Source organism: Lampetra fluviatilis, chromosome 42 (genome assembly GCF_964198595.1).
Source record: "Lampetra fluviatilis chromosome 42, kcLamFluv1.1, whole genome shotgun sequence".
In the NCBI taxonomy this organism is placed as follows: Eukaryota; Metazoa; Chordata; class Hyperoartia; order Petromyzontiformes; family Petromyzontidae; genus Lampetra; species Lampetra fluviatilis.
In genome coordinates, this window is record NC_136316.1 from 4,322,682 (window position 1) to 4,466,860 (window position 144,179).

The 144,179-nt window shown below is 50.2% G+C and overlaps 4 protein-coding genes across 5 annotated transcripts in view; 2 read left to right on the forward strand and 2 right to left on the reverse strand.

Annotated features, from left to right (window-relative positions):
* The first annotated feature begins 34,929 nt into the window (after positions 1-34,929).
* Positions 34,930-53,536, forward strand: LOC144946656 (phosphoenolpyruvate carboxykinase [GTP], mitochondrial-like). The gene is made up of 10 exons (XM_078875724.1): positions 34,930-35,643; positions 40,225-40,575; positions 42,602-42,786; positions 44,241-44,447; positions 45,537-45,724; positions 46,720-46,882; positions 47,666-47,884; positions 48,565-48,702; positions 49,767-49,862; positions 50,533-53,536. The coding sequence occupies exons 1-10, from the start codon at positions 35,621-35,623 to the stop codon at positions 50,991-50,993; spliced, it is 2,031 nt and encodes a 676-aa protein (XP_078731850.1). The 5' UTR covers positions 34,930-35,620; the 3' UTR covers positions 50,994-53,536.
* A 2,387-nt stretch (positions 53,537-55,923) lies between these two features.
* Positions 55,924-65,563, reverse strand: PSMG2 (proteasome assembly chaperone 2). Its single transcript, XM_078875725.1, has 7 exons — positions 65,387-65,563; positions 62,483-62,654; positions 62,223-62,281; positions 61,637-61,755; positions 60,840-61,010; positions 59,450-59,570; positions 55,924-58,883 (listed from the first exon to the last, which is right to left on the reverse strand). Exons 1-7 carry the CDS (start codon positions 65,447-65,449, stop codon positions 58,800-58,802), a joined length of 789 nt encoding a protein of 262 aa, XP_078731851.1. The 5' UTR covers positions 65,450-65,563; the 3' UTR covers positions 55,924-58,799.
* Positions 65,564-65,948: 385 nt separating this feature from the next.
* CEP76 (centrosomal protein 76) lies at positions 65,949-98,310 on the forward strand. The gene is made up of 12 exons (XM_078875727.1): positions 65,949-66,137; positions 67,753-67,917; positions 68,451-68,565; positions 69,143-69,391; positions 86,293-86,481; positions 86,705-86,802; positions 88,407-88,535; positions 88,998-89,186; positions 89,778-89,944; positions 95,654-95,981; positions 96,417-96,634; positions 98,172-98,310. The coding sequence occupies exons 1-12, from the start codon at positions 66,075-66,077 to the stop codon at positions 98,308-98,310; spliced, it is 2,049 nt and encodes a 682-aa protein (XP_078731853.1). The 5' UTR covers positions 65,949-66,074.
* Positions 98,311-127,378: 29,068 nt separating this feature from the next.
* The window catches only part of LOC144946659 (C-Maf-inducing protein-like), a 97,496-nt gene continuing 80,695 nt past the window's right edge, over positions 127,379-144,179 (reverse strand). For both annotated transcript variants that reach the window (XM_078875729.1, XM_078875728.1), the window contains 12 exons: positions 143,530-144,045; positions 142,545-142,610; positions 141,148-141,174; positions 139,557-139,605; positions 138,129-138,236; positions 134,283-134,399; positions 132,617-132,757; positions 130,115-130,162; positions 128,690-128,836; positions 128,307-128,412; positions 128,085-128,155; positions 127,379-127,447 (listed from right to left, as the gene is read on the reverse strand). In XM_078875729.1, coding sequence (XP_078731855.1) covers positions 127,394-127,447; positions 128,085-128,155; positions 128,307-128,412; positions 128,690-128,836; positions 130,115-130,162; positions 132,617-132,757; positions 134,283-134,399; positions 138,129-138,236; positions 139,557-139,605; positions 141,148-141,174; positions 142,545-142,610; positions 143,530-144,045 — 1,450 coding nt within the window. In that variant the 3' untranslated portion in view covers positions 127,379-127,393. The remainder of the gene's footprint in view (positions 127,448-128,084; positions 128,156-128,306; positions 128,413-128,689; positions 128,837-130,114; positions 130,163-132,616; positions 132,758-134,282; positions 134,400-138,128; positions 138,237-139,556; positions 139,606-141,147; positions 141,175-142,544; positions 142,611-143,529; positions 144,046-144,179) is intronic.

Below are 144,179 nucleotides of genomic sequence, written 5' to 3' on the forward strand. Positions count from 1 at the left end.
ACTGTGTGTGTGTGGGAGAGCGGCGGTGCAGCGGTTAGCGTACTGTGTGTGTGTGGGGGGAGCGGCGGTGCAGCGGTTAGCGTACTGTGTGTGTGTGGGGGGAGCGGCGGTGCAGCGGTTAGCGCGCTGTGTGTGTAGGGAGCGGTGGTGCAGCGGTTAGCGTACTGTGTGTGTGTGTGTGGGGAACGGTGGTGCAGCGGTTAGCGCGCTGTTTGTATGTAAGGAGTGGTAGTGCAGCGATTAACGCGCTGTGTGTGTGTGTAGGGAGCGGTGGTGCAGCGATTAGCACGCTGTGTGTGTGTGTAGGGAGCGGTGGTGCAGCGATTAGCACGCTGTGTGTGTGTGTGTAGGGAGCGGTGGTGCAGCGATTAGCGCGCAGTGTTGAGGAAACGTTTATCGTTCTGTGCTACGGACCTGGCTATGACCCGAGTTCGATTCCCGCTCACGGCCACCAACACCGGTGACGATTATCTGAACCGGCCCTGAGCCTCCCCTATGTCGACTCGGCCTCAAATGAGTACCTGATGCTGTGTGCAAACATCGCCGCTCAGGGAGACAAAGGCGGTCGGGCGTTGTAATGGGACACACCACCCAATCTTGTGCAATGCCGGCCTTCGTAGGTGCTCGCAAGCACGACTTTCCCCTGCAGTCTGTTGAAGGCTATATCAAGGGGATCTTTGTCTTGTTGGTTTAGGGGCCGTCCATAAATGACGTCACGCGATTTTGGACGATTTTTGACCCCCCCCCGCCCCTCGTCACACGGCGTCACAAAAAGTCAGACCCCCCCCTCAAATATAACGTCACAAAGCTCTGCCCCCCCCCAAAAAAAAAACATGCTTCAAATCGCTTTAAACTATTGTCATTGTAGTGCGTATTAAATGTGCCCCTGCACTCTGATGTTGTAGGAGAAAACATTCATTACAAAGTCTATTTAATTAAGTAGAACGTGTTGTCTATATTTATTTAAAGTTGCGCATTTTGATGTGACGTCACATTTCTCAACCACCCCCTCGTCACACATCGTCACAAATGTCTGACACCACCCCCCCAGGTGCGTGATGTCATTTATGGACGGACCCTTATCGTAAGCCGGACATGGGTAAGCCATACATCGGGGTAAGCCGGACACAATATCTTGATACGTAAACATACATGAGCCTAAATTCGTATTTAAAGCTTTCGTGACTGCAGGGATTCATATTCTTGGTTCTTTCGGTAAAGTCACGTAGAAGGGAAATAATAAAATAATACAAATATTGGGGTTTTTTTCATTATTTCCCTTCTACATGACTTTACCGAAAGAACCAAGAATATATATACATGAGCCTGTACATTGAATTAATATAACTATCAGAGAAACGTCGGATTCAATTGTTAAATGTGCGTGGATTGCTCTCCAGCATTACTCATGGTGAACCTACGGACTCATCAAGAGACCCATAGACTCACAGATAATCCACCAGACTCTGTATGAGACCCATGTACTTGCATAGAGACCAACAGACTCATCAAGAGACCCATAGACTCACAGATAATTCACCAGACTCTGTAAGAGACCCATAGACTCACAGAGAGTCCAACAGACTCATTAACAGACCCATAGACTCACAAAGAGTCCATCAGACTCATCAAGTGACCCATAGACTCACAGAGAGTCCAACAGACTCATCAAGAAACCCATGGACTTGCATAGAGACCAACAGACTCTGTAAGAGACCCATAGACTCACATAGAGTCCATCAGACTCATCAAGTGACCCATAGACTCACATAGAATCCATCAGACTCATCAAGAGACCCATGGACTTGCATAGAGACCAACAGACTCATTAACAGACCCATAGACTCACATAGAGTCCATCAGACTCATCAAGTGACCCATAGACTCATACACAGAGACCCACAGACGTAAAGACGTAGCATTACAGAGACCCATAGAGACTCGCAAGGGGACCCATCGTCTTCCATCTAGCCCAATCATATCGTAGTGACCCACATACACATCAAGGCACCAACAGACGCATGCAGAGACCCACAGACTCACATTGGCCTAGCCACTGGGAGTGAGTCCAAGCTCATCCTTATCTCCGTCGACACGATTATCGCCGAGCTGGCATCGTGCGATATAAATATCGTGGTGGTATCGCCATATCGCGCGAGCCCAACTGTTTGCGCAGCGGCACGCCGCCTCGGCATGACTCGCCACCAGGCCAGCCGCTGAACTCCAGGTGAGGACAGTCGGGTGCAACGTGTTCCAGCAGAGAGCGGAGGGTGGGAGCGGAGGGAGGGAGGGGGGTGGGTGAGGAGGGAGGTGGTGCACGCTGGTTCTCTGGGGGCAAGAATGACGGAGGAGATGAGAGGGGAGCAAAGTATTGAAAACAAATTTAAATGATGAACGAAGCAAAGTGCCGACTACACCGAGCATCTTCTTGTTTCCTCTGATCGTAAAAAATAGAGGGGAGAGGTGAGGATGGGGGAGAGAGGTGAGGAGGGGGAGAAGGGGGAGAGGAGGGGGCAGGGAGGAAAGAGGTGAGAGAGGGGAGCATGGGGGTAGAGGGGAGCCTGGGGGAGAAAGGGGAGCCTGGGGGAGATTTAAACAAGGGGGGGGGCACATAAAACAAAGCATAAAAAAAAGATGTAAGAGGGGAGAGAGGGTAGGAGGGGAGAGGGGGGAGGTGGGAGGAGGGGGGAGAGGGAAGGGGGTAGAGGTACACTTAAATGTTTTAAAATTGTACTTTTGGGAGGTAAAACTAAAGTTTGAGAAACCCTGCTGTCATTTTTCTGAAAAGTAATGTTACCTTCCCTTTAAATTCTACAGTAGTGGTTAACTGCCTTAAATAATCGTATCATGTTTTTTTGGAAGTTAAGTCTTGTCATTTAGAGAATGAATTTGTTTGCAATGTGTAATTTTAGAGAATAGTTAGCAGAATCAGTCACAGCAAGTTCATGTATTGGTTTCTTAAAATAAATATTTTACAACAAAAAAAGAGGGGAGAGAGGGTAGGAGGGGAGAGGTGAGAGAGGGTAGAGGTGAGGATGGGGGAGAACGGAGGAGTGGGGAGAGAGGGGAGGAGGGGAGGAGTGGGGAGAGAGGGGAGGAGGGGAAGGAGTGGGGATAGAGGTAAGAGGTGAGAGGGAGAAGCCACGCACACACATTTTTTTGGATATCACAGCTCAGTGAAGCTCCATGCATGCCTGGCCACGTGGCGGCTCTGTGCTTCGAGCGAGATCGCGTTTTGCAGTTCTCGGTAAAGTGATGCAACAGGCGTGATTGTTGCATTGCGGGTAATAATTAATGCAGTCATTTAAAAAAAATATGTGGCATAATGATGACGGCAGTTTCTACAGCGCCGTTACGTCGTAAACCATTACAAGCCCAAGGGGAACTTTGGGCCAAAGTTTGGTTCCAACCACATGTCAACGTTGGTCCAACGTTGGCCGGTAACTTTGGTCCAACGTTGGCCGGTAACTTTGGTGCAACGTTGGCCGGTAACGTTGTTCCAACGTTGGCCGGTAACTTTGGTCCAACGTTGGCCGGTAACGTTGATCCACCCGTTGGAATGTGTACTGGGAGGGCGCTGATTAAAGAACACAACCGTGGAACATTGGCCGCTTTATTAGTCCATCGCGATGGCTAAATGCGACGTCGCGTCGCACGGGTAGCGAATGACGAAGTGGCGAGTCAAGGTGTAGATGACGCCAGAGACTCACGACTCGGACCGTGGGGCAAGAACGACAGAGGAGATGAGAGGGGGAGAGTGGGGAGGGGAGGGAGGGGGAGGTTTTGTGAAATTTTTCATTTAAAAAGGGGGGGGGGGGCACATAAAGCAAAGCATTGAACAAAAACCTAAATGATGAACGAAGCAAAGTGCCGACTACACCGAGCATCTTCTTGTTTCCTCTGATCGTAGACAAAGAGAGGGGAGGGGAGACAGGGCGTGCTGTGTGGCAGACGCTCAGTGTGTAAATATGCAAACGTCGGGACAATGTTAGCATGTGGCCGTGAACGTTGGGACAACGTTGGGCTAACGTTAGCAAGTGGTTGTGAACGTCCGGCCAACGTTCATTGTGTTTGTTTACTGGGTTGCTTCCAGGCAAAGGTGCGGTCGTCGAAAAGGTGGCGCGTTCCATTGTTGCTTTGGGTTGAAAAAAATAATTTGAATATAAACCGGTACAAAACCGGTTTACGGGTTTGCCGTGCAGATTACGAATTTTTTTGCAATGGACGTATTACTTTAACCGTTTTATTTTGTTGTTGTTGTTTAAACTTTTTGATTGAACGGAGCTCCTGCGTTGGTGTTAATGGCCAGGACACTGGGACGTGCCCGACTTTGGGCAAAACGTTGCCATGTGGGTTCGACCCCGTTGGACCGTCGTTAGAGTTGAAACGATGGGGGCGAGCAATTTCACAGGGCCGCACTTTTAATTTGTGGGGTGGCTTTTTGTTTTTGTTGTTGGTATTTTACCTTTGAACGGAGAAAATGGCCGCCGTGTGGTTTGCACGTTCGCGCGTGTCCAATCGATGCCTCCTTCAGCCAAAATTCCACGGAAATCGGTCGAAAAACCGGTTTAATCGGTTCTGACAACGGCTGACGCTGAAACCGGTTATCGTTGTACGTACATCTGTCCGGTCGCGGCAGACCGCAGGCCCCTCCAGCGTAAATTCCGAGTCGCATAACTCACGATGAAGGCGTACGCACAGACGGATTCAAGAATCCACTGCCGCGAACTGCCGGCCTCCATCCCCCCGTACAACTCATCTGTGATCTCATCTCATCTGTAATGTAATATCTACAGAGCGGCCTTCACACGAGGCGCTTGGCGTAGTTTCTTTGTTAAACAGCCGTCACGAAATGGGATGGTTTAGATTGCAGGGGCGCTGCTGCAAAGGATTGATGAATGAGTGACAGTGATAGAGGGGCGCTTCGGAGTAGGGGAGGGATGGGAAGGGGTGGAGGGGCGAGGGGAGGGAAAATGAAAGGAAGGGGGATGGAGAAGAGGCGAGGCTTAGAGAGAGGAACGGAACCAGGTTCAGCAGGGGGACTGCTTCATGTACAGGGGCAGCGTTGAGTCGATGGGCAGCGTTGATTCGATGGGCAGTGTTGAGTCTATGGGTAGTGCTGAGTCTATGGGCAGTGTCGAGTCTATGGGCAGTGTCGAGTCTATGGGCAGCGTTGAGTCGATGGGCAGTGCTGAGTCTATGGGCAGTGTCGAGTCTATGGGCAGTGTCGAGTCTATGGTGCAGTATCGAGTCTATGGACAGTGTCGAGTCTATGGGCAGTGTCGAGTCTATGGGCAGCGTTGAGTCTATGGGCTGTGTCGAGTCTATGGGCAGTGTCGAGTCTATGGACAGTGTCGAGTCTATGGGCAGTGTTGAGTCTATGGTGCAGCGCTGAGTCTATGTGCAGTGTTGAGTCTATAGGCAGTGTTGAGTCTATAGTGCAGCGCTGAGTCTATGTGCAGTGTTGAGTCTATGGGCAGTGTTGAGTCTATGGACAGTGCTGAGTCTATGGGCAGTGTCGAGTCTATGGGCAGTGTCGAGTCTATGGGCAGTGTTGAGTCTATGGTGCAGCACTGAGGCTATGTGCAGTGCTGAGTCTACAGTATGTGCAGTGCTGAGTCTATGGGCAGTGTTGAATCTATGGTGCAGTATCGAGTCTATGGGCAGTGTCGAGTCTATGGGCAGTGTCGAGTCTATGGGCAGCGTTGAGTCTATGGGCTGTGTCGAGTCTATGGGCAGTGTCGAGTCTATGGGCAGTGTTGAGTCTATAGGCAGTGTTGAGTCTATGGTGCAGCACTGAGGCTATGTGCAGTGCTGAGTCTACAGTATGTGCAGTGCTGAGTCTATGGGCAGTGTTGAATCTTTGGTGCAGTGCTGAGTCGATGGGCAGTACTGAGTCTATGGGCAGCGTTAAGTCTATGGACAGTGTTGAGTCTATGGGCAGTACTAAGTCTATGGACAGTGTTGAGTCTATGGACAGTGCTGAGTCTATGGGCAGTGTTGAGTCTATGGGCAGGGCTGAGTCTATGGGCAGTGCTGAGTCTATGGGCAGTGCTGAGTCTTTGGGCAGTGCTGAGTCTTTGGGCAGTGTTGCTCAATGCACAGGGCAAGTAGATTCCAGTGAAGGGGTGCAGGGAGAGAGAAGGACCGAGGACGGGATTGGGCACATGGAGAAGGAGGTAGAAAGAGAGGCAGAGAGAGAGAGAGAAGATTGGGAACGAAGAGGACGCGATGGGATAGCCCAGGCAGCCCTCCAACAGCGCATGGAATGGCCAAGCCAGGCAAGCCTCGCATCAATCAGTCGCCGAGGTCAGGGCTACTTTGATTCTGACATCTTACGAGATCCGGCGCAATCAACGTGATGATTGTTTTTTTTCTTGTTTGGGTCAAGTCGCTTCCTGCTCAGACGAGCAGTGATGCGGTGCCCAACTCCTCTTGACAGCCCTGAGCCAGTGGCGGAAATTCCACATTCCTATGACGGGGGCGAGCCCTCCAAAAGCACCGCCACTGCTGATATGGTCAAAGCCAAATTACAGGACGCTGCTGTACAATTAAATGTAGTCTACAACCGCAATGTATCTAGACCTCACCAACACACACGTATGGCCAAATACACCAACTGGCTGATGGACTGAAATGTTATTTAACAACCAAATCTGGCAATGTCACTGTTGTTCGCGCGTATGTTCACCCCATGTGGGGAGCGGTGGTGTAAGCGGTTAGCGCTTCGCTGCGCTACGAACCCGTCGACCCGAGTTCGATTCCCGCTCGCGGCTAGCGCCAGTGATAGCGAATATCTGAACCGGTCCAGGGCCTCGCCTAGATCGACTCATTCTCAAATGAGTACCTGGTGCGGTGTGTAAACATCACCACTGGGGAGACAAAGACGGCCGGGCGTGGTGTTCGCCACCCACCCCCTCGTGTGCCTTGCGCCGTGCCTTCATAGGTGCTCGCTAACAGCACTCGCCCCAACAGTCTGCGAAGGATATGCGGGGGGGGGATCTTTGCCTATGTCACCCCATGTTGTCAATCCACTGCTGGATAAAGGCCTTCTCATGCTGTGTCAGTCGTGCGGGGGGTGGGGTGGGGGGGTGTTGACCAGAGGGCATCGCCCCACCGGTCAGAGCGAGTTGGGGGAAGTGGCGATTTTGCAAGTGGAGAAACTTGAGCGGACCGCTTCTGAGACAACATTCGCCAGCGACGTTCGCCGTGGTCGGTAATCAAACTCGGGTTTGCCGGGGTACCTAGCGGCGCTAACCGCTGCGCCACCGCTCCACCCTCATACCCGCATGGAGAGCGCGAGAAAAACAACGCGGGGCCGGCCCCTGCCGGCGTCAACCCCTCTAGCTCCTTGAGCGGGGAGCAATTGTAGAAGTGAAATTCCGAGAGCGTCTTCCTCCTCCTCCTTCGTCGTCGTCTTCGTCTTCTTCAAAGCGATGCTGTCAACTTTTCCACGGACCCCCCCATCAACACTCGGGGCGATCTGGTGTGGCTGGCTGATCGGGGTGGGTGGGGTGGGGGGGTGGAGGGAGTTGGGGGGGGGCAGCCTCCGGTACCTTGGAGAGCAGCAGCTGCCCCGCGCCCACCCGGGTGCGTTCATCTTCGGTGCCAACGGTGGCTAGGAGATGTTAACTACCTCGCCTGGTTACAGGAGGTCGGGGGTTTGATCCCGACCCTGACGCCTGCTGCTGTATATTTGGAGTTTTTGCGGTGTTTTTGATCATCATCACGGTGGCTAGGAGATGTTAACTACCTCGCCTGGTATACAGGAGGTCGGGGGTTTGATCCCGACCCTGTCGCCTGCTGCTGTATATTTGGAGTTTGCGTGTCTCTCTCTCTCATCATCATCACGGTGGCTAGGATATGTTAACTACCTCGCCTGGTGTACAGGAGGTCGGGGGTTTGATCCCGACCTTGACGTCTGCTGTATATTTGGAGTTTGCGGTGTTTCTCATCATCATCACGGTGGCTCGGAGATGTTAACTACCTCGCCTGGTATACAGGAGGTCGGGATTTGATCCCGACCTTGACGCCTGTTGTATATTTGGAGTTTGCGTGTCTCTCTCATCATCACGGTGGCTAGGAGATGTTAACTACCTCGCCTGTTGTACAGGAGGTCGTGCGCATTTTGATGTGACGTCACATTTCTCAACCCCCCCCCCTCGTCACGCATCGTCACAAATGTCTGACCCCCCCCCCTCAGGTGCGTGACGTCATTTATGGACGGTCCCTAATGGACGCACAGGGACGCGTAGAAAAAACTCACGGAGATTCATAGAGACACGTAGAGAGTCAATGAAAGGCAAGCCAGCGTAGATGCGATTGGGTAACGCGTCTGTGAGAGCGAGCGCGTTCACCGTGAGGAGACGGAGCCATGGATCGGGAATCGCGTGTCGAGGAGATGCCCGCATGGATTGTTACCACGCTGGGTCGTGATGAGAGGTGACGGCTGCGGCGGATTTGGGGAGGCCTTCATCCAGCAGTGGACTAAACATGGCCGATGATGATCGAACATATACCTTGGTTCTTTCGGTAAAGTCACGTGTAAAGATAAAATAATAAATGAAATACTAGCATACGACGTTTCGATTGCAACACAAGCAATCGTCATCAGGTGTAAATGAAATAGAAACACAAATCTAGTATACTTAGAAATGTAATGTAATACAACAGAGAGTCGGATAACATAACAGTCAACACCCTACCTGGTTGATTACGTTCTTCCTGAGAATGCTACATTTGAGAGAGAGATAAAACACAGAACCAGAGACACACAGACAGACATATTAGCAGAGAGATATCACAGAGATACATAGAGAGAGAAACCCCGCCTCTGTGTCGAAGCCTTATAATTACTAATTAGCAGAGGTGGGACAAAGTCATTGTTATGCAAGTCCAAGTCGAGTCGCAAGTCATCAAATTCATGACTCGAGTCTGACTCGAGTCCAAGTCACATGACTCGAGTCCACATCTCATAGGTGGGACAAAGTCATTGTTATGCAAGTCCAAGTCGAGTCGCAAGTCATCAAATTCATGACTCGAGTCTGACTCGAGTCCAAGTCACATGACTCGAGTCCACATCTCATAGGTGGGACAAAGTCATTGTTATGCAAGTCCAAGTCGAGTCGCAAGTCATCAAATTCATGACTCGAGTCTGACTCGAGTCCAAGTCACATGACTCGAGTCCACATCTCATAGGTGGGACAAAGTCATTGTTATGCAAGTCCAAGTCGAGTCGCAAGTCATCAAATTCATGACTCGAGTCTGACTCGAGTCCAAGTCACATGACTCGAGTCCACATCTCATAGGTGGGACAAAGTCATTGTTATGCAAGTCCAAGTCGAGTCGCAAGTCATCAAATTCATGACTCGAGTCTGACTCGAGTCCAAGTCACATGACTCGAGTCCACATCTCATAGGTGGGACAAAGTCATTGTTATGCAAGTCCAAGTCGAGTCGCAAGTCATCAAATTCATGACTCGAGTCTGACTCGAGTCCAAGTCACATGACTCGAGTCCACATCTCATAGGTGGGACAATGTCATTGTTATGCAAGTCCAAGTCGAGTCGCAAGTCATCAAATTCATGACTCGAGTCTGACTCGAGTCCAAGTCACATGACTCGAGTCCACATCTCATAGGTGGGACAAAGTCATTGTTATGCAAGTCCAAGTCGAGTCGCAAGTCATCAAATTCATGACTCGAGTCTGACTCGAGTCCAAGTCACATGACTCGAGTCCACATCTCATAGGTGGGACAAAGTCATTGTTATGCAAGTCCAAGTCGAGTCGCAAGTCATCAAATTCATGACTCGAGTCTGACTCGAGTCCAAGTCACATGACTCGAGTCCACATCTCATAGGTGGGACAAAGTCATTGTTATGCAAGTCCAAGTCGAGTCGCAAGTCATCAAATTCATGACTCGAGTCTGACTCGAGTCCAAGTCACATGACTCGAGTCCACATCTCATAGGTGGGACAAAGTCATTGTTATGCAAGTCCAAGTCGAGTCGCAAGTCATCAAATTCATGACTCGAGTCTGACTCGAGTCCAAGTCACATGACTCGAGTCCACATCTCATAGGTGGGACAAAGTCATTGTTATGCAAGTCCAAGTCGAGTCGCAAGTCATCAAATTCATGACTCGAGTCTGACTCGAGTCCAAGTCACATGACTCGAGTCCACATCTCATAGGTGGGACAAAGTCATTGTTATGCAAGTCCAAGTCGAGTCGCAAGTCATCAAATTCATGACTCGAGTCTGACTCGAGTCCAAGTCACATGACTCGAGTCCACATCTCATAGGTGGGACAAAGTCATTGTTATGCAAGTCCAAGTCGAGTCGCAAGTCATCAAATTCATGACTCGAGTCTGACTCGAGTCCAAGTCACATGACTCGAGTCCACATCTCATAGGTGGGACAAAGTCATTGTTATGCAAGTCCAAGTCGAGTCGCAAGTCATCAAATTCATGACTCGAGTCTGACTCGAGTCCAAGTCACATGACTCGAGTCCACATCTCATAGGTGGGACAAAGTCATTGTTATGCAAGTCCAAGTCGAGTCGCAAGTCATCAAATTCATGACTCGAGTCTGACTCGAGTCCAAGTCACATGACTCGAGTCCACATCTCATAGGTGGGACAAAGTCATTGTTATGCAAGTCCAAGTCGAGTCGCAAGTCATCAAATTCATGACTCGAGTCTGACTCGAGTCCAAGTCACATGACTCGAGTCCACATCTCATAGGTGGGACAAAGTCATTGTTATGCAAGTCCAAGTCGAGTCGCAAGTCATCAAATTCATGACTCGAGTCTGACTCGAGTCCAAGTCACATGACTCGAGTCCACATCTCATAGGTGGGACAAAGTCATTGTTATGCAAGTCCAAGTCGAGTCGCAAGTTATCAAATTCATGACTCGAGTCTGACTCGAGTCCAAGTCACATGACTCGAGTCCACATCTCATAGGTGGGACAAAGTCATTGTTATGCAAGTCCAAGTCGAGTCGCAAGTCATCAAATTCATGACTCGAGTCTGACTCGAGTCCAAGTCACATGACTCGAGTCCACATCTCATAGGTGGGACAAAGTCATTGTTATGCAAGTCCAAGTCGAGTCGCAAGTCATCAAATTCATGACTCGAGTCTGACTCGAGTCCAAGTCACATGACTCGAGTCCACATCTCATAGGTGGGACAAAGTCATTGTTATGCAAGTCCAAGTCGAGTCGCAAGTCATCAAATTCATGACTCGAGTCTGACTCGAGTCCAAGTCACATGACTCGAGTCCACATCTCATAGGTGGGACAAAGTCATTGTTATGCAAGTCCAAGTCGAGTCGCAAGTCATCAAATTCATGACTCGAGTCTGACTCGAGTCCAAGTCACATGACTCGAGTCCACATCTCATAGGTGGGACAAAGTCATTGTTATGCAAGTCCAAGTCGAGTCGCAAGTCATCAAATTCATGACTCGAGTCTGACTCGAGTCCAAGTCACATGACTCGAGTCCACACCTCTGCTAATTAGTATAATAAAATATAATAAGAAACGAGTTTTCTCATATTATTCGCCCGTTCCCATGAGTATATGTCGAAGCGTTAAGGTAACTGATTCTTGTAAAACAGTTCTATTTAAGAATGGAAAAAAATACAACTCAACACATTGATCAATCACACCGCGTTGATTTTAAAGACGAAAAAATAATAGGCGACGTTTCGGGCGATGCCCCCATCTTCATGGCACATACACCAAACACATTGTTTCCGCTGTGGATTTTGAAACGTCACTGCTCGGTTTTGAAGTTGATATATTTTGACAGCGGTGACTCGCCTCTCCAAACCGCATTCGGGGCCTTACGTTGCTCTTCGTGATTTTTTTTTTCGTGTGAAAGCAAAAACGTCTATAGTCATGCTGACCACACAACAATCGGAATCCATCACTCTCGCTCTCTCATTCATTCATTCGGTTTTTTTTCTCAACGGCTCTCCGCTGACAGCACCCGAGCGATGGGCAAATCCGTTCCCTCTCTCGCTCCCCTTCCTCACCAATTCATGAACTCATTCCATCACTCGCCAACTCATTCATTAATTCATTCCTTTTTTTATCAACGGCTCCCTGCTGACAGCACCCGAGCGATGGGTAAATCCGCTCCCTCTCTCGCTCCCCTCCCTCACCAATTCATGAACTCATTCCATCACTCGCCAACTCATGCATTCATTCCTTTTTTTATCAACGGCTCTCCGCTGACAGCACCCGAGCGATGGACCAATCCGCTCCCTCTCTCGCTCCCCTCCCTCACCAATTCATGAACTCATTCCATCACTCGCCAATTCATTCATTCATTCCTTTTTTATCAACGGCTCTCCGCTGACAGCACCCGAGCGATGGACCAATCCGCTCCCTCTCTCGCTCCCCTCCCTCACCAATTCATTAACTCATTCCATCGCTCGCAGCTCATTCATTCGTTATTTTAACAACAACATCAAAAGCCTGGCGGAGGATCTCGAATCAAAAATTAACTAATTACGAATCATAATCTGGATCGTGAAAGCCTATATATGTGTGTGTGTGTGCAGTGGTTAGCGCGCTGCGTTACCAACCCGTCCACCCGAGTTCGATTCCCACTCACGACGAATAACACCGGTGGCGTTTATCAGAACCGGCCTTGGTGAGCCTCCCCTAAGTCGACTCAGCCTCAAATCAGTACGTGGTGCGGAGTGTAAACATCGCCACTGGGGATAAAAAAGGCGGCCGGGCGTGGTGTTGGCCACCCACCCACCTCGAGTGCCGTGCACGTAACGACGAGTACAGGACACATCGTTACCTCGTCATGAGACACCACCTCCCGAGGAAGGAGACGGTAGGTTCGTCACCCTGTCAGGGCGCTCACGACGAAAACGGCTCTAACGACAACATTAAAACTGGGACTTTCATGGGATGCACAAACGCACGAGGCCACTGACGCAGCGTCGCCGCGTCTACCTGGACATTTTGACTGGCACAGGTGGCGCGTGGGTTGATGCTAAGACGACAAAGATCCTCGGTAGGAGCCCTGAGAGAGCGGTTGGGGGCAAGCGCTGGTTGCGAGCACCTCTGAAGGCCCAGGGATGGGTGGCCAACACGCCCGGCCGCCTTTGTCTCCCCGGTGCCGATGTTTACTACACACCGCGCCGGGTAATCACTTGAACGTGAGTCGACCTAGGGGAGGCCCAGGACCGGTTCAGAAAATCGTCACCGATGTTGGCCGTGAGCCGCAACTGAACTCGGGTCGCCGGGTTCGTAGCGCAGCGCGCTAACCGCCGCGCCACCGCTCCCCACTACATTCAGAACATTGCACCCCCACACACACCCCAGGGCAGGGCAGGCACTGCACGCACGCACGCGTGTGTGTGTGTACAATGTTCACCATTCGTGAAAATGGCAATTGCAGCGCGCACCGCTCTCCACCGTGTCCCATCACCACGTGGAGGAAGAACTCTGGGGGGGGGGGGAGTTGAAATATTTCCTCCATAATTTGGAACGATCGATCGAGAGGGACTCAACGGAGCCGCCAATGTGGTGAAGTGGAAACCACCAGACGGACGCCTCCACTCAGCTACCCCGATACAAGCGGGGTCAGTCAGTAGGGGCAGGTCAGTGGGGTAGGGGCAGGTCAGTGGAGTAGGGGCAGGGCAGTCAGTAGGGGCAGGTCAGTCAGTAGGAGCAGATGAGTCGAGTTGGGGCAGGTCAGTCAGTAGGGGCAGGTCAGTCAGTAGGGGCAGGTCAGTCAGTAGGGGCAGGTCAGTGGGGTAGGGGCAGGTCAGTCAGTAGGGGCAGGTCAGTGGAGTTGGGGCAGGTCAGTCAGTAGGGGCAGGTCAGTGGAGTTGGGGCAGGTCAGTGGAGTTTGGGCAGCTCAGTGGGGTAGGGGCAGGTCAGTTGAGTTGGGGCAGGGCAGTTGAGTAGGGGCAGGTCAGTGGGGTAGGTGCAGGTCAGTGGGGTAGGGGCAGGGCAGTTGAGTAGGGGCAGGTCAGTCAGTAGGGGCAGGTCAGTGGGGTAGGGGCAGGTCAGTTGAGTAGGGGCAGGTCAGTGGAGTAGGGGCAGGTCAGTGGGGTAGGGGCAGGGCAGTCAGTAGGGGCAGCTCAACATCACGTCACGTGGTTCACCGCACGGAGTACTAACCGCTGCGTCACTACTCCCCACCCCCACCCTTGCCCCCCCCCCCCCCCGCACTCCTGCCCCCCCACTGAACCCGCGTAAGCTACTCAGCAGTATTTGTGTGAGCATGCAAATGATGGCCTCTGGTGTGACCTTGTGTTCTCTCCGTGTTCTCTCTGCAATGGCCCTGGCTATCTCCTCGAGCAAACAGCCATCGCCTGATGACATCGTCATCGTCGTCATCGTCGTCATCACAGCTCACAGTCGTACGCGCGTTGAACTTCTTTCGCGCCGTACGTAGCCAGCCGTGCTAATGGGAGGTGCCGGGGGAAGGACAACGAACACTAAAACGCAAAAACAAATCGTTCTTAAGCAATGAGTGTTGTCAATCGAGATGATGATGATGATTTACACGCGGCATAGCTGCCCCAGTGGCTTTCCTAATATCGGAAAGGAAGAGCGTTCCAGACGGACGCAGAAGCGCGTCCGAAAGCGGCGACCGTCTTTGTCCGACGGTTAAAACCACAAGCCGCTGCTGTCGCTTCTGCTGCTGCAAGGATGACCGCATGCAGCTCGAGTGGTTGATGCTTTGTGCTCTCGACAGAGATGAGCGAGGCGCTGCTGCTTCGTTTGTCGTCGATCCATCCACAAGCCCCACCCCTCCGCACCGCATGTGGAGCTGATCCTGCCGCTCCGTCTCCTCGCCTGCCGCGTCCCCATCCCTTTGGCCGCCCCCTCCGCCGTCAAGCGTCGACCGGAGGGGAACCACATCGTCGTGTTGACCCACGACGCGCCCTGTCCATAGCCCCCCTCCACCACCACACCCCCCCCCCCCCCCACTCGCGTTCTCTCCACAGTCAGCGTGAAGCCTCGCGCCGTGACCCCGCCACCCATGCCCCCCTCGTGCCCCCCCCGCTCCCCCCATGCCCGCCCTCCCCTGTCCTCTCCTACCGTGTCCCCCCCCCCGTGCCCCCCCCGTGCCCCCGCCCCCCCGTGCCCGCCCTCCCGTGTCCTCTCCTTCCGTGTCCCCCACCCCCAAAGTGCAGGGCCCAAGGCGGCCGCCCCTATTCACCGTACCCCCCAGGGGACGGCCTCTACCACCCACCGCGGCCTTCACCATCACGCGCCACTCACCAGCGTGCTGGAGTCACCTCCACTGCGGACAGACCAAAACAACACAAATCACCCTCGAGCCAGCTGTGGGGGGGGACGGGGGGGCCTCTCAAGTCCAGTGAAGTTGGAGGCCCGGTCCCATCGGGGTCCCATCGGGGGCAAGGGGCGTCAAGGTAGAGTCGCGGGGCATTTCTCACAAACCAAACCCTCCCTCCCTTCGCTTCTCGCGGGTTTTCTGTTGTCGTTGTTGTGTCTTCAATGAAACTCAGTCGAGTGTCGTTCACCTCGTTACCAACAAACAAACGAAACAAAAAAACCCACGCAGAGGAGGGAACACGATTAAAGATATGAACACGTGGAGGGTGGCACCATCGAACGAACAAGCGACTCGTTTTGAACACGCACGCGCACGCACGCGCACAAAGATCCCCCGTGTAGCCTTCACAGACTGTGGGGGCAAGTGCTGTTAGCGAACACCTGTGAAGGCCGGCACGGCACACGAGGGGGTGGGTGGCCAACACCACGCCCGGCCGCTTTTGTCTCCCTAGTGGCGATGTTCACACATCGCACCCGGTTTTTCATTTGAGGCTGAGTCGACGTAGGGGAGGCCCAGGACCGGTTCATATCATATAATCGTCACCGGTGTTGAGCCGTGAGCGGGATTCGAACCCGGGTCGCCAGGTTCGTAGCGCAGCGTAGCGGTAACCGCTACCCCACCGCTCCCCATGAACACAAATATAAAACGAACACACACGCGCGCGCGCGCACGTACACAAAGATAAAGTTGCCCCGTGTTAGCCTTCAACAGACTTGCCGGAGGCAAGTGCGGCGAGTTGTGCACACGCGAAGGCCGGCCAGGACACAATCGAGGAGGGTGAGTAGGGCAGGCCAGAACCAAGGTACACCATTTGAGGCTGAGTCGACCTAGGGGAGGCCCTGGACCGCGATTCAGATAATCGTCACCGGTGTTGGTGGTCGTCAGCTGGAGTTGAACTCGGGTCACCAAGTCAGTTAACCACTAAACAACCTCACCCCACCAACACAAAGATTCACCGTGTAGCCTCAACAGGCTGTTGGGGCAAGTGCTGTTAGTGACCAGCACCTATGAAGGCCGGCACGGCACTCGAGGGGTGGGTGGATGGCTAGCAAACACGCGCGCACACGCACACACGTGTAACACGCGCGCACACGCACACACGTGTAACACGCGCGCACGCGCACACAACACGCACGCGTAAACACGTGCACACCCTAAAATCCTCCAGCCAATCACAGCACAGGGCGCGCGCACACACAAATAACGATCACCCCTCACCTATATCCTCTCGTCTGCCTCTCCGACAAAACAACAAACATGTTTACTACCTGGCCTGCGCGTGACGTCAACTCTAAAGCCACGTCTACTCACGTTACAATTGTAATTACTGCCCAACTAACAGCCACCTGTTTTTCCTAAACTTTATTTTGTTTCAAGGCCGTAGCCATAGAGTCAACATTGTGGGGGGGGGGAATCTTTTAGGGGGTCTGGGGGTCCCCCCCAGAAAAAAAATATCTAAATTTGAAAACGAATTTCTTGCCATTTCCTGCCTAAAATATGAAAATAATTCACTAACACATAGAAGTTTTTACAATAATGTCTAATAATGTATTGCATTACATTGCTCCGTTTTTTTCTTTTTTACCTTTTCTTGTTTCATTGTATGTAATGGCAGAGATTAGGGATTCATAAAGTACAACCATAACCACAATCATATAAACAGAAATCAATTTTATAGCAATATATTGGGAGGGACATTTTGAGCATATTTGAATATTGGGGGGAGGATGTGTTTCCCCCAATATAAATTCTAATAATATATATATAATTATAATCACCCCCTTGCTTTGTTTATATTTTTAGCAGGCGAGGCCCCACCAAGCTACGTTGCTCTTTTTCAGAAGCGACCTGGCGATCACAAAGATGGCTCAACGAAGTGGGCTTTTCATCATCATCATCGTGTGATGTGCTAAATGGGGGGAGGGGGAAGGGAAAAACCGAGGATCCGGATATACAGCAGGCGTTAACATGAAATGGGTTGATGATGGGTGGCCATGTGGAGTTGGGGACAGGCAAGGCGTCATGAGTGCGAGTGGGGGATGACAACCAGCGGAGAAGGAAGGGTTTGTGCAAGAGGGAATGCCGTATTGGCAGCGAAATGCACCACGCGTGAAACGGACAGCACCTGTGCCATGTGCATTGTCATGGTCGCACCGTGCGTACGCGTTGCTCTGTCTCCTGTACCACGCCCGGCCGCCTTTGTCTCCCCGGTGCCGATGTTTACTACACACCGCGCCGGGTACTCGCTTGAACGTGAGTCGACCTAGGGGAGGCCCAGGACCGGTTCAGAAAATCGTCACCGATGTTGGCAGTGAGCCGGAACTGAACTCGGGTCGCCGGGTTCGTAGCGCAGCGCGCTAACCGCCGCGCCAACGCTCCCCACAACATTCAGAACAACATTGCACCCCCACACACACCCCAGGGCAGGGCAGGCACTGCATGCACGCGTTTTTGTGTGTACAATAGTCACCATTCGTGAAAATTTCATTTCATTTATTCGGTATAACCCTGTGAGCCATGAGGCTCTCGACTCGGGTGCAACCGCAACAAAACAAAAACAAGAAACATCTCGATTTGAAGTTTTCGTGACAGCAGGGATCCATACTGGTTGGTTTTTTCGATAAAGTTACGTGGATATAATTTAATTTATTTTGTTTTATATCTGCGTGACTTTGCCGAAAGAACCAAAGAGTATGAACACGCAACATCTTAAAGTAACTATACGCAACAGAAACAAAATCCTGGAAAAAAACAGCAACGTTTTCCTGAAAAAAGCATCGCATTTTAACGCCGTGTGCAAACAATCCCAGTTGGGATGCAAGTCAACCAATCAACTTCTTGGTTCTTTCGGTAAAGTCACGTAGAAGGTAAATAATAAAATAATAAAATTAAAACATAATAAAATACAATTCTCACGACGTTTCGGCCACAAAGCAAGCAGCCGTCCTCAGGTGAATTTTCATCGAAATTCAACCAATCAATTGCAGCGAGCACCGTTCTCCACCATGTCCCATCACCACGTGGGGGGGGCGGGGTGTGGAGGGGGGGATATCGAACCGGGGTCGTAGCGGGGTTTCGTAGAGCAGCGCGCTCACCGTTACGACACCGCATCTGGGCAGTGTCTCTCACCGCCCAGGGCTCCAACGAGACCTTTGAACTCGTACCCAGAGCGTGTTTTCGCGTCCCAGAGGGGACAAAACAACTTCAATGGAACTTCTCGTGCCAATTCCTCCACCCCCCACCCCGCCCTCTTTTTTGTGTAATCCATTCCGCAAACGCACTCCCCGAGTCAGCATCGCGGTGTTGGGACAGCGGGTGGTGACGTCACAGGGGATCAGTGCTGATGAGTTTCATCAGAGAGGGCGGGGAGTTTGTGCCTCGTGGGTTTGGATGTTTCGCGTCGTGTGTTTGTGTGGGGAGCGGTGGTGCAGCGGTTAGCGCTACGCTGCGCTATGAACCCGGCGACCCGGGTTCGATTCCCGCTCACGGCCAACACCCAGTGACGATTATCTAAACCCGGTCCTGGGCATCCCCTAGGTCGACTCGGCCATAAAATGAGTACCTGCGTGCGGTGTGTAAACATCGCCACTGGGGAGACAAAGGCGGTCGGGCGTGGTGCTGGCCACCCACCCACTCGTGTACCGTTCTGGCCTTCGTATGTGCTCGCGAACAGGACTTTCCCCTACAGTCTGTTAAGGCTGTACGGGTGACCTTTGTTTTGTGCTTCGCCAACCGCCTAAAGCACTAAACGGTCGGGGACAGGATTCCAAACGCTGTGAGTTCAGAGGCGAGCTGAACGAATAATACGGCCACGCTCTCTTTGGAGTTGCTGGTCGAGGCAAGGCTCAGAGCATTGCAAACGCAAATGCAGCGGTCACGTGACGTGCGCGCAAGGCACGATGGGAGTCGTGGCTCCCTGCTGCTCGTAAACAGCAGCAGCAGAAGCACACCTTTCGCGGATTGTTACATCTCATGAGTTGGTGGTCTAGACAAGGCTCAGAGCATTGCACGCGCAAATGTGGCGGTCACGTGACGTGCGCGCAAGGCACGATGGGAGTCGTTGCTTTGTGAGCAGCAACAAACCTTTAACGGTCCAAAAGCCAGGCGACATCGTGTTTATTAAACGTATTTGAACACTGCCATTAAACGTTCAATTGTGTAATCTTTGAGTGAATATGTCATTTGCTGTATGAACTTTCAACAATGCGAATTCAACTCCAACGAAGCTTGGGGAGATGAATGGCGTTCTAGAAGGGCTCACAATCCGGCACCTCGTGAAAGACCCAACGCAGAAGACCACTCTGGGTTTGACCTTTCACTCAGTTCGTGGTCAACCCTAACCCGCATCCGCACAGACCACGGCAGATTGCGGCTGATTAGTTTGATGCAGAAATGTAAAAATATAAAAAAAAAACTCTCCGGCAGTGTGCAACTGCGGTCATCCAAAACAGACGGTAACAATGTCCCATGATCGAAAGCGTGCCAAGGCGACATCACAGCGATGGCGATGATGGCTTGCCCGCCTGAAATGTTGAAATTTGTAGCTGTTTGTTCTGCTTCTACATCAGCCCGTACGGAAAAAATAAAAATTATTTGTACAAATATTGTTCGTGTGCGTGTGTGTGTCTTCGTCCTTTTCAGATGACACACAGCAGCAGCGAATCATCGCCGGCCTTAACTTATCTGAACGTCATCTGTATAAAGCGCCTTAACTAAGGCTCCTTAACCAAGGCGCTTTCCAGAGAAGTAAGGAGCGGTAACGAGAGCGTGCGTGTGTGAATGTAACGGCGGTGATGAGGTGAATGCAATGGGCGAGAGGAAGCAATGGGGGGTGGGGTGAATCTGCAAACCGTGTCAACACACGCGGTTTACCCCGTATTCTTGTACAGGGAAATTGACTTTTCAGGTCCATACGGCGTACAGCCGTTTCAATGCGGGCAAACATGTTGTTTTGTTTATTTGTTTGTGTTTCTCCCTTGTAATGGGACTTTGTGTGATGAGCGTTGAGATTTTTAAGGGTCACGGGGTGACCACTAAGGTCTGAATTTGTCTGTAATAAGGTAGGGGCACTGCTAAGGTATGAATCTGTGATGCGTGAGCGACATTGGTGACAGGAAATGATGAAGAATTTATTGACTTCATGTGGGAATTAGTGGTAGCTATGCAATGGGGATATGAAGAGGGAACAGGAGCTTTGATGGTTGTACTGCCGGCAGCAGACTAATGTTTTTGCTCTGCGTGCAGATTTGAGCTACCGTCGGAGGCCGTAGTACTGCAAGGAGGGCTGGGTGCAGATGCAACACTTGTAGTATAATTTGTTTTTAATATTACACAGAAAACAGGGGGAACATAGACATAGAGTCGGGAGAGAGGGGGTAGAGAGAGAGGGGTAGAGAGATAGGGGGTAGAGAGAGAGGGTGTAGAGAGAGAGAGGGGGTAGTGAGAGAGGGGGGGGGGTAGAGAGAGAGGGGGGTAGAGAGAGGGGGTAGAGCGAGAGGGGGGGGGTAGAGAGAGAGGGGGGGGGGGGTAGAAAAAGGGGGTAGAGAGAGAGGGGGTAGAGGGCGTAGAGAGAGAGAGGGGGTAGAGAGAGAGGGGGGGTAGAGAGAGGGGGGGTAGAGAGAGGGGGTAGAGAGAGAGGGGGGGGTAGAGAGAGGGGGTAGAGAGAGAGAGGGGGTAGAGAGAGAGGGGGTAGATATAGAGGGGGTAGAGAGAGAGAGGGGGTAGAGAGAGGGAGGGTAGAGAGAGGGGGTAGAGAGAGGGGGTAGAGAGAGAGGGGGGTAGAGAGAGAGGGAATGGGGTAAGAAGGAGGAGAGCAGAGCGTGAAATCTTTTGTGAAATCTTTCATTTAAAAAGCGGGGGGGGGGGCACATAAAACAAAGCATTGAAAAAAAAACGAAATGATGAACGAAGCAAAAATGCCGACTACACCGAGCATCTTCTTGTTTCCTCTGATCGTAAAAAAAAGTTTTAAAAAAGATGACTACTTCTAGATTTGAAGCTTTCGTGACTGCAAGGATTCATATTCTTAGGTTTTTTCGGTAAAGTCACGTAGGTAAAACATTAAAATTAATAAAAGTAAAATAAAATAAAAATCACGACGTTTCGGAGGCAACACAAGCTTCCGTCTTCAGGTGGAACCGTCACAGCCACGACAGCTGTATCAAGTAAATGAGAGATGACTACCGGCAGCAGATTCCGGCCCCCAGGGTAGGCCTCGGCAAGGTAAGGTAAAAGTGTAAAAACAACGAGCCTACCTTTACCCTACCTTTTACCTTACCACAATACAATCACTCTACCCTACCTTTTACCCTTTAGCAGGTAAGGTAAAAGTGTAAAAAGCAACGAGCCTACCTTTACCCTACCTTTTACCCTTACCACAATACAATCACTCTACCCTACCTTTTACCCTTTAGCAGGCAAGTTAAAAGGTAAAAAGCAACGAGCCTACCTTTACCCTACCTTTTACCTTACCACAATACAATCACTCTACCCTACCTGTTACCCTTTAGCAGGTAAGGTAAAAGGTAAAAAGCAACGAGCCTACCTTTACCCTACCTTTTACCCTTACCACAATACAATCACTCTACCCTACCTTTTACCCTTAGGCAGATAAGGTAAAAGGTAAAAAGCAACGAGCCTACCTTTACCCTACCCTTTACCTTACCACAATACAATCACTCTACCCTACCTGTTACCCTTTAGCAGGTAAGGTAAAAGGTAAAAAGCAACGAGCCTACCTTTACCCTACCTTTTACCTTACCACAATACAATCACTCTACCCTACCTTTTACCCTTTAGCAGGTAAGGTAAAAGGTAAAAAGCAACGAGCCTACCTTTACCCTACCCTTTACCTTACCACAATACAATCACTCTACCCTACCTTTTACCCTTTAGCAGGTAAGGTAAAAGGTAAAAAGCAACGAGCCTACCTTTACCCTACCTTTTACCTTACCACAATACAATCACTCTACCCTACCTTTTACCCTTTAGCAGGTAAGGTAAAAGTGTAAAAAGCAACGAGCCTACCTTTACCCTACCTTTTACCCTTACCACAATACAATCACTCTACCCTACCCTTTTACCCTTTAGCAGGTAAGGTAAAAGTGTAAAAAGCAACGAGCCTACCTTTACCCTACCTTTTACCCTTACCACAATACAATCACTCTACCCTACCCTTTTACCCTTTAGCAGGTAAGGTAAAAGTGTAAAAACAACAAGCCTACCTTTACCCTACCCTTTACCTTACCACAATACAATCACTCTACCCTACCTTTTACCCTTTAGCAGGTAAGGTAAAAGGTAAAAAGCAACGAGCCTACCTTTACCCTACCCTTTAGCCTTATCCCTTGGCATGTCGACACCTTTACCCTTTTATCCGGTAAAAAGGGTACAATTACCTTACCTTGCCGAGGCCTACCCTAGGGTACTCGTGTCAATGAGACTCCTACCCTGGTCTCTCTCTCTCTGTGGTGAGTTCTCACCCGATTATAATTATCACTAAAATCAACTTGATCATTGCACGTCTACCATTGTTGGCAGGAACAATATGCTACTAAAGAAAAATAGGCTTTAGCCTATCTGGCAAGAATACAGAAGGTGTCAACGTGTTGCAACACAGTCGCAAGTCACGCTAGCTCGTGGTCAAATTCGCACGCAAAGATAATTTGATATAATGTAATGCATTATCCTTGAGACGGATTGGCCTACACAAGAGACAAAGCCTCATTCACGGCCGCGTCTCACCACTGGCGTTAGACCGGAGAACAACGCCAAAAGACGAACGGTCACAAAGACACTGCAAACATCAAAGCGTTAGCAGCTCGTGTAGAGCAGTTACACTCTTTGCCGCTCTCAAGATGATGACAAGAAGAGACGAGGGCTCTGCATCTCAACACATCCTCATGCCGTTGCCGGAGAGGGGAAAAGCCCCAAATCGAGTCAATTTGCGATGTCACTTATTTGCGAAACGTTTGACACGAACGGGCCGTGACGCTTGCGGGCGGGCGGTACGTGAGGACAGACTGCTGCCGAACGGCATTGTGGGGGGATCATTAACAGAGCCGACGGTGAAGAAGCTGCACACGTCTCAAGAATTGGTAGGGTTAAACGGTTTAACGAAAATAAATTTAAAAAGCAAACTCCGTATTAGCCAGGGCGGCCGACCGAGTTCGAACCGCGAACCTCTGCCGACGTGCAAAACCCAAAGACAAAGATCCCCCCCCCACCACGCCCGTATAGCCTGCACAGACTGTTGGGGCAAGTGCTGTTAGCGAGCACCTATGAAGGCCGGCACGGTACTCGAGGGGGTGGGTGGCCAGCACCACGCCCGGCCGCCTTTGTCTCCCCAGTGGGGATGTTTAACGATACACACCCACATCGCCCCCCCCCCCCCCCACAGCAACTTGACAATTGCGAAAACATTGAATGCATTTGTTTTCCGCCCGACGTGCGGGTAACATCGTCCCTGCCTCCCTCCCTCCCTTTGCGCGCAGACTCACGACGCAAACACGGAGCAGTCGCCGCCCCCCCCCTCCAATCACCTCCACCCACCTCCCTCCCTCCCTTGCAACCCCGCCAACCCCCCCCACCACCTCCCCCCATTTCTGCGTTTCGCAATCGGCTTCGTCGAATATTGTCGTCAACAGGCTGGGACCGGAGTAACGGTAGACACATGGACTCGAAATGGCATTTAAAACAACGCAAACACACACACACACGCGCACACCAACAACAACCCCAGTGCCGCAGTGTAAAATGTTAACCACATGGCGTGAGAGAGAAAAATGTGTCGGTTCATCATCCTCCTTGTCTATTGTTGTCGTTGTTGTTGTTGGTGGTGGTGTTGTGTGTGTGCTTTCTTTAGTACGGCAGGATCTGGTTTCCAACTTCTCAGTTGGATTTCATCACCAGGAACGGTGGGTTTTTTCCGTGCCGGATTGCCGGTCCATTTAGTACGGGGGAGAGGCGGGGAGGGGTGGGGGTCCGGCCACCCGTTCGTTCTCCAGGCGCGGCAGATGACAAACACACACACACAAAGATAAAGACAAAGATCCCCCCGTATAGCCTTAACAACAACCGCCGTCCACCACGAAACTAAACACTTAAACAAGTGTTATTTCATTTACTTAGAAGCGACCTGGCCACCACAAATGACAACTCAAAGAAGTGGCTCATTTCATCATCGTGTGGGCGTTCATAGCAGTAGCCGAATAGTCTACACGCGTGACGTTGTTGGTTCTAAATGTGGAGGGAAACACCGGAGGACCCAGAGACTAAAATCCACGCGACCACGGGGAGAGAGAGACATGCAAATATACAGCAGCAGCAGGCGTCAGGGTCGGGATGGAACCCACGACCTCCTGTAAACCAGGCGAGGTAGTTAACATCTCATAGCCACCGTGATGATGATGAGAGAGAGACACTTAAACTCCAAATATACAGCTTGCGTCAGGGTCGGGATGGAACCCACGACCTGTATACCAGGCGAGGTAGTTAACATCTCATAGCCACCGTGATGATGATGAGAGAGAGAGACACTCAAACTACAAATATACAGCAGGCGTCAATGTCGGGATCGAACCCACGATTTCCTGTATACCAGGTGAGGTAGTTAACATCTCCTAGCCACTGTGATGATGATGAAAGAGAGAGACACGCAAACTCCAAATATACAGCAGGCGTCAGGGTCGGGGTGGAACCCACGATTTCCTGCATACCATGCGAGGTAGTTAACATCTCCTAGCCACTGTGATGATGATGAAAGAGAGAGACACTTAAACTCCAAATATACAGCTTGCGTCAGGGTCGGGATGGAACCCACGACCTCCTGCATACCAGGCGAGGTAGTTAACATCTCCTAGCCACCGTGATGATGATGATGATGAGAAAGAGAGACACGCAAACTCCAAATCTACAGCAGGCGTCAGGGTCGGGGTGGAACCCACAACCTCCTGCATACCAGGCGAGGTAGTTAACATCTCATAGCCACCGTGATGATGATGAGAGAGAGACACTTAAACTCCAAATATACAGCTTGCGTCAGGGTCGGGATGGAACCCACGACCTCCTGCATACCAGGCGAGGTAGTTAACATCTCCTAGCCACCGTGATGATGATGATGATGATGAGAGAGAGAGACACGCAAACTCCAAATCTACAGCAGGCGTCAGGGTCGGGGTGGAACCCACGACCTCCTGCATACCAGGCGAGGTAGTTAACATCTCCTAGCCACCGTGATGATGATGAGAGAGAGACATGTAAACTACAAATATACAGCAGCAGGCGTCAGAGTCGGGATCGAACCCACGACCTCCTGTATACCAGAAAATGGCTGTTATTATTCCCCACGAAAGACACAACTGCACACCGCGTTTTCTCATTGAAAATAGGTACATTTCAAAATTTCATTGTCCTGGTCAATAATAGTAGTTTTCTGTACTTTTGAGTCATAAACAATTAGGAAATAACACAAATTTGCATTTTTGGAACAATTTTTTTTGTTACACTGTTTTTATCGAGGCTTCACCACCCCTCCCCACCCGTTTCCTATGCATACGAATTTAGGTTAATGTATTCTCCCCCCTCCATGCGTACGTACTAAATGGATGTCCCCTAAGTCGACGGGGTAAGCAGCGGTCCACGTGAAAGTCGGTAAAGTGTGGGTACTCCGACGTCTTCCATAAGACGCCTGGCCACCGTGGAAGAGTAGACCAAATACACATTCTGGAGGAGGGAGCTCTCTCTCTCTCGAGGACGGCTCCTCCAGCCAGCAGTGGCGAGAGGCAAGGCATTTCAGTACCCACACTTTACCCCACCACGCAGAGCCGGCCCAGCCACTAAGCGACCCTTGCAATTGCAAAGGGCCCCGTGGCCAGCAGAGGGCCCCCGAGAGTCACTGCTAGCTGGTGGGTGAAAAAAATCATACATCAAAGGGGCCTCCAACCACATTTTGCTTAGGGCCCCCAAAGGTCTAGGGCCGGTTCTGCCACCACGGCACATTGGACCATCTGCCGCTCGACTTGATGTCCTGGCTGTTGTGGTCACGTGTTCATTGCAGGGTGAACAGAGGCAATTGGGATGAGAATTTCAGACACTCCCCCCCTCCCTCCCCGCCCTTTGTTTCAGCTGCCGCGCCAGGAGATAGAAACGAACCGGCGGGTCCGAAAGCGTTGCGAGTTCCAGTGCGCGGACCAATCACAGTTAAGCGGCAGTTTCTCCTGTTTCAGCCGCGGTGAGACTCGTATCGTGTATTGTAATCGTTTGATGTCACGTGGTTCACGGGGCTATTGTGACAGTGCAGAAGGCAAGGTATTTGACGTCATGGCATTCCTTCGATACCTTCCTCATTTCTGACCTGGGTGTGTGTCTGTGTGTGTCTGTGTGTGTGTCTGTGTGTGTGTCTTTGTATGTGTGTCTTGTGTGTGTGTCTGTGTGTGTTTGTCTTGTGTGTGTGTGTCTTGTGTGTCTGTGTGTCTTGTGTGTGTGTGTGTCTGTGTGTGCCTTGTGTGTGCCTTGTGTGTGTGTCTGTGTGTGTGTCTGTGTGTGTGTGTCTGTGTGTGCCTTGTGTGTGTGTGTCTGTGTGTGTGTGTGTCTGTGTGTGCCTGAGTGGGGAGCGGTAGTGTAGCGGTTAGCGCGCTGCGCTATGAACCTGTCGACCCGAGTTCGATTCCCGCTCACGGCCAACACCAGTGACGATTATCTGAACCGGTCAGCCTCAAATTAGTATCTGGTGCGGTGTGTAAACATCGCTACTAGGGAGACAAAGGCGGTCGGGCGTGGTGCTGGCCACCCACCCCATTGTGTAGCGCAGCGCGCTCGCTAGCAGCACTTGTCCCTACAGTCTGGTAAGGCTATACGGGGGTCTTTGTCTTTGGTTTGTGTGTGCCTATGTGTGCCTATGTGTGCCTATGTGTGCCTATGTGTTGGCACAGTAGGGGGGCACAGGTGGTGCATCAGCCAGTCATCTCAATCAGTCGACCCGTGTTGCACCTGTGACCTGCTGCCACTTCACGTGGCCTCAACGTGCACCTAGCCTGGCACAAGCGCCGTGGTGACGTCGCCGCCACTTAGTGGGGAATGGCGATGGTTGTTGTTGTTATTGTGTGTGTGTCTGCGTTAGCGGACGGTTCAGTGTTGAACTGTGACACACATTTTCACTGAACCGAATCTCTCACTCAACAAAAGACAAAGATCCCCCGTGTAGCCTTAACAGACTGTTGCAACAAGTGCTGTTAGCGAGCACCTATGAAGGCCGGCAAGGCACACGAGGGGGTTGGTGGCCAGCTCCCCAGTGGCGATGTTAACACATCGCACCAGGTACTTATTTGAGGCTGAGTCGACCTAGGAGAGGCCCAGGACCGGTTCAGATCATCGCCACCGGTGTTGGCCGTGAGCGGGAATCGAACTCGGCGCGCTAACCGCTACACTACCGCTCCCCGCGCATAGACACACACAAACGCACACAGCAGGCACACAATAACATATACACTCCAACATAGAATTTTAAAAATGCAGACTCGCATGCGTAGATACGTACACTGAACGCAAGTACACTCTACCATGCATTCACATACGCAAACATACAAATGCGCTCTAACGTTATCATTCACGCTCACACACACACGTTATCATTCACGCTCACACACACACAACTACCACAGCCGACATCACCACGGCGCTTGTGCCAGGCTAGGTGCACCTTGAGGCCACGTAAAGTGTAGAAGGCTCGCTGGCAGGAGGTCACGGGACAGACCCGGGTGCCATTGGGTTGACTGACTGAGATGACTGGCAGATGCACCACCTGTGCTACCCACTATGCCACCTTGCTGCGCTTTAGCCACCCGGCACGCCGCTCGTTGTTGTGAGCATCGCTCCGCTGTTGTTCGAGGGCGACTGCCCAGTAGCGTCATTCACGAGCCTCTTCCACTGAGGCCGATCTTGACACCGCTGGTACCGGTCATCGGCAAGTCCACTCAGCTCCACAACCTCCTGTACCACATCACTCCATCTCTTCTCCAGCCCGTGCCGTGCCCGTTTTGCCCCCCTCTATGCGGCCAAACAGAAGCTGCTTGGGCATGCGGTGGCTGGGCATGCGGGCTACATGACCCAGCCTCGCCTGCCGGAGGAGCTCACCGATGGGACTGTGTCCAGATCTCTCAATGATCTGTGAGCTCCCTCGCACAATCCAGCCTGGCTAAATATACCCAATAATTGATCATCGGCGTGAACCTTTAAAACTGGTGCAGACGTTCCTTCAGAGGGGTTGCACCTGGAGCGACATGCCAGGTAGCTTCCACACAGCTACCAAGTCAACTCATACACACACACACACTAATGTGATCAATCACCTACGACAGACACTCAACAAACCATACATTCACCCACACGCTCTCACTCACCCATGCGTGCATTAGCTCGTGTAATTGCTAACTCTACAGGGCGACAGTTTAACCTCGATATAATGAGTATATCTGGCGTAAAGTGTTCACATCAGCACTGGGGAAACAAAGGCGGTCAGGCACGGCAACCGTCACGTAAGACTCGCAGACCTTAATAGGCGCTCGCGTATTCACTCACCCGTTCGCATACCCACTCGTTTAATCACTCACCTATATACACTCACTCACTCACTGAGTTACCCATACACAAACTCTCACTCATTCACTCACTCATACTGCAACACAGCCATGGATCCACTGCCCCAACAGCCTGGAACAGAGTGTTGGGGCAAGTGCTGTCTGAGCCGGGAGGCCCAGGACCGGCACAAATAATCGTCACTGGTGTTGGCCGTGAGCGGGAATCGAACTCGGGTCGCCGGGTTCGTTAACCGCCACGCTACCCCTTAACCCGCACTCGCCCATACACACACAAAGACAAAGGTCCCCCGTGTAGCCTCAACAGACTGTTGGGGCAAGTGCTGTTCGCGAGCAGCGCCTATGAAGGCCGGCACGGTACACGAGGGGGTGGGTGGCCAATACCACGCCTGGCCGCCTTTGTCTCCCTCGTGGCGATGTTTACACATCGCACGAGGTACTCATTTGAGGTTGAGCCGACCTTGGGGAGGCCCTGGACCGGCTTAAATAATCGTCACTGGTGTTGGCCGTGAGCGGGAATCGAACCCGGGTCGCCAGGTTCATAGCGCAGCGCGCTAACTGCTACACCACCGCTCCCCACGCCTGGCACACACAAACACACACACACAGACACACACACAGACAGACACACACGGGCGCGCACAAATCACTGCCATGACGTCTTCATGACCATCGTGAGCCATGATCCATCCGCTGCTGGATGAAGGCCTCCCCAATCCGCCCCTCTCTGTCCCTCCACACCCCCCCTCCTTGCCCCCCACCCCCTCATGATCAGTGTGGGCTAACACGCCAATCAAACGGTGGCACGACGCCAGTGGCCCTATCACTTTCCCCTGCCCAAGGAGATTAAAACCATTCGTGTTTTGCACAATGCCGGTTACACCAAAGCGTGCGTCACAATGGCCACCACGTGTGTGGTCACATGTGTAGTTACATGTGTTGACACGTGGTGACATGGGTGGTGACATGTGGTGACATGTGTGTGGTGACATGTGTAGTTACATGTGTTGACATGTGTTGACATGTGTGTGGTGACATGTGAGTTCGACTCCCCTCGCTGACGGAACGCCAACGCCGGCGACGATTATCTGAACAGGTCCTGCGCTTCCCCTAGGTCGACTCAGCCTCAAATGGCTCGTTAATTGTCTGAAAGCATCTTAATATGTAGAGGGCAGCAGAGCTTGGCCGATTATTGGTGGCGCCAGCTCACCGGCGGGCAGCTCCTGCCTTCCGGCTCGTGTATGTGGTTCCTACTCGGCAATTGTGAGAAGCGATATATGAATCTAAACGTTGATCATTATAATTATTATCCATAATAGAGGTTTTTTTGTTTGTTAGATCGCGTAAATATAAATGTGTCGTTAAACCCGCCGCCACCCGACACAGCCAATTAGTAAGGTTTGTCACGTGACGTGCCAATTAGTCACTAGTTGAGCACACCGGTTGTGTGTTGGAGAGCAAACCCACAACATTTACCGCGTGAGTGCCGTGGCGTTTCGCCGGTAATTAAAACCAACCTCATCAGGCGACAGCCAGAATTGTGGAGAAATCCTCCTGTTTCGAGCTTAACAATATCGGTGAGCGAAAGCCGACGGTACGTCTAAAACTCACGTTATAATTATTGTTAGTGTTGCCTGCATAAGGTCGCCATGATCATCGCAGTCATGATGAGAGTGTGGTTTTTGCGATGAATGCAGTCCCATAGTCTAGATGGAGTACGCTGGACAATGACATCTGGTAATTCAGCGGTGTTTGTTCAGCTCGGCCCGACTCTGCTGATGAGATGAAGAAGATATAAACCGATCCGGAGTGTTTTGGCTTGCTCAAACAAATGCTGCTGCAGCTGCAACAGCTGATAATATTGGTGAAGTAAGCCAATAGGCTGATGAACGAAATAAGAGTCATATTGCTTTCACAATCGTAAGACCATCATAGGAATTATCATCTAGTTTATAATATCATCATCATCGTCGACGTCGTGATCATTTGCTTCCTAACATCATCTTCATTACTCTTTGGTTCTTTCGGTAAAGTCACCTGATGATGGACGCTTGTGTTGCGCCCGAAACGTCGTGATTTATTTTATTTTCCACCTACGTGACTTTACCGAAAGAACCAAAGAGTATGGATTCCTGCAGTCATGAAAGCTTCAAATCATCATCTTCATTGCCATCATCATCTTCATGGGATGCTCAATCCTCCGTGAAGACGTAATTGGTCCAAACAGCCCGATGTGGCAGCACCCTCCTGAAAGTGAGTTTTGAGACTCAGCGAGTCTCTGCACTGTGTACCGCATGTAGCTTTTTAATTATTATTCTTCTTCAAAAACAACGTGGTCCCATCGGTGCATATAATTTACCATCGCGAATATAAATACATCCGACGTTATTAATAATCCGTAACAAGATTTAGAACAAAAACATGCGTTACAAAAACAGAAAAGAGTTATCCATGAGAGGGTTTTTTTAGCTGTCGCCTGATGAAGCTGGTTGTAATTACTGGCGAAACGTCGTACTCAGATTGTAAATGTTGTGGCTTGGCTCTCCAACAACACCGGCGTGCTGTACTAGTACACTACACTATACACAACACAATAGACTACACTATACACTACACTACTATACACTACACTATACACTACTATATACACTAGTGCTGTACCTGTGACGAATTGGCCACGTTCTGTTGACGTGACAACCCTTACTAGTTGGCTGTGTCGGGTGGTGGCGGGTTTTAACGACACATTTATATATTTACACGACCTAACCCAACAAATAAAACCCTCTATTATAAACTAGCTTTACTACCCGGCTTCACCCGGGACTTGGATTCACCACGCCCGGCCGCCTTTGTCTCCCCAGTGGCGATGTTCACACACCACACGCTCGTTTGAGGCTGAGTCGACCTAGGGGAGGGCCCAGGACCGGTTGAAATAATCGTCACTGGTGGTGGCCGTGGGCGGGCGGGAATCGAACTCGAGTCGCCGGGTTCGTAGCGCAGCGTGCTACCCTCTACACTACAATGCGTTACGCTTCCACATGCGCGGGTCACGTGACAGATGTGACGTCACAGCTCACTTGGCGTGCAAAAAATATATGCATTTTTGCGCCCCCCCCCCCAAAAAAAATACCCACATGTCAAATTTTAAGTTTGTTGCATGTCGGAAAGTACGCTAAACATTTTGAACAGACACACAACTAATAGCTTTTATATATATGGTGATGATGATGATATTGTTCGCGAAAGCCTGCGACTACGTGTTAAACAGAAAAATAGTTTCATATTCTTTGGGTCTTTCGGTAAAGTCACGTAGATAGGTTCAAAGAAAATAACAAAGAAAATAACAAAAAACTACGACGTTTCGATCGCAACACAAGCCGTCGTCACCAGGAAAAGGGGATTAGCTTTTAAAGGCAAAATGTTTACAAAGAATATATCGAAACGTGGTAGCTTTTTGTTATTTGTTTCGTTATTTTCTTTCAACCTATCTACGTGACTTTACCGAAAGACCCAGAGAATATGAATTCCTGCAGTCACGAAAGCTTGAAGTCAAGACAGAAAAGAGTTTAGTAAGGAGGCGTGTGTGGGAGCGGTGCATGCCGGGAATGACGTGGAGTGGGGGGGGTTGACATCAGGGGCGGTGACGCGTTCCCCCAGGGGTTGTGCGTTCGCCGCTCGTTGTGACGGAGGTTCGAATTACAGCGGCAGCCCCAGTAAACACCGCAGTGGTGCGGCTTGCCCACCCAAAGTTCCACAGTTGACGTTGAGAGATCCCGTGGCGTGTTTCGCAAGGAGCGGCTTGCCCAGTTTGCGTGCCGCAAATGCGTCAGGGTCCAAAGTTGTGTTGTTGTTGTTATTGTTGTATGTGTTGTTGTTGCCACGGGGGCGATAATGACACCGCAAACAAAATGGCGTTGCGGTGGCGAGATGTTAACTACCTCGCCTGGTATACGGGAGGTCGTGGGTTCAATCCCCACCCTGACGCCTGCTGCTGTATATTTGGAGTTTGCGTGTCTCTCTTTCTCCCCATGGACGCATGGATTTTTCGCCCGAGTCCTCCTCTGGTTTTCCTCGCAACATTTAGAATCAAAATGACGCGTTTAGAGTATTCGGCCGCTAATATTTTCCAAATGAGCCACTTGGTTGAGCAATCATTTGTGGTGGCCAAGTCGCTTCTGAAAAAGAGCTGTATAGCTCAGTGGGGTCTCACCTGGTAACATTAAACTAGCGTCTCGTTATGCAACTGAGTGGGCTCGAGCAAGACACGGCCAGAAGGGATGTCCTCTGTGCTATGAATGTTGAACTTATTTGACACCGTACGTAGCCAGCCGTGCTAATCGGGGTACAGAGTCTATGGGCAGTGTTGAGTGTATGGGCAGTGTTAGTCTATGGGCAGTGTTGAGTCTATGGGTGGTGTTCGTCTATGGGTAGTATTAGTCTATAGGCAGTGTCGAGTCTTTGAGCAATGTTGAGTCTATGGGCAGTGTGAGTCTATAGATAGTATTAGTCTATGGGCAGTGTTGTGTCCATGGGCAGTGTTAGTCTATGGGTAGTGTTAGTCTATGGGCAGTGTTGAGTCTATGGTTAGTGTTAGTCTATGGGCAGTGTTGAGTCTATGGGCAGTGTTAGTCTATGGATAGTATTTATCTATGGGCAGTGTCGAGTCTATGGGCAGTGTTGTGTCCATGGGCAGTGTTAGTCTATGGGTAGTGTTAGTCTATGAGCAGTACTTATGTATGTTGAACTTCCTTCGCACCGTACGTTGCCAGCCGTGCTAATCGGAGGCTGACGATGGCCAATGGTCAAGGCCTGCGACGGAACGCCAGCCAAAGGAGGACGGGAAAACATTTACCTCGAAGGGCGAACGGCGCGGAGATGGAGCTGAAGTGCTGGAGATCGTGCCATCGCAGGATAAAATAAAGAAAAAATGTGCATATATATAAAGTAAAATGAAAAAAATGAAATTTTTATTTCAGCTGCTCTTTTTCATAAGCGACCTGGATGTCACCAATGATAGCTCAATTGAAGTGGCTTCCCACGTTGCAAAAATGGTCATTATCGCTTACGGATCACGCAGAGGTCTGTGGAGGCCTTCATCCAGCAGTGGATTGACGACAGCGTGAACAAAGACAATGACAAAGATCCCCCGTATAGCCTCAATAGGCTGTAGGGGCAAGTGCTATTAGCGAGTAGCACCTATGAAGGCCGGTACGACACACGAGGTGGGTGGGTGGACAACACCACGGCCGGCCGCCTTTGTCTCCCCAAGTGGTGATGTTTACACATCACACGAGGTACTAATAACAGGCTGAGTCGACCTAGGGGAGGCCCATGACCGGTTCAGACAATCGTCACTGGTGTTGGCCTTGAGAGGGAATCGCAGCGCAGCTGACCGCTACGCTCGACACGCGCGCCCACAACAGTTCCATTGACATGTTTGTCACATATATATATTTTTTTAAATGTCAATAACATCTCAGTCCATAAGCCTATAGAGCCTTCTGAACCAAATCTATCTGCCAGCAGAGAGATTGTTTAAACAGCAGCAGCAGCAACAGCAGCAACAGCAACAACAACAACAGCAGCAACAGCAGCAGCAGCAACAGCAGCAACCTCCTTCCGCTTCCACACCACCGAGACTCATCGGCAGGGCAGGGCCGAGTCGAACGAACGCCCCCTGCCCTCGTCCTATTCCCACCACCACCACCACCTCTGTAAGCAGCTAATTCAGTCACCCACAGCGACTAGAGGTGGTCTCCCGGTGCAGCGCAGGGAGACATCTGCCGAGTTGCGTGGACTCCCGGGGGATGATGGTGATGTTGGTGATGATCTGCGCTTGGTTCAAATGTACCCAACCACGTTTGACCCCTGTCACCGATGACCCCTCCCCACCCCCCCTCCCCTCGTCCCCCCCCCCGTCCGCCCCACCAGACCGGCTTGACTAGGGGCGGCTTGCTGCCAAGGTCGAGTTGGTATGGCCCGTGGCCTTATATAGAAGGGGGGAGCCGGTGGCTCTGCCATTGAGCATTCACAGAAGAGAGACACCGGTGCAGACAGAGACACGCAGGACGACAGAGGCTTGTCCTGTGGGTTTATATATCAGACGCATTATATAGACTCACGCATAGACTCATACGTAGACTCACATATATAGACTCACACATAGACTCACACGTAGACTCACACATAGATAGACTCACACTTAGACACACACTTAGACTCACACATAGACTCACACAAAGACACACATATATAGACTCACACATAGACACTCAGATATATAGACTCACACGTAGACTCACACATCGACTCACACATAGACTCACACAAAGACACACATATATAGACTCACACACAGACACACAGATATAGACTCACCAGATATACGGTATCGAGACTTACCCATATACAGATGTGTACATACATACCGACACTCACGCACAGGTACGCCTACGCCGTGTACACAGACTCACACGTAGACAAAACACGGGTATGTACACGTGACATCTTAGACACAAAGACACACACGTAGACATCAAGGCACGCACCCAAAACGCATAGGTACACCTCTACAAAGGCTATACTCATAGCCCCCCATAGACACACACACACACGCATAGGTGCGTACATACGCACATGTAAACACTCTCTCGCAGTGTATAAAGGACACCCACAGCTCACCTGTTGACACGACATCATGGAGGCAGTTTGCAGTGACAGGTAAGCGACGGGTTTTGTTTTTGGTGTCTTTCCTTCTTTGAACGCTCTCACGCACCCTCCACTGGCATCCGCGTCACGTAGATCGCGTGGCAACCACGCTCGTTTGTTCTATCCACTGGTGGATGAGGGCCTACCCACGCGGTTGGTTCGTGTGCCGGCTTTCATCGTTGCTGCTACTCGCAGATAGCACTTGCCCCCAACAGCCTGTTAAGGCTATACGGGGGAGCTTTGTTTTGTTGTTGTGGTGTTGGTGGTGGTGGTTATTTGACGGAACGAACAACCGGCACGCCGGGGTTAAGAACCGGCTCTGGATCTCAGTCGCCACTGACGTTCGCCGTGTCCCGGACTCAACCGGTATGCGAATCCGTGGTATTTAAACGGTGGAGATTAAATGCGGCCCATGACCAACAGCACACCATGTCAACCCACGCGGCTTAGCCCCTTATTCTTGTACAGGGGAATTGAGTTTTCAGGTCCAACGCGGGCAAAAAAAATACTTGTGTCAATTTGTCTGTGTTTCTGCCTTTTGATGGAACTTTGTAGGATGAACTCTGAGACTTAAAAAGGGCACGAGGTCTGAATTGGTCTGTAATAAGATCGGCAGCACTGCTAAGGGGTTGACAGGTATAGCAACGTGTCATCAGTCACACACTCTCACACTCTCTCACTCTCACACACTCTCTCACTCTCACACTCTCACGCACTCTCACACACACACTCTCACTCTCTCACACACATACTCTCACACTCACTCACACACTCACACGCTCACACACTCACACTCTCACACACTCTCACACACTCACACACTCTCTCACTCTCTCACTCACACTCTCACACACACACTCTCACACTCACTCACACACACACTCACACTCTCTCACTCTCACACACTCTCACACACTCACACACTCTCTCACTCACACACTCACACTCTCACACACTCACACTCTCTCACTCTCACACTCTCACACTCTCACACACACTCAGACACACTCACACTCTCACACTCTTTCACTCACTCTCTCACACACTTTCACTCTCACACTCTCACATACTCACACTCACACACTCACACTCTCTCACACTCCCTCACACTCACACTCTCTCACACTCTCACACACTCACACTCTCACACTGCTCCGGAGAATTGGACATTCGACAGTGGCCAGAGTTGAACTCAGCCCGTGGCCGCTACGGCTGTGAGCTCACAGGTGCAGACATCCAGACAACACGTGGGCAGCTACAGGGGTCGGCATCCTGCGGATCGGGAGCCGCGTGTTGAGGCTCTTTGGCTGCCCCCACGTGACTCTTTGGCTGCCCCCACGTGACTCTTTGGCTGCCCCCACGTGACTCTTTGGCTGCCCCCTTGAGGCTCTTTGGCTGCCCCCACGTGACTCTTTGGCTGCCCCCACGTGACTCTTTGGCTGCACCCTTGAGGCTCTTTGGCTGCCCCCACGTGACTCTTTGGCTGCCCCCACGTGACTATTTGGCTGCCCCCACGTGACTCTTTGGCTGCCCCCACGTGACTCTTTGGCTGCCCCCACGTTACTCTTTGGCTGCCCCCTTGAGGCTCTTTGGCTGCCCCCACGTGACTCTTTGGCTGCCCCCACGTGACTCTTTGGCTGCCCCCTTGTGACTCTTTGGCTGCCCCCACGTGACTCTTTGGCTGCCCCCTTGAGGCTCTTTGGCTGCCCTCTCTGCGGAGCAGCTATTTTTTTGTTTGAAAACCAATTTTTGTTTCAATCTTAAACGTAATTTAACGCAAAGATAATATGCAATTGATAAAATATGACATGGAACGGGGTTCACCATGGAATGCCTTGATTACAACAAAATGTACAACAGTCGAACTTAAATTTAGATTTAAAGCTTTCGTGACTGCAGGGATTCATCTTCTTGGTTCTTTCGGTAAAGTCACGTAGAAGGAAGATAATAAAATAATAAAAATAAAACATAATAAAATATTACAATTCTCACGACGTTTCGGCCACAACGCAAGCAGCCGTCCTTGCGTTGTGGCCGAAACGTCGTGAGAATTGTAATATTTTATTATGTTTTATTTTTATTATTTTATTATCTCCCTTCTACGTGACTTTACCGAAAGAACCAAGAAGAACAGTCAAACTGTCTTGTTAAATAATTACTAAAGGGGGGGGGGGGACTAAATGATCTCATAATCAAGGTTTTTGGGGTTAGATTGCGTAATCATAAATGTGTCGTAACCCTCCACCACCCGACACAGCCAATTAGCAAGGGATTCGTCACGTGACCAACGCGCCAGTTAGTTGACTACTTCAGCCCCACCGGTGTGTTGGAGGGTAAATCCACAACATTTACTATTTGATTTACTCTGTGATTTACTTTTCGATTTAAAGCTTTCGTGACTGCAGGGATTCATCTTCTTGGTTCTTTCTTCTACGTGACTTTACCGAAAGAACCAAGAAGATCTGTGATGTACTCTCCCACACAGCGGTGGCGCTGAAGTAGTCGCTGATTGGCGCGTTGTTTACGTGACGAAGCTCATTGGCTGCGTCGGGTGGTGGAGGTTCACGACACATTCATAGTTACGCGATCTAACCCAAAAAAAACTTTATTATGAATAATATTGGTCGCGAAAGCCTACTACGTGTTAAACGAAAGAGAGGGAGTTTATTCCATCACGTGTGTTTGTATAAGGGGCCGATCATAAATGACGTCACGCGATATTGTATGATTTTTGACCCCCCCCCCCACTCGACACACGGCGTCACAAAAAGTCAGACCCCCCTCAAATATGACGTCACAAAGCTCTGCCCCCCCCACCCCCCCCCCCAAAATATATAAAACATGCTTCAAATCGCTTTAAACTATTGTCAATGTAGTGCGTATTTAATGTGGCGCTGCACTCTGATGTTGTAGGAGAAAACATTTATTAAAACATTTAATTAAGTAGAACGTGTTGTCTCTATTTATTTAAAGTTGCGCATTCCGATGTGACGTCACATTTCTAAACTGCCCCCCCCCCCTCGTCACACATCGTCACAAATGTCTGACCCCCACCCCCCCCCCCCTAGGTGCGTGACGTCATTTATGGACGGCCGCTAAGTCAGAATGTTTGTCGTTGTCACCCTGCTGTTGACCCGCCGTGCCTGTGTTTGTGTGTACAGGTAGCAGCTGTGTGTGTGTGTGATGCAGTTATCGCAACTATTTTGGTCACAGACAAAACAAACTCAACTAAAATGTTTTCTTCTTCAATTTGAAAGGTTACCGACCCCCCGGTATACAGAACTTTAAAGTGAATGCGTGACACAGACACGCAGTGTGTGTCAGCGGGTACCGGTGAAGTGTGTCCGTGCCCATCACTCTTGTCTCGTCGGTAATATTCCACACCGCCAGCGTTAGGGGCCGTCCATAAATGACGTCACGCGATTATGGACGATTTTTGACCCCCCCCCTCAAATATGACGTCACAAAGCTCTGCCCCCACCCCCCCAAAAAAAACATTTCCATTTTGAAAATAAAACATGCTTCAATTCGCTTTAAACTATTGTCATTGTAGTGCGTATTTAATGTGGCGCTGCACTCTGATGTTGCAGGAGTGTTGTTATAACAAGTAGTGTTGTTATAACAATTCTATATCTATTTAAAGTTGCGCATTTTGATGTGACGTCACATTTCTCAAACCGCCCCACCCCCCTCGGCACACATCGTCACAAATGTCTGACACCCCCCCCCCCCCCCCAGGTGCGTTACGTCACTTATGGACGGCCCCTTAGTCGGCTACGTACGGTGCGAAAGAAGTTCAACGTAACGCGTTCCATGAAATGTGGGTGAGGGGGGGGGGCGCAGAGCGGTGGCGCAATTGTCATCGCGTTTCACCGCCATGGAACTCGCTAAACCAGAGCCCCCTCTTCATTAACCCCCATTGACCGGCGTGGTGAAATATGGTCAAACGACCCCACGTGACCGGCACGGCGAAGGGAGGCCCTGACCCAGAATCGTAAAAATCCGATGAGCTACAAAGCGCTTTGTCACAGATGTCCCAGCGGTGCACAGCTGCCCGGCAGAGTCAAGTGACGCATGACTGTTAGACACGTGTCGTTAGTTTGTGTTGTTCAACAAACGTTGTCTTGTTCGCTGTGTCTCTCCTCCCATCTCTCCCTTCGTATCTCTCACTCTCTCTATCCCCCCCCTCCCCCGCCTCTTTCTCTTTCATTTCTTCTCTCCATTCACCTCGCTATCTCTCTCTCTCTCTCTTCATCTCCCTCCATCTCCCTCTCTCTGGCTCATCTTGTCTCTGTCACGGATCCTTTTCTCATCTCTTTCCTCTCCCTCCCCTATGAATCTCTCCCTCCATCGCACCCCCCTACCTCTCTTCCCGTCGCTCAACCCGCGTCTCTACCTCTCATTGCTTCCTCCTTCACCTCCCCTCCATCTCTCTCTCTCTCCCTGCTTATTCCATATCTCTCCATCTCCACGCTCCTCCTCATCCCTCTCTGCCCACCTCCCCACTCCTCACCACGCCAATCCCTCTCCACCATCCCCCCTGTTTATCACTACACCTCCCTGCAACCCCCAACCCCCCCAATAAAAAAACAGCTTCCGACCACAGCAACCGCGACATTGCGGCGCTGCAGCTGCTGCTGCTGCTGATGCCCTCCAATCGCCAGCAGCAGCACCAGCAACAGCACCAGCAGCAGCAGCAGCACCGCAGCAATCCGGCAATGCGGATCTCAACCCGGCGCACGCCGAGGACGCGTACCACCGCTCGCTGTCGCAGCAGCGGCCGCCGCTGGCTCCGCACGTGCTCGCCTACGCGCTCAAGTGCGCTCGCCTTTGCCGGCCCGAGGCGGTGCGCGTGTGTCAGGGAGGCGCCGCGGAGCAGAGGCGCATTCTCGAGGCCATGGCGAGCGCCGGGGTCGTGACCCGCCTGGGCAAATACGACAACTGGTATGAAGGGCGCGCGCGTTCGCGATGGGCCTCTCGTCGTCGTTGTGATCGTCACCGTCGTCGTCGTCATCGTCATCATCGTCGTCGTCATCATCATCGCCATCATCGTCGTCATCATCATCGCCATCATCGTCATCATCGTTGTCGTCGTCGTCATCATCGTCGTCGTCATCATCATCGTCATCATCGTCTTAATCATCATCATCGTCATCATCGTCATCATCATCATCATCGTCATCATCATCGTCGTCGTCGTCGTCATCGTCGTCATCATCATTATCGTCGTCGTCATCATCATCATCGTCATCATCGTCGTCATCATCATCATCATCATCATCGTCATCATCATCGTCGTCGTCGTCGTTATCATCGTCGTCGTCGTCGTTATCATCATCGTCGTCGTCGTTATCATCATCGTCGTTGCGTGAATCCAGTTGCGTGACTCGCTCGCGTTTGGTGGTGAGTGGAGGGGGGCGAGCAGGAGGGTGACACCGCTGTTAACTCCTCAATGTCCCTGTACAAGAATACGGGGTAAGCCGTATGGGTGGACAGGTACGCGTTCCCGACAGGTACATACGTATGCTGAACTTGATGTCACACCGTAAGTAGCCAACCGTGCTAATGGGAGGTGCTACTACTGAATCCCCCCACCTCACCCATTGTCCACTCCGTCCACTTACCCAGCTGCTGCTGCGGCTGTTGTTGTTGTTGTTGATCAATGCGGGTTGTGTGAGATGTCACACGCGCACAGAAACTTAAAAAAAAAAATTACCAGGTAAGGCTATGAAGCCCTTTATCAGAAGCGATCTGGCCACTAATGACAGCTCAACAAAGTGGCCTCATCGTCACTTTGAGAACGAACGGCAGCAGAATACTCTGAAGGCGTGATGTTGATTCGAAATGTCTCGGGAAAAACCGACGGGCCTGGAGAAGAATCCACATCATCAGAGAGAGAGGCACACACACTCCAAATATACAGCAGCAGGCGTCAGGGTCGGGAGTGAACTGACGACCTCCTGTATACCAGGCGAGGTAGTCAACATCTCCTAGCCACCGTGATGATGATGAAAGATAGAGACACGCACACTCCAAATATGCAGCAGGCGTCAGGGTCGGGAGTGAACTGACGACCTCCTGTATACCAGGCGAGGTAGTCAACATCTCATAGCCCCCGTGATGATGATGAGAGATAGAGAGAGAGACGCACACTCCAAATAAACAGCAGGCATCGTCAGAGGTCGGGATCGAACCCACGACCTCCTGTATGTCAGGCGAGCTAGTCAACATCTCCTAGCCACCGTGATGATGATGATGATGAGAGAGAGAGAGACACGCACACTCCAAATATACAGCAGGCATCGTCAAAGGTCAGGATCTAACTCACGACCTCCTGTATACCAGGCGAGGTAGTCAACATCTCCTAGCCACCGTGATGATGATGATGATGAGAGAGAGAGAGAGAGACGCACACTCCAAATATACAGCAGGCATCGTCAGAGGTCGGGATCGAACCCACGAACTCCTGTACACCAGGCGAGGTAGTCAACATCTCCTAGCCACCGTGGCGTGGTGCTGGCCACCCACCTCCTCGCGTTGCCATTGCCAGCCATTCATCGGTGCTCCTCTCTAACATCAACTTAGGCTAAGCGCTAAGGGGCGGGGTGGTGGGGGAATATCTTTGTTCTAGATTTGAAGCTTTCGTGACTGCAAGGATTCATACGCTTAGTTATTTCGGTAAAGTCACGTAGGTAAAAAATGAACTTTAAATTAATAAAAAAATTATAAAAATTTTTTTTCATTATTTCTTTTTTATTAATTTTAATTTAATTTTTTACCTACGTGACTTTACCGAAAGAACTAAGAGTATGAATCCTTGCAGTCACGAAAGCTTCAAATCTAGAATCTTAACACCTGTTTTGTTGGCAGAAAAAAAGTAGAAAAACCTATTATGATATTTTGGTACTGGAAAAGGAGATCCCACGATGAATTGTGTCTCTCTCTCTCTCCCTCCGTGCTCTCTCCGCAGCTGGCTGGCTCGCACGGACCCGCGCGACGTGGCGCGCGTAGAGAGCCGCACGGTGCTCGTGACGGCAAACCAGCGCGACGCCGTGCCCCTGCCGCGTCACGGCCGCCCGTCCCAGCTGGGCCGCTGGATGTCCGAGGCGGACTTCGAGAGGGCCCAGCGCGAACGCTTCCCCGGCTGCATGAGAGGTGAGAAGATGCCCGCCGGGGCGCTGTGCCACAGTGGCTAGGAGATTTTTCGATGTAAAGCTTTCGTGACTGCAGGGATTCATGTTCTCGGTTCTTTCGGTAAAGTCACGTAGAAGGGAAATAATAAAATAAAATAAATTAAACATAATAAAATAATTCAATTTCGATTTAAAGCTTTCGTGACTGCAGGGATTCATCTTCTTGGTTCTTTCGGTAAAGTCACGTAGAAGGGAAATAATAAAATAATACAAATAAATCATAATAAAATCATTCAAATTCGATTCAAAGCTTTCGTGACTGCAGGGATTCATCTTCTTGGTTCTTTCGGTAAAGTCACGTAGAAGGGAAATTATAAAATAATAAAATAAAACATAATCAAATAATTCAATTTCGATTCAAAGCTTTCGTGACTGCAGGGATTCATCTTCTTGGTTCTTTCGGTAAAGTCACGTAGAATGGAAATAATAAAATAATACAAATAAAACATAATAAAATAATTCAATTTCGATTTAAAGCTTTCATGTCTGCAGGGATTCATCCTCTTGGTTCTTTCGGTAAAGTCACGTAGAAGGGAAATAATAAAATAATAAAAATAAAACATAATAAAATAATTCTCACGACGTTTCGGCCACAACGCAAGCAGCCGTCCTCAGGTGTCGTGAGAACCCACGACATCCTGTATACGAAGCGAGGTAGTTTACATCTCCTGGCCACCGTGGCACAGTGAGACAGGGACGGACAGAGAGACCCACAGACGAGCGGAATGCTACGACTGTAACAATGGAGAATGTGGACGACAAGGCACGCTGTTTGGTGTCACGCGCGGTGACCTCGGATGTGGCAGAGGAGAAGAGGTCAAGTTGGGTTGGGTGACTCTCAGGGGCTCAGAGAACCGGGTGAGCTCCCAGTGAGGGGAGTCTATGGTGTCAGCCTGGTCACTGTCGACTCGCGGAGAGAACCAATCACTTACACAGGAGAGCGGATGAGTGGGTGAGTGAGCGGGTAGATAGATGAGTGAGTTGCGTGGGTGAGTGGGTGGGTGGTTGAGTGAGTGGGTGGATGAGTGAGTGAATACGTGGGTGAGTTAGTGGGTCGGTGAGTGGGTGGGTGGGTGAGCAGGTGGGTGACTGAGTCTGTGAGTGAATGGGTGGGTGAGTTACTGATTGGGTGCGTGAGTGGGTGACTGGATGACTGAGTTTGTGAGTGAGTGAGCGAGCGAGTGGGTGAGCGAGTGAGTGCGTGGGCGTGAGTGCGTGGGCGTGAGTGCTTGAGTGAGCACGCGTGTTGGTGGAATGCCACCAACTCTCGCAGCAAAGCAAATTGAATGGCTGCACCACTTGCAATCATCGTCTCGACTGGCCGTACAAAAAAACCCATCGCCGCGGACGGTTCGTGACACCGTCCGGCAACTTTGAACCCTCCCTCCGTCTCTCCCCCCCTCCCACAACGGCCAGGCCGCACCATGTACGTGATGGCGTTCAGCATGGGCCCGCCGGAGTCGCCGCTGGCACGGCTGGGCGTGCAGGTGACCGACTCGCCCTACGTGGTGGCCAGCATGAGCATCATGACGCGCATGGGCGCCGCCGTCACGGAGGCGCTGGGCGACGGCCGCGACTTCGTGCGCTGCCTCCACTCCGTGGGGGTGCCCCTCACCAGCTCCGGTAAGCGGGGCGGGTACACGAGTAAACACTGACACACACGGGTACATGCAGACACACACGGGCACACGAGTACACACTGACACACACGGGTACATGCAGACACACACGGGCACACGAGTACACACTGACACACACGGGCACACGGGTACACACTGACACACACGAGTACACACTGACACACACGGGCACACGAGTACACACTGACACACACGAGTACACACTGACACACACGGGTACATGCAGACACACACGGGCACACGAGTACACACTGACACACACGGGTACATGCAGACACACACGGGCACACGAGTACACACTGACACACACGGGCACATGCAGACACACACGGGCACACGAGTACACACTGACACACACAGGCACACGAGTACACACTGACACACACAGGTACATGAGTACACACTGACACACATGGGCACACGAGTACACACTGACACACACAGGCACACGAGTACACACTGACACACACGGGCACACAGGTACACACTGACACACACGGGTACATGCAGACACACACAGGCACACGAGTACACACTGACACACACGGGCACACGGGTACACATGGGAACGTACGCTACGTACAGTTGTGTCTAAATAACAATGTCTCTAACCAATGTGTATTGCCTCCGATGACGTATGGATCATAGCTGAATACATACAGATGCTCTTATCCAATCTCATCCTCACGTTTCTCTCCCCATGTGTCTCTCCCCATGTGTCTATCCCCATGTGTCTATCCCTATGTGTCTATCTCCACGTCTCGTCCTGTCTATCTCTCTCCACGTGCATCACCCCGTCTGTATCCCATGTTTCCCCAATGTCTTACCCCATCGCTTTCCTCACGTGTCTCTCCCTGTCTCTCCCCATGTTTCTCTCCCCCCGTGTCTCTCCCCCCGTGTCTCCCCACGTGTCTCTCCCCCCATGTCTCCCCCCATGTCTCACCCCCCGTGTCTCTCCCCATGTCTTACCCCGTGTCTCCCACCGTGTCTCTCCCCCCATGTCTCCCCCCATGTCTCCCCCCATGTCTCCCCCCGTGTCTCTCCCCACAATCCCCTCCCCGCCGCGACCCAGCCTCCCCTGGCCCCGCGTGGCCGTGCAACCCAGAGAAGACGCTGATCGCTCACCTCCCGGCGCGCCGGGAGATCATGTCGTTCGGCAGTGGCTACGGAGGCAACTCCCTCCTGGGCAAGAAGTGCTTCGCCCTGCGCATCGCGTCCAGCCTCGCGCGTGACGAGGGCTGGCTGGCCGAGCACATGCTGGTGAGCACCCCACAAGGCGAAGCGCTCCCCCCACCATCCCCCCTCGCCCGCCGTACCGAGCCGGGTCAGGGCCGATGATGGAGATCGGAATGAGAATATTTACCCTGGAGAGGAATCCGATGAGCTGATGAAGCTCTTTTTCACAGATGTCCCAGTTGAACAAATAAAATAAAATAAAGGCGACGACCACGGCCGACGTTCGCCACTAAGTGGCGGTGGCATCGCCACGTGCGCCTGTGCCAGGCTGGGTGCACTTTGAAACCACGTGTAGTGTCGGAGGATCGCTGCTGGCAGGAGGTCACGGGGCAGACCCAGATGCTCGTGGGTGGACTGACTGAGACGACTACCGGCATATGCAGCACCTGTGCTCCCCACTGTGCCAACTCGCCGCGTTTAATCCGCCCCGGCGCTCCGCTCGTTGATGCGAGCGTCGCTCCTCCGCCATTGTTGGAGGGCGACTGCCTCCAACTGCCCAGTGGCAGCAGCAGCGTCCTTCACCAGCCTCCACCATAGAGGCCGATCTTGACACCGCTGGCACCGGTCATCGGCAAGTCCACTAAACTCCACATCCTCCCGTACCGCATCAGTTCCATCTCTTCTCCGTGCCGTGCCCGTTTAGCCCCCCTCTATGCGGCCAAACAGAAGCTGCTTGGGCATGCGGTGGCTGGGCATGTGGGCTACATGACCCAGCCTCGCCTGCCGGAGAAGCTCACCGATGGGACTGTGTCTAGATCTCTCAAGGATCTGTGAGCTCCCTCGCAACAATCCAGCCTGGCTACATATACCCAATAACTGATCGTCGGCGTGAACCTTTCAAACTGGTGCAGACGTTCCATCGGCAAGTCAACTCACGGGAGCACAGCGCGCGCGGTCGCTATGAACGCGCGTTGTGTCTGGGGGACGGCCCAGCGTGGGTTGGAACACGTTGGCGGCAAGCGACGGATGAATTTGGCACGCACGCGCACACGCCCACACGCCCTCGTCTTCCCCGTCAGATCCTGGGCCTCACGAGCCCCGAGGGGCGCAAGAAGTACATCGCGGCGGCCTTCCCCAGCGCGTGCGGCAAGACCAACCTGGCCATGATGACGCCGTCGCTGCCCGGCTGGAAGGTGGAGTGCGTGGGGGACGACATCGCCTGGATGAAGTTCGACAGCGAAGGTGGGGGAGGGGGTGGTGGGTGGGGGGAGGGGGTGGTGGGTGGGGGTAGGGAGGGGTCAGAGGGAAGGAGAGGGGGAGAGAGGGGGTGGTGGGTGGGGGGAGGGAGGGGTCAGAGGGAAGGAGAGGGGGAGGGAGGGGGTGGGGGAGGGAGGGAGGGAGGGAGAGGGGGAGGGAGGGAGGGAGGGAGGGAGGGAGGGAGGGAGGGAGGGAGGGAGGGAGGGAGGGAGGGAGGGAGGGAGGGAGGGAGGGAGGGAGGGAGGAGAGGGAAAAATAGAATTCCAGAAAAGATCAATACGGGACTGATTCAGCCGAGGCCGTAGATACTAAACTACTTTTTATTTGACCAGGTGAGGCCCCACTGAGCTACGTAGCTCTTTTTCAGAAGCGACCTGGCCACAAATGATGGCTCAACGAAGTGGCTTACCATCATCATGTGGAAGTGTATAGCAGCCAAATACTCTAAAGGCACGATGTTGATTCTAAATGTGGAGGGAAAAACCGGAGGACCCACAACCTCCTGCATACCAGGCGAGGTAGTTAACATCTCCTAGCCACCATGATGATGATGATGAGAGAGACACCACAAACTCCAAATATACAGCAGGCATCAGGGTCGGGATCGATCCCACGACCTCCTGCGTACCAGGCGAGGTAGTTAACATCTCCGCGCGTGAACGTGCCGTCTACCCCGTTTAGTGGGGGGCGGGGGGGGGGGGTTGCGTAATCGCACAACGTCACCGGCGGTAACCCCCCCCCCCCCCCCCCGTTGCCTCCTCCCCGCAGGCCGCCTGCGCGCCATCAACCCCGAGAACGGCTTCTTCGGGGTGGCGCCCGGCACGTCGGTTCGCACCAACCCCATCGCCATGCGCACCATCCACTCGAACACGGTGTTCACCAACGTGGGCGAGACGCAGGAGGGCGGCGTCTACTGGGAGGGCATCGACGAGCAGCTGCCGCCCGGCGCCAAACTCACCTCCTGGCGCAACCAGACGTGGCAGCCTGGTGAGGAGGGCGGGGGGGGGTGAGGGCAGAGAGGGGGTGGTGAGGGCAGAGGGGGGGGGGGTGAGGGCAGAGAGAGGGTGGTGAGGGCAGAGAGAGGGTGGTGAGGGCAGAGAGAGGGTGGTGAGGAGTGGGTGGTGAGGATAGAGGGGGGTGATGGTGAGGACAGAGAGGGGGTGGTGAGGGGGGGGTGGTGAGGGCAGAGGGGGGGGGGCGTGGTGAGGGCAGAGGGGGGGTGGTGAGCACGGAGGGGGGGGAAGAGGGGGGGGCATGTGGGAGAGTGGGACACGTGGGGGAGAGAGGGAACTCAAGGGGAGGCAGGGGGTGCATGCACGGGAGGGAGAGGGGGGACACAAGGGGGAACACAAGGGGGTAAAGGGGGGGGGCATGCATGGGAAGGAGAGAGGGGGCACGCAGGGGTGTGGGGGAGATGGGGGGACACACTGGGGACGGGGGGGGAGAGAGGGGGCACGGGGGATGGGTGGGTGGGGATGTGCAGGGCGGAATGGAGACGCTCGGAATGACGAGGCAGAAGGCCGGGGTGGCGGTACACGGTGGGGGGGGGGGGGGTCTCGTAGTAACGAGTTGGGGGGCCGCAAAGGGACTCGAGAAGGAGAAGGGGGGACTCACGGCGTCAATGTGGGACCCCCCACTTCTTACCCACTACCCCAACCACCCCACAGGTGACAAGGAGCCGTGCGCGCACCCCAACTCGCGTTTCTGCACGCCGGCCTGCCAGTGCCCCACTCAGGACCCCGCCTGGGAGGCCCCCGAGGGCGTCCCCATCGACGCCATCATCTTTGGCGGGCGCAGGCCAGCCGGTAGGAGCGTGCGCCGGGTGAGGGGTGTCGATACGGGGTGCGTCGCGAGCGTTCGCAGCGAACCTCACGATTCGTTGATTTGTGAGAAAAAAAATGGCGGACAGATTGTGTAAATGAAATGTGTGATTTCTGACTTCCTGAATTGTTATTGTGGCTTCCTGGATCAGAAGTATAACTTCCTAAATTGTTATTATGGGTTCCTGGATCATAATGCTAGCTTCCTGGATCAGAATTCTGAATTCCTGGATTCTTTCTCTGAGTTCCGGGATCAGAAGTATAACTTCCTGGATTGTTATTGTGGGTTCCTGGATCAGAATTATGACTTCCTGGATTGTTATTCTGGCATCCTGGATCTTGTTCTTGATGCAGTTACAAGCGAAACGCCGCGTCTCTAATCGCCACCAAATTTGGCAATGAGAATTGTCCCCTAACTGTACTGGGTGAGTGAGCTGAAACAACAACAGCAATAATACCGTAGCAGCAATAATAATAACCACATTGTACACGCCACAATACCTTTGATTGGCTGCGATGGGTGATGGGGATGGTTCTGAATGTCACCAACTTTGGATCGATCGTTAACGTACCGGCCGCATCAGAAAATTGACGATGATCTGCGGGCAAGATTACAGATGGAGTGCGCACATTCTGGGATTAAACCGCACTGCCGAGTGCAGAGAATTGCCGGCCTTCGTAAGTGCTACTCGCTAACAGCACTTGCCCCAACAGTCTGTCAAGGCGAAACGGGGGATCGTTGTCTTTGTATTTGTGTACCTGTGTGCAATGAACCCGGCGGCCCAAGTTCGATTCCCGCTCACGGCCAACACCGGTGACGATTATCTGAACCGGTCCTGGGCCTCCCCTAGGTCGAGTCAGCCTCAAATGAGTACCTCGTGTGCAGCGTGTAAACATCGCCATCGGGGAGACAAAGGAGGCCGGGCGTGGTGCTGGCAACCCGCCCGCTCGTGTTTCCCGGCGCCGGCCTTCACAGGTGCTGCTCGCTCACAGCACTTGCCCCAACAAACTCTGTCTTCGTGTTGTCCCTGGGGGCGTGCTTGTGACAGGCGTGCCGCTGGTTTTCGAGGCGTTCAGCTGGCAGCACGGAGTGTTCGTCGGCGCCGCCATGAGGTCGGAAGCCACGGCGGCCGCAGAGTACAAAGGTACGGGTTCAATTCTGGGTAGTGGCCGGAACGTCGGCGAGCCACTACCATAGCGTGGCAACGTTCGTCCTAGCGGCGCACGGGAGCACGGTCGGGATGAATTTGAGGAATAAAAAAAAAAACATCACCACCGCCGCCACCGCCGCCAGCAGCATCAAAAGGAATACGATGCGACTCTCAATTCGAAGTAGTTCAACAGCGGCCTTAAATTTTAACAGGTCATGGGATTGCTGGGGGTTAGTTAATTGCATGAGCGGTTATGTCACCGTTGTTTAGGCAGAACTGCTTTTTTGTGTTTAGCTTGTTGTTCTTCCCCGATGAGCACGGCTGGCTACGTACGGTGCAAAAGAAGTTCACCATACATCGCTAGATCAGCCACGGTCGATCCACTGTTCAAGGAATGCTTCCAAACAGCGATCGCCGCCACCACCGCAGTTTCTCGCGATTCTGCGACGTTAACGACCCACAATCGTGGACAGTCCTCTAAACCCGCACTGTGCCCTCCCCCCACTACCAACCCCCCACTGCGTACTACCCTCTGCTGCCCTCCGCTATCTTCCGCTACCCCCTACACTACCCTCCCCCCCTCCCCCGTACCACCCACCACGACCACCCGCTGACCCCCCCCCGCACCACCCCTCCGCTACCCCCACCCCCCTCCCCCTGCCAGGCAAGGTCATCATGCACGACCCCTTCGCCATGCGCCCGTTCTTCGGCTACAACTTCGGCCACTACCTGGCCCACTGGCTCGGCATGGCCCGGCGCTCCAGCCCGGCGCAACTGCCGCGCATCTACCACGTCAACTGGTTCCGCCGGGGGCCTGCCGGCAACTTCCTGTGGCCGGGCTTCGGCGACAACTGCCGGGTCCTCGAGTGGATCACGCGCCGGCTCGAGGGCCGCGCAGAGGGTCGCCGGACGGCCGTCGGCGTGGTGCCGGCGCCCGGCGAGCTGGACCTGAGCGGCCTGGCCGAGGAGGTGGACGAGGAGGGGCTGTTCTCCGTGCCGCGCGCGTTCTGGGAGGAGGAGGCGGCCGAGATTCGCTCGTACCTGGAGGAGGAGGTCAGTGACGACCTGCCGCGGGAGATCCTCGACGAGATGGCCGCGCTGGAGGAGAGGATCAGGTCCATGTGATGGCGACGACGGCGGCAGCGGCGGCGGTGACGACGGCGGCGGCGATTGGTGGTGGTGATCACGGCGATGTCGGCGATGACGACGGTGGTGGTGATGATGACGGCGGTGGAGGTGGCGGTGGCGACGATGGTGGTGGTGGTGGTGGTGACCATGGCGACGGTGATGATGGAGAAAAAAAAAATATCGCTCGGGGGCGGCGGTGTGGGTGGGTGGGCGCTCAGATTTCTGTAGACGGCGACAAGCGAGCGAGCGAATGAGCGCGACACGATTTGCCAAAATGTATGGCGGGGGGGGGGCGGTGGAAGGGTGGCGGAGGGAACTGAAGTAAAATCCGTTAGGGGAAGGACGGCGCTTAGCGTGGCTCTTAAAGAGATTCGGAAATTCGCATCGTGCCCAGTTCATTCCGAGGTGCCCTGTTCGGGCTCTATGAGACCCGGGCAATTTTGTGGTTGTATCGAGGTTCCCCACGATTACGGTCCAGTTCACGAAGCGCTTTCTTTCTTGGATTTTTTGTGCCGTTCTGTATCGTATGTTCCGTCTCTTGCGTTCCGTCTCTTGTGTACCACAAGAGATGTCACGGTTTACGAATCGCGATTCAATTCACGAATCGATTATCTCGCTGCCTTGTTTTCCCCTGTCAGCGGCAATACGGTGAATCGTCACGATTCAGGGTCCCCATTCGGTTCGAGAACCAATCATATCCTTGGCCTGTTTGCGTGACCCACCTCGAAAGCATAGAGACAACCTTCCTCTGCGTTTAATGTGCACACGTTGCAAATAGCCGATTCCGAACACGCGCGATTAAAGCGCACGTCTTCAGAGCGCGAGCGTTGATTCCAATCAAAGAATCGCGCACATCACGTACACCTAAGCACGAGCTTCAACCTGGGGTTGGACCGCCAACCTGGATTTGATCGTCAGAGTCGCAGCCGCTCCTTGTTGTTTCTCGACGCGTCGCTCCTGCAAAGAGCGCGAACAGGACAGAAATCCGGGGCGGGTCGACGTTCGCCACCTCGACCGCCCGGTGAAATTATCCCAATTGGCAGCTCTGCGCTGGTGGCTCCATTCGATTTCTCGTGGCTCATCTTTCTCTGCGTTTGCCCGTGGAGATGTTTCCGGCAGGCGCGTCACGCACGGTGTCAGCGCAGGGGAAGGGCACGCGCGCACGCGCACACGCACACACGCGCGCATCTCCGGTTTCGGGCACAAAACATTTGTGAGCCGGTTGGGGGGCGGTGGTGGTGGTGGTCACTGGCGTGCCCGCTAAATTGGCTAATTGGAACATCGCTGACGCGCACGGGGTCATCCGAGCGCGCGGCCGTGGAGGCCTGGCTTTAATTTCACGTCCAGTCCTCCTCCCGCAGAGCCCACTTGGGTGACACGGCGATTTGCCTGGGCGGTCCGCGAGCGAGCGAGCGCTACGTGCGCGCGGCGCGTAAACCTCCGCGGGCGCTCTCCGACCGAGAACAACGAAACCTCGCCGACTCTCGCCGCACGGAGAAAAATGTCCCAGATGTTGGCAGGGGCTCGCGTCGGCGTACGCAGATGTGCCCGTAGGCGACCGGCGCTCACGTCAATCCGCTGCTGGATGAGGGACCCCGCCCCCCCCCCACAACGCGTGGCGTGTAAGCGCGGTTGGCATCTGGCCCCGGCACGGGGAATTAAATGGGCCCCAGCCCCCGCCCACCCTCCAGCCCGCAGGCCCACTGTGCAGTTGCACCGCCTGTGCGTGTACGTACGTACGTGCGTTGAACTTCTTTCGCACCGCACGTAGCCAACCGCGCTCATCGGAATGACAACACAAAAAAAGTAGTTCCAAAGAAATGAGTTCTCAATGTGGATGATGATGATGATGATTTCAAAGTGCATAGCTCCCAGTAGCTTCCTAATATCGGGAGGGCGTCCGGAGCGCACGCGGTTGTGCGGGAGCCGTTTGGTCGCAGTTCAAGTCCAAGTGGTTTTGCTGCGCTCTCCCCCGTGCTGCTGTCGACCGCGCAAGCCTTTGGAGCCTGTCCGCTCTGAACAACCTTTTACATGCGTCGTGGGTTAGCTTCTGAGATTTCACGGCGTTGGGGCGCATTTCCCCGCGATGTGGTCATCGGGGCATAAGACGGAAAAAATAACGGGGCGGTTGAGAATTAAGTACGGGAGGTTTTGTTTTTGTTGTTTTGAACCGCTACTTGGGGGAATGGAAGATATTGACGTTCCGGCCTGCTAACCCCCTTCTTCAGGAAACAAGAGGTTTTACGGAGGCTTGAAATAACCTCACGAGGTGGTGTCAGACGGTGGAACTTGCTCGGGTGCAATGCACGTGACAAAAGCGGCATTTGAGAATATTTGTTTCGAATGCATTCCGGGGAATGAAAAAAAGTATTTTTTTTTCATTTGAATAGCGCAGACAACCCCATTCAGATGGTCTTACCGGTTGCTCGATGCGATTGGTCGACCACGACGGGGGGGGGATTGTTGTAACGAATAGGCAGGCGTCTGCTCACACGAAGAAAGCCTTGCGGGCGGGAGCTAAAATACCCTTGCACAGTGAACTCGAATAAGCTCCAGATCACCGTTGTCACGAGAATTAGCGAGACGTTGATTTAATGTAATTCTAGCAGGAGGATGCTAACGGAGAATGTATTGAGCCAAGCAGTTGGGACTACAATGAGAATTTAAAAAACACTTTAAACATGTCTCCTCTCATGGATATCAGGATCAGAATGTTTAATTATACTGAAATAAACCTATGAGCTATGAAGCTAAATTCCTCTTGATATGCAAATTATTTTGTCAAGGCGCTCTTCCCCCCTCCATCCCAGCTTAAATAGACGCTCCAAGCCTGGGGTGTGTCATTCAGACTCTGTCTTCTCGACAGACCTGTTCTCCACCTGAGGACGGCTGCTTGCGTTGTGGCCGAAACGTCGTGAGAATTATTTTATGTTTCATTTTTATTATTTTATTATTTCCATTCTACGTGACTTTACCGAAAGAACCAAGAATAAAAATACGAAGCTCTTCTTCGCAGATGTCCTCCTCGTAGGACAAGCCGCGTCGCGAGCGTAGAGGATCAATTCTGAATCGACGATTCGTCGAACGCCCAAGCCACCGCTACCATCACGGCCACCGCACATATTTCACAAGCGTGCGACATCACGCACGCACGTGCTCGCTTATAGTCTATACGCAAGCTCTGCAGGCACGGCACTCGTTGCCGCTTGACGATCGTTATCACCTTGCAGTGGCCACCTCGTCACAGGTGACACAGATCTCAAGCTGCGTTGAGATTAGGGGACATTGCAGAGGGCATGGGTGGGCAAGGGTCTGCAAGTGACGGCCCCGCAAGCAACATTTGGCCCTGTTGAGAGACGTGGCCTGGCCCGAGACATCACGAGACACGGATGAGTGAGATAAAGGTGGAGATAAGCAAGGGAAGGAGATGACAGGGCTGTGGACAAGAGAAACATTTGTCAGTTGAAGGGTCGATGAACAAGCGATAGAGAGACATGGAGTGAAGAGGTCTAGAATAGATGAGACAGAGATGAAGGCTGTAGATGGTACAGCCGATATGAAACCATGACGCTAAGTGACTTAACGACGTTTGTACGCGTGGTATAACGTCACGTGGCCCACGGGAAAATATATTTGAACGCTGCTATAGGGTAAGCCATATTGGCATTACAATACTAATGGATGGGCGAAACACCCATGCAGAGATTACATGTTAACTTGGGGACGTGAGTTCTTAAGCTTGTTTTTATTTTAGGTGGAATGTATGCCTATGCATACCGCTGTTATGCAAATATTTATCGCTGAAATTCTCAAGTCCTTAAAAGTTTTTAATTTAAAAGCTGAAGCTGCATAACAAATCATAGAAACTACGCTCAATTCGAGATGGGGAGTTTTACAGAACGGAAAATATGACGCGTTTTTATTGAGCACCTCTACGCAATGGTTAAGACACTGTGCAATCTTCTATATTATGTTTGACTGCCCTCTTGTCGGCCTACTTTCTGGACGAAAGCCTCGCCACAGACTGTGTTAGTCATGGGCAGGAGGGCAGAGTGGGGGGCGGGGGGCGGGGGGTGTCGTTTGACCAGACTTCACCACGCTGGTCAGGGCAGAGATTGGTGAACTGGGTCAGAGGATTTCCCCAGTTCTGTCTCAGACAACCACTCGCCACTGGCCTTAGCCGTGGCTGCTGATAGAACTCACGGCCCGCATATTGCGCTCTGACCGACGGCTGCAAAGACGCAATCCCTCGGAGCGGAGTGGAAGTAAATACGCCAAGCATCCTCAAGACAGTCTCACTGAAGAGTCTCAACACTCATTGTCATGAGGCTCCCGCTGACGTCGGGACGTTTTGCCAGTTGCTTTTTGAACGTAGTTATCGCGGCGGGAGGAAACCGGATTGAATCCCGGAGGGATAAAAAAATAAAACCCCACCCAACACGCGTACGAGGGGATAGCGGCTCTCAAACCCCATACTACTTTGTAGGTCGCAACCTACTTGCTGCACTGCATATTTGTTGCCCAGAAGGCTGACACTCATTAAGGCTCCGGGCAAAATAAGTACCGAATTCTCCTGGATTATAAGACGCGCTTTGCCCCCTGTAACGGAAAGCAAAAGGTGTCGGCAAGTCTTACAATCCGGAAGGTGCATGTGTGTGTGTGTGTGGGGAGCGGTGGCGCAGTGGTTAGCGCGCTGCGCAACGAACCCGGCGACCCGCGGGCAACACCAGTGACAATTATCTGAACCGGTCCTGGGACTCTTCTCAGTGTACAAAGGCGGCCGGGCGTGGTGTTGGCCACCCCACCGCCTTCGTGTGTTGTGCCGGCCTTCATATGTGCTACTCGCTAACAGCACTTGCCCCAACAGTCTGTTAAAGGCTATGCGGGGGGTAAAAAGGGGGAAATCTTTGTATTTGTATGTGCGTGACCAGATTGATATCATTCTATTTACACTGGGCAAACAGACTTTAGGCGGTGATGTCTTACTTTCCAGATCGTCTTATGATGCAGAGAATGCGGTAATTCAAGGCTCATATCCTTGTGTGGTCCACCAACCCTCTACTTGTACGAGGAGAGAACCGTCTTCTGTAAAGTTGCTCGTGTGCGCTTGCCGTAACCGCCTTGATCTGGAAAAACGAAGTATTTGTAGCTGCCTTAGGTCAAATCGACCAACACCACGATCATAAACCCCGCGATTACACCCCATGACATAAATCATCCTGAAGTTTTTAAAAATCTTGAGTAATGAAAAAGAAATATGACGTGCACACTGATGCGATGCGTTTTGTATATCCGGTGATTCGTTCGTGTATCCAGAACGCCGACTGTATCTATAATTTTTAGCGCTTGATGAAAAATGTTGGAGGAAAAAAAAAATGGATTAAAATCTTTGCAGATTGTGTCTTGCGTATTGCGATGGTTATTGGTGGAGTTCCCTCTGTCAACGGCAAGGGTGGAGAACTTAACTTTACACGGCCTGTGCGCCACACGAAGTCTACCACCCTGAAAAAGCCTGAAATTAATATTGATTTACGTCACCACAAGCATCTTAAGCAGGACTAAATCGGACAATTGAGAGGGGACATTTGACCCACCCACTCTCCCACAAACCCATCCTCTCAACCATCCAATCACTCACCTATCCACTCACGCATCCACCGATTTACAAACCTACTCACCCACCCAGTCTATTCTGTCACGAACTGCAGGAGCATGTGTGTAAATGTGGTTACCCACCAAAGGTATTTTATATTTCTAAGCAGTCCTCAGGTAGCAAACGGTTGCCCACCCATGTGGTATTCATTCTAAAGGGATTTTTTTGGTGAATTCATAGCGATTTTCAAGGGGTTTTGCAGTTTGTGAAAATGAGAAATGTCCCATGGCCACAGACGTATGGACACACGGAAAAAAACATGTCCTGGGCATTGCAGTCGGTTACTACTGGCTTCCTTAAAACAGTACATTGAAATATAGCGAAGGAATGGAACGGCATCTGAGAGGAAGTCCACTACGGGGATGGAGCGATAAAAATCGGTTCATACGCAGGTGGATGGTGACATCGCAGGATTCCGAAAGGTGGTGGCGGTTTTGGGAGGCCTTCATCCAGCAGTGCACTGACCATGGTTGATGATAATGCTGGTGAACGATACATCAACATTCTCCAATTGACCACATGAACCTACAGAATAGGCGTGTACACGTGGTAAAAGATGGGGTTTTTTAATGAGCAACATATTCATGGACTCATAAATCAACTGAAGAATAATTGACCGCACACCCAGAGGGTGTTCCCTTAAAATACCATCATTCGTTAGCTCATGAAATAAAGATGCAACAGATAACCGGGTCGACGCATCGAATTCTTAAATCAACAACCAAATGCATAAAAAAAATTGTCAATTGGCAGTCCACTACTTGATGAAGCTTAACCACATTAGTAACCACATCAGTAATGGGGGTTGTTTGACCATACTTCCCCATTCCGGTCAGTACGGGTTGGGTTAAAGGGTTCATTCATCACTCGCCACCAACGTTAGCCTTGGCTTTGGAATTGAACTCAGGTTGGTGAGTTCATCGGGCAGTGTGGTAACCGCTCCACCACCGCTCCCACTCCCTCCACCCTTTTAACTAAAAGCTTATAGATATTATTCTGGAAGGCCAAGACTGTTGGATGAAAACAATATTTTATTTTTTATGCGGCGATATAGAACAAGTGTCCATTCATTCATTTTGTCATCGAGAATTCTTCACGTTGCATCGTATATTAGAATTATTTTCTGTTTTACAATATAATGCAGTTTCTGACAATTTAACTGGGAGGGGGGGGGCAAACTAGGAATGTAAAGATTCACTCCCGCTTCCCCCCCACCGCGACTCTGACGTGGTACGAATCCAGTGGCCACCCTGGTTATTACTACTTCTGTAATAATCATAATAACTACACGCCGTCTGTTGTACAGTGGGCGTTAAAGATCCTCTGACATCACTAGCAAGAGTAGCTGACCATTGTGTGCCGTCGAGGTCCAAATTTGCCAAACTCGAAAAACGTTACACAGCAAACTACTGAACTGGGATTGGACACAAGAGGAGCAATCACCCTTCTGCCACCTGAAGACGGAAGCTTGTGTTGCCTCCGAAACGTCGTGATTTTTATTTTATTTTACTTTCATTCATTTTATTTTTTTACCTACGTGACTTTACCGAAAAAACCTAAGAATATAAATAGCAGAGTACTGCCCAATTGCAGGCCACGTGCAATCACCGAGTGCTGCACATGGGACAGCTGCCACTGGGGGTGCACTTTCAAATGCTTCAGGAAAAGACGTGATGTCTCTCTGAGTTCTCACCTCGTTAAATAAAGTAAACCTGAAACAATGGTTGCTCTCACCTTGTGGTGCACGATAGCGCCTCTAGTGGTTACCGGCATCACCAGAACAAACGAAAACCCAAACGGAAATTCGATTCACAGCTGGATGAAGGCTTCTCAATGGCATCTGGTTGACGGGGTTATCGTGAGCGTAAGAACCGATGTTAATCAATGAATGAATTCATCGTGAAATTCCTGGAGATCTTTCATACAAAATCTCTCGATGATTCGATTTTTTTCCTTCTTTTCCTTAATGCTGAAAATTCGACGCATAACTCCGTTACCCGACAAACGGTGAGAGAAGCGAAAGTGCCGTGTGCTGCTGTGATGGCTGCAAAGAGGTCGGCGGCAGTTTAAGGTCAGGGGCTGAAGGTCAGAGGTCAGATGGTGAGAGGATTGGGTGGAGGTTGTTGTGGGGGCGGGGGGGGGGGCGTTGGTCAGAAGAGGGATGGAGGGATCTCTCCTCCAAAGAGCATCTTCCACGAGCTCGGGGTTTTCCACCTTGGAGTGGACTCTCCTTCCTGCATGAACGCACACACACACACACGTGCGTGCACGTGTCAAAGCTTTGACGATAGACGTACACAGCCCTTTTGACATTTAACAACCATAGTCCATCCGCTGCTGGATGAAGGCCTCCCCAAACTGCCATGGTCCTCCCACGATGTGACAATCCCAACTAGCTCCAGCACATATGCTGATTTAATTGCTCCATCTCCATGAAGAGACACCCCCTCTCATACGCGTTCCCACCTTCGGTTGGCACTCCGTTATCAACCTAGACCGTCGGGCATCACCCCTTCTAGCCGTGACGTGCCCTGCCCAAACCCACCTATTCTTTAAGTCAACACGTCTCCCAACTTGCTTGCAGGAGGATCCTGCCAAATTTTTGTAGAAATCTGGCGATTTTGCTCAGTGTAATCCTATTGGGGCACTGCGGTGGCGAAATGTTAACTACCTCGCCTGGCACCCTATAAACAAATCCCCAACCTTATGTAGACAATTGTATGAAACTACGCTCCTTTGCGGGAAATTCACCGTTGGAGTTTAAGAGAACTCCCCCCACCACAGGGGCTTTGCCTCTTACCGCGACATCAGCAAGGCGCAGCCACTGCTGCAGGCGGTCAGCAAGCGCGAGCGCGTCCGGAATGTTGTCTCCCTCGGAGCAGAACGCCAGCAGGACGGCCACGGGCAGCCCCCGCGCGCTCCTGACGCACACAAACACACACAAAACCACGCAGCGTGTGCGGTCAGTGGCTTGGTCCCGTGTTCCAACTTATTCATCAATCGAATTCAGCTAAAACCTCCCGTGAACTAAAAAAAAACAATAATCGTGTAACTTCTGTGTGGCCCACCCCCTTCTCTCCACCGGCCCCCTGTGAAAACAGCTCACTTCTGCTCGCTTATTCCTTCTCTCTTCTCTCTCTTCCCTCCCCTCCTCTCTCACCATCACCATCTCCTCTCTTCCATCTTGGCCTGGTCATTCCTCCTCCTCCTCCTCCCCATCCTGCCCGGCGCTTCTCCCTCTGTCTTCCTGCTGCTCATCTCTGCTATGCCCTCCTTTGTCCGTCTTGGGGAATTCAAACCCCAGAATCCCTTTACCACCATTTTTCCATCCATTACATCTTTGACTCTACTCTCCGTCCTTTGCTGATGTGCCTTAATCTAAAATGCATTGTTCTTATTATTGCCATTACACTTGTTTAGCCACCCAGCTAAGCCTCTGGGTCTTAAAACGATTTTCTTCAGGAAGGTCCTGCCATGTTTTTTGCAGTAGGTGGCAATGTTGGTGCTGTGTCGGTAGTTGTTCAGCATTGGAATGTTTGGCCATTACCAGTAACACTGTACGGTTTGTTTAGCTATGGGAGGAAATTTGAGAACCCGGAGGAAACCCACGCAGCAAGAGTTTCCCCTATGCGCCCTCCCGCTGTCCAACTACTCACTGATTTCCTCTAGAATGCTCAAAAACACGGGACCATGATTAATGATGCACTCCACTAGCAGGTAAATGTTGTCATTGCCAGGGCCGATTTTGTACTTATGAGTGATACTCTTGGCGTAAGTGCGCCCCCTACTGTGTACAGCATTGAAAGGCCACGTGAGGGATTCGGAAAACCCTGTGAATCCTCTCTTTCATAGGCCATTTCTCAGTGATTTCCAAGTTGATTCTTCGTCCAACGAAATGGCGCCGAGAACAACACGATGACAAAAAGACCACCAAGGAAGAAAGAAAACGCTATTTCTCTGAGAAACAATGCTTCAAACCTGTAGCAGACAACCGGAACACAGAGCCTATAGGCTTCTACGTACAAGAGCAAATTTGTTTCTAGTTTGTTCCCTGGGTTACGTTATCCTTCAAGCTGTGGGATTAGCCAGGTTCGAACCCCTGCTTGACATCTCGACTCGCCCTGAGCTCTCGTGCGTCCCGCCCCACTGCACCGCGTCGTCCCCCCCCCGCCGCCCCTCCCATACTTCACCCGTCCACGAAGAGTCCCTTTGAGAGCCCCCCCCCGGGGATGGCGAGCTCGGGGGGCCCTCCCAGCCCGGGGATGACCTCAGATGGCTCCAGCTGTGTCCAGCCCAGGGCCTCCACCACAGGCCTCTCCGTGGCCTCCAGCGACGGGGAGAGTAAAAACCGGTAGGGGGGGCTGGAGAGGACGGGGTGAGGGGGTGGGAGAATGGGTGGGCAAGTGAGTGGGTGGGTGATTGGATGAGGTGGGTGGGTGAGAAAGTGCGTATTTTGTGGAGTGGATGAGTAGTTGAATTGTGATGAAAGAGTCCTTGTAGGGTAATGGGTCAGTGGGTGGGTAGGTGGTTGAGTAAATATATGAACAAGAGCCTGAGGGAATGAGTGAGAGGATGGGTGGATGTAGGAGTTGGTTAATGGGTGATTGAGTGGGTTATTGCGCAAACAAGTGAATGAGTGAGCAGTTAACAAGTGAATTGGTGATTGAGTGGGTAAGTAGGTGAGCGAGCAGGCCGAGCAAGCATGCAAGCACAAGTGAACAGTCAGTGACTGGCCAAGCAAGTGATTGAGCTCGCGAGTGGATGCATACGTGGGTAAGTGAATGAGCAGGAAAGCAAGTCAAGCGAGCGAGTGAGCAGGATAAATTAATTAATGAGTGAGTGACTAAGAAAGTCAGTGGTGCATGCGCAACTGGGTAAGTGAGCGAGCGAGCAAGCAAGCAACAGCGTAAGCATGCAAGCGAAAGAGCAGGGCAGCGACCGCATGAGTGACTGAGCGAGAAACTGAGCGAGCGAGCTCATCGCTCACCCGACAAGCTGCTTGTCGGTGCGCATGTGAGCGAAGCTGCTGGAGAGGATGACGACGCGAGAAAACCCGCCAGCCTCCGCCCAGTCCAGCATCTCGCGGCGGGCGCGCTTCCTACGGCCCTGCGCTCACAACGCACAGGATTCTATAATCATGCACCAGTATCCGGTTCGCATACACACCTATATAATAGACTCTCACTCACACGGTTCTTATGCACGTATGTTGAGCGCAAGCATCGATTTCAATCGATGAAGAAATGCGTCGTGACGTGCCTTCTATTCGCACTGTTAAAAGTCAAAAAAAGCGATTTCTTGCTCGGATGACCGTTGAGTTAATCGTCATCTCCCGTTTACAGCCCTCAGCCCAATGATGGAAATTCTACATTTCTATGGCAGGTGAGCTTCTCCATAGGCTAATCACCGTTGACTTCCCCCCCACAAAGCGGTGTTCATTTTATTGATCCCGAAGAGATGATGGGCTGAGTCAACCTCCAACCAGGATGTTGATGCAGCACTAATTGCTATAAGCAGCGGGTGAGGTGTAATGGTAAGTGATGATGTTCGTGACAAGACCTCATTTGTCTCACCTTGATGATGGGAGATCGGATTTGGACGAGCGCCACCCGCTTGTCAGGTGCCACGTACACTACTCACGCGACAGAGAGGGACACACACACGGAGGCTTTGAGCATCAGGAGGCTTGTGTTGGATATGAGATGGATCTTCACAGAAACAAGTGTACATATTCCATAATTCCCCCCCCCCACCCTCTGAAAATTAGCGAAGAACACCGTTACTTTGCCTTCATCCGGCAACCGGGCGCCAACGCACCTCTGCGAGCGCTCACCCTCGGTGCTGACGTGCAGTCGGTCGGCGTCGGCGCCTCCCTCGCTGTACGGGTTGTTGCCGACGAGCGGCACGTAGCATGAGGAGCGTAGGAAGCCGGCGCGACGGGCGCGCAGCGTCACCACCAGCACGTCCTGCGTCAGCTGCGGCACGTTGCCTACCGAGACGGTTGGCTGGCGATACAGGAGGTGGGAAGAGGGAGGCGAATGGGGACAACCGAGACGAGAGACAAACCAAGGGGGTCGGGGTTAAGGTGCAACAATACATTCGTTATTTATAACAATGTAAGTATGTTGAACTTCTTCCGCACCGTACGTAGCCAACCATGCTAATCGGAAGTGCGGGGGAAGGACAAGCTAAACACAAAATGCAGTTCTAAAGACATGAGTTTTCAAATTAGATTTAAAAGTGCACAGCTCCCAGTCACTTCCTATGGTTGGAAGGAAGAGCGTTCTAGATGGCCACAAAAACGCATCTGAAGGCGTGCGATGCGGTGACGGTCTTCGTTCAATAGTTAGCCAAAAGCCGCTGCTGTAAGGATGACCGGAATTCGCGTGACGGTTTATGTTCCTTGACGAGATCAGCAAGGCACTGTGGTTCATTTGTGGAAAGCACTTTGTGTGTCTTGAGCCAGATTATAATAATGTGTTCGTTCAGCAACCGAAAGCCAAACTGTAACAATAACAATTTGTTTTCATACAACGCCCTTCATGCCCAAACGACTCAGAATGCTTTACACACGATAAGCAACTTGCATCACATCCCTTTAGCATGGTTGGCTACGTACGGTGCGAAGGAAGTTCAACATGCATACATCTCCTCTCAAGCATTAAAAAGGGCACCCCCCCTTGGCAGCTGTCCATGTGCTGCACAAAGCGATTCAATAACTGGCCTGCAGGCAGACATTAATAGGGCTATTATTGCAATGCGGAATACGAAACAGGATCATATGTATTTACACTGAAGAAATCCGATGAGCTATGAAGCTCTTTTTCACAGCTGTCCAGTAAACATTAACTGTTAAGCATACGGTGCACATTATTTACGGTTATTACACCCGCGGAATTAATCAGGGAGGCCTGTCAGATTCGAACCGCGAAGGCCTAGAAATAGTGGCGAATTTTCAGGAGGGTTGTCAGTCTTATCAGTAAAAGGCCATGTTGTTATGTGTAATCCAAATTAAGTCATTTTAAAATATATATTATTTTAGTTTCGGGATGTTTTAGCCAAATTGCAGCTACATTGTAGTGTTTTTTTGCGATTTAAGGAAAATCATGCAGAACACCACACATGCCTTAACAAATCGCAATTATTAATTAGATGCATCGATAAATGCGTTGAGTTGTATTGAAATGTTTTGCTCATTACTGCCTGCAATGCACAACGCGTGTTCCGTTTTAATCAAACTGGGTAAAGAAAAGTCACGTAGGTATTTCTATTATTTCTATTATTAATTTTTACCTAGGTGACTTTTAATAATATAAATAATAATAGAATTAAAAGAATAAAAGAATATTTTGTATTTTATTTCTATTATTATTTCTATTATTTTTATTATTTATTTTTACCTACGTGACTTTACCGAAAAAACCTAAGAGTATGAATCCTTGCAGTCACAAAAGCTTCAAATCTAGAATGGGTAAAGGAAAGACATCTAAACAAGAATCGCCGTGCGTATGGAAAGACGGCACCGTCGGTAGGCCGCGATGAGACTACGGTGCTCGGATAGCGGCTCTGCCGGGGAGGGCGCGCCCAGGCTGGGCAGGGACACCGAGGCACGGGTCCCTTTTATCGCCGTAACAAAACTAAAACTAAAAACTCTTTTTAATTTTTACCTACGTGACTTTACCGAAAAAACCTAAGAGTATGAATCCTTACAGTCACGAAAGCTTCAAATCTAGAATGGGTCAAGGAAAGACATTTAAACAATAATCGCCGTGCGTATGGAAAGACGGCACCGTCGGTAGGCCGCGTTGAGACTACGTTGCTCGGATAGCGGCTCTGCCGGGGAGGGTGCGCCCAGGCTGGGCAGGGACACCGAGGCACGGGTCCCTCTTATCGCCGTAAAAAAAACTAAAACAATTTTTTTTTTTTTAACGGGTAAAGACCCACCAAGTTGGCCAAGAATGATAGCTCAACGGAGTGGCTTATCACGTGAAAATGTATAGCAGCTAAATACTCCAAATTTGTGTCTATTAAGGGCCGTTGTTTTATGAAGGTGCATTGCCCAGAATGTTGATTATTTTTTATTTTTTTAAAGTGTTGGTGTTTTTTTATACAAGGGGCTAGTTTGTTTTGGGTGTTTATATTGAATGATAACCTTTACGAGTTTACGGTGCCTCCATTTCACAGGCAACATTTGTATGGTTTGATTTCCGCATAGAACATTACACATTTTAGCGCATCTTTTAAAGGGTTTTTGTTTTAAATAGTACACACAGCACAATTACGATTGATAAAGAAACGAGCTGCCATTAGGAGGCTCCCATGTGCTAAGAAATTGCGTCAAGACGTTTTTATTTACGTTATGGGTCCCAAGTGAAATGCAAGTACAGTACTATTATTGTATTACTACAATATACAAATGTCACACATTAAAATTGAAACCAATGTAATTATCTCAGACAAGATTAAAACTATAAACAAATATATATGAGAGCTTCACCTGCATTTACAAATTGGTTCAAGCAAGCCTTGCAAAATGTTATTTGACGTTTTAACATCTTAACACCTGAATTAAACCAATTCTGCTGACATCACGCACCCCGAGAAAGCCCGTGCGCCTAATCCGACGTGTAAAACAAACTCTTAAGTTTTATATTTTAATTTGTAGATGTATGTTGGAGGGGCATTGCCTGCTTACTGCCGGATACAATCATTTTTTTAATCAAAAGCAAAAACTCACGAGTATCAGCGTGAAGCCTTTAAAGTTGCCGCCAAAATCCGCCTCCTTGTCAGGTACGAACATTTTTAAAACCCTTAACGTAGAAACAATCTAAGAAAGATATGTTGTTAATAAATCAATGTTTGTTGTTTTGTGAGGGGAAACATCGACCACGCCACTTGCGTTGTGGAGTCGCTCATCAGTGATGTCAGTTGCGGAGTGGGGGGGAGGTCCACAGCATTGCTCGGTCGCCCATCGTAAAACGTCACTTTGTGAGGGGTTAAAAAAAAACGTGCCTTTTTTTGTTCGTCTATATTTTTTAATGCGACACATTTATATTCACTCAGCTGCACGAGCGAGTAGCGAATGTGCACCCCACACGATATTAATACGCGAGCGTTAATTTTTTTTATTGTATCACGTCATCGTTTCCCGCCCTTTAAACCTAATTGGCGGGAACGTCACGTTGCATTTGCTAGTCTCGATAGGCGCCATCGGCTGCTATCCTCGCCATCCCATTGGCCAGGGTGCGCTTAAGCGCGCTGCGAAATCAAATCACTGGCACGTGTTTATTTTCCAGTCACCCGCGCCAAGTGCGGCGCTTAGCAAAAGTTGTTACCTTTGGCAAAGATATCAACTTTAAAACTCGCACTTTTGTATCGCCAAGGTGTACAAGGTTGGCGAGGGAGAAGGAGGAGAGGTGGGAAAGATGACGTTGCCTCCCGAGAAGGTGTCGGAGCTGAGGCAAATCATCTACGATCAGCTAAATCGCGTGAGTTTTTGATCGCTTCTTTGAATAACCACAAACAAATTGGACGAATTTGATTAACGGATCGATGGGGAGTGTAAAGTGAGCGGTTCTGTTGCGCGAGTAATGATTTTTAATTAAAAAGGTTGCCAATAAGACGTTTTTTTAGTGCGGATAATCATGAGTTGTCGCGGTTAATAAGGTGCTGCGTTTCTTAATCTTAGGTTCTTTCGGTAAAGTCACGTAGGTAAATACAATAATATTATTTTACCTTTATAAAATAAAATGATAATAATATTTAGATTTTTTGTTACCTTTTTTTAATTAAAAAAAGAGTGTTTTTTTACCTTTTTTTATAATAAAGTAATAATATTTTTGGTTATTATTTTACCTTTTTAACTAATAAAATCATACACTTTTTATTATTTTACCTTTTTTAAATAATACTATTTCTTACCGCGACGTGATATATTCATTGCATCAATTCGTGTGCAATTTGTAAGGGCGCGGGACACAGACTTATGTCATTTTAAGGTTATAATCCCTTATTCAACACGACGTCCTTTTTACTCTGATGTCTCAACAGCGTGACGGAGATCACGTGACGTGACGGTTCTGCCTTTGTAGTGAGGGCTGTGAGTTGACGCCGAGGAGGGGGGGAGGAGGCGCCTCGCCCCCCCATGTGGAGTGACGTCACCTGCTCATGATTATTAATGAGGGGGGCTGGTCGACGTGGAGTGACGTCACGAGCGTTGCACACAGACATTCTTGGCTCATTATAGTAGCTAATCATGGGGGGGGTGTCCATTTGGAGGACGTCACCTGCTTATGATTATTATTGAGGGGGGCTGGTCAATGTGGGTGATTATAGTAGGTATTATGACAACGACAACGAGGGTGACAATATCCGCGTCATGCCGGTTTACCAGTACGTACCTATTTCTATCAAAAAAGAATAGGTTTTACCCTTTCTGGCAATAAAACAGGTGTTAAGATTTTCAAAGACCAAGTAGAAACCTTTTGCAAGAAATCATGTCTGCATTAACTACAAGTATGAAAAAATAATAAACCTATTCTTGTTTCATATTTTGATAGGTACCATTTTGTAGCTGCTCATCCCAAGCTACAAATGCTGTGCTAGTGCATTGTCTTTGTACTGTTCATCTTTTGGCATTCTCTGGTCTGGCACTGGTGAGACTAGTCTAGTTTAGGCCAATCAGTTTCAAAGACAATGCATGTATGTTTGCATGTTCACCACAAGCATGTGTCGTTAATGCAGCAACTTGATTCCTTGCAAAAGGTTTCTATTCGGTGTTTGAACATCTTAACACTTGTTTTTATTGCCAGAAAGGGTAAAACCTATTCTGATTTTTTTCATACTTTGATACTTGCAAAATCTCGATTTAAAGCTTTCGTGACTGCAGGGATTCATCTTCTTGGTTCTTTCGGTAAAGTCACGTAGAATTAAAGTGAGAATTATTTTATTATGTTTTATTTTTATTATTTTATTAATTCCCTTCTACTTGACTTTACCGAAAGAACCAAGAAGACTTGCAAAATCGTCAAATTTTGTACTTCTTTCTGATAATAAAAATAACAATTACAACGATGATGACGGCGCTCTGCACCGGGCATTCAGATGGACATCCAGAGCACGGTGCGCGCTGTGTTGGCGGATTCCCTCCGAGGCGAGGGCGGTGAGGGCGGGCGCAAGCAGGCTCCTGTTTCGGAGCAAGACCTCTTGCAGGCACTGCACCAGCGTGGAGTGGTCGACCAAGTGATGGAGCAGCTCACCTTCCGCCACGTGAGAACCCGCATACTTCATTCACCCCGTCCCTCTCAAAGCCTCTCTTTTTGTACGAATGTATGTATGTATGTTGAACTTATTTAGCATTGTACGTAGCAAACCGTGCTCATCGGAGGTGCGGGGGAAGGACAACAAACTCATTGTCGTGATGATTTTCCACGTCGCCCACACTCCTTGTCCACATTGCCCATGCCCTCTCTCTCCCCCACTCCCTTCCTCCCCACGTTTCCCCGCTCATGTGAGCTTCGAACACACCCTCCCACCTTCACCAACCCGTAGACCTACCCGGGGAAGTATGGTCAAATAACCCCCGTGACTGACGTGGCATGGGGAAGCCTTCATCCCTCAGTGTATTAACAAATGGTTGTAAATTAAGTGAATACAACAATTAATTAAATCACTTAAGTTATTTTGACATTTTATTAAGTAGCACTGATGAAGGTTTTTTTGACCGTTCAATATCACCGAATACTGTTTAGGTTTGGAGTGCGATCCCTGCTTAACTTTTCCAACCACTGTCTTCCACACAGGGGGATTGGAATGGCGATAGTGGAGGAGATGGTGTAAGAGATGGCAGAGGTGATTCATCTCCACCCAAGCCGGCGACACATGTGGTGGACACAGACCCAGCGCAGCTGCGGAAGAGTGAGTTGCACAATCGTCCCTCTAATCTCATTCCTGCTCTCCATGCCCGCTTTTCTGACTCCTTATCCCTCCTTATTTGGGATGCGGAACTACTTCACTCGACTGTTTATCTGCAGAAAGCTAAATGAAAGTCAGATGAAATATTAAAGTGAGGAATTATCTTGTCTATCAGAGAATAGGCACTTTTAAATTAATCCGCCTCTTTTTAAGGTCTCGGATACACAATGTGTTTTAGGGACACATGGAGACAAATGAGAGCACAAGGCGACATGTGGCGATACAGTGAGACTCAAGGAGACTTGGAGATAAATTGATGCACATGAAGGCAAATTAGTGCACAAGGGGTCAAGTGAAGATTCCCGGAAATGTATAGGTACACATGGGAACAGATGGAGACACACTGTGACAGGTTTGAACTAATGGAGACAAGCGAAGGCAAATGTTTACATAAGGAGATACAGATTCACGCGGGGGCATGTGTGTAAAAATAACGACACATTGACAAAGGGTGGTAAAAAATAAACGAAACCCCTACCCATATATGCCCTTCCACCCTTCCATCTTCCTTCACACCCAGCAAACATCGACCCTGGCCGTAGGTACCTGCACTTGCGGGTGCTGGGTGGTCGCGCGTTCCTGGAACACCTGCACATGGGACCGTCGCCTCCTGCCTCTCCACCTGCCGGCACCCCGGGGCGACCAGGCCCCACGCTCACACTGCACCTCAACTTCCGCTCGCAGCGCTTCCGATCGAAGCCCGCTGCGTGCGCTTGCGAGCCGGACCTCCGCGACAGCTTCCTGCTGGAGCTGCACGACGGATCGCGTGGTGAGTGTTTTCTTCCCGGTCACTCGTTCATTCATCGGTTATTGCCGTGGCCTCATCGGTGATGTAGGGGCTTTTATAATGTCGCTTTGAATAACTTTGGCGAAGGTGTTTTAACTTGCCCGAGTCCCTTTTTTTAGATATTTATTTTGGTACTTGATGTTAATATTCGTGTGGCTGGGCCATTTTTGTAAATGGGTTTCAAAAATCTATTTTCTTCCTCTTTAAAAAGGAGTCGTGAGACTCGGTGAGACATTCCTGGAAGGTTCCCTGCTCAGACACATTGGATGGTATCTACCTTCTTTGGTGGCCCTAAACCAGTGATGGAAATTCCACATTACTATGGCAGGGATCAGTCTATGATTCACATCCCCCTTTCTTCATACCCAGTTTAGATATTTTATAGTGAGCAGGGATGTATGAAAATTCTGTGGTGCAGTTGATTCAGTTCATGCTAGTTTCAATCAATATATTTTTAGAAAATATGGCAATCATAATTCTAATAAATCTACTTATTTTTTCCTCCTCGGAAGGAAAAACCCCAATGATCATGGCTGAGCTATGTTGGTTAGGTTTTCTCATAATTTGCTGAAAGTGTTGCTTTTAATAATGTAGCCTTTAAGCCAGTGCTAAGGGGGACCTCATAGTGTAGAGGTAAGCCCTCTCCGTATATGAGCTCCCAGAGTCATGAAGATAGTCGTAAACATCGATGGCTGTGATGTAATCATTAGTCTTAATGAGGACGTAACTAAGTTCTTTACTCCAGTGACCCGGGTGCTGCTGCGGGGTCCACTTTCTGCCCTGCTTCCTACCCACCCCCTCTCCCCCCCCTTACTGCCGAGGCCTACTATACACTACACTATACACTACACTATACACTACACTATACACTACTATACACTACACTATACACTACACTATACACTACACTATATAACCTCGTGCCACGGCAGATCTCTCGCCTACTTCAGCAGTTTTTTCTTGCTGTGGTTGTCCCACCTGATGACGATTGCTTGTGTTGCGATCGAAACGTCGTGACCTATTATTTTCTACCTACGTGGCTTTACCGAAAGAACTCTGATGGTGCATTGTCTTTGAGTTGTGTGCCTTTTGGCGTCATCTGGTCCAACACCATGTGAGACTGGGCTCTAAGAAATGCTGTCTTGGGTGTTGTTGTATCCTAAGCCTTCTTCCAAACTTGATATTTTTATATATTATCTTTTTACTTGATATATAATGAATGAAAACACCCCAAAAAGCAGCAGGCTGCAAAAACCAGGTGTTGTTAAGTAATGGACTGGAGGAGGGCTAGGATGACAGAATTTGCAACCTTGCTTCAAGGAAGGAGGGGGCCTGATGAACGGGCATATGTCACCCGTGCAGGCGGCAGAGACAGTGGGAGAGTCAGCCAGACATAATTAAGGCAAAAAGCCAACCATCCTGCATGGTTTTAAGGAATTAAATTATTAAATCCAGGGTGAGTGGTCAAATGAAGTGGGTCAGCAACGCTGTGTGCACAGGGGAGGGAGCTGATTAACAACCCTGCCCGGCTGAACCGTGAGGGGGCCTTTGACCTGAAATTAAGAATAACACTCCCAGAGCAGAAGGTTGGATGACCACAGTGAGACGAATAAGAGCGTTGTATATCAAGGATGCAGACTCAGCTGAATAACAAGGCTGCGGAGGTCACCAAAAGTTCGTGTTCGCCTAGTTAAGTCGAAAAGCTCAATTATTCTGTATTGCTATTAAAGCAACGTTAAAATCAGAATTTAACAACAGGGTAGGCTAAAGTTATTGATATTCACACCCACTCCAATTAAACCAGGCCACAAGTTACGCCTACTGAACCATCACCATCATTAAGTCAATATGAAATGTTATTTCCATACCTTAATATACAACTCGACCCAAAGCATATGACAATCAGAACCTTCCTAAGTCAAAATTGAATCGCACCCAGACAGGAGCGAATAGTCGATATAAGGTTGAAGAGGGTATGAACAATAAGAGCGCGGCGAACTGCAAACGTAAGCAAAAGCCGGGAACGACACCAACCCAGCGACACCAGCCAGCAACAGCGAGTCGGGCTTCGACAGGCCATAAAAGTAGGAATAATAACTCTCGGGGTCAGGGGACATCAGAAAAAGCAAGCAGACAAAAACCAGAACTGACTCCAAGGTTCAACCGCCCTCACCTACAAGGAGTGACGGAAATTAATGAGGCCTTGAGTTAACGGCGTCAGCTGGACAGCAACAACACCGGCGAGCAGAGACAGAGTGAGGCAAAGACTGCCAGGCTATGAAATACAACTTCATGTCAGTAAAGCCCTGACCAAGTTAAGTTAAAAACATCACGATACATAATATCGTACATAACATCAATGTTAACGCTATTCACCGTCAACTATATTCCGCTTATATAACCATGCAGACACCAAGGAATACGAATTCCTAGGATCAAGAAACTTACCCCTTAACCTAAGATATCGGAAATAAATTAATAATAATAAGCCTATGCATGAAAGACAAAAGTAAAACTTATGAAAAGCCAGGATAGCGGGATAAATCACCACCAGGTCGAAATAAAATACATAATAAAAGAGCGATGTTAAACCCAGGGTCGGAGAGAAAGGGAGATCCCGGCCGTCTTTGTATCCCCGCAGCGCGGGATGGGAGTGTGTATGTGCTCGGGGAGGCACCTCCACTTGGGCCAAGCACCACGATGGGAAACGACACACCTTAGGCTACATACAGAATCATAACTGGGAAATGGTAAGGGACAAGTGTTAATTTAAAACTTTTTAACCATGTCTTTGTGTGCTGTGAGGATCGGAGGGAGTGTGCCCCTCCCTCCAGGTCGTGCAACACGGACAGAGGTGCCTGTGAGGCGGTTTGTAACGTCTGTGTTTTGGTTCATGAAGGAGGCCAGACAAGAGATAATATTGCACCCAGACAGAGAGACGACTTCGAGGCAATTGTAACATCTGATTGTTTGCTCATGGATTTTATGGAGGGAGTATGACAACGGAAAATACCATGGGTGATGCACACAAGGACACACGGACGTACGGACACACACATGAACACACCTACACACGGACAGATCCTGACACAGTAAATCAAAAGAAAACCCCGCCTTGTGGGCAGGACCCAAAGGGATTTTTCGGCATAAAAGAAAGGACCCTGAGCATTGGAAACCAGTTGGACCAGGAGAGTCAACTCATCACGAGGGCGACCAACGGGTCGACTCATGAGCGAGCTCGACCGGAAGGGTCGGCTCGACTCATCAGCCGAGTTCGACCAGGAGTCAACTCATCACGAGTTCGACCAGTGGGTCGGCTCCGGAGCGAGCTCGACCGAGCGGGTCGGCTCGACTCATCTTCAGCTCGACCGAGCGGGTCGACTCAAGGGCGAGCTGCGACTAACGGGTCGGCTCGACTCTTCAGCTTCTGGGACTCAGCCGAGTTCAGACGGCTCTCGGGGCTCGACTCAAGCGGCTCCCCATCTCCTCTGCAGGCGGGCAAGACCCGCTTGACAGCTCAACTCGGCCGCGACAGCCAACCTCTGCCGAGTCGGCGGTTTCCCTGCTGCCGCGAGAATCGCGGTTTGGCGACGACGCTGCGAGCGAGCTGTGGGCGCCACCTACCGACCGGGTTCCGAATTACGACAGCGTGTCAACGGACATCCGAACCAAATTCACCACGGCGACAGAGGAGCGACTAATACGTATGACGCGCACCGCCCCCTCACCACACGACCACCTGGCGTCTGTTTGACATAAAGAACCGACTCCGAACACTGACTATTGAAGACAACTCTTACCACTCAAACCCACTCGAACCCATAAGCCATCCGTGGCTGTGAAGAAAAACTCGAGACCGAGTGATGGCCATCCGTCATTTGTAAGAGTATTATCTTTAATATTTAGTGGACTGTACTCTTAATCGCTTAAATTCCCAGCAGATCTTCGGAAAAGGAGCGCCGTTGCAGGCCTTTACTCCGAGCATTCTGTTGTCAGATAACCTGCCGATGTATCTGTTGAGATTGGTGCCTTTAAGAATAATAACTGTTTTTGATTGTGTTTTATCGCCGTATAATCTTTCAAGTATAATCATTCATTAACGTTAAGGTTTTCTTAGCATAGTATTTGCATGTTTTAACGACTCTCTCTCACTAACAACCATCGCGTTACGCGGGATCCATGTGCCGTTGTCAAGTGAAATCAGACAATCATTGATGATACTGTATTGATGCCGTGTTGACGTTCCGGGATTGAGAGTTCGCATACTATATCATAGTTGAGGTTGAATTAGTAATAAATTGATTAATACAGAAGTGGTTGTGTGATTCTTTCCTGAACTATGCATAAGATCTGCTTCTGCGTTGAGATCTGAACTTGGTGACCTTAATAAACACACTAACACATACTCAGTAAATGTTAAAGCGATAACGGGGCGAACCGGGGACCTAAATAAGCGAGAATGAGACGAACCTAGACAACGAGGCCGAGTTAATCTAAGTTAATCTTGTATACTTACACCACACCTGCATAACTGCATACGATTAATTGCCTTATTCCGATCGATAACCCACCCTCGTCACCGAGGCGGGGTCTGGTTATCATAACGACTTGCATTATCATAATTACACCCACTCGCATAATTACTACAATTACCTCTCGAATTGGCATAATTAAATGTGCGTAATTACATGGATTAAAGTATTTCCGGATAATTACACCTTTGGCCAAATTTCGATTGATTATTATTATTTTCACTGAATATTCATAACCCACATATACAACATAATAATTTCACCCACGCACGCATACAACACATCAAAATTTTCACACCCAACATATACAACATAATGGGGGCTCGTCCGGGATTTCTCGCAGACAGTTTATGCATGAATTCAGGAACGAACCACTGTTGTGTTAATCAAAGAGTTGTGAACTAACGTTGCTTTGTGATTGTAAACGGGCGTAAAACAAAAAACGCGCTCTGAAGGGAAATACCAGAGTAGCAGAGTATAACAAAGACAGCTGGGCTGAAATTATTTGCTCGAGTTGAACTGACGCATCCTGTGATACAATTGTGTATAGGTGCGCTGAAGGGGAATTCTAGAGTAACTCACGCCGCACATGAGATGTTAGAATTAAGATACACTCTTAAGTCTGTTAACCACACTACGTAATAGAGATGGCGCAGGATCCACAACGTTCTGAGGTTGACACACCAACGCATAACACTGATACAGAGTGGACCTCGGAGGAGGAGATGGAATCTATGGAAAAACAATATCGGGAATTTGTGTTAAAACGCACTGGACGGACTGCTAGCCAGCAGACGGAGCAGAGAGATATATGGGAGGGGTGCCATACAGAAGATGTTAAAGCCCATAGAAGGAAACTACTTAAGGACGTGATGAAATGTGGCAAAGCCAAACGTGACGTAAAAATTGCAGAAATAGCGAGGGTAGACTCGTACCTCCTCGCACAGACAGACAGAGAAAGATTATGGAATGAGGAAAAATTTGAAAGGGAAAGACAAGAGAAACTGTCCTTAATGGAGCAGGTAGAGAATCTGCACACCCTCGTGAGAGAGAAAGAATCCGCACTAAATGCACCAGTGAAACACCCAGACGCTGATACACAGAACACATACGGGAGTAACAATTTACCACACTCCGAGCCACGTGGACGTAGCCCAGGGCCAGATCCCACAATGAGTATGGCTACTGTGCAAAGCAATTTTGATGAAGTAACACCCTCGCAAATCGAGGAGAGAGAAGAGGAAATAATAATACAAACGGGAAAACATGAGGCCGACCACACCAACGTTAGAGAGAGACAAATAATTAACCCTAAGTCATCAGGATACACTGTAATGATAGGGCGGAGAAGGGCGGAGCTGGTGCAAGACGGGAAACATGATCTAAACAGCACACCAGGCAGACGCACGCTACGCAAGTATGACCGACATGATGCAGGTGACAGAGACAGCTCACCAGAGAAACGCACCTCGCACAAACACGACCAACACGACACGGATAACAGACACAGCTCACCAGAGAGACACACCTCACGCAAACATGACAGACGCACCTCACGTAAACATGACAGACACAGCTCACCAGAGAGACACACTTCACACAAACATGACCGACATGATGCAGATGACAGACACAGCTCACCAGAGAGACACACCTCACGCAAACATGACAGACACAGCTCACCAGAGAGACGCACCTCACGTAAACATGACAGACACAGCTCACCAGAGAGACACACTTCACACAAACATGACCGACATGATGCAGATGACAGACACAGCTCACCAGAGAGACACACCTCACGCGAACATGGCAGACACAGCTCACCAGAGAGACACACTTCACACAAACATGACCGACATGATGCAGATGACAGAGACAGCTCACCAGAGAGACACACCTCACGCAAACATGACAGACACGATGCAGATGACAGACACCGCTCACCAGAGAGACGCACCTCACGCAAACATAACAGACACAGCTCACCAGAGAGACGCACCTCACGCAAACATGACAGACACACCTCACACGAACATGACCGACATGATGCAGATGACAGACACAGCTCACCAGAGAGACACACCTCACGCAAACATGACAGACACGATGCAGATGACAGACACCGCTCACCAGAGAGACGCACCTCACGTAAACATTATCAACACGACAGGGGTAACAGAGAAAGCTCACCAGAGGGACGCATGACCCGTAAAAATCACCCACGCAAAACCACCCGCACCACAGATGACAGAGACAGGAATCCCGATAACCATGAAGCACGAGACAAACGTAAATACAACACCTCACCTAGCAGGCACTACACATGTAGTAGGCAGCATGAAGGTCAAAGACAAAAACACTCACCACATAGACACCGCTCAAGGAGATCACGCACACCAACCCACAAACACGAATCACAAGACCCACATAAGGAAAACAAGAGACACAGACACGGGAAACATGACAACAGGGATAGTGGAGACAAGGGTAGCTCAAGTGAGCACTCCTCAGGAACCGACACCACTGATGACGAACAACACACTTTTAACAGTAAGACACTAAAACTAATGGACAAAGCACTCGTGAGAATTCCCTACTTCGATCCACATAACAAGAACAGGGACATACACACTTACATAGCTACGGTAGAACAGGAGGCTAAGATCCGGGGTCTGGGTAAATCAGCAGAAAAGGCATGTTTATTATCAAGGAGCCTACATGAACCCGCCAGACCATGGGTAGCCTCCCTGCCAAATAGGGTGAAGAGTGACTTTAAACAATTGAGCCGAGCAGTAGTTAAGAGATTTGGGGAATACTCCACACTATCCGAAGGATTGAACGCGGCAAAGTTGATGACCCAGCGTGTAGACGAAGACCCACGAGATTATCTCCTACGCCTTAAGAAAGCATATTACGCAGGGGACGGGGACAATGCCCAGGGAGATAAGACAGTTTTAAAAGTGATGTTCTTTCAATCATTGAGACCTGAAATAGTGAGAATAGTAGGAATGATGTTGGACCCCGAGACTGCCTCCCTACGCCAGATTGAAAGCAAGGCCCACACGGCCTGGGTGAACGGACGGAAAACCACTAGCATAGCCAAAACCCACATCGTCACCAGAGATAAAGAATGCCTCGATCTGGAGGGAAGCGAATCTCCAAGGAATAATATTAGCGCCACACGGGGTGGACATGAATTCCCCCAGGAGAGGGCGCCTAACCCAATAGAATCAACACCCGTCTACAACACGCTGAACAACGTTCCACGTGGGGGGAGGGACGAGTCCAGGGGAACCTGGCACCCACAGCCGCCACCACCATGGAATGCAGGAGAGGGCGGAGGCTGGAATTATGGAGGAGGAAGAGCGAGTGACGGGCCATACCTACCCCGCGGAGGCCGACGCCCACCAAACCAGTCACCATATCGTTCCCTACTGCCGCCTCCACTAACCATAGAGCATAGACCACCGTTAGCTAACAGGAATCGATATGCTCACCACATCAGGATGGAAAAAGAGCTCCTAGGGAGTATGAAGACTCCCATGCAAATAGCGAAGGGAAGAATACCAACTATACCCACACAGGAGGAGGACACACCCAGAGCAAAGGTAGCCCAAGTGAACGTAGGGAAGACAAGAAGCCCCGAAGCAATCACCGAAGTGGTACCAGAGGTAAAAGGGTACCATCTGGGGGAATTGATTCCCGTAGGACCAGTCGGACGAGTCCACGTGGAGGTAATACTACAAGACACCCTGACCAGCCAGGGCCTTTGGGATACTGGAGCAGAAATATCCATGATATCCAGAGAATTATTTGACGAACTCCAGACTGCCCTCCAGAGGAAGAATGAAACACTACAGATGATGCCAAGTAACCTTACCTACTCAGGATGTGAAGGGACCCACATGCGACCATTGGGCAAAGTTATGACGAAGTTGACGTTCAACAAAATCAACATGAACCATCCCCTATACGTCGTACGGAGCCCCGGAAAAGAGTTGATCATTGGGATAGAACTAATGAATCGCCTGAAACCCATTATGAACCTTGAATCCCAACAAATTTGGGCACAATCAATGCCGGAGCAACAAAGGGACTCAGTAGATGAAGACGTTGTGGAAGACTCCACGGGAATCCAAGTGATAACACAAGAGCTCAACGTCCTATCAACGACAATCAGGAACGAAGACGAAGACCCAGCAGGAATTCGAATCACTCAGCTAATGACTAACAGACTGAGAGAAGACCGAAAGGAAGCCGACTTAGAGTCAGTATCACTAAATGACCGTCCCCTCATGGAGTATATACCGCCCCCTGGAGGCCAAACCGACGAACTGCAAACTGATGAAGGAGAACACGAGGGCAAGAGCGTATTACCCTCGGATGAAGCCAAGGCAACTCAACCGATAGTAACGCAAAAGGAACTTTCAACCGAGCCGCCCGAAACCACAAAGGCCTTAGACCCAGGACAAGGAGTCTCCCTAATAGAAGAACAAATCGAACAACAAATTGAAGCAGCAGACGCCCTCGAGAACGACACTCAACGAAATGAGCTTCGCCAACTGCTCCACAAATACCACTCCCTGTTCTCAGAAGACCCCTATGATTGCGGCAAAACCGACCTACACGTGGTATCTATTCCCACACTGGAAGGAGCGCCAGCGGTATATGTGAAACAATACAAGATTCCACTGGCTGCCTACGAATCCATCCAAGAAACCTTGGAGAACCTACTCAAGAAGAATATAATTCGAGAATGCAACTCAACCTACAACTCACCGATTTGGCCTGTATTGAAACCCACAGGCAAGTGGCGACTCACCATCGACTATAGGCAACTCAACAAAACGGTTCCCCTATCTCGATGGCCAATGGCAGAGATCGACCAGAATCTCAACCAAATAAAAGGCGCAAAAATTCTCACCACCATGGATCTATCAAATGGCTTCTGGACCATGCCTGTGAAAGAAGCGGATCAATACAAGTTGGCATTTACATTCAATGGAATACAGTATACTTGGAACCGATGTCCATTTGGATACTCAAATTCACCTGCGGACTTTAACATATTCCTACACAAGGCAATGGACGACGCAAAAGAGCGAGGTACCATCGTCTATGTCGACGATATACTGGTCAAGGACTCCTCATGGGAAGAACACCGCGAGAGCCTCCAGCATACCCTCGATCAGTTAAAGGAAGCAGGCGCAAAGATTTCAATACAAAAAGGACAGTGGGCACGCAAGAGGGTGGACTACCTCGGGCTCCAGGTCGGCACTGAGGGACTGTTACCCCAAACCAAAAGACTTGGAGCCCTCCTCGCACTCAAATCGCCCACCACAGTCACGACCCTTCGGAGCTTCTTAGGAATTTGCAACTACCTTCGACAGTTCGTGGACGACTACGCAGGAATCGTTCGACCCTTAGTCAAACTACTGCAAAAAGACGAACCATGGGAGTGGGGACAGGAACAGGAAGCCGCAGAAAAAGAATTAAAACGACAGATCACAGAGGCATCCTGCCTAGCATACCCAGAGAAAGGGAAAGAATACTACCTGGAGACCGCATACTCAGATCATAGTATCAGCTCGGTACTGTACCAGAGACAGGAAGCAGAGAAACGAGTTATTGCCTATGCCAGCAAAGCCCTCCGGGGAGTGGAGATGAAGTTCTCCGAGTGTGAGAAGGCGATATTTGGAAACATCTGGGCCATACAACATTTTCGGAACTTGTTGAACGGAGAGAAGATCATCCTGGAAACGAATCATGAATCCTTGGCATACCTCAACAGTAAGAAGATTCGAGAGGGCCGCGTCACCAGCAGCCGAATAGCCAGCTGGGCACTGACACTCCAAGGCCTACCAATCACAGTGAAATACGCAAAAAACAAGAAAAGTCCAATGGCCCAAGGTCTTGCCGATTTACATGATTGTACCTTTGACAGCGTAGAAGCAGAGGACGAAAAGATACCTCCGGAGGACAACAGGTACCTGCCCTTCAGGAAGGAGACATGTGCCGACCTACCAGTGGTATACATCGATGGATGCTCCAAGATGAAGGAGAACAAGCTTCACGCTGGGTCAGGAGTCATTTGGGAAACTGGCCCACTCACAGGGATTCAAGAGGGATTTCAGCTGGGACCAAAGTCAAACCAGTATGCAGAGTTGGTCGGGGTACACATCGCTGTCCAAATGGCATCCGATAACCAAATACGGACCATGGTGGTGTGCACTGATTCCAACTACGTACAGCACAGCTTCCTGCACCACCTACCCATATGGAAAAAAAACGGGATGAAGAACCATAGGAATAAACCAATTCACCATCGAGAACTATTCGAGGCCATAGATAAGATGGTTCAGAACAAGGATATGAAGATATTTTGGAAGAAAGTCAAAGGGCACTCCAAGATACCTGGTCAAGAGAAAACTGGGAACGACCAAGCAGATGCCATAGCAAAGGTGGGAAGCCTGGAAGGCACCCCGTGGAAGCTAGAAGACCAAACCGACAGAGACGGACAACCAGAGTCGACGAACCAAGACATCGCCGTGATAAGACTGGTCACAAGAAGTGGGAAGAACCCGGCAGAAGCTGGAACCAGAGCCCAATTGAACAGTGCCCAGCCTTCCGAAGACCTGATCAGAATGCAACAAGAGGATGAAACACTAAAGACCCTCGCCGATCATATCCAAGATCCAGCAGGAAAACCGATCACTACTGACAACTTGAATGACAACAAAGAGCTCGAGATCATGCATAGCCAAATCAAAAGGTTCTCAATGCGGAAAAGGCTACTGGTATATACAAACGAAAAAGACGGTCGACCTAGATGGGTAGTCCCCTCTCAATATCGGGAAATAATGTTACAACACGCCCACAATGAACCGTGCAGCGGCCACCGATGCGAGGTGAATACGGGACAGATGCTGCGACAGGTGGCCTACTGGCCAAAAATGGGGGAAGACATACACAAACATGTGTCCAACTGTCTCGTGTGTTGTAAGTACCAGCCAACGACTTCACAGCATAGGGCACCCCTACAGAGGAGGGGAACAGATTACCCTTGGTCCAACCTACAAATCGACTGGATAGGACCTGTCAACCGATCAACCAAAGGGAACAAGTACATGTTAACTGTGACCTGTGCATTCTCTAAATGGACAGAGTGTTTACCAGCACCCAACAACACCGCGGAAACGACCGCTGTCCTACTGATCAACCAAATATTCAGTAGATGGGGTCTACCGTCAACGATCGATTCAGACAAAGGAAGCCACTTCACAGCCGAGGTTATCACAGAAGTGTGGAAGATGTTGGGAGTAAAAAGACAATTACATGTCGCATACCATCCACAATCCTCAGGACAGGTGGAAAGAGCCAACAGGACCATCGTGAGCATCCTAAAGAAATATGTGTCTACCACGGGCCGCGACTGGGATACGAAACTACCCCTAGTCTTGATGGCCATGCGAGCCACACCCAACCGAGCTACAGGCAGGACACCCTTCGAGATCATGACAGGGAGGCTAATGACCCTCCCAGTACACCTGTTATATGTCCCAGCGGAGGACGAGACCCCGACGGCAATGACGCCAACTGAATACCTGACGGGACTCAGTAGTCACCTACAGAGCACCTTCGCTATGGTCAGGGACCAGTTGCAAGTAGAGGCTCAGGGGAGCAAAGCATACTATGACCAAAAAGCCAGCCACGCAGAATACCAGCTAGGAGACCAGGTGTGGTACCTCAATTACGAGAAAAGAAAACAGAAGTGCAGGAAGTTCCTACCTTCCTGGACAGGACCACACGAGGTTGTTGACAAAATGTCCCCAGTAGTATATCAGCTAAAAATCACAAAGACAGGAAGAGAGCAGCAATACAAGTGGGTGCACATCAACCAAATCAAACCGTACCCTGTGCTGGTGGAGCAAGATGAGGAATAAAGGTGGAAAAGGGGGGGGGAACTAAACTAATGGGCATATCACACTACGATAATGTGTAACATGTTTTCCAGGGAATGGCAGCCCTCCTGCTCACGCTCCTGCTAACGTACCTGGCCAAGCTAGAAGGGAGCCAAGGCCTGATGATGCCACCCAAGAATAACCGTAGAAACTATCTTTTTAACGATATCTCCTATAACACGTAGTCAATAGAATAATTTCTCCCTCCCTTATCGTGTTACCTTCCTTTAGAATTTTTTTTTTTCCTCCTCTCTCTTGTCACATATAACCATGTTAAGTTGTGACACGTACGCGCGCGTTGTAAGGAAATAGCAGCAAAACTTGAGGACAATCGATGGTTCATGATGGAAGAAGGGTATACATTTTTTTTAAAAATAACCCGTGGCCATTTGACCACTGGCCATTTTTAAAAGGGCGGAATGTTGTATCCTAAGCCTTCTTCCAAACTTGATATTTTTATATATTATCTTTTTACTTGATATATAATGAATGAAAACACCCCAAAAAGCAGCAGGCTGCAAAAACCAGGTGTTGTTAAGTAATGGACTGGAGGAGGGCTAGGATGACAGAATTTGCAACCTTGCTTCAAGGAAGGAGGGGGCCTGATGAACGGGCATATGTCACCCGTGCAGGCGGCAGAGACAGTGGGAGAGTCAGCCAGACATAATTAAGGCAAAAAGCCAACCATCCTGCATGGTTTTAAGGAATTAAATTATTAAATCCAGGGTGAGTGGTCAAATGAAGTGGGTCAGCAACGCTGTGTGCACAGGGGAGGGAGCTGATTAACAACCCTGCCCGGCTGAACCGTGAGGGGGCCTTTGACCTGAAATTAAGAATAACACTCCCAGAGCAGAAGGTTGGATGACCACAGTGAGACGAATAAGAGCGTTGTATATCAAGGATGCAGACTCAGCTGAATAACAAGGCTGCGGAGGTCACCAAAAGTTCGTGTTCGCCTAGTTAAGTCGAAAAGCTCAATTATTCTGTATTGCTATTAAAGCAACGTTAAAATCAGAATTTAACAACAGGGTAGGCTAAAGTTATTGATATTCACACCCACTCCAATTAAACCAGGCCACAAGTTACGCCTACTGAACCATCACCATCATTAAGTCAATATGAAATGTTATTTCCATACCTTAATATACAACTCGACCCAAAGCATATGACAATCAGAACCTTCCTAAGTCAAAATTGAATCGCACCCAGACAGGAGCGAATAGTCGATATAAGGTTGAAGAGGGTATGAACAATAAGAGCGCGGCGAACTGCAAACGTAAGCAAAAGCCGGGAACGACACCAACCCAGCGACACCAGCCAGCAACAGCGAGTCGGGCTTCGACAGGCCATAAAAGTAGGAATAATAACTCTCGGGGTCAGGGGACATCAGAAAAAGCAAGCAGACAAAAACCAGAACTGACTCCAAGGTTCAACCGCCCTCACCTACAAGGAGTGACGGAAATTAATGAGGCCTTGAGTTAACGGCGTCAGCTGGACAGCAACAACACCGGCGAGCAGAGACAGAGTGAGGCAAAGACTGCCAGGCTATGAAATACAACTTCATGTCAGTAAAGCCCTGACCAAGTTAAGTTAAAAACATCACGATACATAATATCGTACATAACATCAATGTTAACGCTATTCACCGTCAACTATATTCCGCTTATATAACCATGCAGACACCAAGGAATACGAATTCCTAGGATCAAGAAACTTACCCCTTAACCTAAGATATCGGAAATAAATTAATAATAATAAGCCTATGCATGAAAGACAAAAGTAAAACTTATGAAAAGCCAGGATAGCGGGATAAATCACCACCAGGTCGAAATAAAATACATAATAAAAGAGCGATGTTAAACCCAGGGTCGGAGAGAAAGGGAGATCCCGGCCGTCTTTGTATCCCCGCAGCGCGGGATGGGAGTGTGTATGTGCTCGGGGAGGCACCTCCACTTGGGCCAAGCACCACGATGGGAAACGACACACCTTAGGCTACATACAGAATCATAACTGGGAAATGGTAAGGGACAAGTGTTAATTTAAAACTTTTTAACCATGTCTTTGTGTGCTGTGAGGATCGGAGGGAGTGTGCCCCTCCCTCCAGGTCGTGCAACACGGACAGAGGTGCCTGTGAGGCGGTTTGTAACGTCTGTGTTTTGGTTCATGAAGGAGGCCAGACAAGAGATAATATTGCACCCAGACAGAGAGACGACTTCGAGGCAATTGTAACATCTGATTGTTTGCTCATGGATTTTATGGAGGGAGTATGACAACGGAAAATACCATGGGTGATGCACACAAGGACACACGGACGTACGGACACACACATGAACACACCTACACACGGACAGATCCTGACACAGTAAATCAAAAGAAAACCCCGCCTTGTGGGCAGGACCCAAAGGGATTTTTCGGCATAAAAGAAAGGACCCTGAGCATTGGAAACCAGTTGGACCAGGAGAGTCAACTCATCACGAGGGCGACCAACGGGTCGACTCATGAGCGAGCTCGACCGGAAGGGTCGGCTCGACTCATCAGCCGAGTTCGACCAGGAGTCAACTCATCACGAGTTCGACCAGTGGGTCGGCTCCGGAGCGAGCTCGACCGAGCGGGTCGGCTCGACTCATCTTCAGCTCGACCGAGCGGGTCGACTCAAGGGCGAGCTGCGACTAACGGGTCGGCTCGACTCTTCAGCTTCTGGGACTCAGCCGAGTTCAGACGGCTCTCGGGGCTCGACTCAAGCGGCTCCCCATCTCCTCTGCAGGCGGGCAAGACCCGCTTGACAGCTCAACTCGGCCGCGACAGCCAACCTCTGCCGAGTCGGCGGTTTCCCTGCTGCCGCGAGAATCGCGGTTTGGCGACGACGCTGCGAGCGAGCTGTGGGCGCCACCTACCGACCGGGTTCCGAATTACGACAGCGTGTCAACGGACATCCGAACCAAATTCACCACGGCGACAGAGGAGCGACTAATACGTATGACGCGCACCGCCCCCTCACCACACGACCACCTGGCGTCTGTTTGACATAAAGAACCGACTCCGAACACTGACTATTGAAGACAACTCTTACCACTCAAACCCACTCGAACCCATAAGCCATCCGTGGCTGTGAAGAAAAACTCGAGACCGAGTGATGGCCATCCGTCATTTGTAAGAGTATTATCTTTAATATTTAGTGGACTGTACTCTTAATCGCTTAAATTCCCAGCAGATCTTCGGAAAAGGAGCGCCGTTGCAGGCCTTTACTCCGAGCATTCTGTTGTCAGATAACCTGCCGATGTATCTGTTGAGATTGGTGCCTTTAAGAATAATAACTGTTTTTGATTGTGTTTTATCGCCGTATAATCTTTCAAGTATAATCATTCATTAACGTTAAGGTTTTCTTAGCATAGTATTTGCATGTTTTAACGACTCTCTCTCACTAACAACCATCGCGTTACGCGGGATCCATGTGCCGTTGTCAAGTGAAATCAGACAATCATTGATGATACTGTATTGATGCCGTGTTGACGTTCCGGGATTGAGAGTTCGCATACTATATCATAGTTGAGGTTGAATTAGTAATAAATTGATTAATACAGAAGTGGTTGTGTGATTCTTTCCTGAACTATGCATAAGATCTGCTTCTGCGTTGAGATCTGAACTTGGTGACCTTAATAAACACACTAACACATACTCAGTAAATGTTAAAGCGATAACGGGGCGAACCGGGGACCTAAATAAGCGAGAATGAGACGAACCTAGACAACGAGGCCGAGTTAATCTAAGTTAATCTTGTATACTTACACCACACCTGCATAACTGCATACGATTAATTGCCTTATTCCGATCGATAACCCACCCTCGTCACCGAGGCGGGGTCTGGTTATCATAACGACTTGCATTATCATAATTACACCCACTCGCATAATTACTACAATTACCTCTCGAATTGGCATAATTAAATGTGCGTAATTACATGGATTAAAGTATTTCCGGATAATTACACCTTTGGCCAAATTTCGATTGATTATTATTATTTTCACTGAATATTCATAACCCACATATACAACATAATAATTTCACCCACGCACGCATACAACACATCAAAATTTTCACACCCAACATATACAACAGTGTGGACCAATCAACTTCAAGGACAGTGCATACATTATCAGAGTTATGTTTTTTGTTTGCATTATGACTGCAGATATTGTGGTCTATGCAAACATGACTCCTTGTAAAAAAAGGTGTCTGTTTTGTTGCCAGATAGAAGGGTAAAAAAACAATTATCATATTTTTTACTGGCAAATGAGGTTCCAATGGTGCATGCAAGGCATTATGGGAGACGTTCGTGCTGCTGCTGTAGGTGAGGACATCTTTGCGTGTCATCATTTTTACCGTATAGGAGAGGGCGGCAAGATGGCCGACACGACTGCGCTACTGGGCATGAGCGACCCTGTGCACCTGGTGCTGGTGAAGACTGACGATGTCTTCATGGAGACGACCCTGGTGACCTCGCACCGCTTGGAGTGGCGGCATGTGCTGACCTGTCCCACGGCATGCTGGGACACAGCCGTTGAACTGCAGGGAGTGGGTATGGCTTTATAACACTGAAACTATTACCACCGTTACTCATTATCATCGTCGTTGTTATCATCATCACAACAATGCTGGAATTGAGTAACAGTTACCTACGTTACTACTCGTCGTACGATGGTTGAATGATTGCGATGAAGAATAGTAAGGTAACATTTAACTATGTTACTATTCATCATAACGATGCTTTGTCTTTGTGTGAACACGCTTGCGACTTGCAGGGTCTGAGTCACGGGTGGCGGTGGGGGTTCTGCACCTGCGCTTGGAGCTGCACCCGCGTCTCGTTCACACGATCACACCCGACGTGCTCAACACGCAGGTCAGGTTCAGATGTGATCTCCCAACCGCCCTCAAAGCCAACCCTGTAATAGCAATGCCTCCAATCGCCCCTGCACTGTCTACTCACTGGAGACCCTCTGCACTCAGCATCATCATCCATTACACTGGTCAACACACTTTTTCTGGCATAAGGTATTCCAACGGGTTTAAGGTAATTTTGGGGTGCTCATTCCAAATCTGGCATCAGTTTTTGTCTATCACATCAGGTTTTTGAGATATCAAATATTGCATTTTCAATAAAAACTGCAGAAGAAAAATATTAAATAAATGTGGATATCTACATAAAATGTTATTATAAACACACTATCCAAAAAATACAGCACCGTATTTTAACACTAAAGCAGTCACTGACTCGCAACAACTTGCAATCATAAGTGACAGAGTTCATTTCGGGTAAAATCAATGAAAATGGGGTATGCCGATAGCATAAAAATGAGATGTGATAGAGCAAATCTGAGATCAGATTTGGAATCAGCACCCTGAAATTAGTCTAAAACAGCTGCAAAAGTCCAGGCCAGAAAAAAAAGTGTTTTTGTTGTTGACCAGTGTTATCTGATCGCGGCTGAATGAACGCCTTCCCAAGCTATTGCCATCCCTCCTCGGGTTTGCGATGGAACAATGCATCGTGCTCTTGTGCAGGAGCCAGTTTCATCGTTCCGTGTCCACGGTCGATGCCCTCGTGGGGGTGTTCCATCCTTTGGTTACCACTCTCTTGTTGATCTCTACCTCCCTTCTCGTGGTGTGTCCTGCGCAGTTAGATATTCTTGAGAGTCAATGTGACGTTTCAAACTGTCTCTCGGTATAACTCCAAGCACGCACCTATCCACTCCAATGCTTCTTTTGAACGCTTTTCAGATTTAATTAGATTTTCTTTTTTCAGCGTCCACGCTTCTGATGTCTTACTCGGCAGTGTGCACGACCAGCTGTGATGTACTCTTTGGTTCTTTCGGTAAAGTCACGTATAAAGATAAAATAATAAATTAAATACTAGCATACGACGTTTCGATTGCAACACAAGCAATCATCATCAGGTATAAATGAAATAGAAACACAAATCTAGTATACTTATAAATGTAATGTAATACAATAGAGAGTCGGATAACATAACAGTCAACACCCTACCTGGTTGATTACGTTCTTCCTGAGAATGCTAAATTTGAGAGATAGATAAAACACAGAACCAGAGACATATAGACAGACATATAAGCAGACAGATATCACAGTGATACATAGAGAGAGAACTGACATAGGCACACAGAGCTGTGATGTGCATTCTCAACTCAAAGCTAGAACAAAAATGCATATGAATAACGATAGTGCAAATTACAGCCTTGGGTATGACATTACATGATAGCTCTATAATACTAGCATGGAGTTTGGTGTTGCCAGCTGGAGAGGGGAGAGCGGAACGACTCAGCCTTAAATTAGTACTTGGTGCAGTGCATAAACAGAGGCAAAATGTCGCTGGGCATGGTGCTAACAACACCACCCCCTCACGCGCCTTGCTTGCTGCTCACGAACAGTCCGACTATTCGGAGGGAGTCTTTCCTCTGTGTGCATCTGTCTGGCCTTGCGTCGTCGCAGCTGGGATTGGAGCGCCAGCGAGCGGCGGAGAAGGAACGTCTCTTTCTCGTCTACGCCAAGCAGTGGTGGCGGGAGTACCTGCAGATTCGACCTGAACATAACAGCCGTCTCGTCAAGATCTTTGCTCAGGTGAGGGGGTGCTGGTGGAGTTAACGATTATTTGGAATTTATCAGTATCTTTTAATCCAGGCATGGTGGCACATGCCTGTAATCCAGTACTTATCTAGGCAAGGGTGAGCATATCACATATCTTTGAAACTTCAGTCAAGGACCTCTTTTAATTTGAATCATCGCTGTCTGCATCACATGGGTTGTGTTTACCAATCATTAGACACGTGTAGTGTGTAATTAACATTTTTTTTACGAAGAAGACTGGTAAATGTAGAAAACTGTGGTCAACTGGGAGGACCGGAGTTTTGAGAAAACCCCAAATTAAGTGGCATTCATGCTGCTTTTGCCCACACTTACAATTAGCACAGTTGGCTACGTACAGTGCGAAAGAAGTTCAACATGCATACAAAACACACTCAACCTTATTTCTCTCTTTTTGTCCACCCTCATGCCTCTCTCCCACCACTCCACCATCTCCAGGATGAAAACGGTACAAACCGGCCGGTGTGCGCGTACGTGCGTCTCCTGCGAGCGGGACGGCTGCTGGACTCGCCGCGGCAGGCCGCCCGCTTTGTCAGCCTCCTGGGCTACGAGCGAGCTCAGGCGGTGGGCGGCGGCGCCCGCCACGAGATGTGGAGCAGCACTTTCGCCTTCCTGTGCCGGGCAAAGGTGGTGCCAGCGGCTCTCACTCAACCCGCAGACAGATTGACCGACGGGTGGACGGACGGATAGACTGACGGGCATAAAGATGGATGGACAGACACTCGGCAACACCTTGACCTTCCTGTGCCCGGGAAAGGTGGTGCAGCGGCTGTCACTCGCTCAACTGGCAGGCAAATTGACAGATTGACAGAAGCCCCATGGTAGCGAGAGATGTTACCTCCCTTGCCTGGTATGCAGGAGGTCGTGGGTTCGATCCCGACCCTGACACCTGTATATTTGGAGTTTGCGGTGTGTCTCTCTCATCATCATGACGGTGGCTAGGAGATGTTAACTATCTCGCCTGGTATGCAGGAAGTCGTGGGTTCGAACCCGACTCTGACGCCTACAGTTTATTTCGAGTTTGCAGTGTCTCTCCCCGTGGCCGCGTGGATTTTTCTCAGACGGATGGATGGAAGGAAAGATGGATGGACGGCAGAAACACTGACCACACCCTCTCATGAACCACACTGTGTGGGGGAGGCACTCATCCAGCAGTGGGTTGACAAACGTGTTGGGCTAACGTTCTGCGCAATGACACAGTCACCCTCTTCTCCACAGGGCGACTGTGAGGACCACGCGAACCTCCTGTGCAGCCTCCTGCTGGGCTTTGGTCTCGACGCGTTCGTGTGCGTGGGCACCAAGGCGAAGGGGGAGCCGCACGCCTGGGTGGCCACCCGCTCAACCGATGGCACCACCACCTTCTGGGAGAGCCTCACCGGCCACAGGTCTCTCATTCGTTCTCCCCGTTACTGCACGGGGGTCACGCTGCTCCAGTCGCGCATTCACTGCGTGCGATTACTTTTAAGATCCAAGCGTTGCACGTCATTTATAAACTTCCATGAAGACCCAGATGATCAATAGACTTATATTGAGACCCACAGATGCACATACACTTACATGATCCAATGACTTGCATACGGACTCATACACTTATTTAGAGACCCATAGACTTCCATCTTTCTCAAAGTCACAAGTGCCATTATTGTGTGTGTGTATATTGTCGTGCCACGTACGGTAAATCCTCACTTAACGCACTTTTACACGACATGTTTTCGCTGTCACGCAGTCGGGAACACTTTCCGCACAACGCGGAATGCGCCGGTTATAATGTAGAACACGCACCCGTTATAGCGCGCTGTCTTGAGTGGTCAACGACGAATTACTTTCTAGTTCTCGATATTGTAAAACAGTGTGATATTGTAAAATTGTGTAGCTTATTTAAAATATCTGAGTAGTACCTTGGCAACAGGCATGATACAAATGTGATTTATTACTATTACTATAAAAAAAATATGAAGTTAGATTTAAGAGATGCCTATGACCAACTCACCCTTTTGAGCAGCAAGGTGGCGCAGTGGTAACGCTTGCGCGTCACGCCAAAGGGGTTGTGGGTTCGATTTCCTACTCGGACCACTTTCTGATGGTAGTTTGTATATTCTCCCCCTGTTCTGCAAGGGTTTCCTCTGGGTTCTCTGATTATCTCCCATCGCTAAAAAACACACACACACATACTCATAGTTCTTTCGGTAAAGTCACGTAGGTAAAAAATGTAATTAAAATTAATAAAAACAATAAAATATCTGTATACAGATATTTTGCTGTGACAGTTTTACCTGAAGACGGAAGCTTGTGTTGCCTCCGAAACGTCGTGATTTTATTGTTTTTATTAATTTTAATTTCATTTTTTACCTACGTGACTTTACCGAAAGAACTAAGAGTATGAATCCTTGCAGTCACGAAAGCTTCAAATCTAGAATAAACACACACATACAATGTAACTTGAAAAAAATACCTGGAAATTTATAGATTTAAATTAATACATAGCAACATCGCCCCCTACCTTGAAAACGTGGCAGGACCCTCTTGATGAAAAGTATTGACAATCAGGCTTTCCTGGGTAAACACGCATAATAATCTGTGCCCCAAATCTAGTGATCTCAAATGCTAAGCATGTTTAAGCCTAGTAGGTACTTGAATGGGTGACCACTAGGACTTACCAGGTATTGTCAAGATAAATGTAGGCTTGGGAGGTGGGTACTCTGGTTTATTTGCACATAAAGCAAAACTCTTTATTTCAAAAGGAAATGATCATATCCTTAACACATGGTCCTGCTGAAAGAGAGCCATGAAACTCAATGAGGCTTTCCTAGATAAATAAATCCCATTATTAGTATTACTCCAGTTTCCTCTAACATGCAAAATTACTCATTAAGGAATTGGCCGAACATCACCAGTGCAGTCATGAGACTCGGCGAGCCTTTCCTGTGTAAATAATGGACTAATGTTGTCATAATATTAATTCCACAAAGACCGCTCGCAAGGTTGTACGTGTGCTGCTGCACCAATGATACAGTGCAGTGTATGTCACAGAGACTAAACAAATGACGACCGGGAAATTCAACACCGTTTAAAGAAAACGTTCGTCTGACTGAAGGTTTGCCAAGCAAGGATTCGCGAGCCAAAACGCTGCGCAACAATGCGTGTGCAAAAATGCTGCTTACGTAAGTTGGCCTCGATAACGATAATAACAATTACTTATTTTGCCCAGGAAAGCCACAAACAGCCCGAATATTCCTTTTTCCAGGAGGGTCCTGCTACACTTAGAATGTTTGGCCAACACAAATTACTTTTGTATGGTTTTTAACTATGGGAGGAAACCAGAGAACCCGGAGGAAGCAACAGTTGAAGAGCGTGCAAACTCCACACAGAAAAGGGTGCCCAAGTCGGGAATCGAACCCAGGCACTTATTGCTGCGAGGCACGAGTGTTAGCATTGTGCCACCCTATCGCCTACAGGCGTCTGCTTCCGGTGTCATTTTCATTCCAGTCTTGGGCTTCTGAAAAAGAGGCAGGAAATTTGGTGGAATAATAACTCTATTTGTTATGAATATATAAATTTTTTCTCACGTGGAAAATTCGTACGAAATGCTATTGTGTGCCGAAGTGACGAATCGGGGATAGGAAAGTTATAACATAAACAGACAAGGGTCTGTTTTGCAGAGTCAAAACAAAATAAATTGACATTTCGAGGCCCACCAGCCTATGGGCCTTTTGGACCAATATTTCTTTTACCAGCAGTGTTTGTTTAAGCAAGGGTACTTTGGACCAGTTTCAGCATGAAATACAATGGATTTGTATGGAGATGGAATTGAGGAGTCTCTCTCCCTCCTGTGTCGATTGGACTCCCCAAGTCTATGACTCTCCATGGGTCTTTGTGAGCCTACACCAGGGGTCGGCAACCAAAATAACAAGAAACAGTCATATTTTTTCAAAGTTTGTCAAAAAAACGCAATATTTCAATGGCCGCAATGTATGTGAATAACGTCACAAAGCAGTCCTTGAAGAGCCCCATGCAGCTCCAGAGCCGCGGGTTGCCAACCCCTGGCCCACATCCTTCAATACAATGTGGGATTATATATCTTCTAAATGTGTTCACAGCTCAAGATGCTGTACAGTGTCAATATTTATTTTTATGAGAGAGAATAAGTCATAGGCAAATAAAATAAGATCTCGATCCTGGACTTGAACAGGGGGCAGAGTCGACAGCACGGATGGGAGGGGGGGGGAAGGGAGTTCCATACTACGGAAGCAACAGCCTGCAACATAGCAGTCTCTTGTCTGCTGCTAGAAATCATTGTTTCAAAAGGCTCTCTACTAGGCTACCAGATCAAATGTTATTTGAATAGATTATTTTCCATACCCTTGCATTATTTCCTAAAATGCGGCAAATGTGCATAAAAAAAATGGCACGAAAGCAAATGACCACAATGGAAAGAGCGTTGCCTAGGACAGCACAGTGTGCCTATGGGCCGGTTCAAAAGGTCATGATGTGGTTATTAATGCTACAGCAGCAGCAGCAACTGGATTACCAGCTGCACACAATCATCGCGAAAGCAATTTCCCCAGGTACACAGAGGACAAAACAGCGAAATAACAGCACCTGAATTCAGTTCTGGACCCTTTCACTTTACCACTTGCGAGGTTGTTGTTGTTGTCGTCGTTGCAAAATCGTGGCTCTGAGCATTGTTCAGATATTATGGGAGTGGAAGAAGAGGAGAAACGGTGGTTGTTTTATTTGTTATATATAACGTAGAACATGTCCGTGTTGGAGATTTGGAGGTTAGTGTGTTCTCTCTCGTGCTTTGTGCGTGAAAATTAGGTGATCTAAATTTCTTTTTTTCAAAGAAAATACCTTAAAATCCATAATAGAGCTTTTTTGGATTAGATCACGTACATTTAAATGTGTCGTTAAACCCGCCACCGCAATACACAGCCAATTAGTAAATTTTCTCACATAAACAAAAATGACAATTCGTTACTAGTTCAGCACACCGGTGTGTTGGCGAAACGTCGTACCCAAAAACCTCTAATGGATCATATTAGTCACAAAAGCCTAACCTTCAAATATATATAGCTCTTGTAAAAACACACGTAACTTCTTGGTACATTGCATTCCCAGCATGCCAAAGGAACGTCTTCAACAATTGTATATCACCTGCTTTTACACATGGTTCAGAAACATAAGACATTGACAATGAAAAATCGAACAAAAGATTCAAAGTGCACAAAGAAGCATGGAGGGTGCATCCTTGCAGTTGCACAGAAAAAGAGAACACGTGCATTTATGAGAAATCTTATTGACTGCTGAACAAAATAAGTGGGCTGAGGGAGGACATGTCACACGCCAATGGCATCCAAAAGACGGAACGCCCGAGAGAATGTCTACTGAGGAGATGGAACAATTCGCTTTCGCGAACAATATCCATAATAGAGGTTTTTTTTGGGTTAGAACGCGTAAATATATAAATGCGTCATTAAACCCGCCACCACCCGACACAGCCAATTAGTAAGGTTTGTCACGTAAACAGAACATGCCAATTCGTTACTAGTACAACACACCGGTGTGTTGGAGAGCAAAGCCACAACATTAACAATCTGAGTACGACGTTTCGCCAGTAATTACAACTAGCTTCAGCAGGCGACAGCCAAACTTAAATCTAATTCTAGATTTGAAGCTTTCGTGACTGCAATGATTCATATTCTCAGGTTTTTTCGGTAAAGTCACGTAGGTAAAAAAAATGATTCTTGAATCATTGCTTCACTTGATGCAGCTAATTCGGCTGTGACGGTCCCACCTGATGACGGAGACTTGTGTTGCCTCCGAAACGTCGTGAATTTTATTTTGTTTTATTTTACTTTCATTAATTTTAATGTTTTTACCTACGTGACTTTACCGAAAAAAAAAACCTGAGAATATAAAGTTAAATCTCGTGTGCGCAATCACGATGAAAGCCTCCCGTGCCGTTTTCGGTGATAAGGTTTGTTTTACCAGATTTCATCATGCTGCTCAGTGCATTTTTAGTGCAGGAGAGGCTCAGGATCAGTTCAGATATCACTCGCCACTGATGTTAGTCTCAGCTTGGAATGAAATTCAGGTCGATGGGTTTAGTACAAAGCAGTGATAATAATGAACAATATTAATATTCACTCGGCCTAGTCACATCTCCGATGCTAAACAGGGCTGAGCCTGGATAATCTTATGCTCCTCGCATCTATGAGCCTGCGCTGACTAGCTGGGCAAAGTATGGTGAAGAGAAAAAAAACTCCCAAAACCTACACGACAGGGAGGCCCTTATCCAGCAATGAACAATTAACCCTGACTCACGCGGTGTAGAGGATGCCCTCATCCAGCAGTGGATTGACAAATCGTCTTTAAACATACACTCTTCCAGATTTGAAGCTTTCGTGACTGCAAGGATTCATACTCTTAGTTCTTTCGGTAAAGTCACGTAGGTAAAAAATTGAAATTAAAATTAATAAAAAATAAAAACAATAAAATCACGACGTTTCGGAGGCAACACAAGCTTCGGAAGCTTGTGATGCCTCCGATTTTAATTTCATTTTTTTACCTACGTGACTTTACCGAAAGAACTAAGAGTATATACACTCATCCGGCATACCCCAAATTCCAGCTTTCCCACTTTTGGCTTCGGGAGGTTTTACTGTCACGACGACAAACACCTTAACAATCACTCTTTGGTTCTTTCGGTAAAGTCACGTATTAAGAGAAAATAATAAATTAAATACTAGCATTCGACGTTTCGATTGCAACACAAGCAATCATCATCGGGTATAAATGAAATAGAAACACAAATTTAGTATACTTAGAAATGTAATGTAATGCAACAGAGAGTCGGATAACATAACAGTCAACACCCTACCTGGTTGAGTACGTTCTTCCTGAGAATGCTACATTTGAGAGAGAGATAAAACACAGAACCAGAGACATATAGACAGACATATTAGTAGAGACAGATATCACAGAGATACATAGAGCGAGAGAGAGACGTGCATAGGCACACAGAGAAACCACGCCTCTGTCTCGAGGCCTTAAATAACAATCGCCGATGTAAATTTTGCAATCGACCTACCCAGGTACGCGCATCGCCCGATAAACCTCGACGACCCGCCACTCCCTCGCGCCCAGCAGCAGCAACAGCAACACCACCCGTACCGCACGCTGGGCTGCGCATACAACCACCGCGCCTTCTATGCCAACTGCGGACCGACGCACGCTGTCGACGCCACCCACCTGGATCTGGCGGACGGCACGCGCTGGAAGGCGATGAGCCGGGACGCCGTCGCATCCGTCACCGCTGCCGGGCCGGCGACGTCGGCGCTCCGCCCGCCATCCATCGACCCCGCCGACGCCGCCAGACGGGTGGAGACGGAGCTGAGGCTGCTGGTGGAGGATCACAGGAAGGTGTGTGCGAGCCCCCCTTTTGCGTGGAGGAAGTGTGGTCGTAAAAAAAAAAGGAACGGGAGAGTGAATGGGTGCAATGCGGAGGTGGGACTAGGGTTACGGTGAGGTTCATGTGGTAGGGATGGTGTTAGGGTCCGTTTGGTAAAGTTATTAAGGTGTTCGAGGTAGGTTAATGCTACATTCTGATTGGCCGGTGTGTTTAAGGGAAATTGTAGTGCTACGGTCTAGTTGGCTAGTTTATTATTGTAGGGACGGGCCCGGTGCGCTTAATAGGTAGACGGTGGTGTTAGGGTGTGACTCGCGTTTCAAGGACAACGTTGGGCCCGCCAAGCACACACTTGCTTCATCACATGGTCCGACCAGGAGAAAATACAGCGAAAATAACCTTTTCTTATTGTGAACCACCCTTGTATGCGCACGGCGTTCGGCGAGCAGGACCTAGGCCTGCAGACGGCGTGGGACCCGGCGCTCGCGTACCTCCTCTCGCCGGCGCTCGCTGCCTACGAGTGCGAGCGGGCGGTCGGCGTCGCCCCGGGAAACGACGAGTTCCAGGATGCCGTGCGTCGGTTCGTGCCGGACGGGCACACCTTCAAGGGCTTCCCCATCCATCTGCTCTCCAGGAATGCTCGCCGCGCGCTTGCCACGGCGCTACGGTGAGTGCTGACGGGCGCACATACGCGCGCGCAGAGATGCGGTACAGATACGCACGCACGCACAATCATATATGAAGATCCCCAGTATAGCTTACTGAGGCTGTTGGGGCAAGTGCTGTTAAGGGAGGAGAGGACCCACGAAGGCCAGCACGGCGCACGATGAAAGGGTGGCCAGCACCAGACCCAGCAGCCTTTGTCTCTCCAGTGGTGATGTTTACACACCGCACCAGGTACTCATTTGAGGCTGAGTCGACCTAGGGGAGGCCCAGGAGTGGTTCAGATAATCGTCACTGGTGTTGGCCGTGAGCGGGAATCCAACTCGGGTCGCCAGGTTCGTAGCGCAGCGCGCTAACCGCTACACTACCGCTCCCCACTAACCAATACACCACCGCTCCCACATACACACACACATGAATAGACATGTACAGACACGCGCGCACGTTAAGCGATGTTGGTGTGCACGCACAGAGAAACACACAGACACGTACGTGCATACACACCTACGTGCAAGTCTTGAAGACCGGTTGAGATGTCACTCACTGATGTTAGCCGTGGCCTGGTATCAAATTTGGGTAACCAGCTTTAAGGTGCCGTGGGGCAACTACTGCCGTGTCTCTCCCCACGCACACACATACGCACAGCAACACGCAGTGTTAATGATAATGGTGGAGTCTTTTTTTAAACACGTATGTGTTGGATGGTTATATATAACCACGAGACATGACCTTGAACTTAAAAAAAAAACATGTCATCAACACTGCCTTGTAACAGAAATGTACATCACAGCAGCACAGCATGTCAGGCAATGTGAGTGGTAAGCGTTTTCTTTTCGTGTCTCCCTTTGTGCGATACTCTTTCGCCAGCCTGATTGTAGATGGTTAAATCGCATAGTAGATTGTGTATTGAATTGTGTCCTGCTGCGTGCTGCAGTGGTTAGAATGGATATCTCGTAATCACAGAGTCTGTTGCAAATCTGATCAGGGGTCAAAATCGTCCCTGAAATCCTTTCAGCGTCAGTAGAATAAGTACCGCTTTGTGGGAAGTGGGGAGTGGTTGTCCTTGGGATTGACTTGTCTCCATCATAGCAATGTAGAATTTCTCTGCGAAACATTTGACAATCGCGCACCTCCACACAGTGTTGGTGTACGGTGCTTTTTCTGCAATATTTTGCTGTCTTTTCTTGGATTTTCTGTTTGCACATAGTCACTTTAAGATGTTTTCTTGTTCATGTTTTTGTTTTTTGGTTTGTTGCAGTTGCACCCGATTCAAGAGCCGAATGGCTCACAGGGCTACACCTAATAAATGAAACTTGAAAACTTGAAACACACCAGGCTGGGTGGCTCGCAAAGAGATGCATTAAGGGGTCTGTAAGATGCCAACATGCAAGGCAAGCAATCAAAAACCTGGATCTCATCAGCGGAGTCAGGCTTCTCTAAACAAAAACACCGTTGAGGACCCGATCCAACAGCGGCACGTTTCTCCTGCGTGCCGTAATTTCGCGTCGCCGCTCACCCCCGTACCCTCTGTCCCCCCCCAGCTCTCCGTTCTGCGACGAGATCGTGAGCTGCCGGGGAGACGATGTGCGTCTGGCGGTGCGAGCCCGTGTCTTCGTCTACCCGGAGAACGCCTGCGCCGTCTGGATCATGTTCGCCTGCACTTACCGCTCCGTGCTTTGACACTCGCACGGTGCGGGCGGGGTGGGGGGGGTGCGGTGGGTGATGGGTGAGAGGGCGGAGTGGCGGAAGAGAGGGTTCAGTGGTGGGCAATGGGTTAGAGGGTGGATGGGTGGGATGAGAGGGAGGATGGTATGCAGTAGATGATCGCAAGCAGTTGTTCAACCTGAGTTGGAAGAATATCCAGATCACGTTTATATTTCGGTTCAACTGCAACAGTTTTTTTTTTGTCCCAAATTTAAAAGGTCAACACAATTTGCTTTTATTTTGTAGACAAGTTTCAGCCAATCCCAAGGATGTGATTTTTTTTTCTGACTAATCATTAAATGTGGTAAAGCTGTGATGCAGGGGTTATTGGACTGAATAAATCCCAGCCACAGCTGTCAGTGATAACCTCAACCGGTCCTGAGATCACCTTTTCACTAATACTCGCTGGCCACCGTGGAGACGTAAAAAGTTTCTAGTTGTTTTTGTTTAGTAATAGTGACTTGAGTCAAAATACTAAAAGCAAAACTAAAATAAAGTACAGCCATGAAGTGAAAATACATTTCAACAAACAACGATCAAATGAGAAATAAAAAATATTCCAAACATAAAATCTATTACATAAAAGTTCAATTATAAATTCCCAGCAGTGCAAATTGGCTCGGGCAGGATAATGAGAAGGAAAGAGGGGGGAGAGAAACGGGAGGTTTTACATATGGTAACAAGTGCAATTTATAATGTGCTGCAATGTTCAAGAACTTGAAGGTACAGAAGCGGAGTACAAGGTCCTTCATATGCCAGCCTGAACGGGCGTGTGCTTGAGCGGGCGTGAGCCTGAGCCGGTGTCAGCCTTGAGCTGAGAGTGGGAGAACTCTCCCAGGTTGCTTTGTGACAAAAGGTGCACAAACAACAACAACGAGGTGGTGATCAGCGAAAGAAAAGATGTGAACAGAGGGGCAGCAGGTGACGATTTGAATTTGATTCGGTAAATGAGGCCGAAGGTGCTACCTGCTCCACCGTGTACGATAGCAGGGAAGGGTCGCGTCAAGGAGATGGCCTATTGATGTCTGTGAGACCAGAGCAATTGAAGAGATGTCGCCCGCAAAGGATTAGGTTGCGATTTACACCGATGATAAAGTGTTCGAGGAGGTCGGAGAGCTCTGACAGTAGGAGATTAACGTTGCCCTCGGGCCGATGGCACAAGAAACAGATTTTTTTTTTCTGACCAGGGTTAGACAGGCCGACAGAGAAGAGAACAATTGCAGTACCAGTATCTGAACTCCATCATCGTTTGATGATCTTGGCTAATGAGCGGACATGACCAAAGTCTTCTCAGGTGAGAAGTCCGTGATGGTGTCGCGAATTAGGACAGTGTATTTCTGAAGACGGAGCACGAGTTCTGCCAGTCCGGACTCCGGCCTAATAGGCCGGAGTTCGAATAATGTTTGCCTAGTACAGGGGTCGGCAACCTACGGCTCCGGAGCCGCATGCGGCTCTTTAAAGAAATGGCTCTTCTTGTTATTTTGGTTGCCGACCCCTGGCCTAGTAGGCCGGAGTTGGGACTGGTTACCGAGATATCAGTTGCCATGGAGCCCCCCCCCCATTCTTTGCGTAATTGTCAAGGCCCGCAGCCAAGGCAGCGTCGTCAGTGTCATCCCCACACGGCTTGTTCCGTAGCAGCTCCATGGTTATTACGATTTTAAATTGGTACGATTTTGCGACTGAAGAGCATTGTAATTGTAATCTATTACGCTTTCACGGTGACGAGTTGCCGTGTCCCACCCGTTTGTCGGAGGAGGAGGCACTGGGCCACTCTCGGTTCTCTGACCACACCGGAGTCAGGGATTGCGTACCTCTGCGCCTCTATGCTGACATAGGCCACCGACAGGGGCAAGACCACCTCAGCACCCGTACGCACGCAGGGAGGGTTGAAGGGGGCGCTCATAGACTGAACCTCTCCACCTGGGTTTCCATCCCAGCAGCCTAACCACGTGTTTCCCGTGCGAGAGAGAATTGGCAAAGTTCGGTGCGAGGTGGAAGTCCTTGGACCCCTTGGATAGTGCAAGGACTTTGCCGTACAGCAGAACGTGATATCAGTCAATACAAAATGCACTTGTCGTCTTAATGTCTTTGTTTGCATTGTCTTCATATATATTATTGTGTTTTTATTTTCCTTTATAATTAAGATTTATCTTGTAAATGGCAATGAATATATATTTTGCAGTAAAATTATTTTGTTCAACAGATATATGTGGTGTTTGTGTTGAAATTCAAAAGCTAAATTCAGCCTCGTTGCTCAAGAGCAATTGGGTGACAACAGAACCACTGTTTGAAATTGCACTTTCCCGTGGAAGGGGCTATGTGTTGAACATTTAAAATAAAAACATACGCTTGTACAACCCCATCAGTCTGCTTCAAAGTCGTCCCCACACCGTACGAGTCGTGGGGTTTATTTTGCCATACTTCACCACACCGGTCAGTGCCAGTTAAAGGCAATGAGCGTAGAAGTGCAGTACAACACCGAATTGTGCTGTACTGCCCTCTGCTGCCTACCACATGGCTGCATTTGCTGAAGTATCAACTGTAAAGCATTAAAAACCTCGCTAATCCTTCAGTTAAGTCGTATCATCTCATTGGTGGTGCGGGCCTGCGATTCAACGCTTTGGAGGCGAGGGTTTGCGGATCGCGCAGAGATTTGCTAGACCTCGCCCCTCTGCACAGTAGCCAGCAGATGGCAGTACGGCAGTGTTGGTGAAACCCGCTACGTGTGTACCTTGTGAGTGTTATCCCATGAACATCTTTGGTGGGTTTCCTCAGGGCACTCCAGTTTCCTCCCAACACGGAAGCCCAACCCCCCCCCCCCTTCTTAAAATGAAATTGGCCAGGACCCTTTCTGAAAAAGTGGTACCGAGACCCGGTGAGGCTTTACCGGATAAACAAGTGACATTGTTTTGATTATAACAAACACACAACTCTGGCGGTACTCCGTTAATGAAACCCGTCAATCTTTTTGAATACCGCTCTACTTATAAGAAACAAGCTTATTTTGTTTAACATACCAGTGACCGCATAGCTGTACCTTCCAGGGTTACAGTATTCCCATCCTAGCCCCTCCCCAACCTCTTGCTAAAGACCCCAACCAATGTCCTTGCACTCCTCGGATCTCTTGCCACCCACGCAGTGTGCTTATCTTGCAGTCTGTCCCAGCAATCTCATCATCTCGGTCTCCTCTCAAACCCCTTTCCTCCGATCGTCCTCTGTTGCATTAGTATTTGTGTCTTCTGATGTCCCTAGGTAGGTGTACCGCCTAACTCCATTGCAGTTACAGTATTCTCACTTAATAAATTCCATTTCTGAATATCTTGGTTTTTTTTATTCTCAAATAATGTCTTGTTTGGTCCCTTTGTTTCATTCAAAGTCGTCCATGTTCCATTGCTCTCTGGTACTCTTGTACATTTCTTATTCTTCAGCAAGGGGCCACGTTTTCTGATGTGGTAAAATGCGATCGTGCGTAACTTTAACTCCCTGCCGTGTTTTTTTTTGTTCAACTGCGGCGTGTGTGTTCCGTATCGCGTCCGACGTTTTTTTGCTCCAGCAGAAGCGCCCAGCACGTTGGGAGCAAAACAGAATCTGAATATTTATCCTGGAGGAATCCATTGAGCTATGAAGCTATTTTTCACAGGTGTACAGTCGGGGCAGATGAGAAATTTAAAACAACAAACACGACAGGAGTGCAAAGTTTAAGAAAGATAAACAAATCACTTAAAAATTTAAAATAAACTATTAAAAAAATCTTACCACTGAGCTTATTAGCTTTTTTCAGAAGCGACCTGGCCACAAATGATAGCTGAACAAAGTGGCTTATCGCGTGGAAATGCATAGCAGCCAAATACTCTAAACGCGTGTTTCTAAATGTGGAGAGATAAACCGGAGGACCCAGAGGAAAAAAAATCCACACGACCACGAGTTGTGTACGGAACCACCAATCCCGCTACATTTCACAGCCGCGTTCATCTCCCAACCCCCGCGCTACGGTGAGTGCTGACGGGCGCACAGACGCGTGCAGAGATGCGGTACAGATACGCACGCACGCACAAACATATATATAAAGATCCCCAGTATAGATTACTGAGGCTGTTGGGGCAAGTGCTGTTAAGGGAGAGGACCCACGAAGGCCAGCACGGCGCACGAAAGTGTGGCCAGCACCAGACCCAGCAGCCTTTGTCTCTCCAGTGGCGATGTTTACACACCGCACCAGGTACTCATTTGAGGCTGAGTCGACCTAGGGGAGGTCCAAGGACCGGTTCAGATAATCGTCAGTGGTGTTGGCCAGGTTCGCAGCGCAGTGCGCTCGCCGCTGCACCACCGCGTGACCCCACTAGCACACACACGGAGCGAGAGAGTCGTATTTCTCACAACGCAGATGACCTTGCATCTTTAACCCCCGCCGCTGATGATGACTTTGCACCACTGTGAGGATTTACACACGCAAGTGGGATCTTTACCGGGAAGCGGGGGACAGTGGCGGGGGGGATACAAATAAAAGTTGTGCGTGATGTAGGTTTAGTGAAGTTTAATAGATTTTGTATATTTGATTACAATTAATATGCTTGCTTACCCAGGACACAGCCAGATAGAGTCTCGAGGTAATTGTTTCGGAGGTTCCTGCCAAGTTTTCGAAGTTGGCGGGGAGGGGGGCGATGATACTGCTGTGTGTTTGTGTAATCCCAATTGCTTAATTAAGCAGGTCATTTTTCAGCATTGGGACGTTTTGGTCAACATCGTTTACATTGTGTGTTTTTGCCTAGAGGCAGGAGACAGGCGAACCCGGGAGGAAACCCATGCAGAACGTGGAGAACATAGAAACTCCACACAGACACGCGCGCGGGTGGTAGGGAATCGAACCCTGGATATTTATTTCTGTTGTTGCGATGCACAAGTGTTACGACGACGCTACCCTGCTGCCCATATCGTGGACAGTGTCTGTGTGTGTTTGGTCCTATGGATGTTGTTTGCACCTATTAATGGAGTGCGGTCGGTATGTACTGTGAATGGGTTACTCTTGAAAATATTATTGAAAACATTTGGTGATGGGGAGAGGTGGCCCATTGTGGGGGGAGGGGGGGGGTGCTGCGTCAAAGATACTGAGCCTGCACCGCTGAGATCCTGGGTTTGAGTCTAGATCTGTGAGTCTGGGTCTCTATGGGTCTACGGGTATCCGTGCGAGTGTAGATCTCTATGTGAGTATGTGGGTATTAGTGTGAGTAGATCTCTATGTGAGTCTATGGATCTCTGTATGGGTCTAATGGTCTCCGTGTGAATGTAGATCTCTGTGAGTATATGGGTCTCTGTGCGAGTGTAGATCTCTACGTGAGTCTGTGGGAATCAGCATGGGTCTCAGGGTCTCCGTGTGAGTGTAGATCTGTATGTGAGTCTGTGGGTCTCCGTGTGAGTGTAGATCTCTGTGACTCTATGGGTCTCCGTGTGAGTGTAGATCTCTATGTGAGTGTGGGAATCAGCATGGGTCTCAGGGTCTCCGTGTGAGTGTAGATCTGTGAGTCTGGGTCTCTGTATGGGTCTCAGGGTCTCCGTGTGAGTGTAGATCTATGTGTGAGTCTATGGGTCTCTGTATGGGTCTCAGGGTCTCCGTGTGAGTGTAGATCTCTATGTGAGTCTGTGGGTCTCTGTATGGGTCTCAGGGTCTCCGTGTGAGTGTAGATCTCTATGTGAGTCTGTGGGTCTCTGTATGGGTCTCAGGGTCTCCGTGTGAGTGTAGATATGTGAGTCTATGGGTCTCTGTATGGGTCTCAGGGTCTCCGTGTGAGTGTAGATATGTGAGTCTATGGGTCTCTGTATGGGTCTCAGGGTCTCCGTGTGAGTGTAGACCTGTGAGTCTGGGTCTCTGTGGGAGTCCGTTGTTGTCGTCTTCATCTTGTAACTTCCCACTCGCGGACAAAGGCCTCCCCCCACTTCTCTCCATCCCTTCCCTTTCCCCAGCTCCTCCTGCCCAGCCGTCCGGCCGTGGTCTCCGAACTCGCTGTCTTCCTCTCGCTGCTGCTGCCGCCTGCCCTCCGCTTCTCTCTCCTTTTCTCTCTGCGTCCGTTTTGTCTCGAGTCAGTTATTTTCACGCCGCGTGCTGCCTAGTTCCACTCGATTTATGTTGCTTTAGCAGCAACAGCAGCAGCATCGGTGACCCATGTCCATTTGTCTTATTTATTCATTCCTCCACCCAGCGGTGCTTAATCCATTGGTAGATTTAAAGAAATAAAACATGCTTTCTAAATTAACACAGTGTCCAGTGTTAATCAGTAAGAATTTAATGGCGCCACGGTGGTGAGATGTTAACTACCTCGCCCGGTATACAGGAGGTTCATGGGTTCGATCCCAACTCTGACGCCTGCTGTATAATTGGAGTTTGCGTGTCTCTCTCCCTGTGGTGCCGTGGATTTTTCTCCGGGTCCTCTAGTTTTTCTCTCCACATTTATAAATGAACACCACGCGTTTAGAGTATTTAGCTGCTTATACATGTCCACGTGATAAGCCACTTCGTTGAGCTATCATTTGTGACCAGGTCGCTTCTGAAATGAGAGCTATATGGCTCAGTGGACCTTACCTGGTAAAATAAAATAAAACATTCATTTGAATACAATCCACAGACTGAGACTTGACAATAAAGTCCATGGGTTGTCACCAATTAGGCTATTATTATTATTACATTTGCCAACCCAGGAAAGCCTCACTGAATCTCCAAACTTTTTCAGGAGGGCCCTGCCCAGTGTTCGAAATTAGGGGTGGTGTTGCGAATATGTCATCCCAACCGAGTCATTCTGCAGGTCAATTGTTTTCCCGTTGGATTGCTTTGTCCAATATCAGTTCAATCGTACGGCTTTTTTGTTTTAGCCTATGGGGAGGAGACCAAATCGCTCGGGACAAACCCAGAGAACCCAGATAAAAATCTTGCAGAAGAGTGGGGGGGGGGGGGTTGCAGAACATACAAACTCCACGCAGAAAGGCGCCCCGAGTCGGGAATCGAACCGAGGGCATACTTCTTCTTGGTTCTTTCGGTAAAGTCACGTAGAAGGGAAATGATGAAATAATAAAAATAAAACTGAATAAAATAATTCTCACGACGTTTCGGCCACAACGCAAGCAGCCGTCCTCACCTGAAACAAGAAGATGAATCCCTGCAGTCACGAAAGCTTTAAATCGGAGAACATACTTGTGTAAGTGCGAACTTTACCACTAACCATCTCGACTCTCACCCAATATCTCAGACAACCGCTCCTGGCGCACTTGAATCTAAACCTGAAACACTGGACCGAATTGAAGCTGCCTTTTTCAAGTTGTTTACGATTGTGGATTTTTTTTTATTTTACCAAGAATTAACTTTTGACTCCCCAGTGGTATTTTTCTGCTTAATTACGTTTCCCAAACCACAGAGCCATGAATGGTTTAATCTGCGCCTTGCTCAGCATTTCCTGCCACATGTTAACCATTCCTTTAAGTGCTCGCTTTATTTCGTTATTAAAGTACAGTAACAAACACGTTAGTATTTCGGGGTTTTTTTCTTTGACATTTTTATATTTAATAAAACCTGAATCAGTACACAAAAACAATACGGGATACGTACACTTCACGCGAAATCATAATTGTTTTTTTTTCCTCTTCCCCCGAAATCATAAAAAAAACATTTAGGCACCCACAACAAAACTAATTTTAAAAAATGTTTTTAAATAACGACGGTTTCTATGTTACTAAAAAAAATAACATTTGTAACTAAGCGGCATAAATATTAAAAAATAAACATTTACATGAACGTTTTGGCACTTGTATCTTGGTGTAGATGTTGGAAACTATGTCGTTAAAACTATATGTTTATCTTTTCGTGAGTATATGCCTATGCATACATACACTTACATGCATATCCTATATACAGTGAATATAAATAAAATTACTTGAGACCGTAAATTTGAACGTCGGAACACTTATATATATACACAGTTACGACCGTACATATTTATATGCAGACATAAACAATGTGTGTATATGCCACTGAAGAAAAGCTGTGAATTCATCGGTAATTGACAAAAGACAGGTAGCAAATGCAGCGTCGAGAATAACCACTATATCTTAGAACGTTATACGAATACAATTTTACAATTGTACACATATGTAAATTCCAATTATTTTGGCATGTGACACGTGGATGTGACGGAAGGGTTATAAACCCGGGACATTTAACAAAATGGAAGAAAAGCTCAAGAGATGTCGCAAATCAACGTGGAGAGATGCGTGCCCGAATTGACACTGACCAACAGGAAAAGTAACACGTGGATTCGAGAGCTTACGCAAGTTAGAGACATCAAATCGACTGGAGTGCCACGGTGGTGAGATGTTAACTACCTCGCCTGGTATACGGGGTGGTATTTCTTGTGATCTCTCATTTACTTGATACAGCTGTCGTGGCTGTGACGGTTCCACCTGAAGACGGAGGCTTGTGTTGCTTCCGAAACGTCGTGATTTTTTATTTTGTTTTATTTTACTTTTATTAATTTACATGTTTTACCTACGTGACTTTACCGAAAAAACCTAAGAATATGAATCCTTGCAGTCACGAAAGCTTCAAATCTAGAAGGAGGTGGTGGGTTCGATCCCGATCCCTGTACATTTGGAGTTTGCATGTCTCTCTCCTCGTGGTCGCGTGGATTTTCCCCTCCACATTTAGAATCAACAGCACGCGTTTAGAGGATTTGGCAGCTGTACATTTGCACGTGACGAGCCGCTTTGTTGAGCTATCATTTGTGACCATGTCGCTTCTGAAAATGAGCTACATAGCTCAGTGGGCCCTTCCTGGTAAAATAACAAGAAATGTTCGTAGTTTTATAATTCACTGTAACGGGAAATAATTGGACCTTGGGAAGGGACCATCACTGAACATGGATGACTGCACATGGACAAATGGTCAAGACTGGTAATGGAATGACAGCGAAAGGGGAAATGAACACACCCGATAGGCCGACCAGCATGGAGATGGAGCGATGAGATCAGTGTATGTGCAGGAGCGAGATTGATTGTGGCATCGCAGGACTCTGGGATAGCGATGGAGACATTCGTCCCGGCAATGGATAGACCATGGCTGATGAAGATAATTGGTAGGCCTCCATTCAACAGAGGGATTGACCCTGGTTCATGATGATGGTGATGATGGGTGATGATTTTGACGCCTCCTAAAAATAATGCAACTGTGGCACAAGCATTACACATCTGACATTCACTTCACAGATTCTCGCATTTCCTTCTTACAAACCAAAGCAGGAATACAAGAGCTCAAGCATTATCTTCGATGGCCTAATACAGGACTCAATAACCTTGCTGAGAAAACTGAATCGGGTGATTCTGCAGCTCTCGGCACGTGGAGCAAAACGTCGGACATCACGCGGTATGCAACCCGAAGTCACGCCGGAGAGCCCCCGTGTGAAAAAAAGGAAGTCGCGGCACGAATGGTTTTTTTTCCATCCCTGGATTAACCAAGAGTCGGAAATCGTTTGATAACTAACGCTCTGGCCAGTGACACGCAAGCGAGATAATAAAAAAAACAACCCTCAGACTCCACAGACGCGAGACCACCCCGTTTCCCCGGGCGACACGACCCTGTGCGCTTTGGAGAGGGGAAATTCGCACAAACCCTGGCTACGAGCGCAGTTTTCCAAAGGGGGGCAAGCACCTCGACTCGTACGGCAAACCGCACGTGGCACGGCGGGTCGGACAGAGGGCTGGCTCTAACGCGCCTCTAAGTTCACCGGCGAATGTCGCTAGCAAGTGGGCAGCCGTGGGCTATGGGTTTGGCAATCTCCTGCGAGATTCGCCCTGCCATTTAAGGACACTTCACAGCGTAAGTTAGGCCGATTTTAATTCACGCAACAGGCTGACCAGGTTGATGGATGAATGACCGACTGACTGAAGGACCAAGGAACCGAACAAGCAACTGACGGATCATCTGACCGTTGGGACGGACCAACCAATGAACCAATCAATTGAGTGATTGGCCAGCCATCGAATCAACCGGCTGATGGATTTGACCTATCGACAGACTAACCGGACTGACCAGAGAACCAACAGACTGACCCACAAACCAACTGACCAACGGACCGACCGATAATCCTGAACGAATAAGTAGCCCGCTGACGTACCAGCAGAGTGAGTGAACGAACGACCGAACGACGCAATTGACCCAACAGACTGACCCGGACCGACCGACAAGGCCCAAAGCGGACCGAATGGCAAGCGCGACACCCGGCTAGCGCCGTCAAAACAGCTGAACGGCGCCCCGCTTGAACGAACGCCACCAAGGGGGTGCAACGCCGCAACTCGCCGCGCGCTCGCACCATCGCAACCCCCGCCAGCTGTCAAATCGCGAGCTCCGCCGTAAATGTGGAACACATAACACGAGGCAATACAGAGGGTGGCATGCCTCCCCCCCCCACACCCTGCATTCCCACCTCCTTGCATGCCCCCCCCCCTTACCTGCACCCCCCATACACAACGTTGAGATGTTGGCAGGGTGGCAGGAAGGTAACACATATTTGGTACCCCCCCACACACAATGGCCCTCGAGTAGGGCCCCCTATGTGTAAATGCTCCCCACTAGTTTCCAAATTGTTCCCGTGTGTTTGAGCTGCACGGGGTTGGGTGCGAAAGGCTGTGGGCCAGTCAGATGTTGGGGTGGGAGGGGGTGTAGGATATGCAAGGGCTACAGCGAGTGCGTGTGTAGATGTTTGTGTGTGCCTGGATGTATTGGGGAGCGGTAGTGTAGCGGTTAGCGCGTTGCGCTATGAACCGGGCGAACCGGGTTCGATTCCCGCTCACGGCCAACACCAGTGACGATTATCTGAACCGGTCCTGGGCCTCCCCTAGGTCGATTCAGCCTCAAATGAGTATCTGGTACGGTGTGTAAACATCGCCACTAGGGAGACAAAGGCGGTCGGGTGTGGTGCTGGCCACCCACCCCCTCGTGTGCCGTGTCGGCCTTCATAGGCGCTCGCTAACAGCACTTGCCCCAACAGTCTGGTAAAGGCAGTATAGCAGGAGGATCTTTGTGTGGGCGTGATTCCTGGCCACATACATATCTTCCCCTATACTGGGCCTCCCCTGGGTCAACTCGGCCTTAAATAGATAACCCAGAGCGGCATGTAATAAACTTCAGCACCGGTTTGGGTATGCACGCCGAGCCGGCCTTCTTAAGAGGTGCTCGCTAGCAGCACTTGCACCAAGTCCATAAGGCTACAAGTGTTTATTTCCCAGTGCGCGCGTGTGTGTGTGAGAGACACACACGGGGAGCGGTGGTGCAGCAGTTAGTGCGATGCACTACGAACACGGAGTCCCGAGTTCGATTCCCAGCAACACCAGTGACGTTTATCTGAACCGGTCATGGGCCCCTCCCCTAGGTTGACCCAGCCTCAAATGAGTACCTGGTACGATGTGTAAAAACATTTCCACGGGAGAGACAAAGGCGGCCGGACGCGGTGCTGGCCCTCCCACCCCCTAGTGTGCCGTTCCGGCCTTGATAGGTGCTCGCTAACGTTAAGCACTTACCCCCCCAACAGTCTGCCAAGGCTATACGGGGGAACTTTGTCTTTTGAAACACGCGCACCACTCCAGCCCTGGTGTGGGCGCATAAATAAGACCACGAGAGCATTTTGTGATAACGATACCCTGTCGTTTGAGCGATCCGAGTCCGATTCCCAACCACAGCTGAACGTCAGTGGTGTTGGCAATAAACCCAGCCCCTACCCCCCAACATCCTCACTCCCCCCCCCCGCAGTGACCATGAGAAGGCCTTGATCATCCAGCAGCGGATTGACCAGGGCCGCCTGTGCATTACATTCTTATATTACATTACCCTGTAGTTTAGCCACTCATCAGTGCCCCCCCCCCCCCCAAGGTCTTGCGGAACAGACAACGGCCATCGATCGACTTGATATCAGCGCGTTGTGGTCCGACGATTCGCTCCCACGTGCTTGGGAGCTGCGTCGGCGCGTTGTCACACTCGCTCGCCTCTTGAAGAGCCTCGAGAAATCTCAAGACTCTGCCATCGGTTTTGCAGTGGCGGGCCAAGTTCTTGTGTAGTTTTTTCTTTCACCGGTTGGATGCTTCTGTTCAAAGCCAATTGTATTGTATGGAGTTGTTTAATCTACGGGAGAAAACTGGAGAACCCGGAGGAAATCCGTGCAGAACAAGGGGGAGAACATGCAAACTCCACCCAGCACATACATGCAGGCCAGTGAGATATTTTTAGTTACGTTTCGAGACCCCAATTAATGCCACCTCGCTGGCCTCTTTATGTGCCATGCAGAAGGACCGTTCCTCGAAACGTCGTCTATTTGTATGTTAAGGCCACGCAGACGCACGCGCACGGTACTATTGACCAAGGTGTTGAGTTAAGTCAGGGGGCCTGCAAACCTGCGGGTCTTCGGAGCCGCACGCGGTGGCTCTTTAAGGACCGCGGTGCGGCTCTTGAAATTCGAAAATAAAGTGGCTCATGTTGTTACTTTGGTTGCCGACTCCTGGCCATGGAAGTCCGGTTTACCATGGGAGTCCAGTTTACCATGGAAGTCCGGTTTACCATGGAAGTCCGGTTTACCATGAGAGTCCAGTTTACCATGGGAGTCAAGTTTACCATGGAAGTCCGGTTTACCATGGAAGTCCGGTTTACCATGGGAGTCCAGTTTACCATGGAAGTCCGGTTTACCATGGGAGTCCGGTTTACCATAGAAGTCCGGTTTACCATGGAAGTCCGGTTTACCATGGAAGTCCAGTTTACCATGGAAGTCCGGTTTACCATGGAAGTCCGGTTTACCATGGGCAGGGGTCGGGCAACCTGCAGATCCGCGTGCGGCTCTTTAAGTGACAGTTGTTTACGAAGGACCACCCCCCGTCCCGTATTCACCGCCATGGTGCATTGCGGTTCTTGGAACTATTGGCGTATTTTTTTTTTACCGAATTCAGAATTTTTAAAAAAAAATATGGCTCTTGTTGTTATTTTGGTTTGCCGAGCCCCCCCCCCCCCCTGAGTTAAGCGATTGTTGACTCTTGCTTGTGCACCACTGCCAACGCTTAGCAGCAGTGGCAGCAGCAGCAGATGTCGCGTCACCAAATCATGTGTTTACATTCCACAAAGCCAGGAGACGTCCCAGGTGACGCCCCAGGTAAGGAATCGAACTCAAATTCCCCCTCACCCACCTCTTTCTTTGCTGCGAGGCCACGAGCGTTATCCCACCGCAGTAAAAAAAAAACCCCCGCCGGTGGAGCGAAACGTCGGGGAGACGTCGTGCCCAACAAACGCGCGGCACAAACAACAACAAGCAACAAGAACAACGGAGAGAGCTACACGGCAGCAGAAACAACGGCAGCAGCACGAGCAGCTGTAGAGTTAACAACCACGTGGTTCATCGCCAAACCAGCTCACAGATCGGTGCGGGGCCCGGGGCAACTCATACCCCCCTCCCCCCCAGCCACCGAAACCTTCAGAAACTAAACCAGAATTTACACCATTGGAACCTCATTTGCCAGTCAAATTAAATGATAATTGTTTTTTTACCCTTCTATCTGGCAACAAAACTGACAACTTTTTTTACAAGGAGTCATGTAGACCACAATACCTGCAGTCATAATGCAAACAAGCTTACCCCGAGCTCTCATACTCTGATGGTGCATTGTCTTTGAGTTGTGCGCCTTTTGGCGTCATCTGGTCCAACACCATGTGAGACTCGGCTCTAAGGAAAGCTGTCTCGGGTGTGGACCAATCAACTTCAAGGACAGTGCATACATTATCAGAGTTATGTTTTTTGTTTGCATTATGACTGCAGGTATTGTGGTCTATATTAACATGACTCCTTGTAAAAAAGGTGTCAGTTTTGTTGCCAGATAGAAGGGTAAAAAAACAATTATTAAACCAGAATTATTACATCCTACACCCAAAGTGTGGGGCCCGGGGCGGTCGCCCCAATTCGCCGTACCCCGAGGGACGGCTCTGCTGTCCACCACCACCACCACATCAAGGCATCACTTGGTGAACAAAGCAGAGATAACACTGGTCAACAAAAAAAAAACATGTTTTTCTGGCCTGGACTTTTGCAGCTGTTTCAGACTAATTTCAGGGTGCTGATTCCAAATCTGATCTCAGATTTGCTCTATCACATCTCACTTTTATGCTATCGGCATACCCCATTTTCATTGATTTTACCCGAAATTAACTCTGTCACTTATGATTGCAAGTTGTTGCGAGTCAGTGACTGCTTTAGTGCTAAAATATGGCGCTGTATTTTTAGGATAGTGTGTTTATATTATAATGTTATGTAGATATCCACATTTATTTAACATATTTTTTCTACAGTTTTTATTGAAAATGCAATATTTGATATCTCAAAAACCTGATGTGATAGACAAAAGTGATGCCAGATTTGGAATCAGCACTGCAAAATTACCTTAAAACAGTTGGAATACCTTATGCCAGAAAAAGTGTGTTGACCAGTGTAATGAATGAAAGAGTGAACAAAGCAATTAATTAATGCAAATACCATCTCTCGAACTAACCGCACCACCGACACGCAAGACGACCGCTCTGTGCTCGCAATTAACAACTTGACATTTTGATTTGAAATGGCAGAGAGAGGGAGAGAACAAGAGACGGAAATAATAGAATTTCCTGAATGCTTAATGAAGTAAAATTAATTACACGTGATGCGAAGTACTGTAAAGAAATAAGGCTTCTTATGTTTCGATTTAAGCGTTCGTGACTGCAGGGATTCATCTTCTTGGTTCTTTCGGTAAAGTCACGTAGTATGGAAATAATAAAATAATAAAAATAAAACATAATCAAATAAAAGCTTTCGTGACTGCAGGGATTCGTCTTCTTGGTTCTTTCGGTAAAGTCACGTAGAAGGGAAGTAATAAAATAATAAAAATAAAACATAATAAAATAAAAAAAAAATATTTGATTATTTTTTTATTATTTCCATTCTACGTGACTTACCGAAAGAACCAAGAAGATGAATCCCTGCAGTCACGAAAGCTTTTATTTTATTCTGTTTTATTTTTATTATTTTATTATTTTATTATTTCCATTCTACGCGACCGAAAGAACCAAGGTGTCGGTTTAGTTTAAAGGCATACGGTTTTTAACGACTGAGAACCAAGGCTGCAGAAAAGCTTAAGAACCGCTGCTTTAAGCTGCGAGCCCCCCTCCCCCATCCGCCAGCAGTGGCTAGAGCAGGCAATTGCAGGGCTGTGCCTTTGCCTTGGATAGTCGCTCCAAGCCTGGGGCGTGCCATTCAGACTCTGTCTACTTGACAGACCTGTTCTCCACCTGAAGACGGCTGCTTGCGTTGTGGCCGAAACGTCGTGAGAATTATTCTATTATGTATCATTTTTATTATTTTATTATTTTCCTTCTACGTGACTTTTCCGAAAGAACCAAGACGATGGACTTGGATGGTGTGTTCCTTTTTGACCCTCCTATCCTAGTCCCTGCCTCACATTGCTTACACCCTGACCTCAGCGGCCGAACAGGTTGCCAGACAGGATCGAGTTTCGTTCATTACGAAGTCCGCAGCGACACCGGGGTCCCAGCTGTGTTCGCTTGTTAACAAATATGCACAGTACAGCATACACGTGATTGTTAGGGTGGGTCAGGTGTGGCTCCACGCAGAGCAGGGCACCGCTAAGACGTCTGGGTTCGAATCCGGGTTTCGGCCGCCGAACCTAAGTGATTAAACCGGGCAGTCAAGGGCAACGGGGCTGTTCGTCAACACGGTCGCCAATTATAGATTTACTTGTTTCAGCAGGAAGGGCCCAATAAGCTGTCAGGCTTTATTTCATGAGCGTCCAACTGCCCCAGTAGCGTCCTTCACGAGCCTCCTCCACAGATCTTGAACCACTCAGCCGGACATCGTCCTGTCCCGCAGCAGCCCATCTCTTCTCTAGCCCGTGCCACTCATCCACCCACCCACTCATCCACTCACCCACTCATCCACCCACCCACTCACCCATCAGCCCATCTCTTCTCTAGCCCGTGCCACTCATCCACCCACCCACTCATCCACTCACCCACTCATCCACCCACCCACTCACCCATTAGCCCATCTCTTCTCTAGCCCGTGCCACTCACCCACCCACTCACCCACCCACTCACTCAACCACCCACCCACTCACCCATTAGCCCATCTCTTCTCTAGCCCGTGCCACTCACTCATCCACCCACTCACCCATCAGCCCATCTCTCCTCTAGCCCGTGCCACTTACCCACCCACTCACTCACCCACTCACTCACTCATCCATCCACTCACCCATCAGCCCATATATTCTCTAGCCCATGCCACTCACCCACTCACTCATCTACTCACCTATAAGCCCATCTCTTCTCTAGCCCGTGCCACTCACTCATCCACCCACCCACTCACCCAATCACTCATCCACCCAGGCACTCAACCATCAGCCCATCTCTTCTCAAGAGCCCGTTTAGCCCCCTCTATCCGGTGAAACGGAAGCTGCTTGGGCATGCGGTGGCTGGACATGCGGGCTTCAATGGCTGGCATAGGGACTCATAGACTTACATAGAGACCCACAGACAATGAGTTGGCCGGTTGGCGGCTAAGTGGTCAGAGATGCCGAGTCAGCAACGCTGAGAACCTGGGTTCAAGTCCAGGTCTCAGCTGCCCGACCGCCATTAAACCGGGGTTTCCAAGCATAGCGAGTTCATGTTCTACGATCAGTGGCAAACAAAATCGCACAAACACTAAAACACTCCCGATAGATTGGTCAGTAACACGATGGCCTTAGAAGGAAATAAATATCTGAAAGGTGACGTTACGGACAAGAGGGCAACTTCGGCGTTGCACCGAGAGCCCGGGGCTGGTCAGGTGGGGGAGTCAGACCACACGGCAGACCGCCAGCAGATCGCATCTTTACTTATCACGCATCTTTACTCATTGCGGTTTCGCGTTTAATAATTCGTTTAACGTTTCTTTCGCGTTGCCTGTGTCGTACCCCCCCACCCCGTCTCCCCCTCCCATCCCATGCCCACCCCCCTTTAGACCAGGTCACGCAACACGGTTATCAAACCGGACATTGTCAACGCTCACGCACGAGAACGAATTCCGCAATTGACCCCCCACCCCCGCACCCCTCAAAGCGCGCCGGTGCTGGAACCAAAGCCAAAACCCTTCTGGAGTGCCGAGTGTTTGTTTCGCCGCACGCACGCGCGCGCGGACTCATTACCGTGGCATTTCCTTCAACCTGCCCGCGATTTCACGCATTCGCCACCCGGCAGCGACGTCCTTAAAATTCAAAAACGAAACAAAAAAAGGTGGCTTTTTGCAAAGCGGCCCCGAGTTTCTCCAAACAATCTGGCCCGGACCACAATCACCACCACCACCCTCCACCTCCTAGGATTATGGGATTGGGATCATCAGAGCCGGTGCTATGTTGGGGTTCATCCTGGGGTGCGCCCTACACCATCAAATACCCCTCGTGGCCACCCGAGTTCACTCTGCGCAGCGGTTTTATTCAATTGCTTGCGAGTGGCAGCGGCGGCAGGCAGCAGCAGCAGCGGCGGCGGCGGCGATGTTGTTCCGATGTCAAGGTCTGCTGGTCACGACGAGAGGGCTTTTTGGGGGGGAGAAAGTTCGTTTCGGCCAGTGGTCTTCATTGCAAGGCCCGTGGGCCACTGGCCGCCCCCAGTGGCCTTTAGTGGGCCCTCTGACAATACACAAATGTGAAAACACCCCATCGTCGTGCTGTCATAACCCCCCAATGGTTTCACATGGTGGGGGGTCTCTCGCACTGAACATGAGTGAAGAACACTGCTGGATAGTGGTTTTACCAGCGTCCCCCGACCTCCCCACCATGGTCCTGCCGTTCCCACCCCCACAACAACCCTCCACTCAGTGCCGGATTATCCTAGGAGGAAAAGTAGCTGCAAATGCTACGGGCCCCGCACTTTCAAGGGCCCCGCGCTAAATGTTTTCAAGCTATCAATTTTGCCACTGGTAAAGGAGGTCTCATAGTGTAAATGCTTACTCCGAGCTCTCAATACTCTGATAGTGGCCTGTTTTTGAGTTGTACGCCTTATGGCGTCATCTAGTCCAACACCAATGGAGACCAGGCTCTAAGAAAAGCTGTCTCGGGTGTGGACCAATCAACTTCAAGGACAGTGCATATCATCATAATTATCAGAGTTATTTATTTTGTTGGCATTTTGACTGCTTGTGTTGTGGTTATTGCAAACATGATCCCTTGTATAAAGGTGTCAGTTTTTGTACCAGTTGAAAGGATAAAACCCTATTACTATCAATTCTGGTTCAGTGATTCTGCACTTGCTCTATTACTACAGTACTACACCGCCTTCAACTTTTACGAACGACCGGGTGTTTAAGGTTAGCGATTTGTCGTATTATCTGGCTGTATAGCAAATGAAAAAAATACAATTACTTTACTATGCAAGTTCACAATTTGTGTTTTAATATTGACGTGGTTTTATTTTATTTCGAGCCCCTTTATAACTAATGCTACAGCCCCCGCGCTAGCTTCATCCAGCACCCCCCTCCATCGCACCGCGGGAATGACGTCAACCGCGGATGATGCAGAGCGCCAGGAGTTGCGGGTGGGGTGGGGGGTGTGGAGGAGGGAGGGGGGGATGGAGGAGGGAGGGGGGGGTAGGAGGAGGGAGGGGGGGTTGGAGGAGGAGGAGGAGGGGGGGTTGCATCACTGGGATTGGCGTCTGCGATTGGTCGCGCAAAATATTCGGATTGCGCGAGGGTTTTTTTTTATAAAGTAATGTCGAACTCCTAACATTTATTTGTTGAAATGCAATAAGTTGTATTGGGTGGTGGTGGTGCTGCTGCAGCTTGCTTGCTGCGTTGTCAGTGGCGCAAACAATGATCAACAAACGTCAACAACGCGTTTGTCAATAACAACACTACGTTGTGTGGCGGGTGGGGTGCCTTCAAAGGAAATAAAAAGGCGACGTTTCGGGCAACGGTCCTTCTGAATGTATGTGCCATGAAGAAGGGCCATTGCCCCAAAAGGTGCCAATTTTTTTTTGCTTTTCCTTTTAAGGCCACGGTGTTATTTACGCATGTGCCGAGTTTTTCCAATTTTAAGTGACACCCGAATCGAAAATTCCACCCCAAGTCATTTTATGCAACCGTACAACAGCTGCTCGCTCAGACCCCCCCCACCTCCCCAGCTGTAGCAATAAAAACAACAACGGTGCGATTATCAGAGAATAAACAGCAAGGAGGGAGACCGGGTGGCTCAGACACGGAGCGCTGGCACTGCTGAACACCTGTGTTCGAAACCAGGTAATGTATGTACGTTGAACTTCTTTCGCTCCGTACGTAGCCAACCGGGAGGTTACAGCTGCAGCCCGTGATTAAGCCGGGTTCCCAAGTGCAGTAGTAGGTTGATAGTCTCAGGCCGGTCACCAATGACAGAGGCACAGACTCACAGAGAGACCTATAGACTCGCACAGAGACCCATAGATTCACACAGAGACCCACAGACTCGCATAGAGAGCGATAGACTCACATAGACCCAAAAACCCATATAGAGACCCACATAGAGACCCATAGACGCACATAGAGACCCATAGACTCGCATATAGCCCCATAGACTAACATAGTTGTGATTAAACCGGGTTAAAAGTGAAGTGGAGGTTGATTATCTCAGCCCGGTCACCAATGACTGCACACACACAAAAAAAAACATCTCTTAAAAATGTGGTTCTGCACTTAAGCGGGCAAAATTCCAACTCTGAAAATTAAAACATCGGGTTAACTGCCATGCGATGGACATTACTCTCATATGCAGAGCGAGGCGGGAAAGTGCGACCCGCTAATGTGTGTGGGGCAGAGGTCTCTTGAAGAATGGCTCTCATTAGTAGCTCTGCTATATCCGCTTCCGTGGACCAGTCTGTGTGTGGCCCAGAGGTCACTTGAAGAAGCGTGGATCTCAGTGGTAGATCTGCTATATCAGCTTCCGTGGACCAGTCTGTGCGTGGCCCAGAGGTCACTTGAACAAGCGTGGAGATCAGTGGTAGCTCTGCTATATCCGCTTCCGTGGACCAGTCTGTGCGTGGCCCAGAGGTCACTTGAAGAAGCACGAATCTCAGTGGTAGATCTGCTATATCCGCTTCCGTGGACCAGTCTGTGTGTGGCCCAGAGGTCACTTAAAGAAGCGTGGATCTCAGTGGTAGCTCTGCTATATCCGCTTCCGCGGGGCCATTCCCTAATACAACGGGACGGGCACACTGCTCCGAACAGACTCTTCATCGCGTGCCGCATAGACGGGTGGAGAGGGGCTTAAAAGGCAAGAGGTTTCCATTGGCGACTCGGGGGTTGCTCAAGAGCAGAGTCAGGTGCAGTTGTATGCTCACGGTGTACAATTAGGGCAACTGATCGCACGTCCGTTGACACACAACAACAATTGTTCCAATTTGTTGACTTTCTTGATGCGTTCCGGTTTCTTCAGCCCTCACTCCCGCCACCCCCCAGTGCAAAGTGCCGTCTCAAGACTACGAAGTCGGTCTCTCTGCGCTCTTGAAGAAGGGTCATATCCTGAAACGTCAGCCTTACGGTCTACATCTGTCTGTTGTAATAAGGCAGTCTTCGTGATGAATGCGGTGACTTTTTAAGACAACACAAAAAATGAATAATTTGTAATCCCTTACTAAAGAGTGGACGGACGCAGCAAACCTCCGCGCTTCGAACCCCGGGAACCCGAGTTCGATTCCCGTGCAAGGTCAACAACAGTGGCAAAGTGAACCGACTCCCCCCCCCCACCAACCCCCGCACCGCACACCCACACCGCGACCTTCACCAACCCGCACCAGAGGTCGCAAACGGGTACCCGATACCCGTACCCTACCCGATACCCGGCTACCCGTACCCGGCCGGGTACGGGTAGCCGCTTGCGACCCTGGTGCGGCCGGGTACGGGTACGGGTAGGCCGTGAGTCACTGGTGAGTAACCGTTTGTCACTCATTTCGGGTAGGATACGGCTACCTGTACCCGGCCGGGTACGGGTACCCATTTGCGACCCTGGTGCGGCCGGGTACGGGTACGGGTAAGGAATCAAAACCCGTTTACGACCTCTGACCCGCACAGACCAGCGTGGTGAAGTATGGCCAATGCAGCCGCCGCGCCCCCCACGAAGCGAGGCGTGGGTTGACAGGGAGAGAGAGAGAGAGAGATGTGAAGGCAGAGTAGCAGAGAATCCACGCAACACAGAGACGTCCACAGGCAGGCTCGGACACTCACGCGAGAGCTGAAACCGGATTGGAACCCAGACTTCTCGGTGTTTGACGTGCACCGACTCGGCCGTATGAGAAATTAAAAAAATTAATTAACTAGGAAGAATAACGGGGGGGTGGGGGGGTTGTTACCCTTTTTGGCAATTAAAACAGGCGTTCGTGTTAAAATGTTCAAACCTTTTTTTGTTGTTGCAGGGAATCAAGTCTGCATTGCCCACACAGGTAGTTGTGGCAAAACACTCAGACAAACGTGCCCCTCTTCTTCTTGGTTCTTTCGGTAAAGTCACGTAGAAGGGAAATAATAAAATAATAAAAATGAAACATAATAAAATAATTCTCACGACGTTTCGGCCACAACGCAAGCAGCCGTCCTCAGGTGAAGAACAGGTCTGTCGGAAAGACAGCGTCTGAATGGGCACCACCAGGCTTGACAGCGTATATTTAAGCTGGGTTAGAGGGGGAGGGGGCGCCTTGACAAAGGAATTTGCATATCAAGAGGAATTTAGCATATTTATGGGAAATGCAGACCTGTTCTTCACCTGAGGACGGCTGCTTGCGTTGTGGCCGAAACGTCGTGAGAATTATTTTATTATGTTTTATTTTTAATTATTTTATTATTTCCCTTCTACGTGACTTTACCGAAAGAACCAAGAAGATGAATCCCTGCAGTCACGAAAGCTTTAAATCAAGAATAAGAAAAAAAAATTTACGCTCGTTCTTTTGAAACCGATTGGCCTACAACGGAGAGATAGCAGCCTTCGTTCTCGCCTCGTCTCAACCACCAGTGGCAGACCAGAGAACGACTCCAGAAGGCGAACAAGTTATAGGGAACAATTGCAAGAATGAGAACACCCATAGCTCGGTTCGAGCAGCTATTATCTACGGGATTGTTGTTGTTGTTGACAGTATCAAAATATGAAAATTAAAAATCAGATTTTTTTTTTGCCTTTCAAAAAAGTTTAAACAACAACAAAAAAAGAGAGACTCGTCACAACGAAATGTACGGGAACACCGAATAAACTTCCTTTGTCGCTGTTTACGCGAGGAGCATGCGTGACGCACACTGGGCTAATTGGGAGAGAGGGGGGGGGCTCTGTAAAGGCCCCCTGTTAAAATGCGGCTGTGGGGCCCGTGGCACAGAGGTCACGACTAACATCAGTGGCGAGCGGCAGCTGGACAACCCGCACTGACCGCAGTGGTGAAGTATGGTCGAATAATCCCACACACCACTCCTCCCCCCCCTCTCCCCTCCCCCCCCCCCGGGCCCTGACCGACACAGACGTGTGGGTAAGAAAGACTTTCATCCAGCAGTGGAGCGACAAAGTTATACATTTACGAGGGTAAAAAAAAAATGTTTTTTTTTTATTATCGTAAGTGCATGTGAGTTGGGATTTGTTTTTTTAATTGAACACAATTTTTTTGTATATATATTTTTTTATCATATCTGAAATCTGGGACTTTTTTTTTTATAAATACGTTTTATTTTTTTTAAAAGCTTAAGGTCGAATAAAGTGAAATATAGCGATGCTTTTTTGCCGTAAAATTTGTACAAATTCCCCAACTCGACGTCACTGGAATTTTGTTTGGTATGTTGAGATTAACTGATAAACTTCTACGTACGTGTAATTAATCGAAAACAACAGTATCAATAATTACACTTCTAAAAGGGAGGGGGGGGGAGAGCCAAGACAATTTAACAATTTCTTTCAATAAATACAAAATAATTATCTTCAGAATGTTGACGGACAATCCGGTCGTAACGAATTTCCGTAAATGGCTGTTGTTTATCTTCGACTAATGGGGATTAACACGACGCGGAAATGCCTCTGAGGTAAACAGAACTCGCCCCGATGATGATGATGTCTGACCTGCATTTAAGCGTTCCCATTAAAGACCACGATCATCATCATCGAAATCGTCATCATCATCATCGTCGTCGGCATCATCATCACAATCGTTAACACCATCAACCATGGTTCGCAATGTCACGGTTACTACACGAGCTGACACCGGGAGGGGGTCCGAGATGGTCTGCGGTCGTGAGGAACCGGGGAGTGCAGGGCACGTGAGACGCGGAGATGGAGCGACGATGGAATCGGCTCTCGTGTGTGAGTGGGTGGCGAGTGGGTGGGAGGTGAGTGGGTGGGTGGTGAGTGGGTGGGTGGTGAGTGGGTGGGTGGTGAGTGAGTGAGTGAGTGGGTGGGCGGTGAGTGGGTGAGTGGTGAGTGGGTGGGTGGTGAGTGAGTGAGTGGGTGGCGAGTGGGTGGGTGGTGAGTGAGTGGGTGGGTGGTGAGTGAGTGGGTGGGTGGTGAGTGAGTGGGTGAGTGGGTGGGTGAGTGGGTGGCGAGTGGGTGAGTGGGTGGGTGGGTGAGTGAGTGGGTGGGTTGGTGAATGAGTGGGTGGTGAATGGGCGGTGGGTGGGTGGTGAGTGGGCGGTGAGTGAGTGGGTGGGCGGTGAGTGGGTGGTGAGTGGGCGGTGAGTGGGTGGTGAGTGGGCGGTAAGTGAGTGAGTGGGTGGGTGGTGAGTGGGCGGTGAGTGAGTTGGTGGGTGGGGGAGTGAGTGAGTGGGTGGTGAATGGGCGGTAAGTGAGTGGGTGGGTGGTGAGTGGGTGAGTGGGTGGTGAGTGGGCGGTAAATGAGTGGGTGGGCGGTGAGTGGGTGGGTGAGTGGGTGGGTGGTGAGTGGGTGGGTGAGTGGGTGGGTGAGTGGGTGGTGAGTGGGCGGTGAGTGGGTGGGTGAGTGGGTGGTGAGTGGGCGGTAAGTGAGTGAGTGGGTGGGTGGGGGGTGAGTGGGCGGTGAGTGAGTTGGTGGGTGGGGGAGTGAGTGGGTGGTGAATGGGCGGTAAGTGAGTGGGTGGGTGGTGAGTGGGCGGTGAGTGAGTGAGTGGATTGGTGAGTGGATGGGTGGTGAGTGGGCGGTGGGTGGGTGAGTGGGTGGTGAGTGGGTGGCGAGTGGGCGGTAAGTGAGTGGATGGGTGAGTGGGCGGTGAGTGAGTTGGTGGGTGAGTGGGTGGTGAGTGGGCGGTGAGTGGGTGGGTGGTCAGTAGGTGAGTGAGTGAGTGGGTGGTGAATGGGCGGTGAGTCGGTGGGTGGTGAGTGGGTGGGTGAGTGAGTGGGCGGTACGTGAGTGGGTGGGCGGTGAGTGAGTTGGTGGGTTGGTGAGTGGGTGGGTGGTGAGTGGGCGGTGAGTGGTGAGTGTGGAGAGCCAGCGCCCGGTGGATTGGCACACTCGTGACGAGAGATGGCGGTGATGGTGGCTTGCAAGAGAAGCCTTCATCTAGCAGTGGATTGAGCATAGCTGCTGCTGTTGATGATGATGATGATGAAACACACATACGGCAATGATATAGGGTGTCAACAAGGTATCATCCAGACGTTGAATAATTCTACTTAAGACAGCGGTTGAAACTGCATTGTTAAAAAAATTCGTAAAGCGTACATTCGTCAATAACTGTGTGGAATTTCACATTTTTATATAAAACTGACGTTTCGCGTAATGGTCTTTCTTCATTGATAGGTGACGTCATTTCCCGTGACGTCATAATTTCGAAATTATTTAAAAAAACGCATTATCATCCGTGCATCGGTCCAATTTTTTTCAGATAAATAAAAAAAGCGGGGACCACGCTTTCAACCAACCGTAGCTCAAACTGCGTCCCAATGAGAAACACATTGACGGCGAATGACACCTTGATGGGCACCTGTGCGCAAATTCGAACAAAGCTAAGGTAGGCCTTTGCGGGATACCGTCTCGACATTATGCTCAACGCCCGGCACACCTCTTGTCTTTTCCACTGCACAACCGAGCCGAGCCAAGCCCGACAGCAGCTCAGGGTGGCGGCCGACATCGTTTATATCCACCGCAGAAGCCGTGCCGTGCCGCCGATGCCACACGAGTGGAAACGCGTGTGGGCAACTCGGTAATGCCGTGTCCGCACACGGGCGTACCGAGTAACGCGCAGCCGACAGGCTGTTAACCCCGTCCCTGGCCCTGCCTGGCCCCAAGCCCGATTCAGACGTATGCGCGCTCGTACGTACGTTGAACTTCTTTCGCGCCCTACGTACTCAACCGCGCTAATCGGACGTCTTCTTTGTCAGGCTGGCGTGTCATCGCGGTTGGGTCATGGCTCAGGTTGGCAAATGTCCAGTGGAAAAAGAAAAAACACCCCGTCCGAAACCGCGAGGGCCAAGCCCCGCTGGCTCGCCTCGGATGTGCCAGTGGAAAAAAGTTGGGTATCGGATATAAAATATGGGCCAGTTCCGTCGATAAATGCGCAATGCAGGCCACGAGTGTGGTTCACGGGTATTGCACTTCCTGCGCTTGGCAATATCTGCTACGAATTCTATAAGTCCCCTTGAAAAAAATGTTAACGATAGCTAAAACCTTACTTAACTATTATGCATTAAACGTTTTTGTTTGTTTGTTTAATATATATAATAATAATAAATACAGCGAAGAAAGCACAGGAGAGGAATGAACAATCGTGTCAGGTTTGCTTTTATGCCACCTGGTGTCACGAGAGGTATTTGAAAGGTATGTGTGGATTAACGCGCCATGGTGGTGAGATGTTAACTACCTCGCCTGGTATACAAGAGGTCGTGGGTTCGATCCCGACCCTGACGCCTGCTGTATATGTGGAGTTTTGAATATCTCTCTCTCTCCCCGTGGTCGCGTGGATTTTTCTCCAGGTCCCGCGGTTTTTCCCTTCCGCAATTAGACTCAACATCACGCGTTAAAGAGTAGTTGGCTGCTATAAATTTCCGCTTGATGATAAGCCCACTTGGTCGAGATATAATTCGTGGCAGCCAGACAGCTTCTGAAATGGAGCCAAATAAAAAAAAAATCTGTGATTTTCCCACCTGATGATGATTGCTTGTGTTGCAATCGAAACGTCGTGATTTAATTTATTCTATTTTATACCCACGTGACTTTACCGAAAGAACCAAAGAGTATGGATCCCTGCAGTCACGAAAACTTGAAATCTAGATTAGAGCCAAATAGCTCAATGTGGCCTTAACTGGTCAACTAAGAATTACACTGGTCAACAAAAACAAAAACATTTTTTTCTGGCCTGGACTTTTGCAGCTGTTTTAGACTAATTTCAGGGTGCTGATTCCAAATCTGATCTCAGATTTGCTCTATCACATCATTTTTAGGCTATCGGCATACCCCATTTTCATTGATTTTACCCGAAATTAACTCTGTCACTTATGGTTGCAAGTTGTTGCGAGTGACTGCTTCAGTGTTAAAATATGGTGCTGTATTTTTAGGATAGTGTGTTTATAATATCATTTTATGTAGATATCCACATTTATTTAATATTTTTCTTCTGCAGTTTTTATTGAAAATGCAATATTTGATATCTCAAAACCCTCATGTGATAGACAAAAACTGATGCCAGATTTAGAATCAGCACCCCAAAATTACCTTACAAACCGTTGGAATACCTTATGCCAGAAAAAGTGTGTTGACCAGTGTAATTGTTCAGTGTTTTAATTTCGACAGGAAAAAACGGGAGCGCTGGTCCAAACGGTTTGTACACGCTGCCGCCACCTGAACTGGAAAAAATATTTAAAAAACAAAGTTCACTCTAACGCAAGAACGGAGTAGTGGTTCACGTGGGGGAGACCGGTAGCCCCCCCCCACCCACCCCAGCCACAGTGAGAGGTACCTAGGACGCGATGTGCAGGGGTGCGGAAATATCTCAACAGGTCAACGGTGAACTGGACGCGGGTGTCAGTCGCGAGGGGGCACAGCGAGTGGTATCGAGGGCGTGGGGCGTGCCGGGTGAGGGGCAATGTCCCGGCTGTCACGTGACACCTGACGCGCACGTGACACGTGGTGAACCGTGAGCTGTAAACTGGATGTGGTGTGCCGGATGACCACAGTCACCCTGGGACAGATGTAATGAATGAGTCGGGGTCTAAACATTGAACTGCCACCCCCCCCCCGCTCCCTCCCCACCCTCCCATTTAAGGTCACGATGAGAATTTTTCTTTGCAAATCACAAAATTCTTAACCACTATTCGTAGCTCTCTGACCTAATTTTTTTTGGGGTGGGGGGGGGGGGTGTGTACCGCGGACCGAAACGTCGGACATCGTGCCGAACCTGCACGGCGGCACGACCCGAGAAAGCCAGCAACAGCGGCGGCACAGCGGTGAATACCGACGGCGCCGTCTTGTGTGGCCGTCGTTCGGTGCCCGTCGGTGCCCGTCGGCGTGGCGTGTACGCTCTTCGCACACGCAAACGCACCACTCTCCCTTGCCCTCCGATGCCCCAATTCATCGCGGTCGTGAGCGCGGTGAACCTGCATCTCTCTGCCGTGATATTGCCCCGGGGATTGCCACCACTGCTGGTGGCGATGATGGCGGTGGCGGCGATGGTGACAATGATGATAGTGCTCACGATGGAGGCTGATGGTGGCGGTGATGATGGTGGCGGTGGTGGCGGCGTGGGGAGCGGTGGCGTAGTGGTTAGTGCGCTGCGCTGTGAACCCGGTGACCCGAGTTCGAATCCCGCTCACGGTCAACACCAGTAACAATTCTCTGAGCCGGTCCTTGGCCTCTCCTAGGTCGACTCAGCCTCCAACGAGTACCTGGTGCGGTGTGTAAACATCGCCACTGGGGAGACAAAGGTGGTCGGGCGTGGTGCCGGCCACCCACCCCCTCGTGTGCCGTGCCGGCCTTCACAAGTGCTCGTTAACAGCACTTGCCCCAACAGTCTGTTAAGGCTACACGGGGGGATCTTTGTCTTGTTTTCGTGATGGTGGTAGAGATGACGTTGGCGACGATGATGATGGTAGTGACAGTCCTATGTGACAACAGTGCCGATGAGGGTGTTGGCGGCACCGATGACAGTAGCACTGTCACTGCTGATGATAGCATTGGTGAGACAGCATTGACATCAGTCTGACCGATGACACTATTAGTGGTGGTGGTGGTGGTGATGATGATTTCGCATCCTTTATTTAACCAGGCGATATAAATACGGGCCCAATGAGACCACACTGAGCATTGCCTCTTTTTCTCGGGCGATCAGCTCACCACTGCTGATGGTAGTGTGGGTAGTGCTGATGATCAGTAATACGGTTTAATCGCATTGGTGGTGGCGATTAAAATAGTTCAGTGCTGCTGAAGATGATGATGATATTTCGAGCAGCGATGACACAGATGTTGGTGGTAGTGGTGGTGGAAGCGATAGAGGCATTGGTGGCAGTGCTAATGACAGTGTGGGTATCAGCAGCAGGCGGTTTACGATGTTGGCATTGGCGGTGCTGATGGCAGCGGCGGTGCTGATGGCAGCACGAGCATCTGCAGCAACGGCGCGCGACACGTGCTGAGTTTTTGCGGTTACTGCTTTGCCCAAACCGCCCGCCACAACCACCACCACCACCAACAACAACAGCCGCCAATTGGCCACTGAGTGGCGGTGACGTCACCGTGGCGCTTGTGCCGGGCTGGGTGCGGAAGGCCTCGCCGGCGGGAGGTCACGGGACGGACGTGGGTTGACTGACTGAGATGACGACTGGCAGATGCACCGGCTGTTCTCCCCTACTGTGCCCGCCGCCGCCGCCGCCGCCGCCGCCACGACCGCCAGACTCACAGGGTTTTTTTTGTTCAGCGGAATGTGACGCAAAAATGAAAAAATATAAAATTAACGGGAAAAAAAATATTTTTTTTTTTACATTTATAAAGAGTCACGTGGCATCCAGCCACACTCGGAACTATCTCTCACTAATCTCCCCCCCTGCCCCCACCACCCTCCCCCTCCCTCCCCGTCCCGCTCGCCCACTGTCACCAAGCGTCCGTGTAACGGATGTCCACCTCCTGCAGGTTCGGCAGCTTGGCCTGCGGACGAGACGATGCCAGAAGGGAGCCGTGGATTAGGGGGTGGTAGCGGCGGCAGCAACAACGGCAACAGCATTGTGTAGATGTACAAACGCAGAGACCCCCCATATAGCCCTAACAGACTGTCGGGGCAAGTGCTGTTAGCGAGCACCTACGAAGGCCGGCACGGCACACGAAGCGGTGGCCAGCACCACGCCCGGCATCCTTCGTCTCCCCAGTGGCGACGTTTTACACACCGCACCAGGGACTCGTTTTTGTGACCGAGTCGACCTAGGGGAGGCCCAGGAGCAATTCAGGTAATCGTCGCCGGTGTTGGCCTTGAGCGGGAATCGAACTGGGGTCGCGGGGTCCGTAGCGCAGTGCACCGACCGCTCCCCACCCCATGCTCACGTACGTAGGTGCACACACAGACAAACAAATACACACACCCCCCGTAACAGCCTTAACAGACTGTTGGGGCAAGTGCTGTTAGCGAGTAGCACCCTATGAAGGCTGGAACGGCACAGGAGGGGGTGGGGAGGCTAGCACCACGCCCGGCCGCCTTTGTCTCCCCAGTGGCGATGTTTACTACACCGCACCAGGTACTCTGAGATTGACACACACGCCACGGCAGAACGCTGGGCGCGTGCGCGCTCACCTTGAGCACTTCATAGGTGTCGGCCGAGAGCTTGGTGCTGTTCAGGTTGAGGCTGTAGAGGTTCACCAGCGCTGAGCCAGACCACGCGGCGGCCACGGCGACGACGACGAGGAGGAGACACGCAACGCACTCGTCATCACCCCACGAGACACGCCCACGGGACACGCGTGTGTGCGTGTGTGTGCGTGCACGTGAGTGCGCGTGTGTGTGCGTGCGTTTTACCGGTGAGCGAGAGGAGGCCGTCGTCCGTCACCGGAGTCTCACACAGGTTGAGCACCTGCAGTGAGGAGAGGTGCTCCGAGAGCTGGATCAACCCGGCGTCGCCGAACTACGCACGCGCGCACACACCGCACGCACACACCGCACCGCACACCACACACACCACACCGCACGCACACACCACACCGCACCACGCCGCACACAGACACGACACACACACACACACGCACCACGCAGGCACCATACACAACCACGGTCCAATTTTACCACGCTTGAAAAATTACCCACAAGGTGGGGCAGGGGGTAGGGGGGTTAGAGGGGGTGGGGGGGGGGTAGAGGGGGCGGGGTAGGGGGGGGTAGAGGGGGCGGGGTGGGGTGGCCCGCACCTGAGTGGACCACAGGTTGAGCTGCTTGAGTGCGGGCAGCTTGATGATGAACTTGGCACAGGCGCTGGTGACGCGCGTGAACGCCAGGCTCAGGTTCTCCAGGTTCCCAAACGAGCCCGAGCTGAGCAGCTTCGCCACGTCCGTGTCCTGGCGACGGAGGGGGGGAGACAGGGGGGGGGGGGGAGAGGGAATAAACACCACGCACCCGCAGGGATTCCCCCTCAACGCTCTGCCACTCGAGCTGATGCTCGGAAGTTTTCGATGACAATAATCGTCATGCTCCTGTGAGAAAATAATCGATGCCTCAAGTTGCTCAGCCAGCTGCTGGCTGAGCTCCTTTCCCCGGGGCTCCATGACCACGTGCGAACCCTGTGACGTCACCACTGCCCTGTGACGTCACCATCCCGTTGTGACGTTACCACTATGCTGTGAAGTCACCACCATGCTCGGTGACGTCACCACCGCCCTGTGACGTCACCACCCCGTTGTGACGTTGCCACTATGCTGTGAAGTCACCACCACGCTCGGTGACATCACCACTGCCCTGTGACGTCACCACCCCGTTGTGACGTTGCCACTTTGCTGTGAAATCAACCACAGCGCTCGGTGACGTCACCACTGCCCTGTGACGTCACCACCGTGCTCAGTGGCCAAGCGGGAAGCACGCGGGGGCTGTGGGTTATGAGGGTAACCGAGGTTAAATCCTTGTTTTCATTTTAATTATTTTTATTAAACATGTTTTTAATATGTGTGTGAGTCTCTGTGTGTACGTGAGACACTTCACGTGGCCTCAACGTGCACATAGCCTGGCACAAGCGTCGTGGTGACGTCACCGCCACTTAGTGGTGAATGGCGGTTGTTGTGTGTGTGTGAGTCTCTGTGTGTTTGAGTCTGTGTGTGTGTGAGTCTGTGTGTGTGTGAGTCTGTGTGTGTGTCTATGTGTGTGTGTCTCTCTGTGTGTGTCTATGTGTGTGTGTGTCTCTGTGTGTGTGTGTGTGTCTCTGTGTGTGTGTGAGTTTGTGTGTGTGTGTGAGGCTGTGTGTGTGTGAGTCTCTGTGTGTGTGAGGCTGTGTGTGTGTGAGGCTGTGTGTGTGTGTGTTTCTGTGTGTGTGTCTCTGTGTGTGAGAGTCTCTGTGTGAGAGAGTCTCTGTGTGTGTGTGAGGCTGTGTGTGTGTGTATGAGTCTCTGTGTGTGTGTGTCTGTGTGTGTGTCTCTGTGTGTGTGTGTGTGTCTCTGTGTGTGTGTGTGAGTTTGTGTGTGTGTCTCTGTGTGTGAGAGTCTCTGTGTGTGAGAGTCTCTGTGTGTGTGTGAGGCTGTGTGTGTGTGTATGAGTCTCTGTGTGTGTGTGTCTGTGTGTGTCTGTGTGTGTGTCTCTGTGTGTGTGTGTGAGTTTGTGTGTGTGTCTCTGAGGCTGTGGTTCCTCACCGTGGTCTTGGTGGGCAGGCTCAGTCTGATGGGGCCCCCTTTCTTCTGCTGCAGAGGTCAGGTAGCAAAGGGCAGACAGGTCAGTGGGCATCATAGTGGCAACGTCACAACGGGGTGGTGACGTCACAATGGGGTGGTGACGTCACAGGGCAGTGGTGACGTCACCGAGCGTGGTGGTGACTTCACGCAGGCAAGGAGGTAATAGAGGGTAAATGTCTGTGTATGTCTGCAGTGTGGAGCGGGAGGGTAACGGTTAGCACGCTGCGCTACGATCCCAGCGACGAGAGTTCCATTCCCACTCGAGGCCAACAACAGTGACGATTGTCTGAACCGGTCCTGGGCTTCTCCTAGGTCGACTCAGCCTCAAATGAGTACCTGGTGTGATGCATAAACAGGCGGCCGGGCGTGGTGCTGGCCACCCCACCCCCTCGTGTGCCGTGCCGGCCTTCATCGGTGCTGCTCGCTAACAGCACTTGCCCCAACAGTCTGTTACAGTCAGTGTCACTGTGTCACTCACTCACTGTGTCACAGTGTCACTGTGTCACTGTGTCACTCACTGTGTCACTGCCTGTTTCACCATGTCACTCACTGTGTCACTCACTGTGTCACTCACTCACTGTGTCACTGTGTCACTCACTCCCTAACTCACTGTGTCACTCACTGTGTCACTCACTGTGTCACTGTGTCACTGTGTGTGTCACTGTGCGTGTCACTGTGTCACTGTGTGTGCCACTGTGTCACTGTGTGTGTCACTGTGTAACTGTGCCAACTGTCTGTGTCACCGTGTCACTGTGTGTGTCACTGCCTGTGTCACTGTGTCACTGTGTAACTGTGCCACTGTGTAACTGTGTCACTGTGCCACTGTGTATGTCACTGTGTGTGTCACTGTGTGTGTCACTGTGTCACTGTGTGTGTCACTGCCTGTGTCACTGTGTCACTGTGTGTATCACTGTGTCACTGTGTCACTGTGCCACTGTGTATGTCACTGTGTGTGTCACTGTGTGTGTCACCGTGTCACTGTGTGTGTCACTGCCTGTGTCACTGTGTCACTGTGTGTGTCACTGTGTCACTGTGTCACTGTGCCACTGTGTATGTCACTGTGTGTGTCACTGTGTGTGTCACTGTGTCACTGTGTGTGTCACTGCCTGTGTCACTGTGTCACTGTGTGTGTCACTGTGTCACTGTGTGTGTCACTGCCCGTGTCACTGTGTCACTGTGTGTATCACTGTGTAACTGTGTCACTGTGTCACTGTGTATGTCACTGTGTGTGTCACTGTGTGTGTCACCGTGTCACTGTGTGTGTCACTGCCTGTGTCACTGTGTCACTGTGTGTGTCACTGTGTCACTGTGTCACTGTGCCACTGTGTATGTCACTGTGTGTGTCACTGTGTGTGTCACCGTGTCACTGTGTGTCACTGCCTGTGTCACTGTGTCACTGTGTGTGTCACTGTGTAACTGTGTCACTGTGCCACTGTGTGTGTCACTGTGTGTGTCACTGTGTGTGTCACTGTGTCACTGTGTGTGTCACTGCCTGTGTCACTGTGTCACTGTGTGTGTCACTGTGTAACTGTGCCACTGTCTGTGTCACCGTGTCACTGTGTGTGTCACTGTGTCACTGTGTCACTGTGCCACTGTGTATGTCACTGTGTGTGTCACTGTGTGTGTCACCGTGTCACTGTGTGTCACTGCCTGTGTCACTGTGTCACTGTGTGTGTCACTGTGTAACTGTGTCACTGTGCCACTGTGTGTGTCACTGTGTGTGTCACTGTGTGTGTCACTGTGTCACTGTGTGTGTCACTGCCTGTGTCACTGTGTCACTGTGTGTGTCACTGTGTAACTGTGCCACTGTCTGTGTCACCGTGTCACTGTGTGTGTCACTGCCTGTGTCACTGTGTCACTGTGTAACTGTGCCACTGTGTAACTGTGTCACTGTGCCACTGTGTATGTCACTGTGTGTGTCACTGTGTGTGTCACTGTGTCACTGTGTGTGTCACTGCCTGTGTCACTGTGTCACTGTGTGTGTCACTGTGTCACTGTGTGTGTCACTGCCTGTGTCACTGTGTCACTGTGTGTGTCACTGTGTCACTGTGTGTGTCACTGCCTGTGTCACTGTGTCACTGTGTGTGTCACTGTGTCACTGTGTGTGTCACTGCCCGTGTCACTGTGTCACTGTGTGTGTCACTGTGTCACTGTGTCACTGTGTGTGTCACTGCCTGTGTCACTGTGTCACTGTGTGTGTCACTGTGTCACTGTGTCACTGTGCCACTGTGTATGTCACTGTGTGTGTCACTGTGTGTGTCACCGTGTCACTGTGTCACTGTGTGTGTCACTGCCTGTGTCACTGTGTCACTGTGTGTGTCACTGTGCCACTGTGTAACTGTGCCACTGTGTATGTCACTGTGTGTGTCACTGTGTCACTGTGTCACTGTGTGTGCCACTGCCTGTGTCACTGTGTCACTGTGTGTGTCACTGTGTCACTGTGCCACTGCCTGTAGGTGGTACCAGCTCTCGGAGCTCGCGCTGTCGCTCGCACAGCTCGTCGTAGACGCGCCGCCCCTCCTCCGTGCTCTGCAGCGCCGAGATGATCTGCAGCTGGGAGTCGCGAACCTCGATCACGGCGTACTCCAGCATGAGGCACAGGATCTGTGGCACGCACACACATGCACGCACACATGCACACACGCACGCACACACGCACGCACACACACGCACGCACACACGCACACACACGCACACGCACGCACGCGCACGCACACACACGCACGCACGCACACACGCACGCACGCGCACGCACGCACACGCACGCACGCACACACACACACGCACGCACACACAAGCACACGCACACACACACGTACAAGCAAACACATGTACACACACACACGTACACACAGCTGAGCAACTCGACACAGGATCTGTGATGTACGCACACGCGTATACACACATATAGCTAAACACAGACACACAAAGACAAAGATTCCCCGTGTAGCCTTAACAGACTGGAGGGGCAAGTGCTGTTAGGGAGCACCTATGAAGGCCGGCACGGCACACGAGGGGGGTGGGTGGCCCTCACCACGCCCGGCCGCCTTTGTCTCCCCAGTGGCGATGTTTACACACCGCACCAGGTACTAATTTGAGGCTGAGTCGACCTAGGGGAGGCCCAGGACCGTTTCAGATGATCGTCACTGGTGTTTGCCGTGAGCTGGAATCCAACTCGGGTCGCCGGGTTGTAGCGCAGCGCGCTAACCACTACACCACCGCTCCCCATGACACACACAAACACAGACACACACACACACCCGTGTGTGTGTGTGTCACACGCACGCACACATCCACGCGCCACGACGAATCTAACCTCCCCACGTCCCCCCTCTCGTCTCCCGCGATCGTGCCATGCCTCTTGCCAAGCCTCGTAAGGTCAACTTATTTTTGGTTAACACGCGGCGCCTTTCTGGAATGAATCGGTCACACAAAGCGGCGTTTCGTAATTAAACGTAAAAAAATTGCGAAAAATTCTATCGAGTTAACGAACAAGAAAAAGTTGCGGCTCTCTGCATCCCTCTCCGTGTCTCTCCCTCTGTCTCTCTCAGTGTCTCTGTGCGTCTCTCTCCCTGCGTCTCTTAACGTTTCTCTCCCCGTCTCTCTCTCCGTGTCTCTCTCTCCGTGTCTCTCTCTCCGTGTCTCTCTCCGTGTGTCTCTCTCCGTATCTCTCCCCGTGTCTCTCCCCGTGTGTCTCTGTCCGTGTCTCTCTCTCTCTCCGTGTCTCTCTCTCCGTGTGTCTCTCTCCGTATCTCTCCCCGTGTCTCTCCCCGTGTGTCTCTGTCCGTGTCTCTCTCTCTCTCCGTGTCTCTCTCTCCGTGTGTCTCTCTCCGTATCTCTCCCCGTGTCTCTCCCCGTGTGTCTCTGTCCGTGTCTCTCTCTCTCTCTCCGTGTCTCTCTCTCCGTGTGTCTCTCTCCGTATCTCTCCCCGTGTCTCTCCCCGTGTGTCTCTGTCCGTGTCTCTCTCTCTCTCCGTGTCTCTCTCTCCGTGTGTCTCTCTCCGTATCTCTCCCCGTGTCTCTCCCCGTGTGTCTCTGTCCGTGTCTCTCTCTCTCTCTCCGTGTCTCTCTCTCTGTGTGTCTCTCTCCGTATCTCTCCCCGTGTCTCTCCACGCCTGCCCCACGCTCACCTCCACCATGGTGGAGTTCCCCCTCAGGGCGAGAAGCATGCAAGGCCCCAGCTTGTTGCTTGCGAGCGACATCAGGAAGCGCTTGGTCCGGTAGCAGGTCGCCATGAGGCTGTGAACCTGTCACCAACGCCGGTACAAAGACAAAGGATCCCCCCGTGTAGCCTTAACAGACTGTCGGGGCAAAGTGCCGTTCGCGAGCATCCTCCGTGAAGTGTTCCGGGCACGGCACGCAGAGAGTGGGGGGCGGGGGCCAGCACCACGCACGGCACGCCTTTCCCTCCCCGGTGGGGACGTTGACGCACTCGCTTGCGTCCGAGTCCACCAATGGGGAAGGCCCAGGACCGGTTCAGATTAATCGTCGCCGGTGTTGCCGGACCAGAGATAAGCCAAGGGGACCTCAGCATCTCTCGACACCAGCGGTGCGACCTCTGCCCCCGTCTCAGATCCGAGTTCTCCGAAGGCCACGACGGGAACGCGGATTTTAGCCTCGGTTGGGGGCCATCGCCCGGGTTGAACAAAGATGTAAAAAAGAAATAATCTATAAAACACCGATCGCGAGAAGAGAGGAGAGAGAGTTCGGACGCAAATAACCGGGAGGAGGTCACGGGTGGGGGTTGGGTGGGTGGTGGGTGGGGGGTGGAGGGGTGTAGTGGGGGATAATGGGGGGGGGGAGTAAGGGGGCCGATGCAGAAAATAGCCGGCAATTAGCGAGGCAACAGGTACACGCCGCCACCTTTAAGGCGACGACGAGAGGCGTGAATCGATGGCAGCGGATCTCTCTCTCTCTGCCCCTCGTGGGAATCTGCTGTTGCGAGCGCGCGGACGCAGAGGGTGGGGAGCGAGTGGGGGGCCGGCTTTGCCAATGAGGTAAAAAAAATAAAAAAAATAAAAATAAAAAAATCGGCAAAAGCGCAGCCCCTGCTGCAATTGCCTCACCCAGGGAGGCGCACCGCTCCACGTCTAAGGAAGCGTAATTTACGGGTACCCGATACCCGTACCCTACCCGATACCCGGCTACCCGTACCCGGCCGGGTACGGGTACGGGTAGCCGTTTGCGACCCTGGTGCGGCCGGGTACGGGTACGGGTAGGCCGTGAGTCACTGGTGAGTAACCGTTTGTCACTCATTTCCCAACGTCTTGTCTCTTCTCACAATTCAAATTCCTAGAATCAACCCACCCGCGCCTGCAACATGGCTTCATCCCAGAGGTCGCAATCGGGTACCCGATACCTGTACCCGGCTGGGTACGGGTAGGATACGGGTACGGCCGGGTACGGGTACGGGTACCCGTTTGCGACCCTGGTGCGGCCGGGTACGGGTACGGGTAAGGAATCAAAACCCGTTTGCGACCTCTGCGTCGCTCCGCGTGTTGAATCTCGGATTGAAAACTCGTTTCTCTTGGGACAGCTTTCTCCCGTTCCGTTTGTCGGGAGCTGCGCTGTGCTGTGGGCGTGACGGAATCTTGCATGCTGCGGTCAGCCAGGAGGTGACTCTCGGCCACACGGATGAAGACCCCAGACACGCGGTGGGTGGGAGGTTTGCACGTCCAGGAATGGGCACCACGTTCCTTTGCAGCGTAGGTGGCCGACCGTGCAAATCGGAGGTGCAGTGTTGAGTCGATGGGTAGTGTTGAGTCTATGGGCAGTGTTGAGTCTATGGGCAGTGTTGAGTCTATGGGTAGTGTTGAGTCTATGGGCAGTGTTGACTCTATGGGCAGTGTTGAGTCTATGGGTAGTGTTGAGTCTATGGGTAGTGTTGAGTCTATGGGTAGTGTTGAGTCTATGGGTAGTGTTAGTCTATGGGCAGTGTTGAGTCTATGGGCAGTGTTGAGTCTATGGGTAGTGTTGAGTCTATGGGTAGTGTTGAGTCTATGGGTAGTGTTGAGTCTATGGGTAGTGTTAGTCTATGGGCAGTGTTGAGTCTATGGGCAGTGTTGAGTCTATGGGTAGTGTTGAGTCTATGGGTAGTGTTGAGTCTATGGGTAGTGTTGAGTCTATGGGTAGTGTTAGTCTATGGGCAGTGTTGAGTCTATGGGCAGTGTTGAGTCTATGGGTAGTGTTGAGTCTATGGGTAGTGTTGAGTCTATGGGTAGTGTTGAGTCTATGGGTAGTGTTGAGTCTATGGGTAGTGTTGAGTCTATGGGCAGTGTTCAGTCTGTGGGTAGTGTTGAGTCTATGGGTAGTGTTGAGTCTATGGGTAGTGTTGAGTCTATGGGCAGTGTTGAGTCTATGGGGAGTGTTGAGTCTATGGGTAGTGTTGAGTCAATGGTGCAGTGTTGAGTCTATGGGTAGTGTTGAGTCTTTGGGGAGTGTTGAGTCTATGGGTAGTATTGAGTATATGGGCAGTGTTAGTCTATGGGTAGTGTTAGTCTGTGGGTAGTGTTTGTCTATGAGCAGTGTTGAGTCTATGGGCAGTGTTAGTCTATGGGTAGTGTTGAGTCTATGGGCAGTGTTGAGTCTATGGGCAGTGTTGAGTCTATGGGCAGTGTTGAGACTATGGGTAGTGTTGAATCTATGGGCAGTGTTGAGTCTATGGGCAGTGTTGAGTCTATGGGTTGTGTTGAGTCTATGGGCAGTGTTGAGTCTATGGGCAGTGTTGTGTATATGGGCAGTGTTAGTCTATGGGCAGTGTTGAGTCTATGGGCAGTGTTGAGTCGATGGGCAGTGTTGAGTCTATGGGTTGTGTTGAGTCTATGGGCAGTGTTGAGTCTATGGACAGTATTGTGTATATGGGCAGTGTTCGTCTATGGGCAGTGTTGAGTCTATGGGCAGTGTTGAGTCTATGGGCAGTGTTAGTCTATGGGCAGTGTTGAGTCTATGGGCAGTGTTTAGTCTATGGGCAGTGCTGAGTCTATGGGTAGTGTTGAGTCTATGGTGCAGTGTTGAGTCTATGGGCAGTGTTGAGTATATGGGCAGTGTTAGTCTATGGGTGGTGTTAGTCTATGGGTAGTGTTAGACTATGGGTAGTGTTGAGTCTATGGACAGTATATGTTGAACTTCTTTTGCACCGTACGTACCAACCGTGCTAATCTGAGGTGCGCAAGCGGGGTGGGGAATGACAAACAAACTAAACAAAAAAGCCGTTAAGTTTGTTGTCCTTCGCCGCACCTCCGATATATAAAATAAATACACACAAGCACGCATATCCCCCGCCAGGTGGTCCAGAATAATGATTCGTAATAATTCTGAAAAATTGTCTCTTTTCATCGCACAACGTCCATCGACCGGGGGGCCCTGTCGCGTAAAGGATCAAGCGGAAATGTGCGTGTCAGCCCGTTGCACACACGGTGGCAGCCGATGGCGGGTGATGCCCGATACACAAATGTCAAATTAAAAACACTCCCGTAGTAGTGGTGGTGGTGGTGGTGGTTGCACGACTGTGGTCATCCAGAACAGAGACCGTAGTGCAACGTGGTAACGACGCAATCGCGGCGGTGGCGATACGCAACTACCCCGCTGACCGACGCGGTTATCTGCTGGCCTGACCACCTGAATGTGAAATTGACGCTGTTTCTCTGCGTCTACATCATCAGCCGTACGCAAGAAGAAGAAGAAGTCGGTAGTAGGACACGTGCAGCGTACCACTGGGGAGTTCAAGAGAAGGAGGAAGAGGAGGGAGAGGGAGGGAGGGTGCGGGAGCTGCCGGGTTAATTATTTTTCTAATTAAAATAATTCACCTGGGCAACCTCTCGAGACGCGACGCCTCGTTTGCGACAGGCGCCGTGCACAGCGTGAAGGGAGTGTCGCGCGCGGTGGCGGAGGCACAACAACAACAACAACGACGACAACAACGACAACAACAACAACAACAACGACAACAACAACGACAAAACTGACAGTTGGCTCACCATCGTGGCGAACAGCTCGCCGTCGTCGTCGCAAGCCACCCCTCCCGGGCTGAAGAGTTGGAACCACCCGTCCTTGCTGGCTCTGACTCCCAGGAGGCACGAGTGCACCTGTCCATTGTGGGGTGGGGTGGTGGGGGAGGGCATTAGTCAAGAAGATGCCCCCACACATCTTCACAATCATCATCGTCGTCATCGTCGTCGTCATTAATGTAAGTGTGTTGAACTTTTTTCGCACCGTACGTAGCCAACCGTGATAATCGGAGGTGCGGGGAAGGATAACATCATCATCATCATCTTCACCATCATCATCATCATCATCACCATCATCACCACCATCATCACCATCATCACCATCATCATCATCACCATCATCATCACCATCATCATCACCATCATCATCACCATCATCATCACCAACATCACCATCATCATCACCATCATCATCACCATCATCATCATCACCATCATCACCATCATCATCAACATCACCAACATCACCATCATCATCACCATCATCACTATCATCACACCACCACCAAAATTACGATCACTGTCAGCGTCATCACCATCGCCATCGTGACCAGTATTACCATCAGCATCATAATGACAGTCACCATCAATATTATCATCATTCACCATAATCGCCACCATCGTGATGATCAGCATCACCGTAATCATCCACGTCATCAAAATGATACTCTGATATCATCATCAATATGATCATCGTCATAATATCACCATAGTCATTATTACAATCGTGATTATAATCATCAATACGCTCGTGCTGTCATCAATATCAATACGATCATCGTCATCATCGTCGTCGTCACAACCGACATCGCCGATACGTTCGTGACCACGCCATCATCATCATCAACATCTTCACTCTCATCGTCGTGACTGTCACCACACCACGTGAACGTCGACCCTGATTGCGCCGAGCGCTGCCACTGAACCAGACCAAGAATATTTATTCGTACTCGAGGAATCCGATGAGCTAGGAAGCTTATTCTTAGGTTTTTTCGGTAAAGTCACGTAGGTAAAAAATTTTTATTAATAAAAGTAAAATAAAAATAAAATAAAAATCACGACGTTTCGGAGGCAACACAAGCTTCCGTCTTCAGGTGGAACTGTCACAGCACGATAGCTGTATCACTTGATCACTTGATACAGCTATCATGCTGTGACTGTTACACCTGTAGACAGAAGCTGGTGTTGCCTCCGAAACGTCGTGATTTTTATTTTATTTTTATTTTACTTTTATTAATTTAAATTTTTTACCTACGTGACTTTACCGAAAAAACCTAAGAATATGAATCCTTGCAGTCACGAAAGCTTCGAATCTAGAATTAACTAGGAAGCTCTTTATCTTTTCACAGATGTCCGGTTTTGGGGGGGTCACGGGGTCAGAACGTTACGGCAACTCACCTCCCTCCGGGGATCGTTGGCGAACTTCTGAATCACGAACTTCATCTCCCTTCAGTGACGCAGGAAGAGAGAAAGACAGCGACACGGATTACCCCACGCACACAGCAAGTCCCGTTCGCAGGCCAGAGGTTAAGGCCTGCATAGCGCAGGCGGCGAGTGAGTGGCTGATTGTTTACCCACAGCACCAGATAAGTAACACCGTAATAATATGTAAACTAAAACTATTTTATACGCAGCTCTTGTTTGTGCAGGAGCGACCTGGCCACAAACGATAGCTCAACGAAGTGGGGCTTGTCGCGTGGAAATTTGTGGCAGCCAAAACTCTGAGCGCGTGATGCCGATTCCACATGTGGAGGGAAAACCCGGAGAAAAATCCATGCGAACACGGAGAGACATGCAAACTCCAAATATACAGCAGCAGGCGTCAGGATCGGGATTTAATCCACGACCTCCTGCACACCAGGTGATGGAGCTAACATCTCCTAGCCACCGTGATGATGATGAGAGAGCGAGAGACACCGGCAAACTCCAAATACACAGCAGGCGTCAGGGGTCGGGATTGAATCCACGAACTCTTGCGTACCAGGCGAGGTAGTTAACATCTCCTAGCCACCGTGATGATGATGAGAGAGCGAGAGACACCGGCAAACTCCAAATACACAGCAGGCGTCAGGGGTCGGGATTGAATCCACGAACTCTTGCATACCAGGCGAGGTAGTTAACATCTCCTAGCCACCGTGATGATGATGAGAGAGCGAGAGACACCGCATACTCCAAATACACAGCAGGCGTCAGGGGTCGGGATTGAACCCACGACCTCTTGTGTATCAGGCGAGTTAGTTAACATCTCCAAGCCACCGTGGCACCCCCCTATAACACATGTAGAGGAGGACGACATACAAAGTGGGGGAACAAATTTGGCACCGGCTCACCGCCCTCTCTCGTGGAGGGCGAGCGAACGCTGCCGCGTCGCGTTCCGGGTTGAAGTGATCCCCTCGCTTGAGGCCGACTCGACGCAGGGGGGAGGCCCGGGACCCCAGGCCTCAGGCATTCGCCACCGGTGTCGGCCACGAGCGAGGGTCGGGTTCGTAGCGGCGTGCTGCCCTGACGACGTTGACGGCGCGTTCATCATAATAATCGGCGCCGGGGAGACAAAGGCGGTCGGGCGTGGTGCTGGCACTCCGACCCCCCCCCCCTCGTGTGCCGTTGTGCGCCTTCGTAGGTGCTCGCTAACGTTAAGCGCTCGCCCCAACAGTCTGCCAAGGCTATACGGGGGGATCTGTGTCGTTTGAAACGCGTGCGCACTGCGCGCAGTCCACTCATCCCCACCCCCAACGGTGTGCCGTGTGCTAGCCTTAACGGGTGCTCGCTAACACCACTTGCCCCCAAACATTCTTGTTAAGGGCTGTACGGGGGATCTTTGCCTTTTGCGCGCGACCTCTGCGCGTGCGTGTATACTGCACACGTATGAGTGTGCACGCCTCTGACCTCCGCGTGCACATGCGTATCTGCGTTGTGAACGACGCGACTCTGTGCGCCGCGCGTGCCGGTGTCCGTGACAGTGCGTACGCGGCACGTAGCAGCATCTCACCTCGTGAATTTTTCATGAGCGAGCGCTCTGTAAATAACAAAAACAACAATAGCAGCAGCAGCAGCAAGGGCGGCCGGGAGAGGGGAAGGGACATGGGCGTGGAGAGAGAGAATACACGATTAATAAATACACAAACGGTGACCGGCAAGAGGAGGGGAAGCAGCAACGTGAGCAGAAAACAAACAGCCAGCGCCCTCGGATAGAGCCTCTCCTCATCATCCTTCCTGCACCCTCCAGCCGTCTCTCTCTCTCTCTCTATATCCACCCTCCATCATCTAATCAGCCTCTTTCATCCCCCATCCCTCCCTCCTCCACCCTCCACCATCACTCCATCCCCCATCTCTCCCTCCTCCTCCACCCTCCACCACCATTCCATTGCTCCATCCCTCTCTCTTCTCATCCACCCCTCTCTCCTACATCCTCGCTCCCTCTTCCCCCCTCTATCCTCCAGCCCCTGTCTCCTCCACACTCCACACTCCATCACCACCTCCTCCATCACACTCCTTCCTTCCCTCTCCCCCATCTCCCCCTTCGCTCTAGTTTAACGCGTGCGTGCGCGTGCATGTGTGTGCGTGCATGTGTGTGCGTGCATGTGTGTGCGTGTGCATGTGTGTGCGTGTGCGTGTGTGCGTGCATGTGTGTGCGTGTGCATGTGTGTGCGTGCATGTGTGTGCGTGTGCGTGTGTGTGCGTGCGTGTTATCGCTCACACACGCACGCGTTAAACGAACGCTCGCCGGCAGAAGCGACGAGGCCTCCTCACCACCGCCTTCGCCGGGGCTGCGTGCGTGCCGATTTGACGCGTCTAAACTAAATAATGAGACTATTTAATTTTATTTTCGCAGGCGAGGCCCCACTGAGCTACGTAGCTCTGTTGTCAGATGCGACTTGGCCACAAGTGATAGCTCAACGAAGTGGGCTTACCATCATATCACGTGGACATTTATAGCGGCAGCCTGATGAAGACCGCTTGTGTTGCGATCGAAACGTCGTGGGGTTTTTTTTGTTGCTTTTATTATTTTCAATTCATTTTTAGTTTTATTTTACTATTTTTATTTTTATCGCATTTTTTTGCTTTTATTATTTTCAATTTATTTTTAATTTATTTTTACTATTTAAATTTTTTATCGTGGTTTTTTGCTTTCATTATTTCCAATTTATTTAAAATTTTATTTCATTATTTTTATTTTCTATCTACGTGGCTTTACCGAAAGAACCAAGAATACAGAAGATGATACGCCCGCTTCGTTGAGCCATGGTCGCTTCTGAGGAAGAGCTCACGTCGCCCAGTGGGGGGGGGGGGAGGGATCTTGCACGATCAAGAAATGAATACAAAAAAGTAGGAATGATTGCTCTTGAAATAAACAATGACGAACACGATGATGGGTGAGCCACTCACTCTTTGGGGAAGGGGATGGGTTGAAGAAGGCTTGCCAGCGCAGGCCGCCAGTCCTCGTATTCCGAGCTGGCGAGGAGACAAGAGGAGGTTTGTGGTGATGACAAAGTGCGATTAGCATTCGACAAATAAATCATTAATTATTGTGGTCGCAGATGATGATGAGGATGACAACTGTGAATATGGCCAATAACAATCATGATAGCCATGATGATGACGACGATGATAATTAAGCTGGCAAAAACAAGGAGTGGTGATCGTAATCACGATGACAGCGTTGATGGTGACAATGATGACAATGATTTACAAATGACAATGATAATGACATCGATGATAATGATGACAGTGGTGGTGGTGGTAATAATCAAGGTGATACCTATGACGGAGATGATGATGGTGATGATGATGGTGCTGATTATGGAATCATGGTGAGATTGACGTCGAAGATGATGACGAAGATGATGATGATGATGACACCATCCATGATGACAAGACCTATCAAAGTGAACATCGTGGCAAAACAGCGATGATGATGATGATGATGTTGACATTCACGGTGACAATGACGATGAAGACAACGGTGATGCCGATGATCATGACTCCGTCCATGGTTACGATGACGATGATGTCAATGATGATGATGTTGGCACCATCAATGACGCCAATGACAATGACTTTGCTCACTCCATCCATGACGACGATGGCGACGATGATGACCACGATCACGTTGACATCACCCGTGATGATCACACAAATGATGACGACGTTCATCCATCCACGATGATGATGATGACACCACCGACGATGACACCATGACGATGACCACCACAATAACCCCACCGACGATGACACCATGACGATGACCACCACAATAACCCCACCGACGATGACACAATGACGATGATGACCACGATCATGACACCACGATGACCACGACGATGACCCCCCCCCCCCCACGATGATGACCCCCCCCCCCCCGACGCCTCACAGGGTCTGCAGGATCTCCACGAAGCACGAGAGCACCCTCTCCGCCTGCGGCCCGAGCTCAATCCTCAGCTCGGCGCAGCACGGCGCCGCCATGAGGCTGTCCTCGCTCCCGCTCCGCCTCTTCCGCCGCGTCCCCCCGTCCTCGTCGTTGCCGTCCCCCCCTCCCCCTCCTCCCCCTCCTCCTCCTCCGTCGTCCAACAGAATCTCGATCTCCGCCGTACGGAGCGTCCGCCCGTCGCGCGACTCCACCTCCGCGTCCTTCCCGGTGGTGGTGGCGGTGGTGGCGGTGGTGGCGGTGGAGGCGGTGGTGGCGGTGGAGGCGGTGGTTGAGGGCGGCGGCGGCGGCGGAGTCGGAGGTCGCGGGACGCACGTGCGAATCCGCGGGTCGTAGGTCGCCTCGTCCATGGAGGAGGAGTCGAGGCCGCTCTGCCACAGCCTCTGCTGCAGGAGGTAGCTCCAGTCCACCTTCTGCTGGCAGCCGCTCCACATCTCCTTGAGCGTCGGTGAGTTGTCCCGGCTGGGAGGCACGGGGAAGGCGGCGGCGGCGTCGTGGTTGGCGTTTGCGTGGATGGGTGTGTGGGGGGGGGGAGAGGTGTGGGGGTGGTGGTGGTGCCATAAAATGGAAATAACGGAATCGGCAAAGGGCATCGT

What these genes read in the sequence shown, in the direction of transcription:
- LOC144946656 (XM_078875724.1), top strand. Translation starts at nt 35,621, where the DNA reads ATGGAGGCAGTTTGCAGTGACAG. An exon ending in CTGGGCAAATACGACAACTG is followed by an intron (nt 40,576 to 42,601) that starts GTATGAAGGGCG and finishes CTCTCTCCGCAG; the next exon opens with CTGGCTGGCTCGCACGGACC. An exon ending in GGCTGGCCGAGCACATGCTG is followed by an intron (nt 45,725 to 46,719) that starts GTGAGCACCCCA and finishes CTTCCCCGTCAG; the next exon opens with ATCCTGGGCCTCACGAGCCC.
- PSMG2 (XM_078875725.1), bottom strand. Translation starts at nt 65,449, where the DNA reads ATGTTCGTACCTGACAAGGAGGCGGATTTTGGCGGCAACTTTAAAGGC. An exon ending in AAGGCTTCACGCTGATACTC is followed by an intron (nt 62,655 to 65,386) that starts GTGAGTTTTTGC and finishes CTGTATCGCCAG; the next exon opens with CCAACCGTCTCGGTAGGCAA. An exon ending in TCCGATCTCCCATCATCAAG is followed by an intron (nt 61,756 to 62,222) that starts GTGAGACAAATG and finishes TTGTGAGCGCAG; the next exon opens with GGCCGTAGGAAGCGCGCCCG.
- CEP76 (XM_078875727.1), top strand. Translation starts at nt 66,075, where the DNA reads ATGACGTTGCCTCCCGAGAAGGTGTCGGAGCTGAGGCAAATCATCTAC. An exon ending in TCGTCAAGATCTTTGCTCAG is followed by an intron (nt 88,536 to 88,997) that starts GTGAGGGGGTGC and finishes CACCATCTCCAG; the next exon opens with GATGAAAACGGTACAAACCG. An exon ending in CCTTCCTGTGCCGGGCAAAG is followed by an intron (nt 89,187 to 89,777) that starts GTGGTGCCAGCG and finishes TCTTCTCCACAG; the next exon opens with GGCGACTGTGAGGACCACGC.